At 45.5% G+C, this 144,179-nt stretch overlaps 1 pseudogene; it reads left to right on the top strand.

Annotated features, from left to right (window-relative positions):
- Positions 1-46,108: 46,108 nt before the first annotated feature.
- LOC144766604 (vitellogenin-A2-like) lies at positions 46,109-116,495 on the top strand (annotated as a pseudogene).
- Positions 116,496-144,179: the final 27,684 nt, after the last annotated feature.

The following is a 144,179-nucleotide window of genomic DNA, read 5'->3' on the forward strand; positions in this document are numbered from 1 at the left end:
AGTGAAAGGGCAGGAGCAGGCCTTTCCCAGGGCGACTTGAAGGGTAGGGGCCAGTTTAGTTTGGGGGGACTGGTTTTGTACAAGTGCAGGAGTTTTAAAAACACTGCAAAGTTCTTTGTATATTCTGCAGATTTCGGTCAACAATACAAGTGCCAAGATAACTTTGGTGATCAATGTACCTACTGGAGAGAGATGGGAGTATGTTTTGTCTAGTGGCTGTTTTACTCATTGAAGGTAGTGCAGAGGGGTAATATGCCTGCTGCAAAGAACATGTACCATGCATATCAAAAAGCAATATGTTATGTGCATAGTTCAGTGGGTACTGCTTTGTGTTCACTTCCCGAATGAAAGGACACTTGAATACATATGGCCTGGCAGTTCGGGCTGGAATGTTCCCATTGGGCGCAGAATCTAGACTGATTTGCATATGGCTGGGTCCAAAGTGGAATGGCATGGTGAGCAAAAAACGATGGATTTAAGCCCAGATCTCTGAACTGGGGTGAATGTATGACATTGTTCTGCATTCTGTCCATCAATTGTTCTTTTTGCATTTGTCACCCGAGTGGGACAGGTATGCTCAGACATGAGTCCCGTGCTGTCCATGCCACTGGAATCAAGCTATCCTGGCTGATGAGGGCTGAATGGCCGAAACCGGTCCTAGGATGCTTGTTTCCAGTCCAGGGAGGACATGGCCTGGCAGTTCAGGCTGGACTGTTCCCATTGGGTGCAGGATCAAGACTGATTTGCATATGGCTGGGTCCAAACTCGAATGGCATGTTGAGCAAAAAAACTATGGATTTAGGCCCAGATCTCTGTACTGGGGTGAATGTATGATATTGTTCTGCATTCTGTCCACCAGTTGTTCTTTTTGCTATATTATGATTGCGCAGCTAGCTGGCTGACATGAATATGAAGGAGCTTTGTGGGTTTCCGTGAGTCTAGATTCTCCTGAAGAGTCCCTTTCTCTTCTGAGCCCTGCTTAACACATGTGTAAAGGAGGAGCTCTGTATTCATGTCCTCAATGCTTGAGACAAAAAATAATCATGGATTTCTGAACAATGAGAGAAAAAGCATTAAGGTAACATGTTGTTCCTGCTTATATTTCACACGCTTTACATAAACCTGTATTCCCTATGAGTGTTTACTTTTTCCTGAATTAAACCTCAAATAAACATGTGTATTCATTGTTTTATTTAAATAACGTTATAAGCTGTAACTGGTCAGTGAAATGCTAAACGTACTAAAAATTGGTATGTTTTGCTATTTCTAGCCACACCCCTGACTTCGCCCACTGATTCAATCTTCGGTTATTCCCGCCCCCTGATTCTCCACCCACAGTTCCCCTACTTTTTTTTCCGCACTTTGACCACTGGATAGAGGAGACAGCAAACAGCAATGGTAAGCCTACAAAAGAGTGTGATCATGGACAGAGAGATGTTGCTCTCATCAAAACACAAAGAGCAGGCAAAATCTTTGGTGTGCACTACTAACTCTTGTGCATATGCAGCAGAGATTATAACACTTCTCAGGAAAAACTGTTTTTTTTGCTCTTAAAAAGCAAAGGAATGTATGAAATAATCTGGCCAGGTCTCAAGCAAAGATCAATAAGATCAATCAAGACATGACAACTACATTTAACATACTGGCAATAATAAACACAAAAAAAGCATGAATTCATTGATAACATCAAAATCACATACTTTACTTCCACTACGTTCAGTACAAATCATATAGTGTATGTGGTAGTGTGCTCTTGAAATTTAGTTCACTTTAGCAAAACAAAGCAGGGGACAGAGAAAACATTAAACAAAATAAGTCTAAATAAACTGCAAATCAACCAATACAATATACAACTGGTTACTAATGTTATTGACTACAAACATTGGCAAAGCCAATAGTGCTGCATTGGATGCCAGCCTTTTGGCACTTATTGTTTCGTTTTGTTATGGTTTTTGCAAAACTTCATTGTTTTGAATGCTGCTGGGCCCTGATTAAATCTAAGAAAAAAACACAGTGGCTAAAGGCAAAAGTGTTTTTTGGTCTCAAAAAGGTACACATTATCATGGTCGACCTGGCACTGAAGGGAACTACCTTGTCTGTGGATGTGCTCCATGTGAAAGAGAATCATGATGTAACTCATAGTGAAGTCAGCCAATGGCTGAAAATGGTTAACAATGCCCCTTGATGCATGCAGGAGTGGGTGGCAGAAAAATGGGAATTTCAGAATCACACACTAATGGATGAATTCTGTCTGAAAACTATTTATGAATAACTTTGTAAAATGAAAAGGTCCTGGCTAACACAGACCTAAAAAAGCTATCAGCCTGGCATTGGCTGCTAGCTTTGCCTTTAAGAAAAATGTCACAAAAGAAAGTAAGTGAATAAGGAAGAAGCAAGGAAAAAAGAAAGGAAGGCAGAAAAAAGAAGGAAGGCAGACAAAAACCCGAAAGAAAAGGCCCAAAAAAGAATGAAACGAGGCAAAAAGGTAGCAGTGAAGGGAGGTTGACACAAAGAGAAAGAAAGAAGGATGGAAGAAAGGAGGGACGAATAGAAGAAGGCAAGATAGAAAGAAGAAAACAAAGCAAAAAGAAAGAAGGTAATAAAGAAAGAAAGAGAAAATGAAAGCAGTCAAAAACCAAAAGAAACAAAGAAAGAATAAGGAATAAAGAAAGAAAAAATGAAGGCAAAAAGTTTGAAGGATAGAAAGAACGAATGAATAAATTAAAGAAAAAAGGAGAGGAAAGGGAAAGAAGGAACAAAGAAATAAAGGAATACGAAATAAAGAAGGCAAAAAGCAAGAAACAAGGAAAAAAGGGAAAAAAGAAAGAAAAAAAGAAAGAACAAAGAAAAAGAGGCAAAAAAGAAAGATAAAATGAAAGAAAGTGAAAGGAAAGGAAAATAAAATAAAATAAAGAAGGATATAAGACAAAAAGGTATTGAGACTCAAGAAATAAAGATGCACAAATAGAAATAAATAGGGGAAGGAGTGGAAAGAATGCAAAAAACAAAAAAAGGATAGATGTAAAGAAAAAAGAAAGAGGGAAAAAAAGAAAGAAGAAAGGAAAGAAGGGAACAAAGAAAGACAAGAAGGATAACAGGATAGAAAAAACGAAAGAAGCTAAAAAAAGAAAAAAGGCAAAAGAAAGAAAGAATGACTAAAAGGAAGCAGGAAAGAAAGAAGGAACGGCAAAAGAAGAAGGAAGGAATGAAGGAAAGAAAAGAAAAAAGGAAAGAAATAAAGAAAAAAAAATAAAGAAGGCAGAAAAGAAAGAAATTAAGAAACTAAATGAAGAGGGCAAGAAGGGAAAAAAGAAGGAGGAAAAAATGAAAGAAGGAATACAAATATATGGAAAGAATAAAGGGAAGGCAAAAAAGAAAAGAAAGAAGGAATGAAAGAAGAAATGAAGGAAAAAGAAAGAGGGAAAAAGAAGGCAAAACAAAGAAGGACAGAAAAAAGATAGCAAGAAGGAAGGAAAGAAGGTTCACTGTATACAATATTGGATACTAAAACCAATAGTGAACCCCATGTATGTTTAAATAAAATAGTTATGATTGTGCTACAAATTAAACACAGTAAAGTTTGGTTTTCTTCTTGGGCAAAGTTCATTAAAGAACCATTGGTGAAACCTAGTCCAGGAACACAATATGGTATGCTGTGAAATAGCAGCAGTCAACTTCAAAAGTAATTTACAACAGCATTTGGAAGGAGACAGTGATATGTAAACATGGAATGTGCCCTGTGCCCACTTCAAATGCATCCCACTATCACATCAGGCAACATTGGCACTAAGGGGAACTACTTTGTGCGCATATGGCCACCCTGTGAATGAGCAAAATGGAGTCATTCAAAGTGATGTTTACTAGAAACTAAAATAAGTTGACCCATTGGCCCATGCTATACACTGTAGTGGGATGGAAGTAAAATGGTAATGGCACAACAACAGACCAATGGGTGAAGAGAGGTTGCACAAAGCCCCTTTAGGTAAGTATATCATACACAATATTGTAGTAAAATGGAAAGGTCCTGGCTAACTACAGGCCTAGCATAACGAAGCTGAGATTTGATGGAGAGCGCTACTTGCAATCAAACACAACATCAGAGGTGGCCATACAGAATAATAGTTAGTGAAAAAGTAAGCCAGAATGATTTTAAAATATAGGACAAGCACATATTGTCTTAATTAAAATACTGAATCAGGCAACATTGAAATTTGTTAACTGTACTTCAACTTTTTTCGGTACTTTGGGTCTGTTCTAACATAAACTTTTGTCCTTTAATCACAGGTGTTCTATCAGGGAGAGTTCAAAGTGCATGTTAGAGTAATAATGAATAATGGCCTCTGCTGCTTATAGTTATGAATACATTTGCCTCATTTATTAGCAACACTCCTGGGAGTTTGCCAATAGGAGACTAAAACTCAACATTAGCCGCACACAGCATGCATCCGGTGACTCACAGGCTTTTTTTTTTAAACCAGGAATCAAATGTGCTCCCTGACATGAAACCAACAGTTCTGTTCGGCCTTGCTGCAATAGGACACACACAAGACATCCACACAGAATCAGCAAAGCAAGCAAAAGACCCAATCACATTTATTTGCAACTTAGCCACACAGTCAGAAGAATCATGTTGTGAAGTTGTCTGGTGTTCTTATGCATTAGGATGCAACACCAATTATAGCCCTAGAGCCCACCGTAGTGGACTCTACCGGCCATTAAAGGCCCACTCCAGCATTAACAAAGGAGGGGCTTTTAGTGGCCTATAGAGCCTGCTACTAAGGGCTCTAAGGCTATTAGAACATCATGTCCCCTAGAAGGCAGAATGTTCTAATTTGTAAAACAAAGGCCTCTCAGAGCCTGAGGGTTTTGAAATCCCCGCGGGCTCCGTGAGGCCTTCTGTCCACAGCAACAGCTTTGAACAAACATTGGAATGTTGGAGCTCCAGGTTTCTACCAGCAATTAGAAGCCTGGAGCACTCCATTGTTTTCAATGGAGCTCCCAACATTCCGATTTTATGATGTGTACTCATAGAGGTGAAGGTCCAAACAAGATATTAAGGATAAGTACCTTGTGTATGCATGCTCTTTTTAATGCATCGCCTGTCATATCATCATCATAAACAGGTATTTCACTATCAATCAGCATATCATAATATAGGAATCCATTCTTAACAACATTCCCTTTCAGTCTTGCCCACAACTTCAATGACAGTTATATATTTCCATTTAAGGAGACTTACCAGCATTGATGAATAGGTTGATCCTGTGAGTTGAAACAACCTCTCCGAGAGGTGCAAACCCACATACCAAGCAATACAGATGGGACAAGACAGATAATACATGCTCCCACCAATTTATTTGCCTGAGCATTTTTTCCCACAGAAAGGACTTGATTTGCAACCTCTGCATATCTGACACCTCTGTGTTGGCCAGAGACAAGCTCTCTCATGTTTATTTGTTACTTTACAGGCTACTTTGCTTCCTTTCAATTTGCTGCTTATCTCAGTGTTTTTTCACTACCCGATGCGATGAGTGAATTGTTTGCTGGAGGGCAATGCTTTCCAAGATTTTACACTTCCAATCCAATTCTTACTTTATTCGGTTATTAAAACAAAACAACCATAAAAGTTCAAATAAAATCACAATTGTTAAAAGAGAAAAAACAATACATATCAAGTTCATCCAATGCACCAAAGTTAACTCATCACATTTCAGAATATATTGGATTTCCAAGATTTAAAAAGATTTTTTAAGAACAAAGAAATCGATACAACGGTTAAAATATTATCAAGTTTCTGTACAGCTAAAAAGGCAGGGCGACAGTGATTTATTTCCATGGTCTTCAGTAGGGGAACAACCCATCTTCGACTAGGAATTGAATAAAATTTAAAATTTACAACAAAAAAAATAGAATGTGTATATCTGATTGTTCTGACAGATCATCACAAGGACATTTATTTAGATGTTTCGACCAATCATTCATATTGGGGAAGCTAACTGAACTGTATAGCAAATTAAATCAAAAGCGAGTTAATAGCAACCTCTCAAAATCACCCATTTGTAATTTAACATATGGCTGCATTTTACTGGAAATCACAATTTGTTCATGCGCAATCACCGTTTTTTTCATCATGTCTGTGGTGGTTCTGCGCTCATACAGGTAACTCATGCATTTTTCCTTCAGGACTTTCCTGGGGATGTTACATAGAGAGGATGGTTCCTCATAATAATTTACCAGCCCTAAGTCAGTGAGAAACTTCTTCACATAACATAGCCATCCGATTTTACCACCATTATCCAACCTAACCACGTTGTTAATCCACATTCGTCGGTGGTCCAGACCCTATGCCATAGCAGTACCGGGGCCACTTTTATGATGTCTTCTAAACATGGTTCCCCGAGTTCTGCATATGTGGAAACACTTTCTGGAACGGCTAGAAGGTATTTCATGAAGAGGTTTTCCACCACCTGTATGATTTCACATTTGCGTATCCCCACAGACTTGCGCCATATGTCGCAATTGCTACGCAGGTAACTTTATAAATTATTAGCATCTCCCCAATAGGTTTTCTGCCAATTTTTCTACTAAAATATTTTAAGGCCATTATTGATTTGCAGAACAATAACTTTCTGGTCTTAATTGTATTATTCCATAGACCCGTATGGTCGAACAAGACTCTTAAATAATAAAAAATTGGGGTAAAATCTACTGGGCAATAACCGATAAAAATTGCCTTTCTCTTTTTTTGTGCCCCCGAGCCACAGGTCATGGTAAAGGTCTTTGACAGTTTATCCTTAAGTCCAAACCAGTCATGAAATCTGCAAAGGAGGTAACTATACTTTGCATGGCCAGTGGAGTTCTGGCCATCAAGACTGCGTCATCGGCATACAACAATGCTGGGACTGATCTTTTCCCCACCAGCGGCATATCCTTACACTCCCTCAACAGTGTAACCTCAACATTATTAATATAGAGCGTAAAGAGAAACGGAGCCAAGACACAGCCTTTTCGTACTCCCCTAGCGATACCAAATGATTCTGTGCATTCACCATTTTTCCCGTATCTAACTCTGGCGAATGCACCTAGATAAAGTTCCCGGAGAAAATTAAAAATTGATGTTCCTACCCCTAATTGTTCCATAATCAGCCAAAGTGAGACGCAATCAAATGCAGACGATAAGTCTACAAAAGTTAAAAACATGCGACCATCCTTGGCTTTTATATATTTTTCTATTAGGATATGCAAATTCAGACATTGGTCAATGGTACTGAGCCCTTTCCTAAAACCATATTGCAAATCGCTGATTATTGTTTTTTCGTCAGCCCACGTTAGAAGCCTATTTAAAATCACTCAACCAAAAACCTTAATGGTGAAGTCCAGAAGCGATATTGGGCGATAGCAATGACAACTTGCTATGTCCCCCTTTTTAAATATAGGTACTATGACCGATTCACACCAGGAAGATAGGAGGCCATTCCGAGATGTCGGGTGAGAATCGAAATTTGCCTAGCTTAGTAACGGTAAGTTTCAATTCTATTAAGGACACGGAGGCGAGGATTATGCTTTTCCTTCTTCGCTGTTTAATATAATCCAAACACACAGCAGCCCAGAAAAGCTTCACAGAAAAATGCTTGTATATCCAAAACACAGGAAAAAGCATTTAAACAAGGAACCAAAAACGATTTCCACATAAATCAACTACAAATCCCATCATTCCATCATAGTCCGAGCAATATCAGTCCTTCCATAGTGTCCATGACCATTAGATAGGGTGTCCATCTTGTGTCTTCTCCCTCTTTCTTCGCGCGAGTCATGCCGACTTTACATCAGTCTTGCTTGGAACCTTCATTCCCTATCGGAAGAGACACAATAGCGTAAGCGTTGTAAATAAACACATCACGCTGAATGACAAGAAAAGTTCAGTAGAACAATTCAAACAAATTGCAAAACAATGATTTCCGTAACCAATGTAAACATAACCGAAAACAAAACTGGTTACTTACTGAAGTACGGGCGGGAATCTTCCCCAGGAAGTCCTGGGAGGGATAATCCTCGCCTCCGTGTCCTTAATAGAATTGAAACTTACCGTTACTAAGCTAGGCAAATTTCGATTCTATGTCAGGACCGGAGGCTTCAGATTATGCTAGTTTAAAGCTTACTTACGACCAAATGCGCAATGTCCACCACCGGCTTGAAGTAAAACCTTTTAAATGTGGAATCTGAGGACCAATCCGCCGCACGCATCAGGTCCTCCAGGCGAGCACCCAAAGAAAAAGCCTTAGAAGCCATCGCTCCTCTAGCTGAGTGAGCTCCAAATTGCTTCACGTCAATTCCTGCTTCTTGTAAGACCCAACGCACCCACCTGGCAATAGTGGGGGAGGAGACAGCCTTGTGGGGCTTTCGCAAAGCGATAAGCAATTGTCTTTCGCCCGGAGGGCGGAGTTCTGTTGTAATCTCCTCATACGCCTTGAGGCAGTGCACTACGCACAATTTGGGTGAATCTATGAAGGCAGGATAAGAAATCGTCCGAGAAGCGGACTTAGTACGACGGCCCACTGTAAAGGTCACACCGTCCGGAGAAAAAACTCTCGCCGAAATGTCGAGGGCTCTCACATCCGAAACCCGCCGACAAGACACCAAACACAAAAGCATGGCCAGTTTCGCCGACAATTCTTTCAAAGAAAGATACTTGTTATGTTTCCATGAAAGGAAGAGATTTAGAACAACATTGACGTCCCAGAGAACAGAATACCGCGGCTCCGGGGGTAATGAAAGTCGAATCCCGCGCAAGAGCCTACATACGAAAGGGTGTTCCCCAACCGGGGTCCCTCCCACCGGCTCATGAGCCGCTGAGATCGCAGAACGCATTGCGTTGATGGTACGATACGCCAGGCCATCAGAGGCCAGTTCTGCCAAAAAATTCAGAATTGGCACAACGCCTGCGACCAAGGGATCCAAATCCCGTCGAACACACCAACGCACCCACTTGGTCCACGCGGATCGATATCTCTTCGCGGTGCTGGGTGCCCATGCCTTCGATAAGAGGTCCTCAGCCGATCTCGAAAGGCCAGGGAGCGACCAACGTTGCCTGAAAGCCGCCATACCATGAGGCGGAGAGTACCCTGCGTTAGGAGATGGTGTGGCTCCCCCTCCGGATTGAGGAGAAGACGAGGAACTTGGGGGAGTAGGATTGGAGAATCCCAAGAAAGTTCCAGAAGAACTGGAAACCAAACTTGATATCTCCAAACCGGCGTCACCACCACCACCTCCGCTCCCTGACGGCGAAGCTGGGCCGCCACGCGGACTATCATGGCGAAGGGCGGAAACGCATAAGCCCTCTCCTGACTCCAATCTTGGAGGAAAGCGTCCGTAGCTTCCGCCAGAGGGTCCGGCCTCCAACTGAAGAACCGCGGGAGCTGATAATCCAAACGGGACGCAAAAAGGTCCACGGAGAACGGCCCCCAAAGATCGTTCAGTCGCTGGAACAACGGAACATCCAGCTTCCAGGCACTGGAGTCCCAGAGATGCCTGGAGTGCCAATCGGCCACCTGGTTGGCTCGACCTGGTAGGTATTCCGCCGTCACGGATACATGGTGGGCTAGGCAATAGTCCCAAAAGTCTTTTGCCAGATTCGCCAATGTTTGCGACCGTGGACCGCCCAGGTGATTGACATATCTGACTGCTGAGACGTTGTCCATCCGCAGGAGAACACATGAGCTCGCTGAGTCCCTGGTCCAGCAACGAATCGCAAAGGACCCCGCCAGGAGCTCCAAGCAATTTATGTGCAACTCCTGCTCTTCGGACGACCAGGCGCCGCCTGTGGAGAATTCTCCGCAGCGGGCGCCCCAGCCCGACCTGCTGGCGTCGGACTCTGATCACCAGATCCGGTGCCGCACCGAAAATCGCTCGGCCGTTCCAGGCCTCCATATGAGCGAGCCACCAGGCCATTTCCCCTCTCACCTCCTCTGTAAGGGGAACCAACTGATCGTATGAAACGCCGCGCCTGAGATGGTGCGCCTTGAGGCGTTGAAGGGCTCGGTAATGGAGGGGTCCCAGAAAGATCGCCTGAATGGAAGACGACAGGAGTCCTACCACTCTGGCGATCTGCCGCAGGGAAGAGTGTGATTTCGCCATTGTTTGCCGCAACACATGCCGGATCTTGGCCACCTTCCTGGACGGAAGACTCAAAGAGGCTTTGAGTGAGTCCACGACAAAGCCGAGAAAAACCACCCTTTGGGAAGGAGAAAGCATCGATTTGTCTTCGTTGATGATGAAACCCAGTCCCTGTAACAAAGACACCGTCTTCTGAAGCTGAATGAGGAGCTTCTCGGGGCACTGAGCCATCAAGAGGATGTCGTCCAAATAAACAATCATCCTGATACCCTGGCTTCGCAGAACTTCCACCACCGGATGCAGGAGCTTGGTGAAGCACCACGGGGCGGAGGAAAGGCCGAACGGAAGGGCGGTGAATTCGAACACCTGACCGTCCCAGACAAACTGGAGAAACCGACGGTGCGGTGGGTGGATAGGGACCACCAGGTAGGCGTCCTTCAGATCCAACCGAACCATCCAATCGTTCTGAAGGAGCACATCCCTAAGAAGATGGATCCCCTCCATCTTGAAATTATGGTAATTCAACCACCCGTTGAATTCCCGAAGGTTGATGACCGGCCGTTTATCCCCATCCGTTTTCTCCACAAGGAAGATATTGCTGAGGAAACCCGAGGGATGACGAGTTGATCGACAGATGGCCCCTTTGCGGAGTAGCTCTGAGACCTCCTCGGCGATCAACTGCGCATCGGCCAGTGAAAACACAATAGGATGAGGGGGCTTCCTCTGGTGGGGTTGATCGTAAAACTCTATATGAAAACCACGCACGGTCTGAAGGACCCATGCGTCGGCAGTAATTGCCGCCCAGGCCTCTGGGAAAGCTGCTAGCCGGCCGCCAATTTGAACCTGGTCTGGCGATATTAGACTTACCGTTGGAGGTGGTATTGCCGGCGTTGTTCTTGTAGCCGCCTCGCCCCCTGAAGCGTTGGCCTCTCGTAGGGTAGAAGTTTGTGTAGCTGGCTGAGGTATTATATTGACCTCTTCCGGAGCCTTGCCCTTTATTGGCAGAATTTTGACCGCCACGGCCGGTCGCGTGGCCCCTACCGCGACCGGCCCCCCGGGAAAAACGCTGCTGAAACACCCACTTGATGCTGGATTGGGCCTTATCAAGCGAGGTAAAAGTTGAAACAAACTTGCCCAATTCTTTTATAAACGGGTCCCCGAACAGGCCCCCCTTGGGCTACAGCCCCTGCCTCCGAGGAGGCCAAATCACCTAACGCCTACGTTCCGTCGAGAGTGCGCAATTGGCATTTCCCAAAAATATGACCACTCTTTGTGCCCAATTTGACAAAACCTCGGGAGATATGGCTGCCCCTGAGACCTTTGCCTCCTCCGCCATGTCCAGAATCTTAGTAATAGGACCTATGGCATCCAGCAACTTGTCCTGGCAGCTACGCCAGGACCCGTCTATGCCCTTGCGCGGATCCTTAACAAACTTGGCCATAAAGGTAGCCATCTTGGCGTCTAGTTCTGGTGTCAGAGCGACTTTACCCTCTAGTGTTGGGCGTGGGCACTCCCCCCGCAGACAGCTTCTCGCTTCATTCCCCAATGGTTTCCGGAGGCACCCCGCCACAAACTTCGCCACCTTGTCCCCAGGCACCCAGGCAGCAGACCGCGGGTGGATAATATCATCCGGGTCCAGCATGCCTGAGCTGTCCTGGGGCAACTCGGCGGCGGAGCCAGACGGCCGCCAAGACCGCCCAGAAACCTCATCGTCGTCGGAATCAACCGGAGACAGTCCCCCCGGGGAAGAAGGAGCCGTACACAAAGACCCTGACGGGGCTGTTGTCGGCGGTGGCGTAGGGGTGGGGTTGGTTGCCTTCGCCAGAAAAGCGTCACGCAGACGCTCAAAGGCATCCCTATCCACACCCTGCGCACCCCCGGAACTTCCCTCCTTGTAAGGTCGCTTAGGCGCAGGTGGGACTCCCTCAGAAGGGGCCGGGTCCGAACCGGGGGCCCCTAAATGCGCCTGCGCTAATTTAGCGCACTCCTCCACTATCCGAGTGGAGAGCCGCTCCTCCATGGGGCCTACAATGTCTGTAACGCAGCGATAAATAGAACTATCCACTGCGTTATAGAATTCCTCATCATTAAGATAGGAATGGGATTCTTCCTCTTCTTCATAACACTCCCCTTCCATGTCCAAAGGGAAACCCAAGACTCCGGGGGAGATGAGGGAATAACAGTGCTTATGTCTAAGCACCAACTTGTGGGCAGGCCGGAGGCTAGCAGATCTCAGTGTCTGGCTGGAAACCAGAATTAGGGCAGCACCAACCCCGAGCACACAGACCCTCCCAAGGACCGGGTCACAACCGCCCCCCTACGTGCGCTCTTGCAGGGACCCTGCACAGGCCTCTAAAATCAATACTGGGCCACACGCGGTTAAAACCGCTATCGAGTGCTTCAAACGCCCGCAGGCGGCAGCGAGGTAAATTCCGCTTCACAGACCCTTCCGGGTGTATAACTGGGCAAATACAGACTCCCACAGCGAGGGCGTTCAGGTGAGGCGGCGGGCAAGGCACCGAAGCGTCTCTCTCCTCAGCGCGGCTTCCGACTGTGAGGAAAGCCGCGCCGAGATCAGAGAGACGGACGGGCTCCCCCTAGCGGCCAAAGTAAAGCCGCGGCTTGCACTGGGAGATCGCGAAAGGGACCGAGAACGTCCCCGCGATCATGAAAGGGCTCTGAAAAAGAAAAATACACAGAAAACTGCAAGATACATCAGAGCCCCCCCCCCCCAGAAAGCGCAAACAGATGTACAATCATGCATAAGCACCAGACAATTCGTAAAGGCACAATGATATGCAGAGCAAGAAAAAAGGGACTTAACTGGCTGCGAAGCAGCGAAGAAAGAGGGAGAAGACACAAGATGGACACCCTATCTAATGGTCATGGACACTATGGAAGGACTGATATTGCTCGGACTATGATGGAATGATGGGATTTGTAGTTGATTTATGTGGAAATCGTTTTTGGTTCTTTGTTTAAATGCTTTTTCCTGTGTTTTGGATATACAAGCATTTTTCTGTGAAGCTTTTCTGGGCTGCTGTGTGTTTGGATTATATTAAACAGCGAAGAAGGAAAAGCATAATCTGAAACCTCCGGTCCTGACATAGAATCGGTCTCCAGAGACCAACATTATTTTTTTATAAATCCACCGGGACCCCATCGGGGCCGGGTGCCTTGTCTCCCAAGCTTGCATTAATACTAGCATTCACTTCTGCTAAGGAGATACCGGGAACCAAAGTGTTCTTTGAGTGGCAGTAATCTCCATTTATATTATCCTGTGCTGAGCAATATTCCTCTTGACTCTCAACAGAGTATAGTTCTGAATAGTGCTTCATCCACTCTTTCTCAATTATGGCTACTTCTATTCTGGCTGAGACATTATAATTTAGAAAAGGGGCGTTAACAGCTTTCCAAAAAGCTGCAGTGTCTCGGCTTGAAAATGCTTCGCACTTAGGGGTCGATCAGGATGGCGGACGGAAGAGCCACCGCGGCCCTGGAGTAGGCGGAAAAAGCCTTTTCCGTGTCCGCCTGCCGCGGATACTCCGTCCGCCATATCAGGATAGGAAAACGTGTCAAATTTCCGTCCGCGACGGAAAAACACGCTCCGCCGGCCAACTACACACGACCACGCGGCGGACGGAACACATCCAAACGCTCCGCCGTACGCACTGACGTCGAAGACCGTCCCCCAAATCAAGATGGCGGAAAACACACATAAAACCGCTGCGGAAAAACAACCTGTCTTAACACGGCGGAATCCCCACAGCGAACATAGGTGACACAGCCGAGATACCCACCGCAAGCTGACCACCACCATGGACCCGGCGCTACACGCTTTCCCGATGCTCTTCGCGATCCACCACGTCCTAGTCATGGCCTACTATGGACGACGACGCAGGTAAGGTACAAACCATTGGCTGTCTGGAGGGGAATACCAGCAAGGGACGTGACGTAGGGAGGGGGAGTGTCATGTTACCGAAACCACTGATGAGAAGCATATACGAATACACATTAGCAGGACGCAAGCAGGAATGACAACGACAGACCACGAGACTTGATAGACTACCTTTATTGTCAAATAATAGGGGTCAAATCACAGTGTATGCGTGAACATGGGCAAAGTGGGCACCAGAGCAGGTACAACATAGCAGGTAACGAGAGGGCAGTATGCAGTATCAGAGCATCAACAGGGCATTGTGCATTACAGAGCAGGTACATCAGAGGCAGGTAACGAGAGGGCAGTATGCAGTATCAGAGCATCAACAGGGCATTGTGCATTACAGAGCAGGTACATCATAGGCAGGTAACGAGAGGCCAGTATGCAGTATCAGAGCATCAACAGGGCATTGTAGAGTACAGAGCAGGTACATCAGAGGCAGGTAACGAGAGGGCAGTATGCAGTATCAGAGCATCAACAGGGCATTGTGCATTACAGAGCAGGTACATCAGAGGCAGTTAACGAGAGGGCAGTATGCAGTATCAGAGCATCAACAGGGCATTGTGCATTACAGAGCAGGTACATCATAGGCAGGTAACGTGAGGCCAGTATGCAGTATCAGAGCATCAACAGGGCATTGTAGAGTACAGAGCAGGTACATCATAGGCAGGTAACGAGAGGGCAGTATGCAGTATCAGAGCATCAACAGGGCATTGTGCATTACAGAGCAGGTACATCAGAGGCAGGTAACGAGAGGGCAGTATGCAGTATCAGAGCATCAACAGGGCATTGTGCATTACAGAGCAGGTACATCATAGGCAGGTAACGAGAGGCCAGTATGCAGTATCAGAGCATCAACAGGGCATTGTAGAGTACAGAGCAGGTACATCAGAGGCAGGTAACGAGAGGGCAGTATGCAGTATCAGAGCATCAACAGGGCATTGTAGAGTACAGAGCAGGTACATCAGAGGCAGCACGTGAGAGGGGCCAAGTGCATCAACAGTCCATTGCACAGAACAGCTCCATCAGAGGCAGCACGTGAGAGGGGCCAAGTGCATCAACAGTCCATTGCACAGAACAGCTCCATCAGAGGCAGCACGTGAGAGGGGCCAAGTGCATCAACAGTCCATTGCACAGAACAGCTCCATCAGAGGCAGCACGTGAGAGGGGCCAAGTGCATCAACAGTCCATTGCACAGAACAGTCACATCACTGGCAGCACATGAGAGGGCAGAATGCAGTATCAGAACAGCAACAGGGCAGTGTGGCCAACAGAGCAGGTACATCAGAGGCAGGTAACGAGAGGGCAGCATGCAGTATCAGAGCATCAACAGGGCATTGTGCATTACAGAGCAGGTACATCAGAGGCAGGTAACGAGAGGCCAGTATCAGAGCATCAACAGGGCATTGTGCATTACAGAGCAGGTACATCAGAGGCAGGTAACGAGAGGCCAGTATGCAGTATCAGAGCATCAACAGGGCATTGTGCATTACAGAGCAGGTACATCAGAGGCAGCACAACTACGTGTCCCTACCAACCCGTCACAGGGACCACAAGAGTGCCACGCAGTTCTCAATGGACACACCATGTGAATTAACATTTGAGTGAAGTGTACAGCACGTCACATCACAGAATCAGGGGGGACTGCGTGAACTACCTGCCTCGGACACACTGGCAGCACCAGCAACAGGAGTGTGAGACACAGCCACAGCCCGAGTGACACACACATGGGCCACGGACCCAGACACACTGGCAGCACCAGCAACAGGAGTGTGAGACACAGCCACAGCCCGAGTGACACACACATGGGCCACGGACCCAGACACACTGGCAGCACCAGCAACAGGAGTGTGAGACACAGCCACAGCCCGAGTGACACACACATGGGCCACGGACCCAGACACACTGGCAGCACCAGCAACAGGAGTGTGAGACACAGCCACAGCCCGAGTGACACACACATGGGCCACGGACCCAGACACACTGGCAGCACCAGCAACAGGAGTGTGAGACACAGCCACAGATGTAGTCACTGACACGTGAGCCACTGACCCAGACAGACTGCCAGCACCAGAAACAGGAGTGTGCAACACAGCCACAGATCTTCTAACTGACACGTGAGCCATAGACCCAGATACACTGCCAGGACCTGCAACAGGAGAGGGCACAACTGACACTGTGCCACCATCTGATACATGAGAGTCAACTGCACCGGCGCCACTGGGACAACTGAAATGATGAGCCACAGGGCTGTATGGGCCAGGAGGCAGGGTGGGCCTGGGAGCTGGGGATAGCTCACCTAGAGCCAAATCGGGGTTTGCAGGTGTCAATGGTGTGTGTCTGCGTTTCTTAGGGAGGTGTGAGTGCACCCTGGACAGGACAGGACTGCCAAGTGGTGGGGACTCCAAAGAATCACCACCCAGTATAGGTGGAGCAACTGCTGCCGGGGATCTGGTTTCGGGGGACGTGCTGGAGCCTGCTTGTCGTTTGCTCTGTGCCTGCCGCCTGGACTCGGAATGATGTGTAATGGGGGATGCAACAACAGGGGACACCCTCCTCTGCTTCTGACTGGCCTGGATGGGAGTGGAGGTATGGGGGGACTCCGCCGCGGAGACATCAGTTTGGCGTTTAGTAGAAAACATCAGCCTCAGTGCAGCCAGGGGTGAAGTATGCCTGTCCTTGATTGCGCCATTGTCCATGCTAGATGCCTTGTCCGTAGGATGTGCCTTATCCTTAGGTGGAGTGTTGTCTCTGGATGTAGCCTGTGCCCTGCTCGCCGCCCTGTTCCTGCCAGCAGACTTGTCGTCTGTGGTGCACCTGCCTCCAGCAGACACCTGCTCCCTGTGTGTGTCGCTGCCCTTGGGAGTGTTCCTATCCACTGCTGTGGGCCTGCTCTTGGGAGTCTCCCTGCTCTTAGTAGGTGCCTTAGTCTTCTCACTGTCCTTGGGAGTGTTCCTATCCACTGCTGTGGGCCTGCTCTTGGGGGTCTCCCTGCTCTCAGTAGGTGCCTTAGTCTTCTCACTGTCCTTGGGAGTGTTCCTATCCACTGCTGTGGGCCTGCTCTTGGGAGTCTCCCTGCTCTCAGTAGGTGCCTTTGTCTTCTGACTGGCCTTGTCCAAGGAACAGTCCATGGACATGTGAGTATCCCTTGCCTTCGGAGTACCTTTCGTGTTGAATGCCTGTGTAGCTCCGGAAGGCATGTCCCCCAACAACACTTGTGGATCCTGTGTGTGTACTCCAGTGCATCTGACGTCGTCTACGTGAACAGATTTAGCTGATCTAGGGGATGGGGTCTGTGCCCTGCGTGCCCTGACGTGCTGTCTGACGCTGCTTCTAGTGCAATAACCTGTATTTGAGTCCTGCTCTGAATAATCACTACCCCCTGAGACATCCAGCGGTGTAGATGGGGAAACAGAAGTAGCACCCTGTTCATTCGACTGTACTATTGCAGACGACACACTGCTTGCCAATGACTGCACTGTCCTGTGTAGACCTGCAAGATCGCCATGCATCCCTTCCATGAATGCCACCACCTGCCCCAACTTCCTATCATGATCCTGGAAAGCATTTGTCATATTGGTCTGACCCACACACAGCTGTCGCAGCAGATCAACGGCCTCAGCACACAGTGCATTTTGGCTCACCGTGGCAGGGGCAGCGGTGCCTGCACCGAACGCCACTCTGCTCCCCCTACTCCTTCGGCCACGAACAATACATGGTGCAGTTGGCGGAAGTGTGGGCCCTGTGTGCTGTCTTCCGACAGAAGGTGATGAGTGCCCACTCCCAGTCTGTGACAACAGTGCAGGCTCACCAAGAGTGTCCGACGAGGAGGACGATGGTGTCTCCACATGCGAGTCCTCAGGGACGGTCCTGTCCCCCTCTCCGGCGCTGGCCTCCTCCGTGTCAGTCTGCGTGTGTGCGAAGTCTGAGCCGGACTCATTTCCTCGGCTACTCTCCACCGTCTGTGGCTGAGTGTCCTCTGTCAAAGCTGAAATGCACAGAAAAGATGTGTGAGTCATGGGCACACTCACGTACAGAAGGAACAGGATAGCCAAATCACATAGCAGACAAAGGTTCATGAGCCCTCAGCCTGCACATGGCCCACCCCTACCAGTCATCCTCACATTTTCTGCCATGGGGACATGGACCACTAGGGGATGTGCTTTAACACTCAACTACTAAGCAAGTGGCGTGTCAACATGGCGGACCTGGATGTCAAATGAGTACCACCCAATGGGACCAAAATGCCATCACAGGCATACATACGCAACACGGAACTCAATGGTGTGTCTGTGCACCAATACATGCATAGCACTCACAAGTTTCCTACACAGACAGTATGCTCACCGCTAGTTTGCTGTTGATCGGCACTCAGACGTTCGGCCAGTTCAGGATGCGTCACTGCAATGATACGGTGCATGAGAGGGGTCATGGAGCGTCGGGCCAGACGGGGCGTCCTTGGAATCAGGCCCAGTGTTACTTCCGCTACATTCTTGCTCAGCCTGGAAATGTCGTCCCAGCGTTTGTGGCAGTGTGTATGTCGTCTGTTGCACACCCCCAATGCCCGTACTTCCCGTGCTATGGTCCTCCACAGGTCCTTGCGAAGGTGCAGCTTGACCTACCATGATGGGAGACAAAAGGGTTTAAGTCAGTGGACAGGTGGCCTGTCACACACATAGGGGCAAGACGTTACTGTCAGCAGCCATGCACAATCAGGAACATATGTCTAGCCCACACTACACAGCTAAGATATAAATAGGCCTGATCATTTGGCCCCCTCATGCACACCAACATGTCCCACACTGCACTTACCACCCGTCCCGGTGCGCCGTAGAGGCGTCCATAGTTGCGGAGTACACCGTCCACGAGGACATCAAGCTCCGCGGCGGTGAAGGGTCGAGACCGGATCTCTTTGCCTCTCGACATGGCAAGATCACGGAGTATGGCACTAGAGCAGCAGTCGGTGGTCAGCTCAGCAGCAGCAGCAGGTCGAGGTGATGGTCACAGGCAGCAGTCGGTGGTCAGCTCAGCAGCAGCAGCAGGTCGAGGTGATGGTCACAGGCAGCACTGGTCCCCAGGGTAGGAAGTTTCATGTTGGCCAAGACACATATATAGGGCCCTCAGCACGTGTCAGTGGCATACGTCGCCAGCAATTGGTCAGCCCTGGGAGCGTGATCGTGAAATGGGCCAATGACTGGCCCTGTTGTTGCGGTGCACAGCTTCCGCTACTTGCGATTGGCCGTATGCGGCCAGCGTCCCTCTTCCCATTGGCTGCATGTGCAGGGACCGTGACGGGCACACATCGGCAACCGCACGTGCAAGCTTCAGGCACGGATGCTTCAGTTGCAACAATGTACTATCACTGGCGCCTCCATGGCGGGGCACGTACACAGCGGGGGAGGTGCAGGCCTATACACCCTGCAGATGTACTCAATGGACATGCCAGTTCATGACCCCCCTTACAGTCACCTTGCATCATCCACCGTACACCGGCCGGAGCGGCCGGCCCATGAACATCCGCCGTGCCCGGCCATGAACACAACCGCCATGGCCGGGACCGGCGGTTGTTCATGGCCGGGCACGGCCATGGCGGTTGTGTTCATGGCCGGGCACGGCGGTTGTTCATGGCCGGGCACGGCCATGGCGGTTGTGTTCATGGCCGGGCACGGCGGTTGTTCATGGCCGGGCACGGCCATGGCGGTTGTGTTCATGGCCGGGCACGGCCATGGCGGTTGTGTTCATGGCCGGGCACGGCGGTTGTTCATGGCCGGGCACGGGCATGGCGGTTGTTCATGGGCCGGCCGCTCCGGCCGGTGTACGGTGGATGATGCAAGGTGACTGTAAGGGGGGTCATGAACTGGCATGTCCATTGAGTACATCTGCAGGGTGTATAGGCCTGCACCTCCCCCGCTGTGTACGTGCCCCGCCATGGAGGCGCCAGTGATAGTACATTGTTGCAACTGAAGCATCCGTGCCTGAAGCTTGCACGTGCGGTTGCCGATGTGTGCCCGTCACGGTCCCTGCACATGCAGCCAATGGGAAGAGGGACGCAGGCCGCATTCTGCCTTTGGGAAGTAGCGGAAGTTGAGCACCGCCATGGCGGCGCCAAATATGTGATCTTGTCAGACGCTGCACCGTGATGTGTTGTGTGCAGTTGCGTCATGAGGGATGTGAGCGTGATTGTGAAAGGTCATATGTCATACAATATAGCATGTGTGTCCATACAATGGACATCGGTCGGCACACAATGGCCAACAGATGTGCATTCGTACGTGTTGACGTCGGGTTTGACCCTACAGACGTTGTTACATCTTCACAACTACACAGTACATCACGGCTGTGTGGCCAATTCATGCATCTGTTGTCGGTTTATTGTTGTGTCGAGGTGACTACAGTGGTGGTGGTACACATGCATTCCGTGTATGTGATTTATACGTTCTGTCACCATGCATGTCATTACCGTATGCACATCATCATTGGTGGTGGCATTTGTGCTTGATGACATGGCGTGTGTAAACTTATCGTTTGTGTGCATGCAGTTGCATGAGTGTCTGTGATGTGTCTACGATACATTAGGGTGACGACTGGAGTTATGTCAGTAAGGTACACATGTGATGGAGTTGTACACGTATGCGTCGTTTGTACGTTGACCTAAGTTACATCTCTCTCCCACACAGGAGGGCTCCAAATGTGCATCGCCCATACACTCAGCTGGAGGATATGGTAGACGAGGAGGTGATTCGGAAATTCAGGCTGGATCGACGTCGGTTGCTGGAGCTTGTGGCTCAATTGGCTCCTCATCTGCAGCCACGTAGAACGTATCCTGGCTCGTTTACACCCACTGCAAAGGTCATGGCGGTACTACATTTCTTCGCTACTGGCACATTTCAGTATACAGTTGGAGGTGCCGGGGGTATGTCACAGGCAATGTTCAGCACGGTTCTTCGGGATGTGTTAACAGCTATGATGCTGTACAAGGATGAGTACATACATTTCCCACGTCCGGAAGAGTTGCCAGCTGTCAAAGCTGGTTTCTATGCACTGGGCCACATACCTCACGTTGTGGGCTCAATTGATGGCACGCACATCGCGCTCATTCCACCACGGGCACGCGAACAAGTGTTCAGGAATCGGAAACACTTTCATTCGCTGAACGTGCAGGTGGTGTGCCTGGCGAGCAACATCATCTCCCATGTGTGTGCAAGATTTCCTGGATCCGCACATGACGCCCACATCATGCGAACCAGCAATGTCCCACGACTCATGGCAAATCTGCCACCCGGTCAAGCGTGGCTTGTTGGTGAGTGTGCAGTGGGGACTCTTGTGATCTCTGTGTTGCATGGGGTACCCACCATATCTTGTTCTGATGTTTGTCTCTGTCATCCCCCTACATAGGCGACTCGGCTTACCCAAACCGGCCCTGGCTCCTCAGTCCCCTACGTAATCCGAGGACGGCGGGTGAAATGCGGTACAATGAGGCACATGGAAGGACACGGAGAGTCATCGAACGTACCTTTGGACTGCTGAAGTCTAGGTTTCGGTGCCTCGATAAGACCGGAGGGGCACTGCCTTACTCACCAGGAAAAGTATGCAAGATCGTGATTGCCTGCTGCATGCTCCACAACCTGGCAGTACGCAATGACATTGAACTGCTGTTGGACCCTGAAGACGAAGGAGTTCCTCGGCCTCCCATCCCACCCATGTCGACTGATGAGGATAGTGGTGAGGAGGAAGGTGTGGACCAGAGGCGCCAGCTCATTGATCGCTACTTCCCTTGAATGTGAGTATCTACCTCTAGTGGCGGTTGACAATGCCTCATGTATGTTATCTGGTGTTGTGTGGATATGGGGTTATTCAGCTGGGTGTGGTTTGTGATGGTTGCACATGTGTGTCTTCATGTCTTTGGACATAGGAGTGTCCATGATGTGTGTGCTCCCATCCCATGCTTGTGTGATGGTTGTCGTTTGTGTAATGTTGCTGTGCATTGTGTTGTGATGTGTGTGAATCTCTTTACTGACGTGTGTTTGCTGTCTCTGGTTTTCTCTAGGTCACTCCCGCAGCGCCATGATCATGTGCGACTATGATCCCTGTACCTGTTTACGTCTGTATCTGATGGCAATCATGTGAATAAACATGGAGGCAAAACATCATTGTGTGAGTAAATGCAATTTATTGACAGGTTGTGCTTTTGTGCTGGTGAATATATACAAGTAAGTGGGAGGGAGGGAGTTGGAGTTGTAGGTAATGGCAGATGAAATGTCCGTGCTGACACCACATTGGGGGGTGTCAGGCTAGTCCAGCAGACCAGTGGCAATGATTGTCTATGTGGGACAGGATGGTTTGCAGGGTGAATGTCTGGCACAGGCAGTGGCATTGTCAAGGTCGTCCCCTCTTGGAGCGTGTGCCTGGCGCTCCAACACTGCTCTCAGCAACTTCCTGCCTCGGACGCCCCCTCCGTCTCGGAGGTGGTACAGAGGCAGCTGGGAGGGCAGGTTGGTGATGGGCCACATCCGTCGCCAGGGGCTCAGGTGGTGGTGGCGGCGGTGGAGGCGGAGGCGGAGGCGACGGGGGAGGCGGAGGTGACGGTGGCGGTGGCGCTGACACACATGGTGGAGGAGGGGGGGGGTTGTTCCGGGCAACCCATTCCCTCCACATCGTTGCCTGCTGGCCCATGATCACCAACATCTGGCCAAGGATGCCAGAGATCTCGCGCAGGCTGTTGGTGTTGTCCACTGAGTCCTCGTGAACACGATCAGCGTTTGCCTGGGACCGGTCGTATGAGGCCTGGCACCTGGCAAGAGCTTGTAGGGACTGTGCCACTGGCTCGGGTAGCTGTCCCTCCTCTGACCGGCGGTGTGTGGGTCGCCTGATTGGCAGTTGTCCCGTTGCCTGTGTTTGTGGCCCACTCACCCTGCTTGTGTGTGGGGCCGTTGGACTAGCGTTGCGCGCTGGGTCATGCTGGGTGGCACCGGCAGGAGTCGTGGTGCTCGTGGTAGTGGTGGTAGTGGTGGTACTGGTGGTACTGGTGGTACTGGTGGTGGTGGGGACTGTGCAGATCACAGAGACGGGTGCCGCGGGAGTCACACATGCGACGTTGGTCGGTCCCGGGAGTCCCTGTGAGCCAGATGGCCCTGGCTGCGTGCTTGGTCCCGCTCCATCCTCCGCCCCGGAGCTGCCTGTGTCGTCGTCGGCAGAGAGTCCTGTAGGTGTGGGAGGCGAGGCTGGCGGCCGGGTACTGCTTTCCCCAGTCAGTTGACGATCACCTGAGGGACAAGATCGAGCAGGTCAGTAATGTGGACAGTACATGGTTACATTGATTTGTAGACATTTCTGTTTCCTGTCGCACACACCCCACCCTCCACCACCACCGCCACCCTCCCCGTGCACATGGGGGCCTGTTGGGAGTTGTAGTTTGGGCCTCTCACACACCCCACCCTCCACCACCGCCACCCTCCCCGTGCACATGGGGGCCTGTTGGGAGTTGTAGTTTGGGCCTCTCACACACCCCACCCTCCACCACCGCCACCCTCCCCGTGCACATGGGGGCCTGTTGGGAGTTGTAGTTTGGGCCTCTCACACACCCCACCCTCCACCACCGCCACCCTCCCCGTGCACATGGGGGCCTGTTGGGAGTTGTAGTTTGGGCCTCTCACACACCCCACCCTCCACCACCACCGCCACCCTCCCCGTGCACATGGGGGCCTGTTGGGAGTTGTAGTTTGGGCCTCTCACACACCCCACCCTCCACCACCACCGCCACCCTCCCCGTGCACATGGGGGCCTGTTGGGAGTTGTAGTTTGGGCCTCTCACACACCCCACCCTCCACCACCACCGCCACCCTCCCCGTGAACATGGGGGCCTGTTGGGAGCCATGGACATGTTAGTGTGTTGGTGTCCGACGTGCATGGGTTGGGGCGTGGGGGATGTTTCTTCTCAGTTGTGTGAGCCTGACCATGTCGTGCTGATCGTGGTGCTTGGTTTGTACTCACCAGTCTCTTCTCCTTCGTCAAGGCCGTCTAGGCTCTCTGGGTGTAGTATCACCAGCACCTTCTCCTCCCAATCGGTGTAGGGTATGGGCTCCGGGGGTGTGCCACCGCCAGTAAGATTGGCTCTGGCGTGGTTTTTCGCTCGGATGCCCTTGACCCTGGTCTTAAGGTCATGCCACCGCCTCTGAATGTCGTGCTTGGTCCTCGGCACAGTCCCCGACGCATTCACACGAGTGACGATCCTGTCCCACATGTGGTTCTTTTGCGCCACGGTCGTCTGCTGGACTTGGGCCCCGAAGATGTTGGGCTCCACACGGATAATTTCATCTACCATTACCCGCAACTCTGTCTCCGTGAATTTGGGGTTTTTTTTGGGTGCCATGGTGTGTGGTGCTCAGTGTGTGAGTTGAGTGAGTTGGGAGGTGCAGGTGTGTGGTGTGTGATGTGTAGGATTTGTGTGGTGGGTGTTTGTGTGGTAGGGTGGTGGGTGGGTGTCTTCTATGTGATTTTATGTGAGTTAGCAGTGTCTCGAATGGCCCTCTTGCTGGCAGCAATGCTGTGGTGCAAGGGATTGTGGTTGTGTGGGGGTGTCTTTTTATAGTCGTGTCTCGATGGTTGTTGGCAGTCAGGTGGTAGGTGGGCGTGTTGACTTGTGTGCATTATTGGATAATTGGGACGTGTCATGGTGGCTTGTGCTGGGGGGGGGGGCCTTGTCAATGTTCGTATGTTTGCTTAGGACTTGCGGTGCACTTTCATACATTTGTTAGGCGCTAGGGATGTTGTGCGTGTTGGCCTTCCGCCCTGATGCTGTGGTTCTCGTTGCATTGTTTCCGCCGCGGACGTGGATGGCTGTGAGTTCCGTTGTACGGGCGGATTTATCCTAATTGCGGCCACGGAGTATTCTCAGGGATGGCGGTACATGTTTTATTTTCCGCGGTCATTTCCGTCCGCGGCAGTGGTTGTTCATTGGACTCCGTCCGCCGCGGACGGACTTGGTTGTGTTCCGTCCACCGCGGACGGTGTTGGTTGTGTTCCGTCCGCCGCGGTCGGAGTTTCGTGACATGAATATCCTAATCCCAACCGCGGTTTCTCCGCGGCGCTGCCGGGAGTAAAATTTCCCCCACCATGGCGGACAGTACCCATTTCCGTCCGCCATCCTAATCGGCCCCAAAGTGTCCATTGCTTCTTTTTTTTAAGGTATCTTTTCTCTTTTTTAAAGTCTGCTCATAGACCTTAATTAAAGTGCTATCTTTAACTAGGGCATTTAAAGCATATTTAAGGTTCGAATAGGCCTTAGTACAAGCCGTATCAAACCAGATTGTTTGATTCTTTTTAACGCCTTTTGTGTCAACCCATAGGCACTTCTTAATTTGTGAGACAATTAGTAGGACATTTTTTATAATATCAGTGTCTTCAGTATTCACATCTGTACAGGCATAGAATTGGGACTCACAGCTCTTTACTAGTTTTTGAAGGAAATCTTCGGGGACAACATTAGTCCACTTTAACAAGTAACCATTTTTTCTGACCATGGAGATGTTATCTACTCGCGGTTTAAGAGTATCATTTCTGTGTTGTTCTTCAGGTCTACCCCAAATAACTAGACTAAGGGGAAAATGATCACTCAGTGGATTATCTAGGGTATTAAATGCCTGAATCATGCCCCCGTGTCTAGCCATCATAACTATGTAATCAATTGTTGAATTTGCCCCTCTGCCATTAAAGGTGGGACAAAAGGGAATCCGAGGGCTAGCCAAACTATTCACAAATCCCATGTCACACCCAAAGATAATTTCATTTAGGTGGTCCCCACACTTGGTGTGCTCAAAATGACTCAGACTGGTATCGTTATCCAACATAACACCACAGGTTCCTCTCTCTCCTCTCTGACTTAAAGAACAGTTAAAATACCCTGCCCATATAACACAAACATCTTTACGGCTTCCTTCCACCATAGATTTTATATTGTCGCCTAAAAACTTAAAAATATTTTCCACGTCCTCTGCTGGGACATTATTATACAAATGTACCAATACCAAGGAAAACACTTTATCTATGACAATCCTGATAATATGATAATACATGTTATTAAAAACAATCTCTACCTTAGTGCATTGTAACATATTGGACAAGTATGTGCATAAACCCCCTTTGGCCCTACCGTGCACGGAACTAATGGCTGGGGAGAAAAAAGTTTTAAAACTGCAGACATGATGAGGCTTGGCAGTCCGAGTTTCTTGAAGCCTCACAATCTCATAGTTGTTCACTAGGTTAACCCAATTTTCATTACCCAGTTTTGACCTTAAACCTGCGATATTCCAACTCAGAATTGACCACGTCCCCTTCTTGGTCTGACTAACCAACATGTCCGTGGTACACTTGGGATCCAAGTTATCCTCCAGGGATAGGTTTGCATCTGCAGTACTTTCATTCAGTGAGTCCGCCCCATTACTCTTGGATTCCCCAAAAGCTACCCCATCCTTTGCCTTGATCTCATTCAAACCCAGATTATCATACGCTCTCCTTGGGCTACAAGATCTCATAGATGGTATGGAGTTAACAAATGGAATATCTGAGGCAAATCAATCAATATCCTCCAACCCTTGCAACATGTCATAGCGATTAGAGATTGGAATGTGAAACCTCAAACCATTTCTATCCCTAGACTCCCCTTGCTGCCATAAACTTTCTGTGGTCATGTCAGAATATATAGATGGGTAGAAGTTAGTCAGGTCCAGACTTTGAACCCCACCATTTGTTCTATGTTTATTCCAATCACAGATATACCTTGCAGCACGTCTATCTCTAAAATTAACTATTATACAGTCCCCAGGAAGATCTTTTAATTTATGTCCAACCCAACCCACTCTGCTAACGTATAAAATGTCTGCATGTAAATGCACTGGGAGGGGTCTATTGGTATTCAGCGAAAAAACAACCTTATTCTTCAGTTCTGAATAGGATTCCTCTCTATCGTTTTTCAATTCTGGCACCCCAGTCAACACCACAGTATATGGCGCAGACTGTGGTGGCAGATCAATACGTGGGAGAATAATCCTTTTTTTTTTAGCGCAACTGGTCTTTCCTTGTTCCTGATGAATAATATCACCAGCCCACCCCCCCCCCCGCCCCTGCAATATCCTTTACAACCTTCCTCTCTGCCACCTTCCTTTCTGTATTTTTAGAGGCCTGTGCCCTATTTCCTGGTGAGTGAAAAAAGGCATTGACAAGGGCAATTATCTCCCTCTGTCGGCAGAGTAGCTAAGCTACGGAGTGCCTCTGGGATACCAATGACTGTGGTTGGGCCTGGACCAGGACCAAGTACACCCACAGTCTTAGCATTAGCCTCAAGATTTTTCAACGAGTCACGATTAGCTAGGGCCGTCTTTTCCGGACTCCCTATTTTATCTGTTAGGGTTTTAATTCTTTCCAGCAGAGGTAAAATTTGGGATTTCATCAGCTGCTCAAGATGAACCAAAAAAAACTCAGAAGGATTTGCAGGCAATGTCTCCTGATGGGATGATACCGGTGATGGATCTACATATATGGGGCCCCTGGGTGTGCTAGTTGGTAATGGCTGGGATTGCGTAGCTGCGTTTCCTGTTTTTTTTAATGTTTTTGTTTGTTTTGGGCGTCTGCCCTTCAAATGAGTGCCCCCTCGCTTTCTTTTGCCATTTGGACCCAGTCCTGCTGTGGATTAGTTCCATTCTTTACAGCAGTCCTCAGTTGAATCTGTGGGACGTGTTCATTTGATATATCAGTTATAGAAGATTCATTCAACCCTGCTGTACAATCGACCACTATGCCTGACCGCCCCAGTGATACTTGGGGGTTAGAATAATCTTGAGCGGTGGCCCCCACCATCCCCTCCTAATTATGTGTTTTGGGCGCTATATCTTCTGGCGTTGCTGCTAATAATATAGGGCCCAAAGAAGAGCGCCTGTTATAGGCAGGTTCTAGCGACAAACGTTTTTCCGTTAGAGCGATTTTGTGCTCCAACACTGTTGCTGCCCTAGTTATAAAGATATCCAGGGTACCCGTAACCGTCCCGCCTATAGTCCCAGAGGTACCCTTCCTTCCTTTCCCCAATCTTAACACCATTATTCCCTGTCTGTTTTTTCCCCACACACAGCAAAAAACAAATCCAATGTATATCACTAAAACAATAATGGTAAATAGCAGACAATGTCTTGCTTAATAATGAGAGTTAGGGGGCCTAGCAGCCTGCCCCTGTCTAAGTATGTGGGCAAGTACAGGTAAGTTAAAAAAAAAAACAAGACGCTATCTTAGGCTTTCCCAGTGTTCGTATGAGACGCACTGACAGGCGTTTGCAGAAATAGATGTCGCGCTCCGAGCGCGAAAGAAAACAAATAAAAGAAACAAAAGCGTTCTCACTCAGTTTTCACGGTCGCGTCTAGCGCAACCGGTTTGAAGTGATCCCAGCGTGGCAGTGCACGATCAGAAAGGGTGTTTACTCCAAGGAAGCTCAGCGCTGCAGTGCGCTACCAGGAAGGGTGTAAACACAGGAAAGGTTTAAGTGATCCCAGCATGGCAGTGCGTGATCAGAAAGCGGCATTTACTCCAAGGAAGCCCAGCCCAGCAGTGCGCTAACAGGAAGGGCGTTTCTCCAAGGCAGAGTTTCTTAAATTGAAGCCTCTTAAAGTTACAGGTAGTTTGTCCCTCTGTCTGATTCCGTACCTTCCGCCATTGTGCTGCAGACAGTGCTGAGATCTCCTTGTGTCCGAGTGCCAGGAATCAACCCTCCGTGCAGCAGCTGAGCGTGCTTCACAAGATTTTACACTTATTTCTGGGAAGCACAAACTGTAATATGTTGACTCTATGTACTAGCTTACCTTCACCAAACATTGCTGAAATTTGTACAATGAAATAAGGGACATTTTGTCTTTCATACTTAACTTTTATTGGACCAAAGGATAATATAGGCAAGGAATTGTCGTTGTAGGGTCTAATTTGAAATAAATACTGTATAGCATTGCACCTGCATAGCAAGTAGCACACTCTCAGAACTCTTCAGCATGAGGCAAAATCATTAATTGATGGCAAAATGGTGTGTTTTACTTGATAAATTCATATTACAACAGGTTCATTATTCCATCCCTTAAGGAACCTTCCCTCTTGTTAATATTATTAAATGAATGACAAGAAACGTCCATGCTCCTTAACTGGGTCTGGGTCACCACCGCGGATTCCCTCAAATAAACCATCTTCCATACTTGGCAAGGCTTTCCCCTGGTTCATATTCTATTATAAATAAGTTGGGGGTTATCTCCAGATAGTCTGCAATATGCTTACAGCCAATACAACTGTGGCAATTCTGCAGCAAGCCCATCAGCCAGTATCTTGAAATCGGTACCTGTGAACTGCTATGCTGTAATGAGTGGTTTGAATGCATAATTTGATGTTTAATTTCACGTCACAATTCATGCAGTCCTTATAACTTACCTTATTGTGCAACATATAAGACTGACATTAGATTCAGAGGCTGAGTTCTAGACAAACATCTACTATTAGGGGTGTAGCTATTCTCTTAAAGAATGGGGTTGGATCTATTAAAGGGATCAAGGTCGATAATCTTGGAAGATGGGCAATTATCAAACTTCGGTTGAATAGATCTCCATTATCAGTTTGCTCAATATACGCTTCCAATTTATATGATCCGCAGGTCCTTAGGAGCCTAAACTTGGAATTAGTGGGATGGCCCCATCCAATATTATTTACTGGAGACTTTAATATTAACCTTTCTAGTCAAATTAATTTCCAATATATCGTAACTATGTGGGCCGAAAGCCTCAAGTATTCAAGGCTCTCCAAATTCTTGTGCTGGACCACGGTCGTATAGATCTATGGCACTTCCACCATCAAGATCTGGATGGATATACATTCTATTCTGCCCCACACAATAAAATGGTACGCTTTGACTATGCCTTCCCTTCCGATCAAAATGCCTCCTCGGCACACATTGAAGTTGCCCCATGGACCATATCTGATCATAATCCCATAATTATTGATCTTTCATGGGACCGCCCCACTAATCAGATTAGGCCGTGGACTTTCGACAGAAAGCTCCTTATAGATCAGCAATATCGGGAGCGTATGGCTACCATGATCCCAGAATTCTTCGATATTAATAGGGGTACCTCTTCCGACTCTATCGTCTGGGATACATTTAAAGCGGCCTTAACTAGGGAAACTAAAAATGTTGCCTCCTACCGCTGGAAACAAGCACAGCAACATACTAAAGATAGACTCAAAGAATTGCAGCAAGCTGAACTTGAATTATGTAATAATATTCGTCTGGGCGATGATGTATCAAACACTCAGAAGGTGGTTACTATAGCTGAGTCTAATCTGTTAGAACCTCTCTATCAAGACATAGCAGCCAAATATGTTCAATTTCGTATTTTAATGTATGAGTTCGGGAAAAATTCAGGCCCTATCAATATGGAAACCCCTCCATTTATTCTAAGGCGAAATTTTAGGAAAATCCCGGATGAGGCCCTTGCTCCTTTTGTCTCTACCTCTGAATCATCATCTCTAAAAGACGCAACTGTTGCAGCTCAAGACCTGATTGATTCTATTGCTAATGCAGTGGAACAACTTGCCCCCTCATCTCTGCGTTATGTTGCTCGCCGGAAACCTACGGCACCTTGGTTTTCTGATCAGTTGCGACTCTTGAGGCAGGGATGTAGGAGTAGTGAGAGAAACTGGAGGAAATCCTGGGACTCAAACGACCGTGAGGCCCACAAGTCTGCACTGCGGGAATATAAACGGAGAGTGGTGATAGAGAAGCAGGAGTACTTCTCCAACCTCACAAGCTCCCTCTCCTCTTCTAGGGAGCTCTTTAAAATCGCTGACACCTTATGCTCCCTGCAATTACCAGATCCCGTAGTCAGTTCGCAAGAACTCTGTAATAACATCTCCGACTTCTTTCACAATAAAATCCTTGATATACATACCTCTTTGGAAGCCCAGTACCAAGCGCTGGACCAAACCGTTCCACCTGTCATTTCCAGCCTGGACTCCCTAGGCACAGATTCTTCCCGTTCCCTGGTAGAATTTCCTTCTTTATCCTTGGAGGGACTGAACCTGTTGCTGGATAAGACTAAATCTGCTTCTCCCCTGGATCCTCTACCTCTGAAAAAACTTAAAGAGTGTAGAAACTGCCTTATCCCCCCTATGCTTGAGATAATGAATAAGGCTATTATCCAGGGCTCTTTTCCATCAGTATGGAAGAAGGCTATTGTGAAGCCTCTCCTCAAGAAGTCGTCCCTCGATCCGGCCCTTCTGAAAAACTTTAGGCCGATCTCCCTTCTTCCTGCCCCCGCCAAGATGCTGGAGGTGCATCTTAATTTTCATCTGTCCTCTTTCCTTGAGTCATCTGGATACCTTGACAACACGCAACATGGTTTTAGAAAACACCATAGCACCGAGTCCGCTCTCATCTATGTAGTCGATAATATCCGACGCAAAGTGGACTCGGGTCTTACAACGTCTTGGTTTTGTTGGACCTCACGGCCGCGTTTGACACCCTATCCCCGGCCATTCTTACATCTCGGCTTAGGGAAGCTGGTGTCGCGGGGTCGGCCCTGAGTCTCCTCAACTCCTTCCTGTTGGAAAGAGAGCAGAGAGTGATGCTTGGGAACCACCTCTCCCCTGCCAAGTCTTTGCAGTGTGGGGTGCCACAAGGGTCGGCTTTAAGTCCGACCCTGTTTAACATCTACGTGGCTCCCCTTGCAAGACTAGTAAGATCGCAGGGGATGGAGGTGGTGTCCTATGCAGACGACACCCAGATAATGGTGTCACTGGCTCACTCCTCCGTCAGGTCATCGGCTGCCAGTTTCAGGGTATGCATGCAGTATGTGGCGGACTGGATGACTATAAACTCCCTGAAACTGAACGGTGAAAAGACGGAGGTGTTGATTTTTGGGAAGGACCAAGATGCCTGGTCTGATGAGTGGTGGCCACCTTCTCTTGGCATCTGCCCCACTCCCTCCCAATCTGCCAGAAATCTGGGCGTAATATTCGATACCTCGCTCTCTATGACCCTTCAAGTCAACAAGACCGTGGCCACCTGCTGGGGTGTGATTAGGATACTCAATAAAATCCGTGGGTATCTTTCCCCCCAGGCTCGTAAACAGGTTGCAGTTGCCTTGGTAGGATCAAGATTAGATTATTGTAATTATTTGTACATGGAAGCCAATAAAAGTCTTGTTCACCGATTGCAGATAGTGCAGAATGCTGCAGCTCGGTTTGTCCTGGCCCTCCCTAAATCCTCCTCCGCCACTGCAGCCAGGAAAGAACTTCATTGGCTCCCTGTTCACCAAAGAATTTCTTTCAAGATTCTGTGCTTGGTCTACAGAGCTCTGACAGAAGGCCCCTCGAGCGCCATTGGCTCCCCTCTCACGCGCTATGGCCCCACACGAGATCTTCGTTCTTCGGTACTCTGTCAACTGGTCGCTCTTCGTGTTAAATTAGCTAGATGGGGAGCCAGAGCTTTCTCCGTGGTTGCCCCGAAGCTCTGGAATTTTCTCCCTATCCTAATAAAAACCCTTCCCTCAATTGAGACATTTAAAAACGCTCTTAAAACCTGCCTTTTCAAGAGGGCATACCAATGAGAGAAGGCTGTAGAATGGGGGATTTTGCTGCTATATTTGACTTAGGCGCCTTGACGCCCATTGGGCTAAGTTTGCGCATAATAAGATTCGGTTCATTCATTCATTCATTCATTCGGTTCAGGTACTTGCGCAGAGACTACAGCAGAGTGCTATTGCTAACCGAATTGTCCGAATCACAGACCAACTGGGCTGCCTGCAAGAGACCCAAGCGGGTGTCCTTAATGCCTTTGTGAGCTTCTATACTAAATTATAAACAGAAGACCCCAGCATGGTTCAAAATCAACTTGGCTTAGATGACTTCTTTTACCCCTTAAATACCATGCGGGTAAAAATGGAACAGAATGAAGTTCTCTCAGCACCCATCAGCTGGGAGGAGGTAACAACTGCTATTAAATCTCTCCAATGGTAAGGCGGTTGGCCCCAACCTTATCCATCTCGAGTTTTACTAGACCTTCGCACCACTGTTCAGACAAGAAATGTTAGCGGTTTTATAGGGCCGCCCAACTTGGGGTTATTCCTGATTCTTGGCGCCGGTCCATCATTGTGCTATTTAAAAAAAAGGACAAAGATGAGCTAAACCCTGCCTCATATCGGCCGATTGCACTTATCAACACAGATAGCAAGATTTATTCTAGAATTCTAGCCTTTAGATTAGCCCAAGTTATAGTCCCCTTAGTTTCAATCCGGCAGCATGGTTTCATTCGCAGAAGGGATACAACGTATCACATTCATCGCATCATTGCCCTCCGTAATTGGGCTCAGGCTACGAGTTCTCCCCTCGGGGTGATCCTGTTGGACGCCGAGAAGGTGTTCGACAGGGTCTCCTGGGGGTATCTCTGGGCGGTAATGCGTTGGAAGGGACTTTCTCCCGAGTTCATCCAGGCCCTTCAGGCGCTCTATTTGGCCCCAACCGCTGCAATTCGTATCTCAGGGCGAGAATCTGCCTATTTTTCTAATAGCAGGGGGACTAGACAGGGTTGTGCCTGTTCCCCCCCACTATTTGCTCTGTTTATTGATCCCTTCCTGAGTATGATTGAAAATTGCCAGGGGATTACTCCAGTCAGGGTTCGCGGGGTGGACTACAAGGCATTGGCGTATGCCGATGATATTGTTGTAATAACTGACAGTGTTGGCTCATCTTTTACAGCATTAGAAAGGCTTGCGGCTCAATTTGGTGCTTTGTCCGGGTATAAGCTTAACATCTCAAAGACTCAAATAGTTCAATCCTCAGCTATGCCACTTTTGCATGTTCCTATAATTAATGAGGCTACCTACCTTGGTGTTCAAATCTCCCCCGAAGTTGATCAGATCCCAGACCTAAATTACCTCCCGGTAATTGATTCCTTACATAGGAAACTTGAGAGAATGGACCATCTGCATCTTTCGTTATATGGACGTTGTAATATCCTGAAAATGCTTGCTCTCCCAAAGTTCTTATATCTTTTTAGGTCCATTCCACTCCTTATTTCTAATACAACACTTGGGAGAGTTGATAGAATATGTCAACGGTTTCTTTGGGGATATCGCAGGCCGAGAAGGGCCGCTAAATGGACATGTCTTCCCCGGGAACGGGGCGGGTGGACTGTTCCTAATTTGTTATATTACTATTGGTCTGCCCTGATCCAGCACTTTGGTCTCCCTATTCTTGGGGATAGCGTTGAGATTCCAACCTATATGTCCCCATCCATTTATGAAATAGCACTTGGGGATGCTGCCCAAGGGGTATTAACACGTGTATTGGAACCCAGTTATTTAAAAAAAAACTAAATTTAAGATCTGCTGGGCCTTATTTTCTGTATGGCAGAAAATCCGTTCCCGCCTGACTATTTCAAAACTCAATTATTATACCCCATTAGATGCCTCTGCCTTGCTTCCTCCAATATTTTATGATGGTGTGATGGTAAAATGGAGGTTTCAAGGGTTGAAGGGAATTGGTGATTTAGTCTACTCTGATCAATTAGCCCCTTTCTCTTTTTTGAAGGAGAAGTTCCATTTACAATCTAACTATTTTTTTAAATATTTACAGAATAGAAGCTTTCTTGACAAGAACCTGTCCAGGAACCCCAATCTGTATGTAAAGATCAATCTAATTGAACTAATTCGGAAGGAGTCTAGAATTAGTTCTGTATACCAAAGTCTTCTGTCAGAGCTGCCAAACGACCTATCTGCTCAGAATGTAAAGTGGGCTGCTAAATTTGGTGTCCCAATACTAGACCTAGAATTACCGCTTGAATTAGTTAGATCTGTTCTTGTCTCGGGTTCACTGCGCAAACAAAGTTATATGGCCATGTTTAATCTGTATCATACCCCTGCAAAAATACTGAGTTGGGGGACTTTCAGCTCAACTACCGGGGGCTCTTGCCCTAGATGTAAAATGGGATCCGCTAATGCCATATACATGTTCTACTCATGTCCTAATTTAACTCTTTTCTTAAGCGAAGTGGAAGCTTTTCTTAATCAATCACTTCTAATACCGGTTAAAATTTCAGCGGAATTAATAATAATTGGATATCAATATTCAACCGGCTCTCAAAGAACACAACATCTATCAGCGTTTCTGTTTATTGCAATGGCTATGATTAGACTGTGTATTACATCGCAATGGTAAATCCTGAAACTCCTACTTTTATCCATTGGAAAGCTAGGATGCTTGCATGGTACAAATTAGAATCATCAGTACTGTCGTTAAGGGGGAGGAGAAAGCGTTTAGTTGCATCTAAGAACTGGGCTCCTTTGGCGGACTGGCTCTCTCAATAACTGTGTCACTCTATATTTAACTATGTAGTGTACTTATTTGGTTATGTATATCCATGTTCTCTTCTTCTGTATCAACATGTCTCCTAAATTATGTACTTTGTTTTTCTGTCTCCTGATGCTCTGTTTTTTTCTTTTGAAATTTTAAATAAAGCAAAAAAAGAAAAGAAAAAAAAAGAAACATCCATGCTCCTTAACTGGGTCTGGGTCACCACCGCTGATTCCCTCAAATAATCCTTCTTCCATACTTGGCAAGGCTTTCTCCTGGTTCATATTCTATTATAAATACGTTGTGGGTTACCTCCAAATAGTCTGCAATATGCTTACAGCCAATACAACTGTGGCAATTCTGCAGCAAGCCCATCAGCCAGTATCTTGAAATCGGTACCTGTGAACTGCTATGCCATAATGAGTGGTTTGAATGCATAAATTGATGTTTAATTTCACGTCACAATTCATGCAGTCCTTAGAACTTACATTATTGTGCAACATATAAGACTGACATTAGATTCAGAGGCTGAAATGGTGTGGTACTATGTATGGCACGCAGAATTTTACATCACAGAATGCGTGAAGTTTTTCCATGTCTGGGCTCTCCTGTTCACATTTACTTTACAACAGACGACTTTGGCCTTCACTGTTGCAGCTGTGAAATGTTTAGCATTTCTATCCCACATCTGTAGATATATCACATATTATTTGAAACTTATGTCATCACATTCTCTCACCATCCCCCAAACCACATTGACATCACATGTGATAGTAAACTGCTGAGTATGGCAATCGGATCCTTATATGGCAAGAGAGTGGTTTACTTTTAATGGCAGAGACAAGAATACCTCTATTTGATTAATGCTATCTCCACCTCCATCATGGCTTTGGAATTGGTAAGTGGAATGAAATACCGCAGCGGAACAAGGCTACTGGGTCACTCTGCCAAGTTTTAAATCAAGAATTCAGGGGCATATTATCAAGGGGGGCGATAGGCAATTTTCGCCGCTTTAGCGGCCGTTTTCGGGCGCTAAGCGGCAAAAATTCTATGGCCCTATTAGCAAGCTGTCGCTAACAGCAGTTAGCGACAGCTTGTAGGCGATAGCGAGCGGTTTGGGGCCCGCTTTGCATGTCAGCGATATTTATCGCTAATGACATGCAAAGTGGGCGTTCCCAACCTGTTAGCGACTGAAAGCAGTCTCTAACCTCGCTATCGCCTATTACCAACACAGGCGTAGCGTTGGAAATATTCGCGCTAAGCACGTATATCTCCATAAACTAACACCTGCTCAGACCAGTTCTTAGCCATTATATCCAATGGGAGGTGGATATAATGGCTAAGACCCTGTTAGCAATAATGCGTGAATATCGCTGTATTCTCAGCAATATTCACGGATTTTGCCGCTATCGCCAGGTATTTTATCACTTTTGAGATAAACGTTGCTACTAGCACGTTATCTCAGCGATAAAATCCGGCGATGCTTGGCGATAGAAAAATTGTCGCTAAGCCTAATTAGTGATAATTTTCGCTAGTTATTGGTAATTTGCCCCTCAGTCCCTTACATTGTCTTCAATTTGAAGTGAATAGTCACTCTCAAAAAGGACCTCTTGCTCATGCACAAGAACAAGCTTCCATGGAATGTAATCCCCTCATCTGGCAAACAGTTCAAAAGGCTCAATTCTGAAAGTCTGCACCTCATTGTTTAGAAATTCTCTGGTGTATGTGTTATGAAATCACGCAGGGCAGCCCAGCAAGTCATCTTGCTACACTGTGCTGCATGATAGGGAAATGACATGAATATACTGCACATTCCTGTCATTTCCAAGCACTGGCACACAATGTGCTGCATAGCACCAACGCAGGCACTGTTGCACCATTGTAAGCAGGAGAGTTTTTGTGCACAAAGGGACATCTTCTTGCATAAACACAATCCTCAGAGGCATTTTCCTCTGTCTATGTGTGCTGCAGAATACAGTACACATAGAAAGAGGGAAAACCAAGGCGAAATAAAAACATAATTTTTCTTGTTACTCCTCCCTGCGGAGGCATAACATTTTGATGCATTGCCAGGTTTACCATTGTTGGTAAATCTGTGAATGCACTAAAATCCAAAGGTGGATGCATGGGAACACCCACACTCCACCCATAGAATGCCTCCCTGGGGCAGAGTAACACAACTCAGCAATTTGGACTGCATTGCGCTACTCTGGATTTATCAAGCCATGTAGGGCCACAAAGGTGGCCATGAGTGGCTTAATAAATCTGACTTTAAACCTTCATTAATTTGCCCCTATGCTTAAACTTTCCTAAGACTGACAATGGTTTCCCAGGTTTACTCCATATCTAATAATTTAACTCAATTGCTTTCAGTGTTATATTTTATTTTCCATTATTTTTATTAACTTTTGGTCTCCTTTGACTTCTGAACAACAGTGCTAACTTTGGCCCTCACACATCTGGATACAGGCAACACTCTGCACAGTGATCTCCACAAAACCACACTGAAACACCAGAAATGTATCCTCCATACTACTCCTCATCTTGCCACGTACTTGAATACGTTTGACTATATCCCCTAAACCCTAAAGGAATACAATGAACTTATCCAAGCCGGCGACATTACTTACAATCTATCAGAAACAACATTCCTGATTACCTGAAACTGTTCATCTTGGCAAAGAATGCCTCACCAGGATACAAGACATGGATGCATGGAAGAAGAATAACTTCAACAATGAAACAACCAGAAGACTAGCCTTCTCCACCTATGGCCATGCACAATGGCATTAAATACCCCTGCCTTAGGGGGCTTGGCCGAGCCAGAGACCAAGAAGGCCGCTTGACTCTGAAGCTGCCGCTCAATTGCCGAGCGTCCACCCGGGAAACATGCAGAAGACCTGGGATTCCTGTGACAGAACACATCTGGGGACTCCGGCCACTAAACAAGCTGTTCATCCCCGCTGGGAACTCCAGCTGAACCCGTTTCATTACGCTACGGCCTGACATGGCCCTCGGGGGCCCTGAGATGCCAGGGGTCTTGGTTGACCCTGAGAGCATGGTCTTGTGAGCATGCGGTAGGCTGCATGTAACGCAGGTTTGGAAGACCCTGGGGTGCCGATTGCTGCAGCCGGCAACTACCTACACAGACCGTAGCCCCTCTGCCATTGATAACAGCAGGTGCATCTGGGTCCGGTGGGATCTGCAGCATATGGTAGGAGAGCTCTTGCTGCCTGGCTTTCCCCCTCGCATATGGCGTTGCTCTTCCTTCGCACCCGCGGAACTATACTGAATTCTGCGCAGGGACTATCTATGGAGCCCACATTTTGAAATGGTGACATAGCCAAAACTGCAATATAATCACACTGATTGCTCCATTGCCACTGGGGCTTTAGGTCCGCTGACACTCTGTAGCCTTGCCATTTATTTCTCATGGGGCATATGATCATTGCTCCCCCCGGAGGTGTCTTGCTGTAGCAAGGCAAATACATTGTTAGCTGTGGTCAGCCAGCGTACTATCACCGTCCCCCAACGAGTGTGGAGCGAGTTGACCTCTCTTGCTGGGGCCATTAAGCGGCGACTCATTTCGGTGGTGCAGCATATTTATACAGCGGTGCAACATGGGCCAAACCGACCCTAAACAACGCCACCTTACCTTCGGGTGGGGAAGGCTTTGAGGCATGAGGAGACTGAGGGCCCTACCGACCATGAATCCAGCCAACTAGAAAGAACAGCTGCCATAATGGCAGAGTTGCGGGTTGGTTTCCAGGCCATCGACAATCACTTGGACACCGTAACTACATGGCTCAATGACATCCACAGACTCCCTGAAGCCCAGGACTCCCGTATGAAAGTTGCTAAACAACAAATCTCTGATTTAGAGGGCATGACGCCAACCATATAGAAACCTTTGGAACGGGTGGAGAGCCAACTAAAACAACTTGCCTCCAAGGCTGAAGATTTGGAGGCCCGCTCGCGCCGCAGCAATGTCCACATTGCTGGTGTAGCCGAGTCAACAGACGCTGGACGCATAGACAAGTTTGTGAATTGGTGCTTTCAGAGATATTTGGGATGGAAGCTCTCTCTGCTACTTTTGCAGTGGAACGTGCATATCCCACCCTCGGGCACCGCTTGGTGCCTTGAGCAACCCCAAGAATGATCATTGCCAAACTCCTGAATTACCAGGACCGAGATGCTGCTCTCAGGCTTTTGAGGGAACGTGGCTCCCTCACCTACCAGGGATCGAACATTACAATCTTCCCAGATTTCACGCCCATGTTGCAAGAAGCTCGGCGTAAAGATATAGACATTAAATGCTCCCTACAAAAAGTGAATATCAAATATGCCATGCTGTACGTGGCCCAACTTCGGATTCAGATCGATGGAAAATCGCAAATGTTTGATACACCAGATGAGGCAGCGAGGTTCTGGAAGAAGCAACAAGACGGCAGCGGCCCACGTGAACGTAATAGTGCCCCAACCCCTGACTCACGATGATCAGTGGCAGACTTATACATTAGATTTTACTAGGACTTGCCTATGCTCCTGTCTGGAACTCCAAACAGGGTTATGTTTCGCACCCAATGATTTGCCAAATACATATCTCTGAACTCTCAGATACTTCTGATTAACTGATGTGACATGAGTCCTTATTGGGTGAACGTGATTTTAGCTTTGCAAATTCTTCAAAAGGACGGGTCCAATGGGGTGTTGCCTTCCCCCCCAAGATGTTATCCTGATCTGTTTTTCTTTCTTTCTTCCTCTCTTTCTTTCTTTCTTTCCTTCTTTTTTTCTCTCTCTTTCCTGACCATCGTTACTGGATTGAAATTCACTGGGTTCCTTGTTTTTGTGTATCTAATGGGGGTGCGGGGTGGGGATACAGAGCGCACTTTAATTATTGTACACGAAGTGTACGTTTTGTAACCCTGCCTATTGTAATGATGTACTTAATAATGCCTAAACGACCCCTAGCGAACAGCGCGGCCATTGTTTGCACGTTAGATGTCTATCTTGGAATGTGTAGGAACTATTCAATCCAAAAAAGAACCATCAGATTTTGGCATACTTGGATAGACACTCCATTCAGATAGGTTTCCTGCAAGAGAAACACTATGCGCCACTGCCCAAACGCAGCTTTGTGGCGCCTTGGGGTAGCCACAATTGTTTTGCTAATTATAATACATACTCTCGTGGGGTATGTATTTTGATCAGCTGCCCCATTCCTTTTCAGGTCTCTGAGGTGATAGCAGACAATGAGGGCAGATATATTATTGAGTTGGGACTGCTGATGGGAGTATTGATTTTACAGGTAATGTATATGCACCAAATGTTGGCACTACTGACAATTTCCCCAAGATTGCTACTCACATTGACCGCCTAGAAGCAGATATTATAGTTATGGGTGGTGACCTTAATCTCACACTAGATCCCGCAGTCGATACAACAGGACCAGGCTGCAATACAAAACCACAAGCTATACTGGGCCTTACTGACCTGCTGGATTCCTAGCTACTCGCAGATCCATGGTGTATGTCACACCCGAGGACCCGCAATTACTCCTTCTACTTCACACCCCACGATTATTACTGGAAGTGGAAACGATTGATTATCTTCCCAGCACACAATCTGATCATTCTCCTGTTCTGCTCTCGATTGATTTTCCTACAATTTCCAGATTTCGCCCGCTGTGGAGGTTTCCTTTATCAGCTTTACTCGACTCCATGCCAAAGTGGGCGATGCTATTAAGGCAACTGCATCTTCACAGGCTATGTTGTGGGATGCTTTTAAAACATTCATTTGTGGGGGTTGCATATCCAAACTTGCAAGGGTGCTCCATTCTATACACGGGGAACTAAAGAAAATTGAGCAGCAGCTGTGGGACATTGAGATATCTGCGCAGACCTCCTCCTCCCCAGACTCATTGCATGCCTGCACTACACTAATGACTGAATTCACTGATGCTGCTGCCCGGGATATTACATTTCTTGGCAAATATGCTAGAGCTTGAACATATTGGGATGGTGAGCACAACGGCAGGACGCTAGCTCGAATTCTTAGACTACACTACCAGTCCGCATTTATTACATACCTAGACACGGATGCAGATGTCGCATTGACAAAGGAAACAGACATCATTGCCGCTTTCCTTTGCTATTATACCCATTTATATAAGACACAGAAAACGCCAAAGGCTCAGCCTTACTGAACTATCTATAAGAAGTGACCATGGTTCGGCTACAACCAGGACAGGGCAATTTTTTGGCCTCCCTGATAGATGAGGTAGAAATTAAGCAGGCGATCAGTGACCTTACTGAGAGTGGTTTCCCCGGAGCTGATGGGCTAACTGGGGAATTTTACAAGGCTTATCACCTCAAGTTAGCTCCTGGAGTGATTGAGGTATGTAATGAGGCATTGGAAACTGGGGCTCTTCCCCCAACAATGCGCAAGGCGATTATCACATTATAGCTTAAGCCTGGTAAATCACCGTGCCAATGCTTGTCCTTTAGGCCATTGTCGCTCTTTAATCATGGTTATAAAATTCTCGCCAAGACATTAGCCACCTGTCTATCATTGCTCATGGATACTACCCTAAGCCCTTATATCCCTTGCAGATCGCCTTCACTTAATTTGGGAACTGTTTTCTCGGTTATAAATCAAATCGAAACCATGCTACTTGCCGCGGCAGTCCATTTTGATGCCCAAAAGGCATTCAACTCCTTAGAATGGACCTTTTTATGTGCAGTAATGCAGAAACTGGGTATCCCTATTGGTTTTCTCAACTTAGCGCGCTTATTGTACACCAACCCAGTTGCCCGATTGAAACTCAACGGCGAACTCACTGTCCAATGTCCGCTTTCGCGAGGTATCAGGCAAGAATGCCCACTCTCACCTTTATTATTTTATTATTATTATTTATTGTAGCCATGGACCCACTAGCAAGACAAATACAGGATTGGCACCTCCATAGAGGCCTACAACTTCATACTGGCCCAAATATCGCTTCATTTTATGCTGATGTTAGTCATGCAGCAGCCAACAGAGAACATTCCCCGCTCTTGCTCAAAGAGGTCCGATTCAGGGTTTATTCGGGATTAGTAAATAATTGGTCCAAATCTGAAATTTTTCCACTCACCTCAGCACCTTCCCAGGACGATTTTGAGTCCCCCTTACAATGGTGTTCAGAGTCCACTAAGTATTTGGGTATCTTCTTTCATTGTAACGCTGTGGAGGTCATATGTCTTAATTATTTCCCGCAGTTATTGTACATAGCACCTCGTGACCCAGGAGGTGAACACCTGGAGTACCTATAAGATTTGACCACTAACGAAAACTTTACTACCACGTAGACATTGGAGTGCAGCGGTTCATATTCATTTTATTCATTTTATTCATTTAATTATTGTCCAGCCATCGACCGCCTCACAACACATGTAGACAAGTGGATTAAATTCCCCCTTTCTATGGCTGGCTGGATCGCTATAATAAAAATGGTGGTCCTGCCGTGGTTTCTATATTTTTTTCAAATATCCCTATTGCGTTACACACAAAATGTTTTGATACACTCGATCTTTACTCATTCGTCTCATATGGGCAGGCAAGCAACCCCATATAAGCTTGAACACAGTAAATATGCCATACGAACGTGGAGGCTTCGGGGTTCCTCACTTTTATTTATAGTACCTCGTGGCCCAAATCCACTTCACATATTACTGATAGGCCCCGGATTCAATATCTTAAACCAGACCACTTGCAAATACATACACCCAAACTTGCTATCCGTAGTCCTCCCACAGTATCTACCTCGCTACCCCACTGAGATTCAAACGGTACCAACAACATGTTGGGCTTGGACTAAATTATGGCGTTACCTGCAGAAGGAGGTCCTTTACTCTGCGCACATTCCTTTTGCAGATAATCCCTGGTAGCTCCCAAACACTGAGGCTCTCACCAAACGCACCTTATTAAAAAACAGGCTCCATAAGATTGGTGACCTATTTATGGACTCCCGGCCATGCTCGACCACTGAGCTACTCTCTCACGGCTTGACTACATATATAGACAGCTTTCCCTTACATAGAGTCCACGTCTCCCTGATCAACCCCCTGCCAGATCCCCTTGCAGAACTTGAGGGATTCCTTCCTCTAACACTTGCTATCACTTCGCCCGATAGTACACACTTTATCTCAGATTTATACCATTTATCCTTATCCCTCCACCCGGTCGCCGGTTCTAAGGCGCGAGCAGCATGGGAAAGGGATTTGGGCATCTCTATGATCTCCTCTCATCCTTCCAGAAACCTTCGTTCCAGCTTCTCCTATCACGGCACCCCGAAGAAAATACGAAGAGCTAGATGGGGTGCTCTTTCTCCGCTATATGGCTTTACTGCTGTGGGCAAACGCAGTATGTTTCAAATAACCATCGCCATAAGCTTCTACATTTTAAATATTTACATAGAACATATGTGACCTCAGCATAATTAGCGAAAATGGACCCCAGCACATCCCATACATATGTCAGATGCCCTACACCGGATTTTCCGCCCCTTGCATGGAACTGTGCACCTGTACGGGCATACTGGGAGGAGATCTTCCACAATATCTCCCATATGGTAGAATTTACTATACATCCCACACAACTAATGGTACTATTGGGGTATGTTCAGCCTCTTAAAAAAAGTATCGTAAGATTCACCACTATGGCCCTACTTATTGCTAAGAGACAGGTATCTTTACACTGGGGAGGATCAAGAATACCCACTGTGAAGGCTTAGTTGCGGGATATGATATACCGTGATACTATGATCGATGTATATGCTACATTATTACCACCCACCGCTTGACCCGAGACATTTGGCAACAGTTGAAGGATTATTTGAGCGCGCACTCTTTGGATGGTGACTAGGCTGATCTGCGGAAAGCTATACACAATCTTCGTACAATGAGACACCTGGAAGTTAGGTCAAACTCTACCCAATGCTTGATGCAGCTACTGGAGAACAGCCACTACCGGCATTACACAAATAGGAATGGTCTGATTTACGGGAGAGAACGCACGAAGTGTAGAATTGATTGCATTTTTGTTACTTGCTCATGTACCTTGTTTGTGTTTTTCATTGAGGTATTGTTTTTCTTAAGCAGATTATTGAGACGCTGCTGTGCTGGAGTGCAACAAACTAATCTACTGAAATAAGAGTTTTATTTGATTTTGTTTGATATGCAAAACTCAATAAAAAGATCTTTTTAAATACACGTGCCTTCTTCCGAGTCAGAAACAAATTAATGAGGCATCTCTTAAAAGAGGATAATGCAATGCTTGCTGATATTTACTAAGAATTGTAGGGACTTACTTTAACAGGAATATATTGGTAAAAGAAATGTTTAACTCAACAGCATTTTGCATCCGTTGCTGAGATGTTGTGGTGGAATATTACTTGTGCTTTCTTGGTAGTATAAGGCATGTTTTATTTTTCTAATTAGGGGTGATTTATGGGACGGAGACTATGCCTATATCAGGTTGCAGAGTAATTATGTAACTTAATAGAGGAATTAGGTTAAATAAATAATTAAAAAGCAAAGCTGGGGAACTCTGATATGATTTGCACAGTTCTGCAAAGATTTGATGTTACTTCTGGTAATAGATCTCATACATGCGGACACAGATGCATATTATCAAGGACAGGCGATACATTATCGCCGCTTTTATCGGCAGGAAACTGTCGATAAAGCGGCGATAATGTATCGCCTGTCCTTGATAATATGCCCCACAGTCTTTCTCAATCTACCTCGAAAAGCCTAGACATTTGCGGTCTTATTTGCAAGGGAATTTCTTGCTGCAGTTAAGTAGATAATGTATTGTAGAATAGACAGGGGAAAATGCAGATTGCAATTTGTTGAAAACAGTTTATAGCAAGTGAATTTTGTTGTGTAACATGTGTGCCAGTATGTAGATTGAATACTGCCCTCCTATTCTGAACTCAGACTATTAAAGAAATGTACTGACAGTGTTACCTCCTTAACATATAAAGGCTGTTAATGTTAATTGTTTAAGTGACCTGTGTTGGTGTGGTAAGGCAGTGGGTTTCCTACTGTCTTCTTGCTGCAGGTATTGTCACACCACAATTGAACAATAATACATTATTAAACTAGCAATGTTACAGATTCAAGAGCATGTGGCAATAATCTACACATATCTATTTTTTACAACACCGAGATATTTATCAGAAAACGTCATTGCTCTCACAAAAATCTATTAAAGTGTAAAAAAATATATGTTAAGGAATACTGCCTGCTCTGATGCCCTCGTGTCGTTTACACAATGCTTTAGATTCACTATAATGTAGAGAACTCCTGTCTGGCCGAGTCAGAACGACCGGAGCAAGGTTATCGGAACATTGATAGGTGTACAGGGGGTCTACCAAAAACCTCACGTGAATATCATCAGCATACCAACTTGAGCATTTCTTTTATCATTGTGTATCAACTACATTTAACAAAGCTTTGCAAAAACAAATGTAATCTCTATTCGTTTGTCCCTTCTTGTGCAAACTAATAATTATTTCAATTCTTTCTACATGCCGATTATTGGCTAAACCTTGACGTCATTGTGAATGAAAGCAAATATTTGCCTAGCTTGATAAAAAAAATTGACCCGTCTGCCAAGATAAACTGGTCCCCTTCATTCACCACCACCATGAGGGGAATCATTCTAGCCCTTCTGCTCACCCTTGTGGGTAAGATGGCCCTTCTGCTCCTTTCATTGTGAAGATTTGGGGCTGGTAAAAAATCTTTCTGATTCTTAATTTAACTTTTTGAAGTTTTCAGAGCATATTAGTACACTTAGATTTCTTTTAGAAAACGTATGGCAAAGGAGGTAGAGGAACAAGAAAGATATCCACATTCATATAATGTAAAGAGTTTTAAAATAGAGCTAATCTTTCATGAATTTGGGTCTAAGCGGTTTCTTACCTTCTGTTTAATATTCCTCCCCACAGGCAGTGAGCAGTACAACTATGGTATGTATGTTTTCTTTGGTTATAAGTGGTGTGTTCACCTGCTTCACCTCACTGCAGCTTTTTATATTGATTAATGCATGGTAAAGTGGCCACCTAAGCTCTCATCTCTGTGTCTTCTTCCAGAACCCGTCTTCAGTGAAAGTAAGACCTATGTGTTCCAGTACGAGGCCATTATCCTGAATGGATTACCGGAGGCTGGCCTGGCCAGATCTGGAATAAAACTGAACTGCAAGGTGGAGATCAGTGGATTCGCACAGGTCTATCTCCTCAGGGTAAGAACAAACACAGTGTGAAGCGCACAGTGATGACGTGGCACAGGGGTGCAGAGGGAGGAGGCTCTCCTACAATCACAGAATACGTGATAAAAGTAAAATTAATGTGTAGAGTCAATGTTAACAGTTGAATGATTTGTCAGTTAATAGCAATTGGATATGCTAAAATTAGTTGTAATCTTGTTTATTGAAACATTTAATTGTTCCAACAGTGTATCTTTACTAATGATAAAACGGCCTACTAGATCCACGGCCAAATACAAGTATACATATTAAAATAATAGTAATATATTGGTCACAAATGCAATAATAGAGATAACACTCTGAGATCTTTTTGTCAATGACCTAAATTTAAGTATGTGTTAAAGGGAACATACTATCAATCAATCAAGATCATTGGTAAGTAAGGTGTTTTGCAAAGAAAAGAGATGTTTCAGATTAAAATAGTCTATTTTTACAGCGGATATTCTATATACTAAATTCAAACTCCATTTTTGACTGCTATGATATGTTTTTGCAAAAAACACAGTTGATGGACAGAATGTAGAACAATGTCATACATTCACCCCAGTACAAGGATCTGGGCCTAAATCCATCGTCTTTTTTTTTTGCACGCCACACCACCCTGGGTTAGACACTGGCTATATGCAAATCAGCTCTGACCCTGTGCCTCATGGGAACAGTCCAGTCCGAACTACCAAGCCATGTCTTTCCCAGACCGGAATCAAGCATCCAAGGACCGGTTTCTGGCTATCAGCCTTCATCAGCCTGGATAGCTTGACTCCAGTGGTGTGGAGAGCCTGGGACTCACGTCTGAGCATACCCAGCCCACTCGGGGTGAAAATTGCAAAAAACACAGTTGATGGACAGAATGTAGAACAATGTCATATATTCACCCCGGTACAAGGATCTGGGCCTATATCCATCGTTTTTTTGCACTCCACACCACCCTGGGTTAGACACTGGCTATATGCAAATCAGCTCTGACCCTGTGCCTCATGGGAACATTCCAGTCCGAACTACCAAGCCATGTCTTTCCCAGACCGGAATCAAGCATCCAAGGACCGGTTTCTGGCTATCAGCCTTCATCAGCCTGGATAGCTTGACTCCAGTGGTGTGGAGAGCCTGGGACTCACGTCTGAGCATACACAGCCCACTCGGGGTGAAAATTGCAAAAAACACAGTTGATGGACAGAATGTAGAACAATGTCATACATTCACCCCAATACAAGGATCTGGGCCTAAATCCATCGTTTTTTTGCACTCCACACCACCCTGGGTTAGACACTGGCTATATGCAAATCAGCTCTGACCCTGTGCCTCATGGGAACAGTCCAGTCCGAACTACCAAGCCATGTCTTTCCCAGACCGGAATCAAGCATCCAAGGACCGGTTTCTGGCTATCAGCCTTCATCAGCCTGGATAGCTTGACTCCAGTGGTGTGGAGAGCCTGGGACTGACGTCTGAGCATACCCAGCCCACTCGGGGTGAAAATTGCAAAAAACACAGTTGATGGACAGAATGTAGAACAATGTCATACATTCACCCCAGTACAAGGATCTGGGCCTAAATCCATCGTTTTTTTGCACTCTACACCACCCTGGGTTAGACACTGGCTATATGCAAATCAGCTCTGACCCTGTGCCTCATGGGAACAGTCCAGTCCGAACTACCAAGCCATGTCTTTCCCAGACTGGAATCAAGCATCCAAGGACCGGTTTCTGGCTATCAGCCTTCATCAGCCTGGATAGCTTGACTCCAGTGGTGTGGAGAGCCTGGGACTCATGTCTGAGCATACCCAGCCCACTCGGGGTGAAAATTGCAAAAAACACAGTTGATGGACAGAATGTAGAACAATGTCATACATTCACCCCAGTACAAGGATCTGGGCCTAAATCCATCGTTTTTTGCACTCCACACCACCCTGGGTTAGACACTGGCTATATGCAAATCAGCTCTGACCCTGTGCCTCATGGGAACAGTCCAGTTCGAACTACCAAGCCATGTCTTTCCCAGACCGGAATCAAGCATCCAAGGACCGGTTTCTGGCTATCAGCCTTCATCAGCCTGGATAGCTTGACTCCAGTGGTGTGGAGAGCCTGGGACTCACGTCTGAGCATACCCAGCCCACTCGGGGTGAAAATTGAAAAAAACACAGTTGATAGACAGAATGTAGAACAATGTCATACATTCACCCCAGTACAAGGATCTGGGCCTAAATCCATCATTTTTTGCACTCCACACTACCCTGGGTTAGACACTGGCTATATGCAAATCAGCTCTGACCCTGTGCCTCATGGGAACAGTCCAGTCCGAACTACCAAGCCATGTCTTTCCCAGACCGGAATCAAGCATCCAAGGACCGGTTTCTGGCTATCAGCCTTCATCAGCCTGGATAGCTTGACTCCAGTGGTGTGGAGAGCCTGGGACTCACGTCTGAGCATACCCAGCCCACTCGGGGTGAAAATTGCAAAAAACACAGTTGATGGACAGAATGTAGAACAATGTCATACATTCACCCCAGTACAAGGATCTGGGCCTAAATCAATCGTTTTTTTGCACTCCACACCACCCTGGGTTAGACACTGGCTATATGCAAATCAGCTCTGACCCTGTGCCTCATGGGAACAGTCCAGTCCGAACTACTTAATGTGTAGAGTCAATGTTAACAGTTCAATGATTTGTCAGTTAATAGCAATTGGATATGCTAAAATTAGTTGTAATCTTGTTTATTGAAACATTTAATCTTTCCAACAGTGTATCTTTACTAATGATAAAACGGCCTACTAGATAGAAGGCCAAATACAAGTATACATATTAACATAATAGTAATATATTGGTCACAATGCAATAATAGAGATAACACTCTGAGATCTTTTTGTCAATGACCTAAATTTAAGTATGTGTTAAAGGGAACATACTATCAATCAATCAAGATCATTGGTAAGTAAGGTGTTTTGCAAAGAAAAGAGATGTTTCAGATAAACATAGTCTATTTTTACAGCAGATATTCTATATACTAAATTCAAAATCCAGTTTTTGACTTCTATGATACGTTTTTCCTCTGCTATGTCACCGGTGATAGTGCTTGTTTTGCTGGTGTTCTTCCACCTCACCCAGGTCACCAGAGATATATCGAAGTAGCAGAATAGCACCTAATTCTCTTCTACCTCTTGAGCATTATTCAACTTGTGTTGGATTTCCACAAACCTGAGGAAGTTGGTGAACATGGGTCGTGCTCTGTTGCTCTCCAGGGAACAAAATTGCTCTCAGCCACTGGTCTCCAGAAACCCACAGCTGGCATGGGATTCTATGCAATGCTAATGTGACTATCACAGAACCACTGCTGGCACTATACCCACTCCAAAGCACAGCTTCAAGTGACGGTGGCTCAGGCAGAAATGGTTGTGGAACAGGGTTGCAGAACACCAGATAGTACATTTTTTGTAGCTGTGTTAAGGTAAGCAGGACAACCAGGGGAGGGTTATGGGAATACACAGCAGGGCACTAGTATTTAAGTTTTTTATATTTGGGAGCTGAAACGCTAGGTAATGCTGAGGGTGGAGTGGAAGGTTTACAGGATGACAGGTATTTTGTTTTCAATTGACATGGCTGTGGGGAAAGATAGCAGAATAGTTTAGGAATGAATGGCAGGGGATCTGATGTAGGTATTTATTATGTACATATAACATGGGGACAGAGGGGTGAGGCAGCTAAAGTCATGTTGTGCATACCTTTTCCATGACTCCTCACCCACTGGTCTATGATCTAAACAGGGGATGACATATTCGCAGCATGTATAACATAACATTGTAGCCAGGTAATTGACAATTGAGGGGACACATTGCACCTTTGTTTCTGAATGATATAGTAAACTACTCCGGTTTTGCTGTTTGATTTCCTTCAGTAGCCCTTGGATAAAACCATCATAGTTACTTATAGTCATCCAGCTTTAGTTCTATATTGTCTGATTTGTTGCCTTGAATGATTTTAAAACCTAACTCTGCATGCTGATGGACAGGATATTGGCCTTTTTACTTCTATAGAGCATTTGAATCGTAGCAAAGGCGTCTCAAGGACAGAAGTGTTGTAAAAAATTATAATTATAAAGTATTGCTAATGATTAGTTAGTTACATGATTTACACTTGTGATTTGTGTTTTTAAACTTACTGTTCAGGCTCTTTTAATTGGAGGCAACACCGTATGGGAAGAACTGTGTAAGTACCCTTATCTGTACTCGATCTTTGGGTCTCCCTGCCTCGGTCCGACACGGTGTTTACCGTTGCGTGGAGGGCGGGGGAGACAGAGACAGGTACTTCCGGGAGGGCAGCTGTCTAGTTGTGGGGAGGGCTCTGCTTAAAAACAGCTTGGCAGAGCGGCTGCGCTGTGGACAGGGGACAGTGGCAGTGTTCCAGGTCCCCTTGCGGTGCAGTCCGGAACAGTACAATTTTAACAGAGTTTTTAAACTTACTGCTCAGGCTCTTTTAATTGGAGGCAACACCGTATGGGAAGAACTGTGTAAGCACCCTTACCTGTACTCTATCTTTGGGTCTCCCTGCCTCGGTCCGACGCGGTGTTTACCGTTGCGCGGAGGGCGGGGGAGACAGATACAGGTACTTCCGGGAGGGCAGCGGTCTAGTTGTGGGGAGGGCTCTGTTTATAAACATCATGAGACCCTGCCGGTTTCGGCCTGAGACGCCATTACAGCCCAGGGAGGCTCTGCGCTCTCTGCCCAAACCTGGACAAGAAATGTAGGCATAGTATTAATGTTGAGGGGGAGACTTGGCAATGCAGTCACTGCTCTTTCGGGGCAGAAACACAAGCAGAGATTAGAGAAGGCGGTAATGCACTCAGGCTAGCGCTTATCAACTGCAGATCCTTAAGGAAGCATAAGGAAGCATAGATTTGAAATATGTGACCTACTCTTGGAAGATCAAATTGATGCCCCGTTTCTTATGGAAACATGGCTTTATGTTGACTCTGCGCCTGAAATCCTGGAGGCACTCCCTAATGGCTATGGGATCGTGAGAATTGACAGAGGAGCAGGACGGGGGGGGGGCATCGCAATTATCTACAAACATGGCATCCAATGCTCGCTGGTACCTGCTAACATAGTAGATGGGGAAGCAGGCCTGTTTACTATCAGTTTGGTTACAAACTACGTTGTGAAGGGGCTACTGATATACAGACCCCCTGGACCTCATCTGCGTTTTACCCCCAGCTTGATTGACTACCTCATACTACCAGCCATACGTTTTGAAAAACTATTGGTGCTGGGAGATATGAATTTGCATCTTGACGATGCACTTAGTTCTGGGGCGCAAGAGTTAAGCCAGGAACTTGAAGTATTACAAATAGTTTTAAAATCTGAACTCCCCACCTATAAACTAGGGCATTTGCTTGACCCTATTTTTCCCAACTGGGATGCACTGGGAACTGAGCCTCCACTTCCGGTGCTTTGGTTTGATCACTTTCTGATCTCATTTAGGATCAAGCTGCCCATTTTAAAAATTCAGGAGGGAGCCAAGCCCGGAATAAAAAGAAGAAAGTGGGCTGGTTTCTCGCAGGGCGAATTTGTCCTGGCATTCTTGAGGGAGGGTCCTCCATCCTGGCAGGATGTAAATGAGGTCTGCAAATCTCTCGAGAGACGTATTACTGTTGCTCTTGACTGTACCGCACCTTGGTCTTCTAAAATGTCCACGAATAGATGTTAAACCGCGCCTTGGTTTAGCGAAGAGTTACGTTGCGCTAAAACCACTTGTAAACAGTTGGAAAGGCAATGGAGGAAGGCTTTCTCTGTTCGCCTGAAAGCAGACTATAAACTCAGCCTCAAGAACTATCACTCACTCATTAGAAAGGCAAAGGCAGCCTATTTTAATGATAGAATACAAACAGCAGACAACTCTACTAAAGAGATGTTTAAGATCTTTACTGAGATTTCTTCCTTGGCATCTGCTGCAGCACCTTGCACCGGCTCTGAGGAGTCATGCAATCGTGTAGCAGAATATTTTGCGGATAAGGTGGAGAGGATTTAGTCTTCCTTCCCCAATTCGGCTCGTGATGGGAAAAGAGTGGAAATGGAAGGAGTGGATGTGGCTGAAATGCAGGGTCTTTCTGAATTTGATGTACCGCCTCAGGACATCCTTAAGAGAATTGCCATGGATATTAAATCAGGTTCAGCTAAGGACCCGGCTACCCCTAAGGTGTTGAGGAGTAGTATGGATGCACTAGAGCCTTTTATGAGACACCTTTTAGAACTATCTTTTATTTCAGGTGTGGTCCCACAAATGTGGAAGGAGGCTGTGGTGCTTTCCCTACAGAAAAAGACTCACATTTGTGTTGACCAGCTTGACAATCTGCGCCCCATCTCTCTACTCCCGTATTTTGCAAAGGTTGCGGAAAAGATTGTGAATTCTCTGCTTACTGCCCACATTTGCACCAATAACCTTCTTCACCATTCCCAGTCCGGCTTTCGGGCTTTGCATTCCATGGAATCGGCACTGCTGTACTCCACTAAGACCATCCGGAAGTATGTGGACGAAGGTCAGACTGAGGCCTTGATTCTCTTAAACTTAAGTGCCGCATTCGACACTGTCGCCCACCATACTTTGCTCCACGATCTGGAGAGAGGGGGTGTAGCTGGCAGAGAATTAAAATGGATGGAGTCTTTTTTATCCGAGCGCAGCTTTCGAGTTATGCAAGGAAACCATTACTCTTGAAACATCAAGCTGGCCAGGGGGGTGCCTCAGGGTTCTGTGTTGAGCCCTACACTGTTCAATCTGTATGTCGCCCCCCTGGCTAAAATCTCGGATAAATATGAAATTAGCGCCTTGTCCTATGCTGATGAAACCCAGCTAGTAATCTCCCTGACCCAAGCTCGGGCAGATGCTGCCTCCAACTTTGTAGACTGCCTCCAAGAACTGGCTTACTGTATGGCAAATAATTGCTTAAGGTTGAATGGCAGCAAGACCGAGTTGTTGGTGATTGGGAAGGCTCCTTCTGTTTGGTCCTGGGCATGGTGGCCCCAGTCTATGGGCTCGACTCCCATACCTTGTGAGCGGGCTAAGAATCTTGGGGTCTGGGTGGATAACAAACTGTCCTTCGACTACCACACCAGGCAGGTGCATGTTTTGGTATATTGAAGAGACTGCGAAAAACCCTTGATGCCCTTCCCACTGCATCTAGAAAGATCCTGGTCCACGCCATGGTAACATCTCGCCTGGACTATGGGAACCTATTATATTTGGGTACAACTGCAAGATGCCTGCAGCGCCTACAGTGCATTCAGAATGCAGCGGCCAAACTAGTTCTCAGGCTCTCTGAAAGGGCCTTAGCGACTGGTGCGCTGGCTTCTCTGCACTGGCTCCCCATTAGGGAGAGGGTTAAGTTCAAGGCCTTGTGCGTGAGTCATCGGATCTTACAAAGAAAGGGCCCCTCATATCTTCACAATCTTCTTATACCCTATGTACCGACCAGACTCTTAAGGTCTGGCGGGAAAGGCACTGTACATGTCCCCAAAGTTAAGAGAGCCAGGATGGGTGGGCGATCGTTTCGATACTTGGCTGCCGAATTGTGGAATTTGCTCCCGCAGACACTCCGTTTTGAGCATTCCGAAACGATCTTTCGGAAAGGTTTGAAGATCTACCTTTTCCCTGCGTCCTATTCTGTGTGATAGGCTCTTCTGTTCTTTACTGCCACTGCAGCACGGGGACACACTGGCTCAGTGTAACCAGGCGCTTTATAAATGTAACAATTTTTTTATTTTTTATTACAGTATTATACATAGGCGAGTGCATGGTGTTCATCAAACTTCAGCAGGTTGCACAAGGCACCTACATTTCTAATTATATTGTCTTCACAATACATAGTAATGCATTAGACATATCCTAAATATAACTATTCCATTTTCTAGATCACATCTCCTGAAATCAAAGAGTACAACGGTATTTGGCCCAAGGACCCATTCACTCGCTCCTCAAAGCTGACCCAGGCTCTCGCCGCTCAACTCAGCAGACCTGTAAAGTTTGAGTATAGCAATGGACGTGTTGGAAAACATGTACGCCACAGACGGTGTTTCTGAAACTATACTCAACATTTACAGAGGGATCGTGAACATGTTGCAGGTCACCATCAAGAAAACACAAAACGTCTATGACTTGCAAGAGGTTGGTTTCAAATAATTTGAAAACTATTGTAAACAAAACATTCCAATCCTTTAGAAACTGCGTATGAAAAATTCTTTCTTAAATATAGATTTAAATGGTTTGCCCAAAATAATGGAGCACTTTGCAACATTCATTAATAGTAATGTAAGGTTTTCCAAAGGTTGCCTGCCTCACAGATAAAAAATCCTACCATGAGCTTAGGGAAGTGGTATCTGAGAGGCACATCCCCTTTTGAAGTAGAGAGGGCCTTGTAAGATCTATTAGTTTCCAGCCGCGGGCCGTGGAGGGAGTTACGGTGGGGCAGGGAGGCGGGGAGGGGGAGGGGCAGGGTGGAACTACCTAAAACCTGGCATATGGATATTTGCAGGTAAGTACACAATTTAATTAATAAAACGAAATTCGTAGCGCGCACTGCATCGCAAAATGCGTTGCTGTGCGCGCTACGAAATTCGTTTTAATGATTAAATTGTGTACTTACCTGCAATTATCCATATGCCAGTTTTTAGGTCCCTCCACCCCGCCCCTTCCCCTCCCCACCTCCCTGCCCCACCGTAACTCCCTCCACGGCCCGCGGCTGTTAGTTTCACTAAATCCTGTATTCTTCCAAAATCACAGACAATAGCTTCGTACAACTTTACACGCGCCTAGACTTCTATTTGCTCACCTAGTGTGTTCCAGGTTTTGTACTCTTTGTTTGCTTTGATGGAACCGGTAGGATTAATGCACCCGAGAATATTAACTTCCAGCAGAAAACCAGCAGGAACTTGGCTTCCTGCAGACACAGAAAAAGGTGCAAAACTATTTTTGAGTTTTGTGCTTAATATTATTAGGTGTTTCTAATCTCCAATATGCATTACTCGGGTTGACCTGTATATACCTAGGGCCTCATTTATGAAAAGTGACGCATCGCTGTTTTCACGCAGCGATGCGTCCCTTTTCACTGCGCCCTCCTTGCAACACTATTGATGCGTCATATTTACAATATGACGCATCATTGCGCAAGGAGTTACAGATACGTCAGTATTTCTGACGTATCTGTATGGCGCAAAAGTGACGCATTGCTGGAGTGTGTCACAAAAGTGACGCAACTCCAGCAATGTATCCTTTCACATTTGGCAAGCCCCATGTGAAAGGGCCTGCATCAGTCTTACGCCTGCTGTGAGGCAGGCGTAAGAAATTGACGCATTTGTGTCCTAGAAGTGGCGCAGTGAAATCACATAGATTTCACTGCGTCACTTCTAGGACCCTTTCTTGCATCAATACGCCCCCTTGCATACATTATACCTGGCGCAGGTATAATGTGGTGCAAGGGTTTGCAAAGTGACGCATCTACCTAGATGTGTCACTTTGTAAATATGGCGCAACAAGGCGCATTTTTTACGCCACTTGTGCGTCACAAAAAGTGACGCAACAGCGGCGTAAAAGTGACGCATAGCCTCATAAATGAGGACCAGAGATTCCAGAGTTTGAGCAACAGTCATGATGGCTTTGCTAACCTTTTTCAATTAAAAATTAGAGAGATTTTTTTTTAAATTTTTCTTTTTTTATAATAGTCCTCATACATGCCACCAGAACAAATAAACTCTAGATGGGATCCCTCTGCGCCTTCCACACAAGCATATTCGATAACCACCCTGGAATCCTGTGCTGGGCAGACAGAGTTCACCCAGAGGTTAGGCTGTCTTCTGGTCCTACTCCCATTCACCAGACTTGACAAACCACAAGTTACTAAGGAGGACCGAACAACAATCCTCTGGCATAATCATAATACCAATCTTAGTTCCTCCTGATCATAATACTGTTTTTAAGACAATCTGCGAATGAGGGTGGAGCCTCTGATTTCCATACTCTGCAAATTTCCCTTCTGGCAATAACTATTACGTAGAATACACATTTTGAAGCAGGGGTACTCATACAGTAGTCTGGCAATGGAACAACAAAAATTAACCTTGGGCTTACTTCAATCCGCCTTAATAAAACCTTCTCCAAAAAGCCACATACCTCAGGGCAATATGAAGCAATCTTTGGGCATCCCGCAAACAAATGTGGATCATCTGCAGCTGGGTACTTACATCTGGGGCAACGATATGTCCTTGAGGTCACCTTAGATAGTTTACCCGGAGTCCAGTACACTCTATATACGGTGTAAAGATGGTTCCTCCTCAGAGTCGCTGGTTTGATCACTGTCTGGGACATAATAAAGGAGTCACACCAGATTTTCCATACCCCTTCTCTATTATCCGTAAAAACATTGCCTCAAAGGTTCTCCAACTCAGAGTCCAAACTAGCTCCTGCTCCGATGAGGGCCTTGTACCAGAAAGAGACCTGACGTTTCCATGGACACGCTCTGGAGACAGAATCGATGATCATACTGGCACCCTCGTTGCCCCAAGATTGTGTTGCCTACCAAACAGAGAGCTGGTAAAACTTAAATCTTGTTAAAGTCCCATTTGTCAGGTTGAAAAAAGACTCCCATCTCATAAGTTGTGAGTCTTTAAAGAGATCACCCCAGACAGTAATACCAGCTAGTTTAAGCGGCTGGCACAATTGGTCTCGGAGACCGTCAGGAGTGCCAGGGGAGTCCTAAATCAGAGCCTGTGAAGTATAATACGATATTCCCAAAACTCTCCTGATATATCCCCAGTTCTTAAGAGCAGCTAACAGGGTCTTAAGCCGGACTTTTATTTATAGAAATTGGGGTCACCAAATTTAAAAAGAAAAAATTCCTGCGGCATATCGTATAGCACTGCCCGAAATAAAAGGCCCTGCGAAGAAGAATCTTATTTATTGGCTAGTATTCTAAAATTCTTAAAATGGAAGGCATGACAGTAGGAAAATAAGTCAGGTAGGGGTAAACCCACTGGCTTCAACCCTCTCCTTAATTTTTTCCAAGTTACTCTGGGAGTTTTTGTAGCCCATATGAAGGAACCGGTTTTCCCTTGGAGAGTAGCAAGATCCTTAGAGTTAAAAGGTAGAGGAATTGTATTGAACAAAAAGGTTATTTTGGGAAAGATCGTCATTTTAACGAGATTGACTCTCCCATATATATTCAGTGGCAGATTCCCCCATCTTAGTAATAACTTGCAGACCTACTTGGATACCTTCTCCCAGCTGATCTTGGGTATGTCCATCAGTTTCTGAGCTAGGTGAATCCCCATTTATCTCATCTGCTCCCTTGCCCCCTGTATAGTGCCCGAGCTGTTCCACCCCATTATATCGTTTTTTTTCTCTGTTGACTTTATATCCAGAGATTTTGCCGATTTCCTCAGCCAGTTCAAACAGCCGAGGAATCGCATCAATATGATTGAAGGTGCACAAGAGAAGATCATCAGCATATAGGGCGGTCTTAACTTCCAAGTCTGCAATTCTGAAAGGTCAAATGATATGTAAATGTACATGCATTTATATAGCGCAAATCACCGACCCGGTATCTAAGCGCTTGCTTAGGGAACCCGTCATGGTATTCCCCTGTGAGATACCCCGGCAGGGTATCCACAAGGTGAAAGCCAGGCATCCCGCTGCGAGGGGCCGTAGTGGAGATTAAGCAAGCTATTGCCCAGAGTCGCAGAGTGTGACCCCGTGAGTTGAGTAGGCACCGGAGCGAGAATTGTCGAGTCTGTGGAATTTTTGAGCCCGAGGCGGGGAATCGAACCCTGGTCCACGGCCGATCTCCGCTTCCGGGTCTGCCGCCTCTAACCACTGAGCCACGCTTCTGCTCTGAGTGCACATGCAAGAGGTTCAATGTATACATTAAACAACACGGGCGACAGGGGACAACACTGCCTTGTGCCTCTAAGAATGCTAAACCAATCCGTTAGGGCACCGTTGACTAAAACATTTGCCCTAGGATTCAAATAAAGAGATTTAACAGCTTCAAAAAAAATTAGATGGAAAGCCAAACGTATTCATGGTCTCCCAAAGATACTCCCAGTTCACTTGATCGAACGGCTTAGCGGCATCAATTGTGACGATACCTAGTGGCATCCTTTTTTCCTCTGCAAAGTCTATTTCTCCAATAACTTGAAAAGTAAGCTCATTGAGCTGCCTCCCGGGTATAAACCCCCTCTGATCCGGATGTATGATGGTTTTAATAATTTTACCCATTCTGGTATGCAATATCCCAGAAAAAATGTTAAGGTCAGAATTTAGTAACGAGATTGGTCTATATGATTAAATTTTTTGAGGATCTTTATTCTGTTTATGAATCAAGGATACTGTCGCTTCCGACCAAGATGGGGGAATACATTCACCTTGTAAGAATATTTTATTGAAAAGTGCTTTTAATACCGACACTACCCTCTCTAAAAGACCAAGGTAAACTTCAATTGGTAAACCGTCGAGGCCAGCGGCTTTGCCCCGACTCATTTTCCTAATTTGTTCTCTAATTTCCCCCTCAGAGATACCGGTAGCCAGATATTCCCTATCAGACTCGGACAATTGAGGGAGATCCTTTAGGTCTAACCACGCCCTAACATCATCTGGTCTGTAAATGATATCCTCTTGATATAGACCCTGCATAAATGACCTGGCCTCCTCTCTGATTTTATCATCCTCTTGTAACAGGACACCTGACCCCCTTTGTACCAAACTCTTAATGTTGTTTCTTACCCTTTCTGTTCTTGATTTCCATGCCAGGACGGAGCCGCATTTTTCACCATAAGTGGAATTCTGTAATTTGCTGGCATCCCACCTATCCTTCATAATCTTATCAATTCTGCAATGAAAATCGGCGTGTAAACTCACCAGTTCCCTTTCCAACTGGGGGAGTAGTTCCCGAGAAGTCTGGGCTACTTGTTGCAACTCCGACTCTTTTTCCTTAATATTCTTAAGACCGTCTATTTCTGTTTTTTACTAGATTTTCTCTTGTGGGTCATAAGAGAACTCAGAAGCCCCCTCAAATATGCTTTAAGGGTCTCCCAGACTTAAAAAATCACCTATTCTGTCATTTAATTCCACCTTCACACCCTCATCCAGTAACAAAGTCCTATCTAAGGTACATCTTTTCTCAGTCATCCTAAACCTAAGATTGAGAAATAGCTCAACAGCAGAGTGATCGGATATAATTGCTGGGATATATCTAATGAATCTAACGTCTGAAAGAAAACACTGATCTACAAAAAAATAATCTATCCTTGAGTATTGTTCATATTTTTTACTGTAAAAAGAAAATTCTCTAACAGTATCATATTTTACTCTCCAGATATCTAGAAAATTGAACTCCTTCATAACGTTCTTAAGTGTAGACAGTGTTCTAGCTGGAACACAATATTTTACTTTTGAAGTCCGGTCAAGTTGCTTATCGAACACTAGATTAAAATCCCCGTCAAGTATGACTGGAGCAGACGTGTGTAATAAACTAGTCTCAAGGTTCAAAAGAGTACCAGAATTGTCCTCATTGGGCTCATAATAGGCAGCACAAGTAATTGGTGACTCGCATATAGACAAGGTTGCCACCAGCCATCTTCCAGACTGGTCTGTATCCCATTTCACCACCTTAATCCCCATGTTTGCTCTTACCACTATCGCTACCCCTCTTGTACAACCTCTTTGCTTGAAGCATAACACCTCCTGCACCCAACTTATTTTTACTAAAGGCTTGTTTACAGTCCGGGGCTTCCAAATGAGTTTCCTGCAACAAATAAATGTGGGCCTCACTGTTTATTAGGAACTCACAAACCCGAAAGAGCTTCCAGCTCCCCCCAGACCATTCACATTCCAGAAGAGGATTTCTATCTTAGATGACCTAGGGCCATATGTATGAAGCAAATTCGCATTCGCAAATGCCTAAATTCGGTGTTTGCGAATACAAATTTGCAAAATGGTATGTATAAAGGAAAATCTGGGGCAAAATAAGGAATCACAAAATTTGCGATTCCTTATGTTGCAATTGCATTTAAGGAATCGCAAATTTTGCGATTCCTTAATTACAATGTATGAAGCAAAAAAAGATGTTGTCCCTAAGGAATAGCAAATTACCACCAACTTCAAGTTGGTGGTAATTTGCAAATTCTTTGAAAAATGCACATTTTTGCATTTTTCAAAGTGCCATGTGACGTACATGCATGCCCTTAGGGCATGTATGTACACCACATCTGCACCCATGCTTATTTCAGGGGTGCAACAGGGTGTCCTTTGGACACCCCAGCACCCTTGAAATTATTCTCAATTTGCATTTTTCAAATTGTGAATCGCAAAATTGAGAATAACTTCCCATTCATTCCTAGGGGCCTCCTGGCCCATATAAATGAATGGGAAAGTATTCCTTAACTGCGATTCGCAATTTGCTAATCGCAATTAAGGAATACTTAGAATTCGCAAAAAGATTGCGAATTTGTACATACATACCAATTTGCGATTCTGAAATATCAATTTCTTAAAAATCGCTATTTCAGAATCGCAAATGGGTACCTTGATACATATGGCCCCTACTCATGGCCTATCCATAAAAGCAACCCATCTAGAGCTAAGTAAACCTTTCTTTACTTGTATGAGGACACATTTTCCATTTTCACCCTCCCCCTGCACCCGCCGAGGGGAACCCACCCCCGAGGAACCCACCTTCAAAACTTGGCTTTGGAACCGCCTTTTGGGAACCCTCCCTGGGGCGGCACAACATCTTGTTATAATACAAAAACCTTTCTATTTGTGTCAAATATTACCATTGGCCCATTTTTTTCCCTTTTCTTATTTTGTCCTCCTTTTCCTTTCCCTTTTCTTTTCCTTTTTCCGTTCCATCTTTCCCTCTTTTCCCTCTTTACCTTCCCCCCTTTTTTTATTTTCCTTCCCGCCCTTTCCCCCTTTTCTCTCTTTTTTTCTTCCACGTTTCTTTCCTTTTTCCTTTTTCCCATCATTTCATCCATTTCTCTCCTTTTATCCTATGCAAACACCAACTTTTCACCCCTAAGCCCCTACACAAACAAACAAAAAAAAAGGGGGGGATAACCTCCGTACGATCTCAGTGCAGTCTCAATACAATCTCCAGTGCAAAACCCAACACGACCATTAAGCTTCTAACTATCCTACCCTTTCATCTGAGACAAAAGGGTATCCACACTTCGGGTTGGCTGAAGTTATACATCTTGTTTTTCCACATTATTCTTAACAATGCGGAAAACTTCATTTGAACCTGCTCACTCAGACTTCTTAATTCAGGCATTCTGGAGCCTAACTCCCACTGCCTTTGCGCTGTTCTCCCTAAAATCAGCTCTTTTATACTATAAGTCTGAAAATTAACCAGAATTTTCCTGGGGGCTTTCCTATCAGGGTGCAACTTAAAAGGGTCCCTATGCACTCTCTGTATCTCAGCTTCTAGCTCGATGTCTGGTCAATCTTTTAGCACCCCCTCCCTCAGCAGCTTACATACAAACCCCTTAGTGTACTCCATCTCAGGCCACTCTGGTATCTTGAGAATCCTAAGGTTATTCCTTCGGGCTTGCATTTCTAACCTCTCCATATCCATCTATAAGGATCGGTTCTGGCCTTTTAAGGTGTCTATATATTTGGAGTTGCCTTGGACAGATTCTGATAATGATGAAACTTTAAGTTCGAGTGATCCAGTACGTGTGCATATATCATCTAGTTCTGATTCGAGGGCATCATGAATACCCTTCTGATTGGCTTCAGATATCTCGAATGTGGTCAGGAGATCCCCCCTTAATGCCTGCAAGAGAGAACCCAGTCCGTCACTATCAATATGTGTGCGCCTGATGCCTGTTCAGCAGTGCCCATATGAGGTTTTTTCCCTTGTACTATTTCCAATATTGTCGTGCATGGGGGACTGTTTCCAATATTGCCCTCGACAGCTTCTAATTCTTGTAAGGCTTGTGGGGCTGAAATGACCACAAAAGAAGAAGGGGCCATTGTAGTATCAATACTAGCAATGGCATTGCTAGGGCAACTAAAGGGATCCACATGAGAAGGCATCAGTAAGTACATGGTGCTGTCCACATTTGCCACTCTTGTACTCTTCTCTAAACCCTCCATTTTTTTCTCCAGAGGAGCACTACATTGCGAGAGCGAGACTGACTCCGTGGCCTGAACCGACCCCACTGCCTGCTCCATTATTTTAAAGTAGGTCTTAAGGGATGGGGTACTTTTCTGAGAGGGACGAATCACCTTGGGGCCTTTTTATTTTTTGGTATCCCCAATCCTTGCCGCTTTCTTTTTGCGTGGAGTTGTTGGGGTCACCCCTCCTAGCCCCTTCGTGAGGTCCAGAATGCCCTTGATTTTCAGCTCTTGTTGCGACCGTAGTTGGTATCTATTCTTGCTAGGGGGAGGTGGCCCTCTCTGAGGACCCTGCGTTCAGCGGCCCAACTTTACCTTTACCACCGCTCCCTCCATATCCAGACTGCTGACAAGGGCCCCCCACTTCTTCTGAAAGACTTTGTGTGGCTACCACCCCCCCTCCCTCGCTCCTCAAGGGAATAGTTGAATTGTAATAGGGGGAATCCGGATCCATACAATCACAATCCCACCCTACCTGTGACCACCTTACCCGATCAATACGGAATGAGGAGGAATGCTGAACAGATGAGGGGACCACCACTCGCTGCAAATAATCTCTACATTCCAGTCCCCAAAATCTGGTTTTGGCTGTCGCAGTCCGAGCTCGAATCCAGAGCCTGGTCCGGCGCACGCTGAGTCCGTCGAGCACCGTGGGTCCAGCTGCATGCTCCGCCTGATCCGCCTCCCGGCCCATCCGCAGGTTTTCCTAGGTCCTACAGTCCTGGAGTCCTCTGCAGCAGCTTCCAATCTCGGCCGCCCCAGCCACCGCCGGAAACCGGAGAAAAGAGAAAAAAGGAGACAACTCAGCCCCCGTGATCCGCCACGGCCAAAAAAAACAAGATCCCTGCTCTTACCAGGTAAACTTCCTAAGCTGTACTGCCATACAAGTGCTGCGCCGCCCATTGAGCTCCTGCGACTGGCGTCAGCCAGCCGCCATGTTCCTCCTCCCCCTACTAGCTAGATAGAGATTTTTTTGTATATAGCTCAAACCTGTTCCAAGGGCATCAGAGTACTTTTCATGAGAGCCAGACGTTACACATTCTTAAGATTAAGCACTTTGCCAAGAATCACATAATGTTGAGCTGACCCCGGGACTTGAAACTGTTCTTCAGTTCCAAAGTTTAACCTTCAGGCCATTGGTCACATCTTGCCAGTTGTTGTTTCATTTATACCTGGCATCCAATGGTAACAAGTGCAGACTTCAGAGAATGGGTGTGATGTAATCACAAATATTTGGAGCACTCACACGTCTGACAGAGACATGGTGTCCTCCTTATATCTCACTAGATGACTTATAGAGATCTCTCATAGAACATCCAGCTGGCAGTCAATCATAATAACACTCTTTGTGGTGTCATGGCCTGAGCATCAATAGGTTTAATCACATGATGGACCACTTGCAGCAGAAAATGTAATTACTGGCAGATCTCACTATCTTTGAGTATGTTGCTGTTAGGACAAACCAATACCCATCAATTTTCACTTTCTCTGCTTATCTCCATAGTCTGGAGTCACTGGGGTCTGCCACACAAGGTACGTTATACAAGAAGACAAGAGAACTGATAGAATCATTGTTGTGAAATCCAGGGACCTGAACAACTGCCAGGATAAAGTGGAGAAGAACATCGGCATGGCGTACGTGGAGAAATGCTCTTCTTGTCAGAAGGTTTGATCATGTCACATATACTGTACTTAAATCAAAACTTACTCCTAAGGCTCTTACTCTTCATGATAACTGGATGTGCTTTTTACCACAGGTTGCACAGAATTTAAGAAGGGCGGCAACATATACCTATAAGATGAAGCCCAGAGATGGCGGTGCTCTAATCACTGAAGTGACTGCGCGGCAGCTGTATCAGTTTTCCCCATTTTATGAACTGTATGGTGCAGCTGTAATGGAAGCCAGGTGTGTGTCTTTCATATAATCATCAGTCTCATTGTGTGCTGTCATGTACAAGACCATCATGAAAGTAGATATCCTGTGCCCAAATGTCATACCAGTGTTAATGATGAATTTAGCAATTTCAACCTAATTTAGAGATTTTATTTTTCAGTTAAACAGCTGCTCTATAGTTGAAAAATAACTTACATAATAATGTGATTTCATACTAAACCAGCAAAGATATGTTCCTAGTAATAGAAAGACTTAAACGTTGATACATTAAATACAAAGTATTCAATAAGTAATTAGCAGTTTAAGTCTTTCCCATTTGAGAGTCAGCTACTCAGTGTCCATCTCTTAGAAGCAGTTTTGTCTCCAAAATAAAACAAATATGGAAAATGCTTCCTTTTCTGCTTTTAAGTGAAAGGACAACTGACACCGCCATCTTTATTGCCTTCTGTTTTGAATATTGAAACAACATATATTTATAGACGCTTTCATACCTTAACTTGTACCTAAGTCATAATCATAAGAAGGGAGTAGCATTTAGGAGCTGTGAGGACTTGCACTACACTAGTTTTTGAGCATCGTAGTTTGCTGCTTGCCAACACACACATCAATATCAATGCAATTAGCTTGGTTCTTAAATGCTACCACATAGACTGGTTATACCATAGTGTATAATTCAGACGATCAACAAACAATTCTAAAATACTCCAAGGCATAATGAAGTGAGAATGGGGTTTTACTATCTCACTTTCATAGTGAACCATCCAAGGCATTCGGCACTCCAAGGAAAATAGCATTTTGACCATTGTAGCATTTCCTAAAGGCTCGAAAATGGCCATGTCTCAGGTCGTCTGCAATTTGGCAAACGAATAGGTGGCACTGTAGGACTTCTTCTTACGTGACCTCCATATGCAAGCTCTAGGCCTTGACAACGCAAATGGGGAATACATACATTTTCTGTTTACCTTTCTTTCAGGCAAGTGCTCACTTTTGTGGAAACTAAAAGCAATCGAGTTGACTCTCCTCAGACTGAACTGCAGAACCGTGGGGGTCTTCAATACCAGTTTGCTTCTGAAGTTTTCCAGATTCCAATTCAGTTAGTAAAGACAAGGAGTCCTGAGACACAAGTATGTACATCTCTATGCATCAGTGTGCATGTGAACCTCACATCTTCACATATACCCTTACTTTGGATTTCAACAATGTACTCAGCAATAAAGAAATAAACATAAATACATTTTATTGAACAAGTCAATTAAAGAATACATTCATTATTAATCTATTATTTTAAAGCATTGTAAATAACTGTCAATATTACTTGTACAACCTTCAAAGTATGAATGGAGTGCCACACACACTGGAATTGAAACTTTCAACACACACATCCGAATATATGTTCAGCAGCGAGATCGTATTCCAGTGAGCCGTTTTCCTTGCACGATCAGTCCATCTCCCCCTACGTGCACAGTGGAAAATACAACAGAGTCATAATCTCTGATATGTGAATATTTACCAAAGAGATCTGTTTTTTCACACTTGATACTAACATTTTGGAGGGCCATTTGTGAATATACACATAGAATTATATTGTATAACATTGAATATCTGGGATGTTTTTTACTGGAGGGGGGGGGTCTGAGTGTCATCAAGTATACAATGAAAGACCAAGCTTGAGCTGTGTAGTTTGTCACTCAGAACCACAAGCTGAAAAATATTCCTGCTATTCACTTTATACCCATCTGTAGTTTTATGATATGTCTGGCCCACAGAAGTAATTGGGGAGCCATACATAACATGGCTCTCCTTCCTGTCCCAAATGGTCAAATGTAAAAATAAAATAAAATCCCTGGCCACCTTGAACCAAACCCGACTACCCGGCCACACCCTACCCTCCCAAAACTGTGCTAGAGCCAGTTCCTTAGGCTCTCAGGCAGACAGGCTCTCAGAGATTCCTGAAACAGCAGTCTGGAACTCCTTTATGATATAGCAAAAGTGGGGATCAAACCCTATATCTAATCCTCAGTCAGTCACTCCACACACAAAGGACTTACCGATTGATGTATTGTTAGAGATACATCAATAGGATGCTACCCAGGCTCCATTAGCAGTCAGTCAAGCAAAGAGTTGTTCCCTTTTGTGGTATCACGATTTACAGTGCTTCAATGGCACAGGCTGTGCTTCCATTTGAGGAACAATTCACAGATATACTTAGGGAAAAAAACTCTCACTTATTTATTACTTTCTTAAAAAAAGATTTCGCTAGCTTCAACCAGCCCTAAAGAGGTGTCAGAGTACAATACTCGTATGAAAGTTATGCAATCTGACCCATACAATTATTCTGTTATTACACTGAAGGTTTTCTGTCTTCTGTTTTCGCCTCTGTTTTTTTAATGATAAATGTCATCTGTTGTTTGTCACTCTGATGCACGCTGCACCTCTAGAGCATCCTTCTCTGGACAATTCAAGGAAACCATAACTTACCCAGTAACTAATGCAACGTGGACCAATGCCCTTACAGAGTCAGTGCAAAAGAAGGGACAGTAATAACTACCTTTAGCAATTTAACATCTTCAAATTTACAAATGTAATGCATTCTTTTAAATTAATTCCATCTATTTTCCTTTTTGGTACAGGTTGCAGAAACCCTCCAGCATTTAGTGCAAAATAACCAACAACAGGTACATGCTGATGCTCCTGCCAAATTCCTACAGCTTGCCCAGATTCTTCGTGCTGCAAACTATGAAAATATCCAAGCCATATGGAAGCAGTTTGCAGAAAGACCTCAGTACAGGTGATTTTTTGTCATAATGTCACAGCTATGACCTATAATACTGGGATTGCTTCTGTTTAACTCATGGGATTTGTATGTTATATGCAGACTCTGGCTGCTGAATGCCATCCCAGCAGTGGGAACCTTTGATGCACTGAAGGTTATCAAGCAGAAGATCCACGACCAGGAGCTGAGTCCCAGGGAGGCAGCCCAGGCTGTAACTCTAGCTGTCCAGTTCACCAGAGCAGATCACCAGACCTTGCAAGTGGCTCAAGTGAGTCAGCTCAGACGTTTGTAATGTCATAATCAAGGACATATTCTGTATAAATCATGTGAGGAGGACAATGTTGTATCACTTAAGGCAAATTGATGATAGAAAACCAACCACCCTCACTTAATGGCTCTCCAAACTGGGCCCTGGGTCAACAAATATGGAATACCATCAAATCAGTGTTACAGAACGGGTACCTCTGCAGAAGTACAAACAAACTACAAAGGTAATGTAATCAGTACAATTGACTTGGATTTTATTTACCTCAAAACAACTGGAACAATAGACAAGACACATGATTATCTAGGGGTACTCATCCACAGTTGATTTCAAAGCTACTTCTTGAGTCAACCACAGCTAAAGATATATTTTCTAGCCATTTAATGTGCCCACCCATCTGTGGTTAATGTTAATGTGACTTCCCTTCCCCAATGGACTGCTAAACTTTGTCAGTGAGGAGAACCTGGATCTTTTTGATTTCTTGGTCAAGTTTTGCAGTTTGGGACAGGGCATACCAGCAGGATAAACTGTGGGGCCATTGGAAATGCAGTGTTAAAAATCTAATTTATCTGTGTAATCACTTAATACCAGTCTGAAGTTGAACACTTTAGTGCCCAATTTGTAAAAATGAAAAAAAAAGATGACGGTTGTAGTCCTTGCAAAATGTTTCAGCCACTACCTATCACTCAGGATGCATTCCAGTTCAAGATTTTAATCCCACTATGACACTTCAGACGTACACATCAGCCTTCGACCTGTTCCAGTAGGAACAATAAATACCAACCTACCCGTTTCTGAATGGGAACACAATTGATTGCCCTTTTTACACTTTCTCAATAAGGAATTGCTTTAATCCTGTGGCACAATGAGCAAAGAACCAAGACTGATTGTTTCTGTATCACTTACAGCAATGTATGAAGGAAACCATAAATGTGATGTGTGGAATGCTTGCAAAAAACCTTAGCCACTGATAAGCACTAGAGTTGCATTCCAGTCCCCATGTTTTACCTTTCATGCCACTCCAGACAGAGACCAGCCTTATGCAAGTCAGCTTTTGTCCTGCTTCATGAAGACTCATCCAGCTTGAATTGCCAGGCCACATCCCCTCTGAATGAGAACACAAGCAACCCAAACCATGTTTTCGACCACTATGCCATATCAACTGGTGCGGGTTGCTTCTCTCTTCGATGGCCTGTCTGGTAGTTTGGGCTGCACTGTTCCGATTGGAACAGGCTAATGATGGATTTTCATTTGACTTATCTCTGCTAGATATTGGGTGTTAACCAATGGCTGGAATAAAGACCCAGAGTGATCTTCAGTGCTAAAATGAATTCGAGCATTCCATCCATCACTTTGCTGCTAGAGGCAGTTTGTGAAAAATGTCTCACTTACAATGCATATTATAATTTTCATTCCTAAACAGGACTTTTAAGATGAATTTGGCATAGATATTTTTTCCAAATTTTCTGCATTTCATACTATTTGCAACAAGTGAAATTCTAATTTTGACTGTACTAGAACTGCTTTGCCCATAACTCTATTCACTAATGACTTTTAAAATCACCCTGTCGGTGTTATTACACACCTATAATTAATTGAGCTCAGCAATATATTTTTAGCTGCCTACCCTCTGTTTTACCAGTGTATGAAGTTCAACAAGGAGCACAAAATTTCATGTCAACCAGGTCCCATCTTTGAAAATCAGTTGTTAAAAGGTTGTTCTCTAGAGTGCAGCCCTATATAATATAACTAGATGATGTTAGTTTTTGCAATGTGTTTACCATCTCTTATTTTGAACCACATTTTACATAATTACAAAAATATGAACATATCAATAACATGAGTGGTGTATAAAATAAACATGATCTACATGCCAATGGTTTACCTCTGTCCCTAACCCTACAGGATTTAATGAAAGTGGCGCAACATCAGAAATTCCCTGTTGTCTACAAGGCAGCGATACTGGCATACAGGTCCATGGTGAACAAGTACTGTGGTGCACACTCTTTCTGTCCTGAGGAAGCTCTATCCGTGAGTAACTTTTCAGTATTGACCAGGAAAATGATTTTTCAGGAAACATATTTATTTTATTTACACCATTAGTGTCCCTTATTCTACCTATTCGCTAATGTATATGCATTAACATACAAAAACAGCTTCTGTGACCATTTTGTGTCCATTTGTACTACCTGGTAGGCACCAGTAGAAAGTGCTGAATCAAATCCAGAAATAAGCATGTTATGTCCTCATTTTCTAATAAGCACCAATACAAAAACAGTTCCTAACTCTATTTGCACACACTAGTACTCAAATAAATGTACCAGGTGGACATAATTCTCCTGCATGCATGGATCGTATCCAGTAGACCATGGCTCATGTGGAACATGGGTGTCTCTATGACATTACTTTTTTCCTTTTAATTAGTGCTTAAAATCAAAAACTTTAATGGATAAGTGTAGTTTATGTAGAGTGGTATTAGCTTAGGTTCCCTAAATGCAGGTGTAGGTGTTGTTGGTGGCTTCCTTGGAGAGCCTATATATTTAACACACAATTTGAAACCCAGTTAATCACTGCTATAGCACTTGTGCAGTGAAAACTACAGAAGCGCAAGCCATCTTTTATTTGGATTCTGGGAAGGGGTAGAATGTAAGACTCAAAGGTCTTTAGAGAAGGTGACAATATGCTGGGTATTTTAATCTCTCACATAGTTTAAAGCCGAGGTTCTTATCTAAACCTGTGGTCTAGGGACTCCTCGGGGTTGGGGTTCTACAACTGCTAATAAAATGTAATAATAAATAGATTATTAAAGTGTATATAAATAAACAAACAAAATGTAAACATGACAAAATTAAAACATTCTGTAAATGGGAAGAAATTTGAAATTGAAGGCTACAAATTAAGTTAGTATTGTCATATTGATTCATGGGAGCACAGCAAGTGCATCAAATTTGTTTGGTTAGGTCTTGTTTCTGTATTTTTAATGTAATGTTTTACCGTTCAAATCATCTCAAATGGTTAGGCTGGAGTCACCGGTTTCCAATTATGACTCATTAGGGGTCCCCAGATTCCAATAATGATTCAGTTGGGGGTCCCCAGATTCCAGTAATGATTAAGCGTTGGACTACAGAAGTCAAAAGGTTATTAACCACTGGTGTTAAGGATGCAGTTTGGCAACTCAGTGAGGTAAATGCTTACCTCTGACTTCTGTGAGCTATCTGGAGATGTTAAGACAAATCTCAGAAAAGCAAAATCAGCTTTCCATTTTTAAGAGGTAGGCAAATTGAGCATAATTTAATTAGCTCATAGCAACTCCTTCTACTTAATGCTCTTGAAGACTATTGCGAGAAATGCTAATATGAAAACAACGTATTTATTATATTAGATGAAGGAAAAAAGAGGCAATAAACGATGTTTATAAACATGATGAAACGGTTGAGGGCTTTAGGAGGAGAGGAATTGGTATATTTGTATAATTTTCCCCATGACTCTACTTCCTCTGCATTGCTAATTTACGGAATATATTGGGTGATTTTCATGGGGGAGCTGACATGATATAAATGCTGGATGAAAACATGTCAGTACATAGGGTTTTTCACATCTGATTGCCAAGTTACATCATTGATATCTCAAGCTTCACTTTCATTGTCTAAAACATCATGTCTGGTTGGAAAACAGCTATTTTGTTGACAGATATCCTTCTATCATTCTTCATGGAAATAATATATAAAGGAAGGTACAAATAAACATTTGGTAAGAGAGCATAACAGTGAAATAGAGGCAAAATATTGAGCATTAGATGTGTTTCCTTTGCAGCCCCTACATGACTTGGCAGCTGAGCCGGCCAACAATGCCCATGAAGAGGACATGGCGCTGGCTCTGAAGGCTCTCTGGAATGCAGGACAGCCAGCCAGTATCAAGCGCATCCAAAAGTTCCTGCCAGGATTCTCCTCCAGTGCTTATCAGCTCCCTGTTAGGATTCAGACTGATGCAGTGATGGCTTTGAGTAACATTGCAAAGGAGGATCCAAGAAGGGTAAGAGAAAAGATTAATCAAAGCAACCATCATTCAAAGATGCATATCAGCTTCAAAAGAATAATCGTCCAATTTACCCTAAACACAATGTTTGATTAAATATACCTTTCACTTGGTTGGTCTACCTACATACTAGCACCATACAAACCTAGGAATAGCTCAGAAGCTTCATCGTTACACAAAATACAATGAATAATGTAGTTATTTATGGCTATGTGAACTGATTGATGGTCTGTTGGGTCATTAAAGGGCCATTAATCCTTCAGATCTTGCCTACACTTCATGCACAAGTGGCCCTGTCTCTCATAGATATCGTTCCAAATGTTTTTCAAATAGAATCATATTAGACAGGGCATCTGAGTGTGTGTACCTTCATACATGCTTGTGTGCCTTACTTTCATCTCTGGACGTTTTCGTAAAATTATCCTGTATCTCATTCTAGTGTCAGTAAATATCCCACTTACAGAGTGGCTTGAATACATCTCAGATTTAACATAAACCATTGCTAATTAGCCAACAAAGCATTGTCTGATCTACTGTATTCCCCAAGCAATAACATTCAATGTACCCTTCCCTGGAAAGTCTGTTTAGTTCCAATGTAGTGGAATTCTATATGCACACCATCCTTATCCGTATGAGTATATCGATTCTACTGAAAAACATGTTTATTGTTCAGGCATGTTGGTAGTAATTTTACATTAGGTATGCCTTCTTTTAAAGCAACACAACACGAAGAAAATAGGTCACATATGTTAAACATAGTATGAGTTGAAGTATACATTTATTTATTCTTGATGTAATTTAAAATACTCACATAGTCCACTGGATGAGTGGTTACAAATAGTGTCATTCTCCCTGTCAGGGTACCTGGAAGACTCCAAGAAGCGGGCAATTTTTACTTCAGGGATATTTTCTGATATAGAATATCACAAACAAATCCTGAGGACTATAGAAGTCTCTTGTCAGAGTCAGGTGCCTCCTATGTGTAATTCACTGAAGATCCAATGTAATACAATAGAGTGTGTCTTATCTAGACAAAATTTGACAGACAGCACCTTATTTTGTAATAGGCTTTTCACCAAAATTCCCAATGTTTCCCTCAATTTCATATTTCATCAATAATTGCAAACATAAAATAGTAAAAAGGCCTCTGAATCATATGTGAATATCGATGGGGGGAGAAACGTGAATATGTCTCAGGGAAAACATAGTAATTCGCAACGGAACATTCTGATTTACATACATTTTCTCACAGGCTCTTGCTTTCCTAATCCTGCATATATGGAGTCTCTGAATTTAAGAAAATACTCATCCTTATCTTGTTATAACTTACACTTTTGTATGTGAAAATAGTGTTCCAAATGCTTGACAGTTTCACATACAGGGTTTATGACCTTTTTACCCAAAGCTCTCCTTTACTAAAAATAAGGTTTGTAAGAAAGACCAAAATATGATATTAGAGGGAACAAACTGTGTTTCATGGTAACATAAATTATTTAATGGTAACAAACTGCTTCTCATAGCAAGAAACTTACAGGTTCAGGCACATTAACAGATCTATGGGTTCATTCATTGAGAATGGTAAATGTGCTGTTGGAGGACACATCTTGTATAGAGTGTGTCTACTTCACTGATACTCTGCCACATCTTATTACTTGCACATTTTAGAAATAGAATTTTGAATCACACTTTGGTGCTTCTTATGAAGTACATTGAGTATGCCATCTAAATCTGTTGAATTAGTAGCGGAACATTCATACCACCTGGTGATTCTGTTATTGTAGTTGTTGCGCTAAAGATTGATGGTTTAAAGGTTGGACACGTTTTGATTGTTGCATGTCAGCCATCCTGATATCATCTTAGACAGATGGATAAATAACTAGTCAGGATGGTGCCTCTTTAGCAACCTCATACCCCAGAGTGTCTTCCGGGTATCAAGATATATATCAATGCAAATACATGCATTGTTCACAAAGGTACATATGCATCACCGGATGCTGGTGATGTGTTTTCACACCAGATAGTAAAATACATATATTATGTTTCTCTCTGTAGGTTCAGGAAATTCTTTTACAGATCTTCATGGACCGCCGGGTTCGTACCGAAGTCCGGATGATGGCCTCCGTGGTTATATTTGAAACCAAGCCTGGTCTCGCCTTAGTAACAACCATAGCCAACATTGCATCAAAGGAGAGCAAAGTGAACCTGCAACTCGCAAGTTTCGTCTATTCACAGACGAAGGCCTTTTCCAGAAACAATATCCCATCGCTCCATCAAGTGTAAGCATCAAAGTAGAAGTTATGTTATTGATAGAAACATATAATAAAGTGTGATCATATATGCCAGCTCATATTTAACAAGACCTCACTGAGAGTTACCATCATTTCCTTTAGGGCTGCGTCTTCCAGTGTTGCTGTAAAGATATTGAACCCCATGCTCGACAGAATGAGCTATCGTTACAGCAAAGCTTTACACTTCGGTTCATTCCAATGTAAGTACATAACATGCACACAAGGTACTTAAGAACTTTTTGATTTGTTTTGAGGGTCTGTCTTCAACGTTCCCAAACTATACTAGCTTTGAGGAAGCTCAATACAAATGCTTAATACAAAAATATATATAGCTGACCTGTGAAGTGCTACAGAGCTATGTCTACAGTCAAGTAATAGTGTTCATATAAGAACAATACAATTAAATCCTGATTTTCTAAATATTCTTTCTCCAAACTGTCAAAAATCCTCCACATATTTACAGACAGATGATATTTTGCATATTATAGAAAACTTCTAACATTCATTCACTGTCATGATTGCCTTTAGTACCAATTGTCAATGCTCTGACACAGACACAGTTCAACAAAATACAAATTTTCTGTTAAATATCTACCTTCCACATGGACAGTCTGTAGACAGTTTCCTGGTGATACCAGGAGTACTCCAAGGATCTCTGATTTGAAAATCTGGAGTAACCCAAATTGAAAAAACATAAACTCCTAGCTTTAGAACAGATATTCAAAGTAGTGTTTGGGCTCTCCTTGATCTATTGAGTGTACATCACATATTTGATGGTGACAGAAAGGAGCCATTCAAACTAACAGTTGTAGGATAACAAATGTCTAGACAGTGACAATCGATCATTAAGGGCTTCACCTACTTGCACACAGCGCGAAGGTGGAAAACCTTGAATGCCATTGGATCAGATTGAGACACCACTCAGTGATGTGTGCCTCGGTTGGCCAATACCACATTCCTCATACATCAACATTGATGATCAGCATCTTTAGGTGGTATATAGAAGTGAAATATGGTCTTTCTGTGCATATATATTCTGACAGCATTTTCTCTGAATTATTTGCATAATGTAAGTTCAACGGATTGTACCCTGATGGCATGAAGTGTTATTATTAAGTGCAAGTGCCCTGGAAACATGGTATCTTGTATAGCATCTTGAGTTGTCATGACCATATCAGAGTGTGACAATAACGCAGCAGGAAGATGAACCATCTATGCCATTTTTTAAAAAGAACATGTATTTTTTCTTTCACTATAGATGCACTTATGGCTGGAGCAACTGCAGATGTCTTGTTCATGAACAGCGCTAACACAATGTTCCCTGTGTTCTTGCTTGCCAAAACCCGAGGGTACATAACTGGTGCAGAGGCTGATATTCTAGAGGTAAAGACTGTTAGACTGTCCTGGTAAAAAAAAAAAACAGACTTCTAGACCAGTAAATAAAGAATGGATGGATTATTGTTTTAACTGAAGCAAAGGCAGATATAGTTAAAAGTGTGTATCAGAGTATCAGGCGATAGGAGGAACCTTGTGAACTAAAGGCATTACTTTCCAAACTCAAACTTACAAGCATATGCCTCCTCCTCTGCACATGTCGCTTTAAGGGAATAATTATTGCATTCTTAACATACCAAATCAGGGCTCAACATGTTCCTAATTGATACATCACTCCCTTCATACAGAAACTTACAATTGATTATTTGTTACTAGATTGCAGTCCAAGCAGAAGGTCTGGAACAAACTCTCAGGAAACAGAATATTCCATTTGCTGAATATCCAATGTACAAGAAAATCCAGTAGATTGTAAAAACGGTAAGCATTAATTCGCATTTGTTGAATTTACTATTTAATGGCAAGATTTCCATAAATACCATGACACATCCTTGTCTACTTTAGTCGGTAAATGCATGTCAAACATAGAACAGACTCCCACCAAATGCTTTTCACAAGTTCACACTATGTGCACTAATGATAACATTAACCATTTCAGGTAGTTATTGAATCTCAGAAGAGTAATGCTTTCACAGTTTCTTTTGCTAAAATTGCCCAATTAATGTTGTTTCTGATTAAGAAGCGAGCAGCAATATAAAGCGCTCAGATTTCAGTGATATTTAAATCTACCCCCAGGCGGGTTATTGCTGGCTGTGGACATGTTAATGCTGTCAGGATTTGTTCCATATGCCAGAAATCAGACGATTTTACAAAAATGCGAACCTTTACAGCCTTATGTAAGAGATTTCTGCCTTGTTGGTGAACCGCATATTGATGAAAGTGCTTGTGCTAACATGTTATGAGCACTTTTGGAAAGCTTAATTGCCAACCAACCACCATGCATCATTAACCAGTCAGCATAACTTGTTGAAAAATGCCCCTAAAGTAGGGCAGTAGCAAATCAATGGCCTTGGCATGCAAGGTATACGTACTCTATTTTAGGGTCTCCCAGCGCCTTGAGACCCTAACGGGTGAGTAGTGTGCTCTACAAAACCCTGATTGATTGTTTGACCAGGTGGTTTATACTTAGTCTACACTTCTGGGTGTATAAGGTGGGTGACCAGATCAGGAGTCTCCCTTGCCAGAGCCTGCTGAGTTCTACAGTCAGAAACGCTACCTAAATAAAATGAAGCAGCTTCAGTTTTTGTGGCACAGGAGCACCACTGGATAGCAGTAGGATGATTGTTCTGCCAGACTCTAAATGGTTCCCATAGTTTCCATAAACTGGTGAAAGGATACTCTGGCAATAGTGGGGAGACAGTTCAAACATAGGTGATAACACAATGAAAGGTCACATTGCACATAGGACAATTGCATTAGGTAATGTGAGGAACTGCAATAAGTATCCTAAGAACCCTTTCCAATGTAGCAGCATCCAGAGACCCAACTTCTCCATTGTAAGACTATATCAATCAACACATATTGGATAGCTGGTCTGAGAACCTATATCACTCTCTCTCAGGGAGATGACAGGTCTCTCTCATTGCAGCAAAGATAGAGGGTCCTGGAGCAAATATCCTGAGAGAAGCAGCTGAGAGTGTCACTTCCTCCTAGTTTTCAACAGGTTGCCGGAAGCCCAGGTGCACACTGATTCGGTGCACCTCTTTTACTGGCCAGGATTTAAGTTAAAATCAGAGGCCCAATAGAGGCAGAGGCTTATGAAGTGCCAACCCAAATGGTACCCACCTTCAAGAGCTTTACATCATACGCTAATTCCTTAGTGAACTTAGTTTTACTAAGCAATTTGATTTTAAAAAGCAGTTTCTATTTCTTACTACTTGTGTTCTCTGTTTCCACAGCTGCTGGGCCTTAAGGCACTGCCTGCAGATGCTCCATTAATCCCATCTTACATCAAGCTGTTTGGTCAGGAGATGGCCTTCCTTGACTTTAACAAGGAATTTATTCAGACTGTCATTAAGCTAACCACAGCTCTATTCTGCATTATCATAGTTCTCTACATCAGCAGTACCCCTCATGGTGCACAGACATAATATCCACTCCAAAATATCGTTTGGACATAATATCGACTCCAAAATATCGTTTGGAGAAAATATCGACAGGACAGAATATCGACAGCCAAAATATCGTTTTTAAGGTAAGTGAAGTAATATCGTTTTTATTTTTAGGGTTCAGGGTCAGTTTTGGGTTTTTGGGTAAAGGGGTATTTTTAGGGTTCAGGGTCAGTTTTGGGTTTTTGGGTAAAGGGGTATTTTTAGGGTTCAGGGTCAGTTTTCAGTTTTTGGGTAAAGGGGTATTTTTAGGGTTCAGGGTCAGTTTTCAGTTTTTGGGTAAAGGGGTATTTTTAGGGTTCAGGGTCAGTTTTCAGTTTTTGGGTAAAGGGGTATTTTTAGGGTTCAGGGTCCGTTTTCAGTTTTTGGGTATTATTTTATTATATTTTATTACTATATATATATATGTTTAATAATTATGAAATAAACATTTTTTATTTAACTTTCATTAATTATTTAATTATAAGTTAATTTAAGTAATTTTAAGTATATTTTAGTATTTAATTATTAATATTAATTTAATTTAACACTGTTTTTAGTAAATACATATGTTTTACAACTATATTTTTGTAAACGATATTTTTAACTCGATATTTTTGTACTTACCTGTTTGTAGATAGAAACTCGATATTTTGACTGTCGATATTTTCTCAACAATATTTTTGATGGTCGATATTCTGTCCGTCGATATTATTTCAGTGATCCACCTCTCATTCAACGATTCTCTGGTTTCTTTCATTTACCACAGGCTCTCAATGAACCAGCAGCAAGGCACAGTATGGTGAAGACTGTTATCAACAAAGTTCTTAATGGTGTTGCTGGGCAATATGCCCAACTGCTGTTGGCAGCTGAGGTTAGACAGATTGTTCCCACCTGTGTTGATCTGACCATGGAATTGAGCATATATTCTGCTGCTGTAGCGAATGCTGCTGTTAACAGTACGTTTCTAAAATTAATTTATTGAATACCTATATCAAGAAAGGGTGGTGAGAACAACAGTTTATTATTGAACTAGTGCTCCACAGAGATATGTGCCTGCTTTGAATGTTTCTGTATTTCTGTTTCATTACTAATCTGTCTTTTACAGCTGATGTAAAGGTGTCTCCATCTCCATCCTCGGATTTCAGCCTTGCTCAGCTTCTTGAGTCTAATATCCAGGTTCACGCTGATGTAGCTGCAAGGTAAAATAAATATACAATCATTTATCCAATGAAAACTGACAGAAATTTAAGTGGGGAAAATTATCATTGTTAAATCCAGAGTGACTATTTTTTAAACTTCTCCACCTACAGTTAAAACAAGTGCCATAATGCTAGTGATTTGTTTTTAAATAATAAATAGTCAGATATAACAGTTAGGCTCCAAATACTAACCAGGTGTGTCTAGGTTAGGGGTCTCCAACCTTTTCTGGGGTGAGAGCTTCTTCTGATCAGTGCAAATCATCATGAGCTACTGTAGGCTATGCAACTCGCGCATTGTTGCCAGACACCCTCACGCCCAGCTCCATCGACTTTAAGCCTAATGTCTGTTGAACCTGATACTATGGTTTGAAGAAAAGACTTTGACGCGGGGTGCCATGACAGGACTGCCATGTGTGTCAGTGAAAGTATAGTCTTTTGGCATGCTTGAACATATGTATGTATGAATGGGATAAATGTGTATGGATGACTGTGACCCTTCACATTTGTACTTGAGGCACTGGAATGCCTTTCATCATATATGACATTGTTACATGTACAATACAAACATTTAATCATTTTTTAAATGGGAGAAATTTAAAGTGCAGAAAATGTTCTGCAAAAATGTTCATGATATGGAACGTTTTTCTGCACTTTAAATTTCTCCCACTTAAAATAATGGCTATATATTTCAGTTATAAATATAGCACAGTGTCTACCAGTCACTGAGAGCAACATGCCTGCTGAGTGTACATTATAGGGATCCCATAAAACTCATCATTTAAATGTAATCCCATTGACATGAATCACATTTACAAACACCTGGCATCTTGTTCCCAGTGACCTTTAGACAAGGTGGCCTATTTATAACAGAAAAATACAGCAATTTGTTTTAATGGGAGGAATTTGAAATGAAGAAACAAGAATCTCAGAACATTAAGATGTAATTGGCATAATTGAAAGTGGAGAAAAAGATTTATTGTTTAATGTTTGAACTCAGTAAAAAGTAGGAGAGGCAAAGTATCAAAAAGGCAGCACTGGTTGATACTAAATGACTTAATAGAGTTTGTGTCACTTAGAAAGAGAGAGGTTCAACCCTACCCCTTCTCAACTTTAGATACAACACTTTATCAGCCGAGTATTACATTTATTAAACAAGAGGAAATTTTAAAGATAACTTTGAAAGGTCTTTTTGGTATGAGAACCTACAAAACTCATGAGCGCGGAAAACAACACAAGCCCCACCTGTTCAAGATTACAAGAAAGACACGGATGTGTTTGAGGCAATGGCCCACATGCTGTAATTATTATTCTGTTGCATGTGTGCCAGTATATCCCATGCCTGCACAAAAGTTCTTTCAAAGTGCTTTCCAAACTCACAGGGTCTTCTAAAAAGATTTATTAGGCCTTGTGAAATGGCCAAAGAATTTTGAAACTAGAAACATACTATCTCAGCATTCCACTTTCCTCTGATTTCTATAAACTGTGCATATTTGAAGAGATTTACAACATATGTCCTATAATATTAAAACCAATGATACTGATGATAGTATATACAATTAAGTTGGAAGTACCTTTATTTACCAACTACCTGAACAATAATCTTTACAATTGTCTATCTTGGGCAATAGGAAAGTTTTAGGCAGTAAGCAGTGCTAATTTGAGAAATTATTTAATGAGGAAGAGTGTTATTTTAGCGTAGTCCACCTATCTTGTTGAGTGAAAGGGGAGCCACTAGGGCAGGTTGACGAGTAAGTGGCCACAGGCATTTGATGCATGCCATACCAAAGCAACCACAGAAAAAGGTTCAGTGGATGTCATTGATGCAAACGAAAAACCTCTTAAAAGTATCTTTCTTTTTCCCTTGGGCTCTATGAGCCTTGTTGAAAGCGTACTATAGGGGAATAATGAAGGTACAACAAAAGCCATTGAAAAAGCAGGTAAATTAAAAGAATGATGGATAAATGGTTGTAGTCCATGCAATGAAAAAGATAACTATTGTATACAGTTCTTACCAACACAGTTTAGCAAACATAGGAACATGATTTATTCATTCTGAGGCAAGTCAATGGGAGTAACTCAAGTATGGACTTTAGTAGAAGTTAAAAATAACTAACAATCTGAAAGAGTATTTAGAAATAAGGTGTCAAATTCTAGGCCAATTCATGCATGACTACAGTTTAATAGAACAATGAGAATTGCCTCAGTGATTGTAGTTACCATTGAGGTTCAAGGATAACCAGCTTAATGGAGCCAAGTTCTCTTTAGGTTGAAAAGATGTCTATCTAATCCAGTGATGAAGGTTTCCTTGACTGGGTTACTTGGATAGATCAAACTTGACTATGAGCTATAAGTATGACAACAAACTGCCAATGAAGAGCAAACCATTTACTTCTAGGAAGCACTGAACATACTCACTTGCTCTGGGTTGTTCACAAATATAATGATAACTTGCAAAGACAGACGCTGATTCAATTATTCTAATTGGACCATTAAATTAGTTTGAAGGACTATGTTTATATATATATATATACCTACACATGGTCCAGGCCTTCAACACATCCCTGCCTCCTGGAAGAGATGAGAACATCATGATCATCTGAAGATAACCTATTGAATATATTTACATGCCAAAAACAGAAGATGGAGGAAGAAGTCTCTCATTATAATATCCAAACATTTGAATTGCCCTTCTTGCCAATATAAGGTAGAAGAGCCAGTAACTTAGAATGTGCTCCTTGAGAAAAGTGTAACAGTAATCCAAGGATATGAAAAGTGGATAAAAAGGCTAGTAATCAGACACTAGGCACAAACCTGTTGTAAGGTGAGTTAGGTTGCTGCACACAAACATGAACCTTGCAACATTTAGAATACAAGTTTTGTTGAGTAAGTGAATTTGAGTTATTGTTTAATAACAGTGTCTAACTACTATTTGAAGTGCACATGAACCCTTGCATCTCATTTACAAGCTTTTTATATCCGCTACACACCAATGATACAACTATTTTGTATCAAATCTTATCTGGTGAGAAACGAGGTTAGTATTTCCAAAATATTATACTAAAAATCAATTAAGCCTTATCCCTAGCACATTATTAAGGTTGTAGCCAGTACTACATATGAATATGAATGTTATCTGTCACTTTCTACTTAGGTCTTGTTTTTATTTCTATTTGCTAATTGAATTTAAGAACTGTGTCTTCCATATACAAGATTATTATTAGGTATCCAGTGACTGATGTATGTGAAATAATAGAAAAAACTATAACTGAAAAACCAGATTGAAGGAGATCAAATCATGGAAACCGAGTTCTAATAAAAGACAAGTTTAAGGAAAGAAAAATAAAAGGAAACATTTTAAAGAAAGGATAAATGTAGGGATTTTTTTTAATTATATTAACTTTGGGGGCAGTTTCAGAGTAGTTAGGGCTTTTGGCTTCAGTGATGTCTATCGTTTTGGGGTGATGAGGGTATTTTAGGGGGCAGGGTTGGGTGGAGTTCAGGTTTAGGGAGGGGTTTTGAAGGTTCAAGGATGGGTGCAGGTTTTGGCGTTGAGGTATTTTTATCGATCCAGAATAGGCGGCATAGGGATGGTAGGGCGCATGTAGTTCTCAGGGATGTGTGGAGTGTAACAGTGAGGGTTTTTTAAGGTTCAGTAATGGGTAAATTTAGGGGTGGCAAGGGGTTTTTCAGTGTTCAGAAATGGGTGGACTTTAGAGGTTGTAAAGGGTTTTATGGCTTTAGGAAGGGGTGAAAGTTAGCTGTAGAAATGTATTTTTAGGGTTCACGGAAGGTTGGAGCTTAGGGGGTGAAAGTGCCTTTAGGGATCAGAGATGAGTGGACTTTTTGGGTGAGAAGCGGTTTTTAGGAGTCTGGAATGAAAGGTATTTAGGGGTGGTGAGGGATTTTTTAAGATGTTGCTTGGGTGTTATTTGGGGTGGTAGGTTTTAGGGGTCAGAATTGTGAAGGGGTCAAGGATGTATGGTGTTTAGACACAATGAGGGTCAGCGAATTAAAACTTCAAAAGTAATTGTTTGACAATGTAGAAGATATAAATCTGAAGTCCCCTGATGTAAAGCAGAAAAAAAAAATTCTGAATGCAACCATTGCATTTATACCTTAAGAAATAAGAATGTGAAAGCCAATTTCGAAAAAAAGGACTTTCTATAAATTGGTTTCTATGAAATGGTAAATGCCATTCATCCTACACATTTCCATTAAACAGTTTAGTTGAAATGGTTTCTCAGTAATAGTTTTCCATAAAAACACATTTTTTGAAAACACATTTGTTTAAAAGTGTATTCTAAGATTCTTTCCTGTGTTCTGCTGTCTGCTTCTTTCTTTCTCCCGCGCCAGGATACTCTCCAGTAACGGAGCGCGCTACAAAATGGTTTATACTTATACTTATACTTATACTTATACTTATAAAATTGTTTTTCTATACAATCAAACACAACCATTCACTGACACATAAACACAGTTAGGAGAAAGAAATTGTCTCACAGTCAGGCTAGGCACAATATGATATATTTGGTAATAATGTATTTGTAGGCAAATATAAACTATTGCAATACAGATACAAAAAAAAACAACAATATGATCAACCTTCCCTTACTAAAACCAAATTTACCACTTAAAAGCTTGATCGATTTACATAAGTAAAAATGTTATGTGATATTCTAGTCCATCAATTCTAAAAGTCAGTTGCATTTTATAAATGGATTTCTTCAAGATAGTTCATAAAAAACGTTGCTGTACTTTTGGGGTAGGCCATAACTTAAACAATGGCCGCTTCTGCCAAGGCTCACATAAAATTGCCCCAACAATGTACTATATCCACTTCACAGATTCACTTGTATTTTAATGTTTAATTTTTATTTATACAATTTAGATTGTGTGAATTAATTACTTATAATAATAGGTAGAAGCCTTTATTGACACATATATCCTGAAATTAGTTTTTCTCATTACAGGAACTTTTTACATCAGAATATGACTGCAATAAGAAATGTTTCATTATTATTTATTTATTTATTTATAAAGTTTTATATAGCGCGAACAAGATCCTGAAGGATATCAGAGCGCTCTACAATAGGCAGAAAGAAAGAACAAGGGGGTAGTATAAACATCAATTAGAAAACAGCAGCAAAAAAAAATAAAATAAAAAATACAGGTGTACACGTGAAGAAAAAAAACAGAGGAGATGACCCATTGTGGCGGGAGGTACAATGGTGAAAAGAACAAAGTCAGACGATTTGGGTGTGCCTCCTCCCCTTATGGTAATAATTTGCACATTAGGAATCTTTTGGCTTCCAATTTGAACGCCGGCGTCGAGGAGAGGCTGCATACGTCAGGTGGTAGGGTGTTTCATATCTTTGTGGCAGTACCGAAGAAGGCTCAGTGACAAGTTCTCTTTTTGTTAAGGACAAGAGGTTTCAAGAGGAATGTAGAGGCGCTTCTTGATGCCCTCTCACCACAAGATAGCTTAAGTCTTTGCGCCAGGTACATAGGAGTATTGAGGTGAAGGGCTTTGTACGCCAAGACTGCAATCTTTAGCTGAATTCAGGCTTCAAAGGGTAGCCAGTTTAGAGATTTAAGAACTGGGGATATGTGCTTGTTTCTTTTGGCGCCTGTAACCAATCTAGCCGTGGTGTTCAGTGAGGCCCTAAGTGGGGCCAAGGCATATTTGGGTAGGCCACATAGAGTAGCACTGCCATAAACTAACCTTGGCAAAACAAGCGCTTGGACCACCTGCTTGAGATCATGTAGGCAGGAAAGGTTTGATAGTTCTGAGGGTTCTCATCAAGTGGTTTGCACCCTTACATACATTGCTGATACGAGTCTTCATATTCAAGTTCTTGTCTAAGGTGACTCCAAGCGATTTGGCTGAGTCAATGATGATTGGAGTGCAATTGAAAGCAGTGAGGTGAGACAGCCAGAGATCTAGCTTGGGGATGTGGTTCGGGGGGTGAGGGGGAATAAGCATAAACTCTGTTTTGGAGGTGTTGATTAGGAGATGGTTCTCAGTTAACCAATTTTGCGTAAACGTGAGTATCGAGTTAAGTGAGATGATGCTTTCTGGGGATGTGATTTTCAGATAGAGTTGTGTGTCATCGGCATACACGTGGAAGAGAATGTTCGTGGAGTTTAGTGCGATAGCTAGAGGTTCCAAGAAGAGATTGAAAAGGGTTGGTGAAGGGGCGAATCCTTGGGGAACCCCCATGTGTACTGGAGAGGGCTGAGAGAGAAAGTGATTTGCCTTGACTCTTTGTATTCATGATTAACCGTGTCAAAAGAAAAGATCAAGGAGGATCAGTAGGCAGGATTCATTTTTGTCTAGTATTTTCAAAATGTCATCCATAAAAAGAGTGAGGGCTGATTCGGCGCTGTGTCCCTTCCGAAAACCAGATTGATGCTGGTCAAGAAGTTGGTAAGACTCTATGTGAGCACAGAGTTGGGATTGCACACATTTTTCAAGGAGTTTTGCAAGAGTGGGGATGTTGGAGATGGGACGAGAAATATTAAGATCAGATTTGTCAGCATTGTTGGGTTTTTTTAGACCTGGGCTGCTTTTAGGAAGTCGGGGATTGAGCCTTGAGATAAAGAAGCATTTACAATCCTGGTCTAGGTGGGGATGAGAGCGCTCCTTATTTCCTTGAAGGTGGCCGGAGGCAACGGGTCACTGAAGTGGTTAGACGGGTTAATAACCTGGAGAATTTTTTTGATGTCACTTTCACTAAAAGGGGAAAAGGTGCCCCAAGACGCATTGTTCTTGGCTATCATGAGGGTTGAGTTGCACTTTTCAGAGACGTAAAAATATATTACAAGTGAGTAGTGGTGTCACTGAACCATTTCCCTACACATCATTGCATGTGAGGGCCCTTCTTGTGCCCCTCCATGATCTCAGCTAAAGGAGATGGATTCTTGTGAGCAGTGATGAATTCTCCTGCTGGGACCTGCTTTATCACCCCCTGCTGTCTATTAACAGTTGTGGAAACTGTGGTCCTTATCAGATAATCGTCTTTGCATTTTCCAATTTCTTGTGACATTGTGTTTCTGTCCACATCGCCATAATCTCCTACAGCTGCTATTATAAGCCTACTCACAACTCATGAAACACATTCTAGAAGCAAAAACGGTCCTCCTAGTAAGGACGTGTTCAGTTTTACAGTGCTACATAAAAAGAATGAGAGGTGTGGGGCATGACCAGGAGAGCCAAGATGATGATTGCACTTCACGACCACCTCCCAAATCCGCCACGAGCCTCCTTTCCCAGCTAAATCGGTCAACACCAATAACCAGCGTCTCCCACAAGAGGCCCCGGGGAGAGTCTGTCAATGTACCAAGGGGGCATCCAAGATGCTGCTTGAGTCTAGGTCAGAGGCACTACCTGCTATATTCTGTGGGGCAGGACCAACGTCATAACAGCTGAGGTAATAAAAGGAGAGAGTGCTTCAGCTGAGAGAGAGCACATCCTGCCTCTGGGGGGACTGCTTACCCTACGGAGTTTGCCTGCACCAAAGCTGCATTATCTGCAGTCATAAGGAGGGTGATAGGCCAAGGCCACATTATTCCGTAGCCTTACGTCCCCGATTAAGTGGGACTGCAACTCAGTGGGAGGCATCCGATTTGCCAGGGCCCACTCCAGCCTGGGAAACATTTAGTATAACATAACATAAGAGGATGCTCCTTTCCCTCCCACAGTGAGAGACACGTGCAGTCAGGCACCAGCTGGTTCTGCTAACTCACCCTCCTCAAATATCCCCTGAGTTGGCAAGCGGGCTGCTGATGGGGCACCAGCAAGCTGGATCAACTCCCACCCTTCACCACCGGCCACACCTGACATTCCTGAGCCAGCCCGCACTAGACCCACATGGCTGGGGCACCGGATGCATTCTCCAGTGGCCCATATGTCCCCGGCACATAGCAAGGCGGGGGACTTCTGTGATGGCCTATACTGGGCCCCAAAAAGCAGGCTGCAGTGGAGGCCACAAATCCAGGGAGAAAAGGCCTGAGCTCAGGTGTTTGTTGTTACAAGGAATGTAGAAGATCTGGATACAGCCAAGAGAATCCCATAACTGACACAAGGAGCTGTGCCAAACATTCTTAAGAAACATTTTGAGACAGCAGGAAAGTCATCAGTGGAGGCTGCCAGCATGATGGTAATGTGAAATGTTTTATTTCAAATTGAAAAGGGAATCAATAGGCTCATTTCAGTAAAGATAATTTAATTCTGTTTATTGTTCAAATGTTGGTTGATATAAAAGAATAATAAATAAGTAAGGTTTCAAACGTAGTGCTAACTTTGAATCAAATACTTAGATGTCAGATGAGGGCAAAGCAAAATAATGTGTGACCAGATGTGAAACTTACTTAGAAATTAATATGGCTAAAATGCTAAATGTCACCTAATTCAATAAATGGGTTGGATTTTAAAAGAAATCCAAATCAAAGAATAACACGAAAATTGGTTGCGAAAGTGTATTCCTTTTGACTTCATTTGCACAAAATAGGGTCTACTTCTTAAGGAGTTCTATATGCCTGTGACAAAGAGCAACAGATATACAGACAAGCACAAAAGACTGACTTGTTGATCACTAGCTAGCTATATGTACAGGAAGACAGACAAACAGAGAGATAAAGTAATTAACCATTATTTCCTACTTAGTCTCACAATGTGCAGACCTAGCAAGGTAATCACAATATGCACTACATATACAAACATTAAAAACACATATACTAATAATCATTTTTCTATGTTTAAACCAGGAAGTATCGTCTGAACTTTTGTCCAAGAGGTACGCCTACTCCGCAGAAGATAGAGATCACCACTCTGCTGCCAGAAGTATTAATGCATATCAGGCTTGTGTGAAGGCTAAAACCTTTGGCTTCCAAGTCTGCCTCGAGTACAAATCACAAAATGCTGCCTTCCTCAGAATTTCACCTCTGTACAAATTAATTGGAGAGAATGAAGCCAAGCTTATCATAAAACCAGGTACCCCATCACAACATTTGAGCAATTTCTTTTTAGTGTTCGGGTGCAGACTGTTGAACATAATTGATATCTGAAGATATAGTAATGGTTGTTTGAAATAATGTAATTACCCTTGTTGGTTACAGCTCATACAGATGCAGCTATTTAGAAACTGATGCTAGAGGTACAGGCAGGACCAAAAGCAGGATCAAAAATAATCACCATGGTAACTGTGGAGGAGAACGAAGGTGAAGAGCTTGAAGACTCTGAGGTTCAAATGAAGCTGAAGAAGATTCTAGGAATTGATGAAGAATATACGGTAGCTGGCATAATATTATACTAGAAAAATGAAGATGAGTGTAGTGTGGCACGCCCTGGTACTTAAATGTTCAAAAGATTCACTTATAAAAAAATGAAATTCAAAAGTTTCTGGGCGCCTCAGGAATGGTCCCTTCTGGCCTCTGGGGACTTATTAAGAAACGAAAATGATCAAGTGGAGTGTAGGAGACTCCCACACTGCTTCCTATGGCGCTCCTGCGGGGGCAAGTTCACCCTCCTATATTCTTCAATGCGGTCCAATTTGTGAATGGAGAAAAAACGTGTTCTTAATCCAATTTCAAAATGTATTCACGTGGTCACATATTCATTCATAGCGATTCCAATGGTAAATATCCAAAGTCTTTAGCAGGAGCAGCAGGAGCAACAGAAGAAAAAGTCTCAGGCGCCATCAAACTTTTCACCATGGAAGCCAACAACAGCATCAACATAATCGCAGGAATCAATGGAGCATTAGCAGTGCAAGCAGCAGAAGCAGCAGCAGTAGCTACGAGTCCTACAGGAAACGGGTAATGTACTGATTTCATTGTGATATAAATTATATCCTTTTGAAAAGGTATATTAAAGTAGTAATTTTCAAGGATGAGTCTATTTAACTGAGTAAACTGAGTTAACTTCATGTGCAGTCCCTGTGGGGTTAACCTGGAATAAACACCCAACTCATGTAGTCCCAACCCAACTCATGTACTTTACCGCCCCCCAGGGTCCAGGTCGAAATTTCTCAACAACCTTAATAACCTAATCGAGGTCTCTGCAGGTGCGCCACATTTTACCATACTGGGCGACTTTAATTTTCATCTTGAGACCATATGCGACCCTGATACTGCGGCGCTAACTAACGATCTAGCAGCGGCTGGCCTACAGCAAATTGTCATTCAGCCTACCCATAAAGCCGGACACACCCTAGATGGGTTATTCACCATTAACCCACACATTGCTGTTTCGAAGGTGATCCCTCTCATTTGGACGGATCATTCAGCAGTTTTTTTTTCCATAAAGCTGACTTCCCCTCCATCTTTCTCATCATCTTCTTCTCCTATTACTTTCAGAAACTGGAAAAATATCGATCCTCCCCACCTTTCCGCTTTGCTGCTTGACAGCATTACCACTACCGAACAGGATCCCTCTCTAGCTTCCACCGACTACCTTCACAGCCTAAATAAGGCTTGTCAAAATCTAGCTCCCCCCAAAACCTCCTATCGTACCAGAACACTCCCCTCGGCCCCATGGTTTACAGAATCCCTTAGACTGCAGAGACAACACTGCAGAAATTTGGAAAGACGTTGGCGCCGCCATTACAACTCTACGGAAAAAATTGTCTACAAAAGCGCCCTCTCCAAATACAAAGATCTCATCACTGCAGAAAAGACATCCTACTACACTTACCAAATCAACCAGGCAAAAAACTCTTCAAAAGAACTGTTCCAGGTGGTCACTCACCTCTCCAACCCCCCTGCCCCCGCTTCAACGGAACCCAATCCCTCTGCGACTCTCTTGCCAACTTTTTTAAAGACAAAGTCACAGCTATTTTTTCAGCCTTCACCCACGCCCCCCCTACTACCACAACCAATCTTTTACCCCACAATACACATCCAGCTTCGCGGTCTTCGAAGCTGTCACGGAGGAACAAGTCCATCGACTTGTCTTGGGCACTAAATCAGGATCACCTTTAGACCCTTGCCCTCCTGCCATTTTTAATCTGATCCCTGAAGCCATTTCCCCTGCTTTGACGTCCATCTGCAACGCCATGTTCACAACGGGCATTTATCCTTCAGTTTGGAAGGAGGCTATTATTAAGCCTCTTCTAAAAAAAACTACTCTCGACCCCCTCCTTCCTGCTAGTTACCGACCCATCGCTTGTCTCCCTTTCCCAGCAAAGATTTTCGAGAAAGCTATGAACATACAACTATCCAATTTTATAGACAATAACAACCTACTGGACGATACCCAGTTTGGGTTTATACAGGGTCATGGAACAGAGACCGTGCTACTAAAAGCTGCAGACGAAATTAGGATGACCATGGACAAAGGAGGAGCAGCGGTATTAATACTATTAGATCTCTCTGCAGCCTTCGACACGGTCGATCATGTCATCTTGATCGACCGTGTCTCAGCCATAGGAGTTAAAAAAAAAGCAAAAGAACTCCTCGCATCCTTCCTGGCTGACCGTCCACAAACAGTAAAAATGGCCCACTTCACTTCCCACACTTTCACCCTCCCTTGTGGCGTCCCACAGGGCTCCTCGCTAAGTCCGACACTATTCAACATTTATGTTTCGGACTTAGCGAGAGTAATAAAATCATACGGAATTGCCCTAACAACCTACGCTGATGATACACAACTGGTGCTTTCCGTACACAGCAATGGTACATCAGTGGCGGCAAACTTCCAAGATGGAATGCGGGCTATCAGTTCCTGGATGTCATCAAACTGTCTCAAATTAAACTCTGATAAAACAGAGGTGATGACATTCGGGAAGCTTGACCCTATTTGGTCCCCTCGATGGTGGCCATCGGAGATGGGAGCCCCCCTCAACCAGTCACCAAGGTTCGCAACCTTGGAGTCATATTCGATGACAAAATGACATTTCATCATCACGTCAACTCAGTGGTCTCCTCATCTTTCTATATCCTGAAAAGAATCACAAAACTCCTGCCTTACCTTCCCCCTTCAGCCGGTAAAACTCTAATCAGCACTTTGGTCTTTTCCAAAACCGAATATTGCAACGCCCTTCTCTTGAACGCCCAGAAACAAATCATCAACCGACTGCAATTAGTCCAGAACGCCTCGGCTAGAGTCCTGCTGAACGTTCCCAAGTTCACATCCATTTCTCCAAACATCCGACAACTTCACTGGCTCCCTATTAGGAACCAGACAATATTTAAGGCTCTGTGCATTACCTACAAAGCAGTCAATAACGTAGGTCCACAGTTCCTTAGAGCGGCTTTCTGTCCGCTCGAGCACTCAAGAACACTTCGCTCCTCCTCTGCACACCTGCTCAAAGTCCCGCGAACAAAAAGGGCCAACTGGGGTGACAGGTGTTTCACCATCTCTTCAGCCAAACTTTGGAACAGACTGCCCCTCAACATTAAAACTGCTCCTACCCTCCTCAGTTTCAGAAAAAAACTAAAAACATGGCTCTTCTCATCATAATTTATCACCGTTGCGATGGTTCTGTATTCCTGAGCGCCGAGACACCGCCGGGTATTTGCGCGCTTTAAAAATTGCACAAACATAAACATAAACAAAAACCAGCAAGGAATACAGCCCCCACGCCTGGGCGGATCTGGACAGCCATGCCACCCTCCAAATATGGTGGTCTGCCACTGTCTGGTCCATGAATACCCAGTACTACTCCGTCATAGGAAGGTTCCATTCCTTGAGTGTTTGATCTGGGGGTCTCTAGTTTGCAATGGTTATCACCTTTGTCCAAATAGGGATCCTTACTTCTAAGTCAGAATAAGGGGATTACACTCCTTAATAACCCCTGCTCACCCCCTTGAGGCTTATCTCAGAGGCAGTATGTTAAGCATTTGTGAATATACACAGTAATACTGTGATAACACTACAGATGAACACAACACAGGTTTTATAAAAATAAGTATTCTTTATATAGACTTAACACAAGACCACAAACGACAAATATCCACAATACTACACTTAAGGTTACTTAAAAGATGATTAAAGTCTCTTAGTTCAAGTTGTTGGTAAATGCAACAAATTCTCAACAAAGCACCTGGATGCGTAACGCAAAGTGAACAAAAGGCTCGCAATAGGGGAGATGCGTCAGTTCCGTGACCCGGGGGAACATTTGCGTCCTTCCTCAATGCTTGTGCCACGTAGGGGACTCGTCGCAAGCCTTACCGGTGCGGAGGTGATGCGTAGATTCTTGGCCTGCGGGCCCGTTGCGGTGCACAAGATGGCGCCGCGATGCGATGATCCGGTTGCGATGCGAGAAGATAGCACCCTTAATGCGACGATGCGATGATGATGCGATGAAACCCTGGCAGCCTTGCAACGACTCTGTACTTTGGAGCCACGACAGGCCCTGCGACACGCTTCTCCGGTGATGCGATGGTGACTCTCACGATGGCGTAACTCTTCTCCGATGATGCGACAGCAGACAGCTTCGATGAACACACGCTTCCAGAGAGATGCGACAAAGGCTCGCTTCTCAGGCGTTGCCATGATTTCAGCAGCGGCGGCGACACGTTTCTTCTCAATGCGTCTCGCTTCCAGCTCCCAGCGGCACGCAAATGACTGGAGTCAGAATTCCCAGCAAGGAAATTCAGGAGGTAGCTGGGGGTGAAGTCTTTTGTCCCTGAGATTTCAGCAGGAGGCAAGCACAGTTCAAGCCCTTGGAGAATATTCTGTAGATGAAAGTCCTTACAAAGTTCCTTCTCCTTTCCCTTGGCAATGAAGCAACCACTGCAGGTCAACCCAGCAAACAGCACACTGGCAGAGGGGCAGTCCAAACTCCTGCAGCTTCCTTTGTTCTTCTCCTTGGCAGCAAGGTTTCTTGTACCAGAAGTGATCTAATTTCTTGGGATCAATATTTATACCCCAAAATCCTTTGTTCTCTGAAGGCCGAGAGGCCTCTTACTAGTCCAAACCAGTTCCTGAGCACTTTGTTTACATGACTCTCTTCTTCCTTTCACTGTGCAGGGCAGAGACATCAGCCACCCCACAGTAGGTGGAGCCAGCACAGGGGAGGGAAGATACAGTTCTGGAGCACTCTGTTGACATGATTCCTCCTCTCCTTTCACAGTGCAGGGCAGAGACATCAGACAAGCCACAGGGGGTGGAATCAGCATTGTAGAGGGAAGGCCCAGCCCTATTCAAGTCCCAGGTGCAACTCCTCCCTCCCATCTAGATGCAGATCTCTCTATTCACCACTGGGCTGCCCCAGCCTGTCTCCTGGAATCCCCCAGCCCTGCCACACACAAACGCAGACAAGGAATACACAACCCAGCAAAGGCAGGCTCAAATGGTTAGGCAAGCAAATACCTACTTTCTAAAAGTGGTATTTGCAAACACAGAATATTAAAATAAACTTTAGTAAAAGATGTATTTTATTATTCTGAGTTCAAGTATACTAAACTCGAATTTCTACTGTGTTCCCTGAGTCAGTTAGGATTATACGAATGTAATAATCTAACTGCCCATTCTAACCTATTGAGAACAGGTAGCCTTCAAAAGTGAAACTTGACAATGGCTGTAATTCACTATTAGAGCATGCTACACACATCAGAGCATGTCGTACCTTATACTTACAATACACCCTGCCCTTGGGCCTGCCATAGGGGTGTCTAATATGAAGCAAAGGGAAGGTTTAGGGACTGGCAAGTGGGTGCACTTGGCCAAGTCGACATGGCAGTGCTAGATTGCACATATGCCTTGCAATGGCAACCCTGAGACACATTTTACAAGCTGCTTCTGTGGGCGGCACAACCAGTGCTGCAAGCCCACCAGCAGCATTTGATTTACAAGCCCTGGACACACATGTTGCACTGTACTAGGGGCTGACAGATACATCAAATAACCCAATCATGGACTAACCAATTAGTACATCAATTTAAAATAGGGAGCACTTGCACTGTGGAAATGATTAGCAGTGGCACAGTGCCCAAAGCATAAATCCAGCAAAAACATATAAAAACTGAGGAGGCAAACCATCAAAAATGGAAGGGAGACTCACGCCAATGATGTCAGGTCTAACAATGAGGTATCACAGTAGAGAGGCTTGAAAGTAGCATGTAATGTTGGGCAGGGCAAGGACAACCTCTTTCTTTGGGCGTCGCAGCAGGGTCCTCTGCAGCCAAGGAGAGATCAGGCCCCATACAAAACGTTCAGTGTCAGTTTGCATTTGCTGAAGCAAATGTGATGGGAACTGTAGGGGAAGTGTTTGAAAGCAATATAAGGAGAGGGGTAGTACATTCATTTTTATAGCAGCCAGCCTCCCGAACCACGTCAGAGGCAAGCGCCGCCATTGGGCCAGATCTTTGCGGATGTGAGAGAGGTGCGTTGCATAGTTCAACTCCGCCGTTTTAGTAAGATTTTTGTAGAGAACCAGCCTGAGCTAAGTTATACCCTCCTCCATCCAGTCGAAAGCAAAGCTGGCCTGGAAGGCATCGACCGTCGATTGTGCAGCGGTGAGATTGAGCACTTAAGACTTCTGCATGTTTATTTTAAAGCCAGAGACCTGGCTAAAGGCCTGCAGGTCATCCATGATTGCCAGCAGCGACGTCAGGGGTCGGGCCACTGAGAAGGTGGCATCATAAGCATAGAGGCTGATGAGATGGTGATCTGATCCAAATGGGATGCCCGGCACCAGCGGGTTGTTCCGGAGTTGTTGGGTGGATGGCTCCATATGTAAGCTAAAAGTAGGGGGGAGAGAGGGCAGCCCTGCCTGGTACCCCTCCCCACCGGTATATCGCTCAAGAGCAGTCCATCTGCCCTGACCGCCAGTGGACACAGTCTAAAGCCTTTTCCGCTTTCTGTTGAGCAATGCACTTTATTGATTAGGTGGCAGACACTTTTAGTGTTATCTCTGCACTGCCGACCTGGGATAAAGCCAGACTGGTCTGCGTCAACCAGACCGGGCATGAGGGGATTCAATCTGTGGGCCAGGATGTTAGAAAAAAGCTTCACATCAATATTCAGCAGGGAGATAGGTTGGTAGGAGCTACAAAGCTCCAGATCTTTCTCTGGTTTGGGTATGACTGGTATAGTGGCTTGCAGCATGGACGCCGTGAGAGAGCCGTGTCCGCGAAGGAATTAAATAATCGGGTGAGCAGCGGGGCTAACTTGGTACAGTAGGTTTTATAGAAGAGAGCGCTGAAACTGTCAGGGCTTTAAGGGCCTTCAGTCGGGCGATGGCAGAAATCACCTTCTCTGTACGTATGGGGGCCTCCAACCCCTCTGCCTCTTGGGGCGGGAGTGAAGTGCCAGCCGCGTTTAGGAGGTACTCACTAGGGTCAGGCAGGATGGAGTAGTCGGCCGAGTATAGGGTCCCGTAAAAAGATCGAAAGGCCGCCACTATCCCTGCATCGTCTGTGATCACGGACCAGTTCTCTCCCCGTATTGCCTTAATCACCTGGGCAGCAGTGGGCTGCGGAGACAGTGGGCCAACATGCTGCCACCTTTATTGGAGCCTACATAGTATTTATGCTTCAGCCAGACCATAGCATATTCGGCCCAATCAAAATATAAGCGTTTCAGCTGAAGTCGCTCCTTCTCTAGCTGGGGCAGAACTCTGGGGACGCTGGTACGTTTATGAATGGCTTCCAGCTCTTTTACTTTGGCTTCTATTCCTGCACATTTAGCCAGTCTAATCTTGTTTTCATAAGCGGCTTTGGCGATAAAGGCCCCTCTCGCGACCAAATTGAGTGGCTCCCATACCGAAGACAGTGGTGTAGAGCCATTGTCGCTAATTGCAAGATAGTCGGTCAGGCAATGCCATACGTCGTCCACCACCGTCAGAGACTGAAGCAGTGAATCATGTAGGTGCCAATGTGATGCAGGTGACAGTGTGGAAGGGAAGCACAGGGTCTGGGTGATATGTACATGGTCTGAAAGGGAGCAGGTCTCAATAGTGGAGTCTGCGGTACATGCCCAATCGGTCTGGGTGACAAGGAAGTGATCTAGACGGGCTTATGTCTTATGGACCGCAGAGTGATAGGAGTAGTCATGTACATCGGAGTGTAAGCAGCGCCAGGCGTCTGATCCCCTCATCACTAAGCCACTCACTACCACTCACTGAGATGGCCCCGGCCCCCCCGAACTGCGAGCTAGAACATTCCAGCCCAGTATCCATTACAGAATTGAAATTGCCCCCACCACCACCATGGAGACGGGTGAGTGTAGGACGTCAGCAAGTGCATCCAGCAGGAAGTTCTCTGGGTGATCTTTTGGGGAATAGATTGAGGCTATAGTGATGTGAGAGGACCCTATGCAGAACCGCAGTGCTAGGAGGTGGGCGTCCCTTGATCTCTGCAACCTGACCCACCACAAACCCCTAAAGAGCTTTGAGAGTAGGATAGTTACCCAGCCCCGTTTACTTTTTCCCGAGGACCAAAACTGCAAGGAAAATTCACCATATTTCATGCGGTGAGTATTGCTACGGAGAAGATGAGTCTCCTGGAGGCGACATATGTCACCACCTGAGTGTTCCAGCAGGGAGAGGACTGCCTTCCGCTTAGTACGGTTATTTAGGCCCGAACATTAAGGCTAACTACTTTGACTTCCATCTGTGCAAAACTAACCCTCTATAGCTGAAGCTAGGGCTGCTAGGAGTGCACTGTGAGGCAAGACACAGGAGGGGCCCCGGAGGTGTAAGCATTCAAGTGCATTATGGTACAGAAGCATGAAAGATAAAGCTCACCTGAGAGAGTATCTCCTTCGACCCAAAAGAAGAACAAGTCCCGAAATAGTAAACCAGTGTCAAACACATCCCATAACAAGGAAACAACACAAAGTCCATCTCGTAAGTAGGAAACTAGTCGTAGGGGACCACCAGAGGAATGAGGGACATCTCCATAGCGAAGCAAAACCATCCCTCCACTCCCGCCCCGTCGGACCCACACAAAGATGCTGGGGACTCCAATGGGCTTTACACTCAATTGTTGGTGTTCAGAACTCCCCCCTCAAGCAAACCAGAGACCGAAGTACAGCAGACCACTCTTTTATGATGGTGGCCATGTCAGGATGGAGGTGATCTAGGTTAAAGCCGCCTAGGGGCCCGCGACCCACGGGCCCCCACGAAGCCTGCCCCGAGGCATCCTGCTGAGAAGGCAGGTCTTCGAGAGACAGCTTCAGCACCCTACAAGCGCCGGACAGTGAGGGGATTTGGTGCACCTTCCCATCTAGATGGAAGAGGAGACAAAAGGCAAAAGAAATATTTTGTGAGTGAAGGTGATTCGTGATGGGGCAAAAGTCTTGTCTCTTCTGGAGGGTGCTGGCCACTAAGCCCTGAAAGAGCTGAGGGTTGTGATCCTGGAATAGGAGGGACTGCCTGGAGCGAGCAGCTTTGACGATGTCTTCCATCACAGTATAACTATGGACACAGATCAAGATGTCGGCAGGTGGACGAATCGACTGCCGAGGAAGACGCACCCAGTGGCTGCAGTCTATCTTGACTGCAGACTCAGCCGAGGTGCTCATAATTGCACGAAAGAGGTCCTGCACACAGCCTGCAAGTTTATCTCCTTCTCCGTTGGAACCGTTTGGATCCGAATATTGTTCCCCCGAGACCTATTCTCTAGGTCTTTGCAGTATGTTTGAAAGTCTAACTGCTGATCCCATAGCCGCAGGATCTCCGGTTGATGGACAACGATCTCCTCATCCCTCATAGTCGCAGAATCCTCCAGGGCGGCAACCCGCTCTCCCACCGTGTCCACATCTCTCCAAACATCCAGGAGGTCTGTCTGCAGGTCTGTTTTAATGGCCAGAATAAACTCCCTTTGTGAGGCAAACAGAGACTCCAAACACTCCCTCTCCCGCGGGCAGCACGCTAGTGCTCTGGCCTTCCCCTTGCGCTTTCGGTAGAAGGCCCCACACCGATCTGTCCTTTTTGCTTTTGGCAGCAGCCATCTTGGAGGAAGCAGGACTGGCTGACCGAGCAATGTGTAGGGCCACCAAGGAGGGAGACGCCGCCGCCACGCGACTGGCGGTGGAGTGGGGGCCCCCTCGACCCCCAGGAGAAGGACCGCTGGCTCGCTGCTCTGTGCTGGCTGTGCTGCATTCTCGTTACAGGGGTGAGGCCCACTCAGCGATATTTACTGCAGATGGCAACAGAAACTGGGCAGTCCACACACCCCCAGGGAAGACTGAGTCCCGCTGACGGCGGTGAGTAGATGTCCCTTGATCCAGGCCCAGCCCCTCATGTATCTCCCCCGCGACCCCCTGCACTGCCCGAGCACAGTACGATACAGATCACCCCACTCCAACTTGTGAGGAACCAGTAATAAGGGGCCAGGCCTAGCCCGCCACCACGCATGCTGAACACCACTGCTGGCAGAGTCCTAGACATAGACGCGCTCCGCTGTCCCCCAGCAAGCCTTCATCCGAGTGTTTGCATGGCAGGGGCCCCAGTAGGACTGGAGACCAACTCAGGGAGCACTCACCCCTCCTTGCGCTCTCTCCCTTGCACTTAATTGCTGTGGTACAGGACTCTATCCCCTCAAGGGACTGGACGTGAGCCCCCAGAGGTGCATGGATGCTCCTGTCGGCACAGGTCACATTGCCGGCTGTCACGGGCAGCCAGGCAAGCAGGCCTGCAGCCGGGCCCTTAGCGTCTGTGCAGGCTGGGGGCTGGCCGCATGGCAGGTCAGGCACTCCTCCTTCCCCGCCATAGTCTCGGGGTGATCAGCAGTCCCCCTCCCAGCTGCTGCCAACCATCCGGGCACTTCACCGCCCACGGCCCCCAGGAGCGTTCTCCTCACCTCAGCGTGTCAACTCCGGAGGCCCAGCGAGACCCCGGCCCTGCGTAGAGTCTCGGGATGGGTCAGCCACTCCCCAAGGACAAGGCGAGGCCCAGTCAGCAAACGAAGCGGGTCACCGGTGCCTGGGCCTATACCGAGGCCCACAGGAAACGCCAGCAGCGGGGCACCCCCGGGGGCCCGCCAGTGAAAGTGTTGCAGCTCTGAAACCCCGTACAGCTCCCAGGCAACCTCGCCACCGGTCTGGCCTCCTCTCATCCCCAACACCGGAGCTGCAGGTCCAGCAGGATCACCACAGCAGACTGCAACCGGCATACAAGGCAGACCAGAACTCTCTGCCTTGGATGGCCGACAGCTCAGAAGGCCTCGGCGGGGGATTGGAGCCCCATGTGCGCCAATGAAAGTGCTGTTGGGCTTGGTGGGAGAGGAGCTTCAAGAAAAAACGTCAGCTCACGCCGCCATCTTGGCCACGCCCAACTGTTTCTTATTTAATCTATCGGCCACCACCAGGAATCTCGCTGCTTCCTTAATTGGTCAAGGTTTTGGAAGGATTAATAAATAAACAACTCGCATAGTTTATAGAGGTCAATAAGATTCTGGCCTGTCCCAATTTAGTTTCAGAGCATCACACAGTACAGAGACAGCTTTGATTGCAGTCACCGACCATATTAGTAGCTCTCTAGATGCGAACCTACCATCCATTCTGGTGCTGCTGGACTTTAACACTACATATGATACTGTTTCTCATCCTAGGTTACTCATTACACTGCAGGAGATTGGAATGTACAGAACAGAGCTACACTGACTGTCCAATAGAACCAAAAACAATACTTTTGGGTTTATGCAAGCCATGCTGCTGGACATGTGGAGGCCCAGGGCTCCTGTTTCAGCCCCTTACTCTTTAACAGTTATGGACCTCTGATTGGTGGCTTTCTGAACTTGGCACAGCTCCTATGCCCAAATGAGTAGTCGAGAACCTGGAAGATAGTCTTGACCAACCCCTTACTATGAAAGAGTAGGCTCTATTAATTACAGACTACTGTTTGTAGACAAAACGCATGTTGAGTCTTTACACTCCTCCCACTTACAGCAAGGAAAACAGGGGTTCAGGTTCTTGTTGTTAGCCGACTTAACAATGGAAACGCCCTATTGGCCTCGGCAAATGAGACCTTGCCATCAAAACTACAAGCAGTGCAGAATACCTCAGCTTGCCACATTTGCAATCTTCCATCCAGGGTGGCAGCATCTCCCCTCTTGCATTCCCTACACTGGTTACTGGTCTGGGAAATAATTGTTTTGAAAAATGTGTTGCCTCACACATACAGCCCTCACAGGAAAAGGTCCCAGCTATTTAGCTTCGAGGCTAATTTATTATCACCCTTCCAGACTCCTAAGATCTAGGGTTCCACAGGTCATAAAGTTCCGATCTGGGGGCTGGTTGTTCTTTTACCTAGCCCTAGTCTAATTGAACTAACTTCTGTTTCACATTAACAAATGTTCTGGTCACCTCCATATTAGTAAAGCACTTAAGACAACACTGTTTTAACTTAGCTGCCTTCTCTTGTCTATGAACTGCTGCTGCACTGAGATACACCTCCTGGGGTGATTCAAGTGCGCTGTAATTAAAAATAACATAACAGGACATTAGGTACAAATTTTGTAAAGTTAGAACTTTACACAAAAATCATTCTTTCAGTGATTTGTTGTAAATCCATTCAGCTGTTTGGGAATTCGTGTTTAAAAAGGGACTCAGGTTGGGCATGTAGGGGTTTTAAAGTTAGGTATATCTGGACCGTTGATATGCAGATATCTTCTGAATGTCCATTATAAAGGGGACTAGTCAATCCAGATTGCTTTTAACGACATCAAGAAAGTGTTGTGGCAGCCTCTACAGGACTTAAGCACATGGTCCCCGCGCCCTGAAATGAAACCTGACCCCCCAGAAGGGCATGTGAGTGTGGGGGCATCTAAACAGATCCTCCCTTGATTGGCAGGCTACAACATGGGAAACATGTTGTTGCGGCTAATACAGAACTCATGGACCTGGTCTATATTGAAGTGCATTGTAATGAGCAGCAGTTTATGAGGATGAGAACGGATTTTAATCACAATATAACTTATTTGTTGGTGGTATTATATTTATTATAGGAATTCTGTTGAGTTCTTCATGTAAAAAATGCTGACCATCTGTTGAACTATGTGTGAGCGAAAACTCTTTTTCTCATTAATATCATGAGGTTATGAAATGTGCTCCAGAAGCTATAGCAGGAACACATCTTCTATAAATTCACATTATCTTCTTCATTTATGTAAGAATAAAGACTGATATCCTGAGTAAAACACATACTTCTAACAGAAGCAGCAGTGCCTGTTAGTTGATTCCGAAGTTCTCTATTGTAGTTTTACGAAACAATGAGAGCAATAATATTCTGTGTTTGGGACAGAAATGTATCATCTGTGTTTGGGACAGAAATGTATCACAACTGAGTGTCATCTTGATGGAATCAAATCTGTAAAACTGAAAGCATTTTTTTTAGAAATGAACAAAATGAGGTTCCTCATTTTGTCATGGAAATTACAGTTAGTGCTCTAGCAAGCTAAAATGAGGACACATTGTCTATGAAATCTGAAATATCCACATCAATGTCGGGCAAACTGTCTGGAATGCTTAGTAAAACCTAGTTTTAACACTAGCAACTGCCTGCCACTTTATCACCCAGTGTCCTACTGCAGTTATAGCACAGAGTTCCTATGAGCATCTAGAGAGCTAACATTCTGTGACAAAAGTGTGGCACACCTCCAATAATCCCCGCGCAGGTGATAGAAAGACTGTATGCTCCTTCTGGGGTGGGAGCATTACCCTATAACAGGATGGGCCAGCACTGTTCTTTTTGTATGGAAACCTTGACATCTAGTGTGCTTGACACCATTTACAGAAGGCAGATTAGGAGAAAACTCCTCACCCTTTCCACAAGGGGCAAGGGTCACAAAGACTGTTTTGCTCTTGGATGGGAGCAATAGCCCATGTCCAAGGGGGCATTCCCCCATCCCAAAACCAAATACCTGGCTCCATTGTAGTGGATCACTGCTTGGGGATCACCCTTTGAGTATAATCCCCAAACAAGAATTCACTGTGGAGGGATCAATACCCCTTCCATGTAAATCAGTGATAAGAGTCGTAACATAATACCTCTCAAGTAAATTGAGCTAATTTCCTCATTTCACTTTCACTTTTTCAGTAATGTTGTCAGCATGTCATGCACACTTATTGCCATTAAAAACTGTTGGTTATTTCTAGGGGTGAGCGGAGTTCGCTGAGTCCTACTACGTTGAATTCCACAGAGTAAAAAAAATCTTGTGGGCAGAGGTTGCCAGAGCGCCCATTCGCATTGCATTGAAAACGCGGTGTGCATCCGCATGCTCCAAAATCGCTCCTGAACGGCACTATGCGGTTCGCAAGTGTGTTCCTGTGTTGTAAATCACAAGCAAACAGCCCCACGCCGTCTGCATGGGCAGGTCCATCTTGTTTTTCTGCTCTCTGTTATGGTGCTGGGCCTAAATTTTGTCTGTTTTTAATCTTTATAATCCTCCTCCTTTATTACTTTTCTACCCTTCATTTTTATTTTTTATAATAGTGTGTGTCTATGTGTTTGTGCATTTTCTGTTTTTGTGTAAGCTGTTTCTTGTTTTTGTGACTTTTTTACTTTATTTCCACTTCTCTCCTTATTTCTTTCTTCTTTACTTTCCCTTCTAATTTACCCCACCCAGGGCAATGGCATAGGGAGGACTTCCTTGCAGGTGGTGCTGCCGCCCCAGTGTGCAGCACCAGGCGATCTTTGGTGCGGAAGAGGTTGCAGCACTAGTTTTGTTTTGTGCAGCACCACCTCCACTATATGCTGGCAGCAGGTGGCAGTACCAGTAGCAGCTACCCCCTGCAGGAGCGTTGCCAGCACTGTGGGGTGATGCACCGGTGTGTGCTGCACAGCAGCCAGGTTCGGCATACCACCCAGCAGCTGACACACCGCTGGGTGGACATTCTAGGCCGGGTACAGAACCTACTCGACTTGCTAGGCGTCAATATTCCGGGGCACGCAAGTATAAATTATTTGTTGTGTTTGTGTTCTACTATGCGAATATTTTTTTTCCGAATAGCATGCTGCTCACACTCAGAGGTAAGCTATGTTTAGTTTACGCTGGTATATTATTGTTCCAGTTTCTAGTTTCTGCTAGGCAGGTGCTCAGCTCTCGCTTTTTCTGATTACGAAGCCATTGCAGTGAATCAGTGAGTAGCGTGTTCTTTCTGTGAGTTTGTTTATGGAGCTCGTACAGTTCCAGGTTATTTTAAAAAACTCACAGTGGTGTGAAGTATGCATCTATGCATTGCAAAAAAGGGAGACAGAGGTGGTCCATCAAGGGTGCTGAGAAATGGGATTAGAATCAAAGATCATTCTCTGCAATACATTGGTTCCAAATGTAGTTTTTGGTAAGGAAATTAGGAATATGGATTTAGTGACAGTCGATAGACTCAAGTCAAAAATAGTAGTACTATAGGTGATCTGTTTTAGCGAAGTATGTGAATGCATTTGCTTTTCATAAAACATTTCATTGAGATTATTATCTGAATAAGTAATCTATTTTCATTTATCTTCTTAATTACTTTCATCAGCACCCAAGGACCATAATAGGGATGTTTCTGAGGGTTTGCGAGAAGATGGTCAGCCAGCGCTGACCACCAGCACCACTGCCAAGGGCTCTGCTGTTCCCAATAAGTCCTTTCATAATTGTTGTAGACTTCTTAGGGTAGAACCTTGGGGTATTGGAATGTTGGTGCTCTCTATCATGGAGATTCAGATGGCAGGCCCAGGTAAGCTAGTATTTTCAATAAAAATCGTCATGTATGTTTGTTGGGAAGGCTTTCCTTTACCTGCTTATGCCTAGCTCTAACACAGTTCAGTTCATGAGAGAGTGGCCATTGTCATCATGGACCATCCCCACCCCGACCAATGTAGTGTGCTGCAGACTTGTTTTTTTATAGTTAATGTATACCAGCAGTTCCCCCAGTGCAGCAAGCCTCAAAAAAAAGTATCAGGTCCGACTTCATTACATTTGCCAACCAACAACATATGCCTTTCATTGACCATTGTGCCACACCTGGCTTGTCTAACTTTGTGAACCAACGAGTCAGATGCACAAAGTAATATTTGGAAGAAACTGACATGCTAACTGAGCTGTAGTGCTGCATTGCAGTTGTATTTGGGGTGCATATCTGGGATCTAAATTATGTATAATGTTTTATTCTAGCGGCACAGAACATCGGTGATGCCGGCTCCAATGCCGCTGCAGAAGGAGATCAGCCAGTTGAAGGGGTAAAAACGGCAGCAGGGACAGGCAATGGTAAGTCACATCATTTCTTGCAATAACTATGCTCACTAACCATTGCCATGGTGTTGCTTGTCATCATCAAAAATACCCGTGAAGTGAACCCCCTGCAGCTTTTCCAGCCATAGCGGTAGTTGAATTATTATGGCCTCTCCAATCTGCAATGCAGCAAAATCTCACATAATGAGATTTGATGGCTAGAGGGAGACATGAAAGAATGGAAGGTAACTTAAAAGAAAGGAAATGGCATATGAAGGGTGGGTGGGTGAAAGGACGCGTGTGTGGGTAAAGGGATGGATGGGGGAAAGGATGAAGAAAGGGTATTAAATGGGTGGATAATGTATTGAACATTTTTGATGAAAGACTGGATGGGAGAAAGAAAACCTTAATTATGGTGGCTGTGGGTGAATTACAATCAAAGGATGAATGCATATTAGGATAGTTTGGATGAATAAGCAGGGCAGCTCTTCTTGAGGAGCATGCTGCTCACCTACTTTGCTTATTTGATTTATGTATGGTTATAAATATCATTCAAAGCTATGGTTCTTAAGTGGGGGTTATTTATGTTTATTCTTTGTTCTACTCCCTTGACTCACTGTATTTTTAAGTGAGCCAGATCTGTCCTACCTATCATTCATCATCCCCCCTCCTCAACCATGTCATTTCTGCCAACTATGACTGAAGAGCAGTATGGTTCAATCAATTTGTGACTACATTGTTGGTTGTGTAATGTGCGTCTGCTTCAGTAAATGCAGCATTTACAATGTTTTCATTGCCTTGCAAACCAAACACACTAGGGGGCAGATTAGGATGGCGGACGGAAATGGGTACTGTCCGCCATGGTGGGGGAAATTTTACTCCCGGCTGCGCCGCGGAGAAACCGCGGTTGGGATTAGGATATTCATGTCACGAAACTCCGACCGCGGCGGACGGATCACAACCAACACCGTCCGCGGTGGACGGAACACAACCAAGTCCGTCCGCGGCGGACGGAGTCCAATGAACAACCACTGCCGCGGACGGAAATGACCGCGGAAAATAAAACATGTACCGCCATACCTGAGAATACTCCGTGGCCGCAATTAGGATAAATCCGCCCGTACCACGGAACTCACAGCCATCCACGTCCGCGGCGGAAACAATGCTACGAGAACCACAGCATCAGTGCGGAAGGCCAACACGCACAACATCCCTAGCGCCTAACAAATGTATGAAAGTGCACCGCAAATCCTAAGCAAACATACGAACATTGACAAGGCCCCCCCCCCCCCCCAAGCACAAGCCACCATGACACGTCCCAATTATCCAATAATGCACACAAGTCAACACGCCCACCTACCACCTGACTTGCAACAACCATTGAGACACGACTACAAAAAGACACCCCCACACAACCACAATCCCTTGCACCACAGCATTGCTGCCAGCAAGAGGGCCATTCGAGACACTGCTAACTCACATAAAATCACATCTAAGACACCCACCCACCACCCTACCACACAAACACCCACCACACAAATCCTACACATCACACACCACACACCTGCACCTCCCAACTCACTCAACTCACACACTGAGCACCACACACTATGGCACCCAAAAAAAAAACCAAATTCACGGAGACAGAGTTGCGGGTAATGGTAGATGAAATTATCCGTGTGGAGCCCAACATCTTCGGGGCCCAAGTCCAGCAGACGACCGTGGCGCAAAAGAACCACATGTGGGACAGGATCGTCACTCGGGTGAATGCGTCGGGGACTGTGCCGAGGACCAAGCACGACATTCAGAGGCGGTGGCATGACCTTAAGACCAGGGTCAAGGGCATCCGAGCGAAAAACCACGCCAGAGCCAATCTTACTGGCGGTGGCACACCCCCGGAGCCCATACCCTACACCGATTGGGAGGAGAAGGTGCTGGTGATACTACACCCAGAGAGCCTAGACGGCCTTGACGAAGGAGAAGAGACTGGTGAGTACAAACCAAGCACCACGATCAGCACGACATGGTCAGGCTCACACAACTGAGAATAAACATCCCCCACGCCCCAACCCATGCACGTCTCACACCAACACACTAACATGTCCATGGCTCCCAACAGGCCCCCATGTTCACGGGGAGGGTGGTGGTGGTGATGGTGGTGGTGGAGGGTGGGGTGTGTGAGAGGCCCAAACTACAACTCCCAACAGGCCCCCATGTGCACGGGGAGGGTGGTGGTGGTGGTGGTGGTGGAGGGTGGGGTGTGTGAGAGGCCCAAACTACAACTCCCAACAGGCCCCCATGTGCACGGGGAGGGTGGTGGTGGTGGTGGTGGTGGAGGGTGGGGTGTGTGAGAGGCCCAAACTACAACTCCCAACAGGCCCCCATGTGCACGGGGAGGGTGGTGGTGGTGGTGGTGGTGGAGGGTGGGGTGTGTGAGAGGCCCAAACTACAACTCCCAACAGGCCCCCATGTGCACGGGGAGGGTGGTGGTGGTGGTGGTGGTGGAGGGTGGGGTGTGTGCGACAGGAAACAGAAATGTCTACAAATCAATGTAACCATGTACTGTCCACATTACTGACCAGCTCGATCTTGTCCCTCAGGTGATCGTCAACTGACTGGGGAAAGCAGTACCCGGCCGCCAGCCTCGCCTCCCACACCTACAGGACTCTCTGCTGACAACGACACAGGCAGCTCCGGGGCGGAGGATGGAGCGGGACCAAGCACGCAGCCAGGGCCATCTGGCTCACAGGGACTCCCGGGACCGACTAACGTCGCATGTGTGACTCCCGCGGCACCTGTCTCTGTGATCTGCACAGTCCCCACCACCACCAGTACCACCACTACCACCACTACCACCACTACCACCAGCACCACGACTCCTGCCGGTGCCACCCAGCATGACCCAGCGCGCAACGCTGGTCCAACGGCCCCACACACAAGCAGGGTGAGTGGGCCACAAACACAGGCAACGGGACAACTGCCAATCAGGCGAGCCACACACCGCCGGTCAGAGGAGGGACAGCTACCCGAGCCAGTGGCACAGTCCCTACAAGCTCTTGCCAGGTGCCAGGCCTCATACGACCGGTCCCAGGCAAACGCTGATCGTTTTCACCAGGACTCAGTGGACAACACCAACATCCTGCGCGAGATCTCTGGCATCCTTGGCCAGATGTTGGTGATCATGGGCCAGCAGGCAACGATGTGGAGGGAATGGGTTGGCCGGAACAACCCCCCCCCCCTCCACCAAGTGTGTCAGCGCCACCGTCACCTCCGCCTCCCCCGTCACCTCCGCCTCCACCGCCGCCACCACCACCTGAGCCCCTGGCGACGGATGTGGCCCATCACCAACCTGCCCTCCCAGCTGACTCTGTACCACGTCCGAGACGGAGGGGGCGGCCGAGGCAGGAAGTGGCTGAGAGCAGTGTTGGAGCGCCAGGCACACGCTCCAAGAGGGGACGACCTTGACAATGCCACTGCCTGTGCCAGACATTCACCCTGCAAACCATCCTGTCCCACATAGACAATCATTGCCACTGGTCTGCTGGACTAGCCTGACACCCCCCAATGTGGTGTCAGCACGGACATTTCATCTGCCATTACCTTCAACTCCAACTCCCTCCCCCCCACTTACTTGTAAATATTCACCAGCACAAAAGCACAACCTGTCAATAAATTGCATTTACTCACACAATGATGTTTTGCCTCCATGTTTATTCACATGATTGCCATCAGATACAGACGTAAACAGGTACAGGGATCATAGTCGCACATGATCATGGTGCTGCGGGAGTGACCTAGAGAAAACCAGAGACAGCAAACACACGTCACTAAAGAGATTCACACACATCACAACACAATGCACAGCAACATTACACAAACGACAACCATCACACAAGCATGGGATGGGAGCACACACATCATGGACACTCCTATGTCCAAAGACATGAAGACACACATGTGCAACCATCACAAACCACACCCAGCTGATTAACCCCATATCCACACAACACCAGAAAACATACATGAGGCATTGTCAACCGCCACTAGAGGTAGATACTCACATTCAAGGGAAGTAGCGATCAATGAGCTGGCGCCTCTGGTCCACACCTTCCTCCTCACCACTATCCTCATCAGTCGACATGGGTGGGATGGGAGGCCGAGGAACTCCTTCGTCTTCAGGGTCCAACAGCAGTTCAATGTCATTGCGTACTGCCAGGTTGTGGAGCATGCAGCAGGCAATCACGATCTTGCATACTTTTCCTGGTGAGTAAGGCAGGGCCCCTCCGGTCTTATCGAGGCACCGAAACCTAGACTTGAGCAGTCCAAAGGTACGTTCGATGACTCTCCGTGTCCTTCCATGTGCCTCATTGTACCGCATTTCACCCGCCGTCCTCGGATTACGTAGGGGACTGAGGAGCCTGGGCCGGTTTGGGTAAGCCGAGTCGCCTATGTAGGGGGATGACAGAGACAAACATCAGAACAAGATATGGTGGGTACCCCATGCAACACAGAGATCACAAGAGTCCCCACTGCACACTCACCAACAAGCCACGCTTGACCGGGTGGCAGATTTGCCATGAGTCGTGGGACATTGCTGGTTCGCATGATGTGGGCGTCATGTGCGGATCCAGGAAATCTTGCACACACATGGGAGATGATGTTGCTCGCCAGGCACACCACCTGCACGTTCAGCGAATGAAAGTGTTTGCGATTCCTGAACACTTGTTCGCGTGCCCGTGGTGGAATGAGCGCGATGTGCGTGCCATCAATTGAGCCCACAACGTGAGGTATGTGGCCCAGTGCATAGAAACCAGCTTTGACAGCTGGCAACTCTTCCGGACGTGGGAAATGTATGTACTCATCCTTGTACAGCATCATAGCTGTTAACACATCCCGAAGAACCGTGCTGAACATGGCCTGTGACATACCCCCGGCACCTCCAACTGTATACTGAAATGTGCCAGTAGCGAAGAAATGTAGTACCGCCATGACCTTTGCAGTGGGTGTAAACGAGCCAGGATACGTTCTACGTGGCTGCAGATGAGGAGACAATTGAGCCACAAGCTCCAGCAACCGACGTCGATCCAGCCTGAATTTCCGAATCACCTCCTCGTCTACCATATCCTCCAGCAGAGTGTATGGGCGATGCACATTTGGAGCCCTCCTGTGTGGGAGAGAGATGTAACTTAGGTCAACTTACAAACAACGCATACGTGTACAACTCCATCACATGTGTACCTTACTGACAAAACTTCAGTCGTCACCCTAATGTATCGTAGACACATCACAGACACTCATGCAACTGCATGCACACAAACGATAAGTTTACACACGCCATGTCATCAAGCACAAATGCCACCACCAATGATGATGTGCATACGGTAATGACATGCATGGTGACAGAACGTATAAATCACATACACGGAATGCATGTGTACCACCACCACTGTAGTCACCTCGACACAACAAGAAACTGACAACAGATGCATTAATTGGCCACACAGCCGTGATGTACTGTGTAGTTGTGAAGATGTAACAACGTCTGTAGGGTCAAACCCGACGTCAACACGTACAAATGCACATCTGTTGCCCATTGTGTGCCGACCGATGTCCATTGTATGGACACACATGCTATATTGTATGACATATGACCTTTCACAATCACGCTCACATCCCTCATGACGCAACTGCACACAACACATCACGGTGCAGCGTCTGACAAGATCACATATTTGGCGCCGCCATGGCGGTGCTCAACTTCCGCTACTTCCCAAAGGCCATATGCGGCCTGCGTCCCTCTTCCCATTGGCTGCATGTGCAGGGACCGTCACGGGCACACATCGGCAACCGCACGTGCAAGCTTCAGGCACGGATGCTTCAGTTGCAACAATGTACTATCACTGGCGCCTCCATGGCGGTGCACGTACACAGCGGGGGAGGTGCAGGCCTATACACCCTGCAGATGTACTCAATGGACATGCCAGTTCATGACCCCCCCTTACAGTCAACCGCCGGTCCCGGCCATGAACAACCGCCGTGCCCGGCCATGAACAACCGCCGGTCCCGGCCATGAACAACCGCCGGTCCCGGCCATGAACAACCGCCGTGCCCGGCCATGAACAACCGCCGGTCCCGGCCATGAACAACCGCCGGTCCCGGCCATGAACAACCGCCGGTCCCGGCCATGAACAACCGCCGGTCCCGGCCATGAACAACCGCCGTGCCCGGCCATGAACAACCGCCGGTCCCGGCCATGAACAACCGCCGTGCCCGGCCATGGCGGTTGTGTTCATGGCCGGGCACGGCGGTTGTTCATGGGCCGGCCGCTCCGGCCGGTGTACGGTGGATGATGCAAGGTGACTGTAAGGGGGGTCATGAACTGGCATGTCCATTGAGTACATCTGCAGGGTGTATAGGCCTGCACCTCCCCCGCTGTGTACGTGCACCGCCATGGAGGCGCCAGTGATAGTACATTGTTGCAACTCAAGCATCCGTGCCTGAAGCTTGCACGTGCGGTTGCCGATGTGTGCCCGTGACGGTCCCTGCACATGCAGCCAATGGGAAGAGGGACGCTGGCCGCATACGGCCAATCGCAAGTAGCGGAAGCTGTGCACCGCAACAACAGGGCCAGTCATTGGCCCATTTCACGATCACGCTTCCAGGGCTGACCAATTGCTGGCGACGTATGCCACTCACACGTGCTGAGGGCCCTATATATGTGTCTTGGCCAAAATGAAACTTCCTACCCTGGGGACCAGTGCTGCCTGTGACCATCACCTCGACCTGCTGCTGCTGCTGCTGAGCTGACCACCGACTGCTGCCTGTGACCATCACCTCGACCTGCTGCTGCTGCTGCTGAGCTGACCACCGACTGCTGCTCTAGTGCCATACTCCGTGATCTTGCCATGTCGAGTGGCAAAGAGATCCGGTCTCGACCCTTCACCGCCGCGGAGCTTGATGTCCTCGTGGACGGTGTACTCCGCAACTATGGACGCCTCTACGGCGCACCGGGACGGGTGGTAAGTGCAGTGTGGGACATGTTGGTGTGCATGAGGGGGCCAAATGATCAGGCCTATTTATATCTTAGCTGTGTAGTGTGGGCTAGACATATGTTCCTGATTCTGCATGGCTGCTGACAGTAACGTCTTGCCCCTATGTGTGTGACAGGCCACCTGTCCACTGACTTAAACCCTTTTGTCTCCCATCATGGTAGGTCAAGCTGCACCTTCGCAAGGACCTGTGGAGGACCATAGCACGGGAAGTACGGGCATTGGGGGTGTGCAACAGACGACATACACACTGCCACAAACGCTGGGACGACATTTCCAGGCTGAGCAAGAATGTAGCGGAAGTAACACTGGGCCTGATTCCAAGGACGCCCCGTCTGGCCCGACGCTCCATGACCCCTCTCATGCACCGTATCATTGCAGTGACGCATCCTGAACTGGCCGAACGTCTGAGTGCCGATCAACAGCAAACTAGCGGTGAGCATACTGTCTGTGTAGGAAACTTGTGAGTGCTATGCATGTATTGGTGCACAGACACACTATTGAGTTCCGTGTTGCGTATGTATGCCTGTGATGGCATTTTGGTCCCATTGGGTGGTACTCATTTGACATCCAGGTCCGCCATGTTGACACGCCACTTGCTTAGTAGTTGAGTGTTAAAGCACATCCCCTAGTGGTCCATGGCCCCATGGCAGAAAATGTGAGGATGACTGGTAGGGGTGGGCCATGTGCAGGATGAGGGCTCATGAACCTTTGTCTGCTATGTGATTTGGCTATCCTGTTCCTTCTGTACGTGAGTGTGCCCATGACTCACACATCTTTTCTGTGCATTTCAGCTTTGACAGAGGACACTCAGCCACAGACGGTGGAGAGTAGCCGAGGAAATGAGTCCGGCTCAGACTTCGCACACACGCAGACTGACACGGAGGAGGCCAGCGCCGGAGAGGGGGACAGGACCGTCCCTGAGGACTCGCATGTGGAGACACCATCGTCCTCCTCGTCGGACACTCTTGGTGAGCCTGCACTGTTGTCACAGACTGGGAGTGGGCACTCATCACCTTCTGTCGGAAGACAGCACACAGGGCCCACACTTCCGCCAACTGCACCATGTATTGTTCGTGGCCGGAGGAGTAGGGGGAGCAGAGTGGCGTTCGGTGCAGGCACCGCAGCCCCTGCCACGGTGAGCCAAAATGCACTGTGTGCTGAGGCCGTTGATCTGCTGCGACAGCTGTGTGTGGGTCAGACCAATATGACAAATGCTTTCCAGGACCATGATAGGAAGTTGGGGCAGGTGGTGGCATTCATGGAAGGGATGCATGGCGATCTTGCAGGTCTACACAGGACAGTGCAGTCATTGGCAAGCAGTGTGTCGTCTGCAATAGTACAGTCGAATGAACAGGGTGCTACTTCTGTTTCCCCATCTACACCGCTGGATGTCTCAGGGGGTAGTGATTATTCAGAGCAGGACTCAAATACAGGTTATTGCACTAGAAGCAGCGTCAGACAGCACGTCAGGGCACGCAGGGCACAGACCCCATCCCCTAGATCAGCTAAATCTGTTCACGTAGACGACGTCAGATGCACTGGAGTACACACACAGGATCCACAAGTGTTGTTGGGGGACATGCCTTCCGGAGCTACACAGGCATTCAACACGAAAGGTACTCCGAAGGCAAGGGATACTCACATGTCCATGGACTGTTCCTTGGACAAGGCCAGTCAGAAGACAAAGGCACCTACTAAGAGCAGGGAGACTCCCAAGAGCAGCCCCACAGCAGAGGTAAGGGACACTCCCAAGGACAGTGAGAAGACTAAGGCACCTACTGAGAGCAGGGAGACTCCCAAGAGCAGGCCCACAGCAGAGGTAAGGGACACTCCCAAGGACAGTGAGAAGACTAAGGCACCTACTAAGAGCAGGGAGACTCCCAAGAGCAGGCCCACAGCAGTGGATAGGAACACTCCCAAGGACAGTGAGAAGACTAAGGCACCTACTAAGAGCAGGGAGACTCCCAAGAGCAGGCCCACAGCAGTGGATAGGAACACTCCCAAGGACAGTGAGAAGACTAAGGCACCTACTAAGAGCAGGGAGACTCCCAAGAGCAGGCCCACAGCAGTGGATAGGAACACTCCCAAGGGCAGGGACACACACAGGGAGCAGGTGTCTGCTGGAGGCAGGTGCACCACAGATGACAAGTCTGCTGGCAGGAACAGGGCGGCGAGCAGGGCACAGGCTACATCCAGAGACAACACTCCACCTAAGGATAAGGCACATCCTACGGACAAGGCATCTAGCATGGACAATGGCGCTATCAAGGACAGGCATACTTCACCCCTGGCTGCACTGAGGCTGATGTTTTCTACTAAACGCCAAACTGATGTCTCCGCGGCGGAGTCCCCCCATACCTCCACTCCCATCCAGGCCAGTCAGAAGCAGAGGAGGGTGTCCCCTGTTGTTGCATCCCCCATTACACATCATTCCGAGTCCAGGCGGCAGGCACAGAGCAAACGACAAGCAGGCTCCAGCACCTCCCCCGAAACCAGATCCCCGGCAGCAGTTGCTCCACCTATGCTGGGTGGTGATTCTTTGGAGTCCCCACCACTTGGCAGTCCTGTCCTGTCCAGGGTGCACTCACACCTCCCTAAGAAACGCAGACACACACCATTGACACCTGCTAACCCCGATTTGGCTCTAGGTGAGCTATCCCCAGCTCCCAGGCCCACCCTGCCTCCTGGCCCATACAGCCCTGTGGCTCATCATTTCAGTTGTCCCAGTGGCGCTGGTGCAGTTGACTCTCATGTATCAGATGGTGGCACAGTGTCAGTTGTGCCCTCTCCTGTTGCAGGTCCTGGCAGTGTATCTGGGTCTATGGCTCACGTGTCAGTTAGAAGATCTGTGGCTGTGTTGCACACTCCTGTTTCTGGTGCTGGCAGTCTGTCTGGGTCAGTGGCTCACGTGTCAGTGACTACATCTGTGGCTGTGTCTCACACTCCTGTTGCTGGTGCTGCCAGTGTGTCTGGGTCCGTGGCCCATGTGTGTGTCACTCGGGCTGTGGCTGTGTCTCACACTCCTGTTGCTGGTGCTGCCAGTGTGTCTGGGTCCGTGGCCCATGTGTGTGTCACTCGGGCTGTGGCTGTGTCTCACACTCCTGTTGCTGGTGCTGCCAGTGTGTCTGGGTCCGTGGCCCATGTGTGTGTCACTCGGGCTGTGGCTGTGTCTCACACTCCTGTTGCTGGTGCTGCCAGTGTGTCTGGGTCCGTGGCCCATGTGTGTGTCACTCGGGCTGTGGCTGTGTCTCACACTCCTGTTGCTGGTGCTGGCAGTGTGTCCGAGGCAGGTAGTTCACGCAGTCCCCCTGAATCTGTGATGTGAGGTGCTGTACACTTCACTCAAATGTTACTTCACATGGTGTGTCCATTGAGAACTGCGTGGCACTCTTGTGGTCCCTGTGACGGGTTGGTAGGGACACGTAGTTGTGCTGCCTCTGATGTACCTGCTCTGTAATGCACAATGCCCTGTTGATGCTCTGATACTGCATGCTGCCCTCTCGTTACCTGCTGTGATGTACCTGCTCTGTACTGCACAATGCCCTGTTGATGCTCTGATACTGCATGCTGCCCTCTCGTTACCTGCTGTGATGTACCTGCTCTGTACTGCACAATGCCCTGTTGATGCTCTGATACTGCATGCTGCCCTCTCGTTACCTGCTGTGATGTACCTGCTCTGTACTGCACAATGCCCTGTTGATGCTCTGATACTGCATACTGCCCCTCTCACGTGCTGCCTCTGATGGGCCTGTTCTGTGCAATGGACTGTTGATGCACTTTGGCCCTCTCACGTGCTGCCTCTGATGGGCCTGTTCTGTGCAATGGACTGTTGATGCACTTTGGCCCTCTCACGTGCTGCCTCTGATGGGCCTGTTCTGTGCAATGGACTGTTGATGCACTTTGGCCCTCTCACGTGCTGCCTCTGATGGGCCTGTTCTGTGCAATGGACTGTTGATGCACTTTGGCCCTCTCACGTGCTGCCTCTGATGGGCCTGTTCTGTGCAATGGACTGTTGATGCACTTTGGCCCTCTCACGTGCTGCCTCTGATGGGCCTGTTCTGTGCAATGGCCTGTTGATGCACTTTGGCCCTCTCACGTGCTGCCTCTGATGGGCCTGTTCTGTGCAATGGACTGTTGATGCACTTTGCCCCTCTCACGTGCTGCCTCTGATGGGCCTGTTCTGTGCAATGGACTGTTGATGCACTTTGGCCCTCTCACGTGCTGCCTCTGATGTACCTGCTCTGTACTGCACAATGCCCTGTTGATGCTCTGATACTGCATGCTGCCCTCTCGTTACCTGCTGTGATGTACCTGCTCTGTACTGCACAATGCCCTGTTGATGCTCTGATACTGCATACTGCCCTCTCGTTAGCTGCCTATGATGTACCTGCTCTGTACTCTACAATGCCCTGTTGATGCTCTGATACTGCATACTGCCCTCTCGTTACCTGCCTATGATGTACCTGCTCTGTACTGCACAATGCCCTGTTGATGCTCTGATACTGCATGCTGCCCTCTCGTTACCTGCTCTGATGTACCTGCTCTGTACTGCACAATGCCCTGTTGATGCTCTGATACTGCATGCTGCCCTCTCGTTGCCTGCTATGTTGTACCTGCTCTGGTGCCCACTTTGCCCATGCTCACGCATACACTGTGATTTGACCCCTATTTTGGACAATAAAGGTAGTCTATCAAGTCTCGTGGTCTGTCGTTGCCATTCCTGCTTGCGTACTGCAAATGTGTATTCGTATATGCTTCTCATCAGTGGTTTCGGTAACATGACACTCCCCCTCCCTACGTCACGTCCCTTGCTGGTATTCCCCTCCAGACAGCCAATGGTTTGTACCTTACCTGCGTCGTCGTCCATAGTAGGCCATGACTAGGACGTGGTGGATCGCGAAGAGCATCGGGAAAGCATGTAGCGCCGGGTCCATGGTGGTGGTCAGCTTGCGGTGGGTATCTCGGCTGTGTCACCTATGTTCGCTGTGGGGATTCCGCCGTGTTAAGACAGGTTGTTTTTCCGCTGCGGTTTTATGTGTGTTTTCCGCCATCTTGATTTGGGGGACGGTCTTAGACATCAGTGCGTACGGCGGAGCATCCGGATGTGTTCCGTCCGCCGCGTGGTCGTGTGTAGTTGGCCGGCGGAGCGTGCTTTTCCGTCGCGGACGGAAATTTGACACGTTTTCCTATCCTGATATGGCGGACGGAGTATCCGCGGCAGGCGGACACGGAAAAGGCTTTTTCCGCCTACTCACGGGCCGCGGTGGCTCTTCCGTCCGCCATCCTGATCGACCCCTTGGTGTGTTGTCCCTTTACCAAACTCAGTTACCTCTTTGACTTCAGTCCTTTATTTTTTTACCAAGTTCTTCTGTCCCAGCCTACCAAATTGGAAAATCCAGTAGTGACATGTGCCACATTTAATGCAATACCGATGTGAAGTGATTCCATGCACATATTTTATGGTTTTCCATAACAGATTTAATTTACACTTGTTCGATTTTTTCCTTTCAGATTGTACCATGACTGAATAAGCGAAAGATGATGAATCGATGGTCGCGTAATGGCCCCTCTATCATATAAAAAAAAGCTCTACATACCTGTCTAATCCATGTAGCCTACCACCTACAGTAAAATTAAACTTCCTTTCCTTGATTACTGCCCAGCAAATACATTTCTTGAAAATATGAGGTGGCGGGCGAGGCCACAGTGTAAAGTGGTAGTAAGTGCATAGTTTGATATCAAGTTTGGTAAATAGATACACAGTGACGAATGTGCCAAATAAAATCTATATAGCCTATTCCTTTAATTGTAGTGCAGTCCATTAGAGATTCTCCTCAACATCTACTTACTTCAGACAGGATAATATATCAATAACCACATTTCATACAGGAGGTGTGTGACTGATGTAGTATCTCATTTAATATTCATCTGCCTCTTTGGAAACAGGGTAGAAAGAGAAATGCATTTGCGAAACGGCAGGGTCATTGGAATTAAAAATAGCTAATTTTCAACTAGAGCTGCAGACAGTAGCAAACTAGCAGAGGCACTGGGTAGCACCACGCACAACTTGTACTCCATATAGTGCATAATGCCCTACTCATTAATGAAAAGTCATTTATTCTTCACCTCAAAATGTTTGACTCGGTTTATAGTCACTTGAAAAGCCTTTAGATGAAAAATAATGACCAAATCACAGTTTTTTTCAAACATGTGATGTTATTCTCTGCCTGGTAATACTTTTATGCCACAAAGGTAGTGCTTTTTTATGTTTGGCAACATGTGTGGATATAACATGAAATTGGCCTTCTGAATTCTCCAAATCATAATCACATCAAATAAATTCCAATTGCCCCAGAGGACCAGCAATGTACTGCTGCTGTGCCACCCAGTAATTTAAAACAATTGTTTGCACAGAGCATTATTTACAAATTGTCTTTTTTGTTTCCCTCAAAATAGCCGCTCCTGCTGCTCCAGCCAGACCACCCAGCAGGCAGTAGATAGAGGCCAGTTTGCGGTGGCAGAGACTGGAGCATATCCAGCTGGAATGCCTGCAGCTGGTGGTCCTGGAAGAGGAGGAGGAGGAAATTAAACCACAACAGCCGGGCCACAGTGCAGCCAGCCCCCTTTAGTCTCCAGCTTCCTGGCCATCCCATTGATGCCGCCAGCCAACTGCTGCCACCCTCACCACGCCGGCAACAGGCCATTGCTGTGCTGCATCCTGAAGCAGCTGAACACCATTGAGGGCTGGTTCACCCCAATGAAGCAGGGCCTGGGCCAGCTCCAGACAGACATCCATAATGCCCTCTTCTAGCCATTTAAAAAACACATGTTTTGTGGGAGGGGTTTGTTGTTTATTGGGGATAGGTGGAGAGGGTGGGAAGGGAATTGGGACTGTAGAGGCTTTTTCTTGGACATTTTGAGTTTTGGGGCTTGGGTCAGTTTTTTGGGGGGGCATGTTGTTTGGGTTGAAAGGGTGGGTTTCTTTGTAAATAAATAAAGGGACACATTTCTTTTACCTACATTTATGACACATATTTTATTTGACTTTTACTTTGCACTGCTGTCTCCAAGTATTTTTTTGCAGCCTGCTTATGTGCTTGTAACGTAAGAGAGAGTGTAGCACTCAGTTGTAGAGTCTAAGCTTATACTTCTCTAACAATCTTGACCATTATGGGGAAAGCTGCCATGATGACCTATATTGTGTACAACCATCTAGATAAAAAACAGTAGCAGTTAATGTATTTCTTACTAAGTTAAATTTCATCCATACTAGCTGTCTTACCTGAATATGCCTGCAGCAATAACAGGGGAGGCATCACAACTTCACAAGCGAGGTCCCACCTCCAGTCCACCTAGGTAAATTGCAACTGGAGGATTTATCTGAATGATTCATTGAATATTCATCATAGGCAACTAAATGGAAGTAGAAAGACTGACTAAGTGGTTTATATATTTATCAAAAATTTACAGAGAATTGACACCACCTGAGTACTACGTGATGACATAATGAGACTGCTAAAATAGAGAAAATAGCAATACTAGTCAGATTTGGCTAATCTGGAGCAAATAGTATTATTTGTAAAATCCTCAAGTTATGAAAAATGGACCCAAAGTCTGCAGCTGACAAGCTTATGTTAGGCAAGCATGGTTAGGCAATACAAGGCCTGAATGATGATGCTCACAGCTGATGTTCTTCATTCTGAATAAGCCTGGGCGTAGTTCGCCGAGTTATGCGTAACGACAAATAAACTCTGCCGTGCTACGTGTAGTTCCGCAGGTGGCAGAGTGCATTAGGGTCGTGCCGTTCGCTGTGTTTTCAGTGCTGCATGTTTGTCCCGCACTAGAAAATACTTGTGAATGGAACCAAGTGCAGTGCAAGAAGGCACTGCTTACTTTTTGCTGCTGGGGTCGGTTTTCTGAAAGCGATTGGAAGGTTTCTCAATGCAAGCGGTCGAGAGCATCCTCGACCACTCGCATTGAGAAATCCTACTGCCCAAGTTGAGAAATCTCACAGGGAGGTTGATTTTCCTCACTTGCGCTTGCCAACTAAACATTGATGAGTACAAGGGAGGAAAAATCTCTCCGGGAGGTGTATTTTGTTCGCTCGTGCTCACCAACTTATTGTTGACGAGCCCGAACTAGCAAAAAAACTCTGCGAGATCCACGCAACACAGAGGGCAGAAAACTCTGCAAACTCCATGAGCAGAGTGGAGTTCACCCCCATGGTTAATTCTATATCTAGAATATATGAATATTTTCAATGCGGGGTTGAGAATGGGCTGGTGTGTGCTACTGCTTAGAAGTAAGTTGGTGCTGCTTTCACCACATCCGCTCCACCAACTGTGTGATTCATTGATGGTGTAATTCACCCTCAATAAATCACAAAATTCAGGGTAAGAGGGTTAGGGGTTTGATGAATTGATGGGTAATGGGATTTGGGGGAAGGTTTGTCAAAGACAAACACTACAACACAAAGCCAACAGTCATCTTGGCAATAAGCAGAAGCACATCATTTGCCATCAATCTGGAAACAAAGGAATGAGTATTACAGAGAACATATAAATGCATTGTAAACAGTCCTTATGCCCCAAGACGCAATTTATCAGATACCTAAATGTTCTGTGTTCTAGGTTGGGGAGTGAACCCAATCACCCAGTTCTCTTAGTTAATATGACTGTTAAAAAAAACGATACTGTACTTCAAAATTGGGTGGTGCATCTGCATTCTCCTCAGGAATGTCCACTCTTTGGGGCCTTGCTGCACTGCTCTGGTAGGTAAGCAGGAGTGTTGTTGAGCTCATCTAGCGTTTGCCTTTCATTTGTGAAGGAGACTAGAAGAATGCCTGTGGATTGTAAAAGAGAAACTGTATTTTAGGGTCAAGAAGAAGGGAAGAAAGAAGTTAAGCTTCATTAGGAGTGTATCAAGACTCAGAGGCAGAGCAAAAAAACTAATGGGGGACTCAGAATATCCCTTTTGCCACAAGTCCAACACACACACACACACAAACACATCCACACACACACACAGAGTGGCATTTCACAAATACACCTCTCTCTATTCCACACAGCTGAGTACTAGGCCTCAGACTCTTGGATTAGCTTTGAACTGAAGTCGATACTCGATAACTTCTTGCTTCTAGCTGTTGATGAGGTAGTCCTGCAGCTCCTGCACTGAGTTCTTCCATGATACTTCTCTTGACACTGGTTAACGACATCCCAACCCAGTCATCATCATTATGAATAACGATGACCCAAGCAAGATAGGCATAAGGTACACTGCTGTTGAAGAACAAGTAGCAAAACAGAATTGCAGTATTTTTCATAGATATTTGTTTGTTCATTAAAGTGACCTTTCTCGTCTCTGAAGAAGCCCAAAAAAATGAGAACACCCTGCAAATAAATCTGGCTAAGTGTAAAAAGTCTGATCAACTACAGGGAAAATAAATGAGCACCCATTATTTAAGCCCCAAATTTAAATCAATAATCATCTCAAACAATTTCCCATATTACAGTTTAACCCACCCTCCCCCAATGTCTGCCACCACATGAATCATCAATCAAATTAAATCATCACTCACACAATCAGTCACTCACCGTTGCAATAGTTGAAGTTACCTTATCCAATCCAAGCTAGGGTAGTTCAGGTGACAGCATAGAATCATCTTTGATGCAGGCAAAAAAATTGGAATTTAGTATTGACAGGCAGTCTTAGATAGTAAATTATTCTATGGGCCAACCCTTCTAGAGCTAAGTGATGCAAAAAAGGATATGCTTCAGGCAATAGGCATGTGAGGGGGGTAGGCATTGTCCCCAATGTCATGAAGGAATTGTGGAGGCTTCTTCAATGCACACTGGTGCAACTGCAATCTGGCAATATATATGCGACTATTTAAAAAGTTAGGGCAGCATGAATCTGACACAAAAATATTATTGTTCCAGTAGCTAATTTATTTTTTGAGTTTTTTTTAAAAGAAAGAACTAAGGTCAACGAGATTTTTTTTCAAAGTTCTATGGGGACACTGGCATTCTTAGTCCGGGAAGTGGAGTTCTTCCTCAAACTCAGGTGGTTTACCCAGAAGCTAACACATTTGATTCAATGTCTGACCATCACCCTCCTCCTCCTAATGTGCTGCTGTTTCAGGAATGGTGAAATTGTGTGGTATAAAATGTTGGCTCATTTTGATCATAGTCAATCTCTCCACATTTTAAGACGAGAGACTGGTCCTTCTCACTGTTACAACCCCACCAGCTGCTCTGAACACACGTTTAGCAAATACACTTGCAACAGGACTAGCTAGATACTTTATTGCCAGGTTAAAGAGGTTCAACTTCTTGCTCGTAAGGAAGTTCAACCTCCTGTTCTGCTCCAACGTCAGACAAATGTACTATCGCTGGTTGCGGCTGCTGTCCACTTTGCTGTGTTTCCTGAAACAATTGTGTAGTACTTTGTGAAAGGGACAAATCAAATTCAACATCACTACTCGTTGGCATCGACATGATTGCATTGGCTGCCTTACTGACAGACATGGTCCTGGGCTTAGGTTGGGGGAGTGGTGCTGTTGATACAGGAGTGCTGTTCTCAACTTGTTCTGGAGGACGGTGTGGCAGGCACAACTTTCCTGAAAAAGGTTGCGGTTGGCACGCCCGTGGTGGAAATCTGCTTCTTCTGCGCCTCACTAGCCACATTCTTAGCAGCCTCTTTCATTGTGGCCATCTTGAAGCTGTCAGTTGGCAGTGGCACTTACCTTCACAACAAGCTGAAGAGATGACAGTATTGCGTAGTCAGTCACACTTCACGTCGTACAGAGGCCTTTTGTCTGGCACTACTGTGGTCGATGTCTCTTCTCTTGTGCACTTAAAAGCAAACAAGCAAGAAGAACATCAGTGAAACGTGGCATTGTTGCAGTTCAAGTAGTAGTACAAACAAACAATATCATTTAGTGTGGCTACTTAGCAATAAAGCAGTCTAACTATCCATTTGTAAAACAACACCAACAAACTTTTATTGCGTGGAGTACACCCTGGAAGGATCAGAAAGAGGAATAACAACAACATACAGATGTAACCTTTTGCTTTATGTGCATCACATTAGGATGTGGCACTGAGGGAGGTGCAGATGACAATTGAATAATCCTTAGACAATGAATGCTGCTGTGCAGTGCACCTATTTCAATCATGTTAGATGTTAGAAAAATGGAAAAAATGTTTATATCAAAATAAAAAAAATCGAAACATTTAAATAAACAAATTAAAATAATTTTTGAAGAAAAGAGTGAAGACGTTTTAAAAAAAGTTAATCAAAACATTTAAATAAAAAACAAAAAACAAAAAAATTCACCTTGCAAAATATTTTTAAAATATAATAAAAACATTTAAAATTAAAAAGATTTAAAGAAAAAAAAATTAATTAAACTAAAACTAAATAACACTGAGCATGGAGGCATGCTCACAAATCCAGACGAGACATACAGACCTATGGCAAAAACACACTGGCTGGCTACACAAAATTACCTTTAGCCACAAGGTCAGAACAACAACAACCAGCAAGAAGGCATGGCCACAAACCAAGAAAACATTCAGGCCTATGGGGAAAGCACGCTGGCTGGTTACACAAAATGGCCACCACCAACATGATCAAACCAACAACAACCAGCAAGAAGACATGGTCACAAACAGAGAAGACATACCACACAACCAGCAAGAAGGCATGACCACAAACAGAGAAGACATGCAGCACCCATGGCAAAAGCACACTGGCTAGCTACACAAAATGGTCACCAGCCACATGGTCACAACAAGCAGGAGGCCTGAATAACAAAGAACACATGCAGGCCTAGGGTGGATACCGACTATACAAAATGGCCCGTGGCCACATGTCATGGGGAACAGCCAAATGCAAATGGTGGCCCACAGCAAACACACATACACACACACTGGCTAGACAAAAGAGTCATGTTAACACAGAGAACACAGAATTAATTCAGCAATGCCAAAAATAAAAATGAGCAGGCCTAAAAATGCTTATAAAAACACACATCCTCCAAAGCCATTACCCCACCTACATACTGTATGCAGGGGAACAAAAGTGAAACATCACTACAAACACACATTTTGTATTTTAATCCGATGTCATCCATGGCCTAAATGATGTTTCAATTCAACAGACACCACAGAAGCAGTAGTTTCATGCCCCATGAATAGTACAGGGCCTACTGGCTGGAAGGCCCCCATCGGCAGACTAGGCCACAAAGTGAAAAAAAATCAATATTGCAAATTTATTAAAAAAGAGAGAGAAAATGTAGTAAACTGTGAAACATTTTTCCTTAACAAAAGAAAGAAAATTAAATGGCAAAAAATAACTAGGCCCCTACTAAAACTGCAGACCACCCACCATAATACATTTTACAAATTGAATACAAGTACAAATAAATCCAGTTGCATGCCCCTAATCAAACAAACAACACTGTTATACACCAGTTTTTCAACTTACTTATGACATCTCCAAAACAAAGTCCTTAAATCCAGTGGTATATAGGCAGCAGAGAAGGAGAGTGATCCTTCAAGCTCCAAATCCCAATGGAAAGTGCAGGAGAGGGACAAAGCTCTGGGAGGTACCTGCTGGACAGGAACAGGAAGTTGGAGTCTCTGGGGCGCTCCCTTCTGATTTGAAAAAAAGTTTACATGCGGCCCGAGACACTTGCCACTCGCAGTTTAAAGCCAAAAGAAAACTTGAACACTCAAATGGGAAAAAAACTCATCTTCTTGGCCAAATAGTGGATTTCAGGAATTTCGCATTCCTCCGCGGAGCGCCCGAATGCCGCAAACTCCATGAGCGGAGTTACGCCCGGGCCTAGTTATTTTCAAGCAGCTCTAACTGACATGGAAAAAGAGAATTACTCTGGTTTGAGCACGAGAGGGATTCCTTGCCCTTGGCCTGTTGACAGGACCGGCACATTTATAGCACCTGTCTTGGAGCGCTCTTGACGTGGAGGTCAATATTATCCTGGAGGTTAACAGACTGTTGCTGAAGTTGGAAGCAGGTTTCTCACTGCATTTCAGAATGTGTTTCTGACATGGATGATGAAAATATTTGAAAACTAACTGATTTCTTTGTTCTTACTGCAGTCACCTCTCTAAGAAATGGAATCCGTTTTACAGCTTTGATTCCATCAATATGATGTTCATGTGTGTCACACTTTCGTAATAAATACAGAATGATAGCGTGCGGCTGCTGAATATGTGTAAATGCACGGAGAATGGAGATCTGCTCAACATCTTGGTAGATATGGCGCAGTTTTTTTTCTTTCCAGTTCATGCAACTTAACAGAGCAAATTTGCTTGCTACTGTGCCTTGTGTCAATGTTGTGTAACCCTGGGCCTCTTTGGGTAACACAGAGCTTCTCTCTTGATGCATTGCTTAGGTCCTGAAGGCCGGGAAGTATTTGACCAACTTGCTAAATTATCAACAGATGAGGGTGTGGGCCAAAGAGAATATGGAATTTGTCTGAAGAGAATGTTTTTAGCAAAAAGATGATTCTTCTTTAAAGGAAGTTTTAACCATTGCCAAACTATGTAAGCACAGTACCCCATTTGTGGAGGAGATGAAGAAGGATAACGGTCATTTGACAAAGGAAATGGTGACAAGGTGAATGTGGTTAAAATGAAAACATATGAGAAGTATTATGTGAGAGAGAGAGTAATGTTTCAGGGAAAGTGTTATAGGCCACATGGCAAATATTAAATATTGCAGAGGTTGGAGTGTAATCTTTAAATTCTGTGGAAAGAAGGGACTTTATCCAAAGTGTTGTGCAACTCAATGAAACAAAACAAAAAGAGGTGAACTGTGATGAGGTAGACAAGTATGAGAAGGTGGCAAGTGTGAACATGGCCCAATTGAGGAATTACAAATCAGTTTATAACTCAGTCAGGAATTACAAACTGAAAAAGAAGAGGTAAACATTTAATTTCATTTGAATGTAAAAATTACATGAATTCACAGGAAGATCTTTGATAAGGAGTTAAAAGTGACAGTTAAATCATATGGTGGTTAACCTATGATGCTTCTGGATTTCTTTAGGGGCTATTCTATTAAAGAAATGTCTTTTTTGGCCAACCTAGTGTCCAGCCGTCTTGTGGAGATAATGCTTTGTTTGGATCCAGTTTTACATGACAGCATGATTTTGGATTTTGAGCTAATTTTATCTGATGTTAAAAATAACTTAACTCGCGTTATTCGTAATGGCCGGCGTAAAAAATATAGTTGGTTTGATGATGACAGTGATAAAACACTGAAAGGTCTACATGAAGCTTGAAGTCCAAACCCTGAGATATAATATTAGTTACATGTCTGGGTGTAGCTTATATAAAAGCAAGAATCACCAGGCCCAAAACTCTAAAAGAAGAATGGTGGGAACACCTGCAAAAGGCTGCAAAACTTAAAAGCTTGCAAGCATTTTGGTCTTTGATTAATGCTTAATTTTTAAAAGGCGAGCAGGCTATGACCACAAATACCAACATCGATCAGGAAGAATGGGTGACCCACTTTGAAGGTCTTTTCGGAGTGAGTGACTTGACAACTCTACAATCCACTTCCCAAATTTTAGAAAGCTCCTGCTAGTTTTAGACTTGCTGAAACTAAGCATTCTCTAAACCATTGTCAAGGGGCAAAGGCACCAGGACCGGATGGAGTCCCTATTGACTTGTTTTTAGATACTCAAGATCTGTAGGCCCCACTCCTAAGAAATGTTTTTAATAAAATTGCCCAAACATGTGCACCACCTTCGTGGAAGACCACTGTAATTGTCCCAATATACAAATGGGGGGATAGGTCACTTGCGCAAAACTATAGAACAATCTCTCTGATTGATTCTACTGCAAAGTTAATGGGCCGTTTGATTTTAAATTGACTAGAGGATTGGGCCCTGGAAACAAATATTATTCCATGCCAGTTTGGCTTTAGAAAAGGGAAAGGCACTGTGGATCAGTGTCTGAACCTGAGCCTAATTGTAGCGAAATACACGGCTGCAAAAAAAGGTAATCTCCATCTGGCCTTCATGGATCTGTCCGCAGCCTTTGACTGCGTGCTACAGCCTAGGCTGTGGCAGATCATGGAGGCTATGGGAATTAACCTGAATATCATCAATATTATTCGTGACCTGTATTCTGGTGCCACAGCATGTGTTCGCTATGGAAGGGATGGCGAGTGTAATAGATCTTTCAACGGTGTACAATCTGCTCTGTTAGGTTCCACTCCGATGTCCCTTATATGAACTCAGTACAGGTGGCAATTTTATTGTATGCAGACGACGCAGTTCTTTTAGCTTGTATTAGCAATGCACTGCGCCGCCTAGAGCTGGAATACACACAATTCATGAATAATCTAGAAATGAAACTTAATTATTAAAAATCTTTTATTCTAGTAGCAGGTTCTAAACAGCGAAATCATGAGCAAATTATTACTGAAGGGGCAAACTGGGAGTTGTTGATTCTTTTAACTATTTAGGAATTATGTTTGATGCCCAAACTAATTGGCAAAAGATGATCGCTAATAGAGGGTCGCAGATGGAGAAGAACATCGGGGCACTAACTAAATGTAATAAACAAACTGGCTTAAAACCAATGGATGTGGATGTACGACATTACAACGCATGCTTTTACATCGCATGCTTTTACAACGCGGTTTTTACATTGCATACCATTACAACGCATAGCGCTTTTGGGTGTTGGATAGTGAATAGTTTAATTTACTATTCCAACTCCAGTCCCCGTGGATAGTAGGGAAGGTTATTGGATAGTAAATTAACCTATTCCCTATCCTAGAGCGCCCCCCAGCGCAATGTGTTGTAATGGTATGCGTTGTAACAGTCGCGATGTAAAGGCACTGCATGGTAAAAGTTGCGTTGTAAGTGATGTTTCCCAATGGATGTGATGAAAACAGTGTATCAAGCAAAGATTGTGTCTGCTGCCACTTATGGGGCAGCTCTTTGGGGAACAAGGGACTGCGCAAAATTGCAGATGATTTAAGATAACTTTTTAAAAAGGGTCCTTTTTTTACCAAACTCGTGCCAACTATAAGTGCCACATGGAACTGAGAGCACCTTACATTACTGACACGATTGCAGTGGCGCCGATCCTAATGTAGAACTCAGTATGGCGAAAAGAGACCCTTTCTTTAACACCTTGGCTGCTATGACTTTTCCCCTCCTGTGCTGATTGATTGATAATCCCATTGTTCATGACAAGGTCAGCTCGTCATAAGCACAGCTCCAGTGTGCCTCATGACGAGCTGAGCCTGTCATGAGCAGCGAAGGGGTTAACAAGAGACATTATAAAGGATGTTCTGAAATTAGATGGGGTAGGTAATATCACTTGGTTAACATATGTTGAATAGACATTGAAAGCAGCTGGGCTACATCGACTTTTTTGGACCCTACTATTTGTTGTTCTATTTCAAAAAATGACTTAAAAATGCAACTGCTTTCTAATCGGCAGATAGGAACGGAGGCTAAAAATATTAATCTGTTGACAGTAAGAACATACTTGGCTTCTCCTAGCATAATGTAAAAGGATATAAATACAATATATTTATCCTTCGTCACTAACCTATAGCACAGGTACACATCTGGTGAGATTTTGTCTAAATTATATTCCTCTAATGTAGGGTTTTCCCTGGAATGTGTTGTTTCTGATCTCCCATTTTGTCCATGTGATCAGCAATCTGTTCAGAATGACATACATTTTTTGTTTTTCTGTAAATTTTATTGTGATGAAAGGAAGCGATTTATTATCCCCTTTATGCGTAAAATGAAGTTCAGGCAATGTCGCGTAGCCCTTTATTACCTTCAATCATTACCTGACCCTTTTGTTTGTTGTTCTCTGGCGTCCTTTTTGTTATCTGCATTAAAGAAGAGAGAGACATACAATTTGCTAAAATTATATACTGTACAATTAATTTATTCTACTGTATTGTGTAAATAATTATGAATTTGTATTTTTATATGATCATTTTACATATTTTAACCTTACTGTAATGCTGTGAAACGCTGCAAATGTTTCTTTTAACTGTAGTATACTTTTTATGCCTATATTGTGTGGGCGAAGTTATTCTGACTGACTGACTGTCTCCAGAAAGTGTTATGTATTTATTAGGGGGACTTGGTAATTATCTAGTTTAAAAAAAAGATCAAATGATGTATCTCAATCCGAATGATGTACTTCCAGCCAGACTAGGAAAGCGATCAGACATTAGTCAAATTTTCACATAATATAAACTTTGACAAAGAGTTCCCAGAGATGTTCTTGAAGAATTTGGAATGCCTCAGTGGTTATGTTCATATGATTAAATTAAACAAAGGGTAAAAACGGACAGTCAAAAGAGTCAGAAATGTGCTAATTATGGTTTAGAGTTTCTATGGCTAGGGAGAAACAGGAGAACAGTGGGATTATTGAAGAAGTGGAATTGACAAAATAGTTAGTGCCTATTGTGGTGCAGGCAAGGCCAATAGGGAGGCTAGATTGTGAGTAGGTATATGAGCACTGAACAAGTATGTTGTGGCAGACCACTACCAGCTACCGAACATCACTGAGATGCTATCTATGCTCAAATGGGACAAATACTTTTTGTCACTAGATTACACTTCCATTTATCACCAGGTGAGGCTGCAACACAAATCACAAGAATTAACATGAATTTTTGCACCATTCTGTATGTTTAAATTCTTGAGAATGTCTTTTGGCTTACTCTCTTCAGCTTCAAACTCTAAAAGACTCATGAAAGGTTGTTGAAGGACATACCGGAAGTGAAGGCATATCAAGATGATGTCCTGGTAGATTACAAAAAGTTGTTGTGAGCATTATCAGAGATTGTAGGAGGCACTTAAGAAGTTAAAAGAAAGTCATTTTATACTCAAAGCAAAGAACTGCAATTTAAATCTCATAGAAATAAATAAAGTATCTGGGGCATGAGTTCATATCTGTGGGTTCTGAACATAGAGGTGATTAAATCTGTGCCATACCCACAAAATGTAATAGTAGTATGTAGAGCCCAACCATAAGGAGAAGCTGATTAAGATTTTGGGCATGGCTGAAAATTGTAGGAATTTCATTCCCAGTTTTGGGAAAAGGAGCAAGATTGAGAGGGAATTGTTAATTGAAGGATATCATTTGTTTGGAGCCTGGATTGTGAGGAAAATTTGAACTCATCAAAGTGTAACCATAAGTAAGCCCTGAATCATAATGACTGATGCGAGTACAAAGGGCCAAGTAGCCATTTTATAATGAAAGTCAGGATGTATAGAAAGAACGATCTTGTTTATTTCGAGAGGTGTAAGAGGAGCGCAACTGAATTCTTCTGAAATAAAGAATGAAGCTTTATTACTGGGAGTGGATAGACACACCACAAATCTTTAAGAGAGGCCTTTACTAAGAAATGCACTGATGTGATCTCAAGTAGAGTTTGAAAGTGGGAAGTAGCACTTCAAGAATTTGAGTTTGAAATTAAATTTCTGCCAAAGCTAAACATTCCTGGTTGATTGCTTTTCCAGTTGAATTGGAGTGGCAATTAACATTTGAAAGAAAGAGATAAGGTAGAGACAAAACATTAGGAATAAGGAGAAGTGGTTGTCGGGATGTGTATAGTTATAGCAGGTATACTCCAGTATTTAAAAACACATTCATGTTGCTTTATTTGTGAATCTTGGATGAGAAAGTGAGTTATACATCTCATGTTCAATTGTTGTGCAAAGATTTTAGAGTTACTTTTTCAAAGCTTGTAGAAGGAGACTGATGGGTGTGACGTTCTGACAGTGAGTATAGGGAGTTGTCTGGTTCTACATAAGTTAATTGGTAACACAATTAGCTTATATTAAAAAAGACGCACATGCCGCATTGGGGTTTACTAACTCCATGGGCATAACATAAATTCTTCGAAATTACCCCATAATCACTGTCAGAGTACCATATGACTTTCTATTACAAGCCCTCTGACTGCTAGTTTTGAAACCTATTGCATTTTCCCTTACAAGCCTATATACAATAATTTCATATTACACTTCGATACCCATCACTCTCCTTCTGCATGCTTATTGACTTATATAATACTTGAAAGAGTCAAAGTAAAGAAACACATGTCAGCTGTTTCTCATACCCACTGCTTCTGTATACAGCACTAATAATATCATCAATTAGCTGTGTTTGCAATACTGCTGGTATCATTTTTAAAAGGATCCTAAAGTATATTTCGCACACTTCATGACCAAATCTATACAGCAGCAACAGCACATGTTAGTACTATCTTTATGCATATTACAAGGCAAAAGCTGTATATCTAATATTGTAATAAACCAGGACCTTGTAGATGTGAATGTTCGCCTTTATACATATATTATTGCTACTGTGTATGGAAATATATAAAGTGTACTCCAGACAATCTGAGTGTACTCAAATGAATCACATCTAAGTCTAAAAGATAAATGAGTAGATTCACACATTTTTAATGCAACATAGTGCAGCAACATAATTTGCTGCATGGCATTGAGAAAGTGGAAATATACAGCATAGTTTAGAGATGACCACCAGCCCAGTGGTCGTACTGTAACTGGAGAGGAACATCACAGAAGTTTCCTTCAAGGAACAAAATGTTTGGTGGGTGGATGCCATCAGTTCCTCCAAACTATTAAACTTCTTTTTGTTTTTCAGAAACAAACTCCCCGAATGGGAATTTGTTTCTGAAAAACAAAAGGCTAAAGGCTCTCACACTCTGGGAGTTGTCTCCTAGAGCCTGAGGGTTAATATTAACCCTGGACAGGAACTCCACTCTGCTGGCAAAGCGTGCGGATTTTTGCATACTCTGTGTTTAGCGGAGAATAAAAGTTCATGCAAAACCTCCTACTCCGCAGCAGTACAGAATTCAGCCCCGGACCCTCCCACCTCCACCCCCCTCAATAAATATTTTTTTGAATAAAAATGAAAATGAAGGTAAATAAAAACACTTTCCTTTATACCTGCATCTCCGGCCTGCCATCCTCCTTATTGAGAGGGGGTGGAGGCGCGTAGGGGCCTCCACTGAGTCTTTGCCAAAATCCATGCAGTTCCGCGTAGAGCACTGAGCCAGCAGGAAAGTTTGTGGAACAGAAAGTTATAGGTCACCACAGTCCCTGTTTACCTTACCAAGCAATTCCACAATTCCTTCCCTATGTCAGCCTTTAACCATTAACAGAACATTAAAGTCAATTAATGTTTGGGATAAGGGGTTGGAAACTCCTAGCTCTTGTCATCTAGCCCTGGTATGTGCAAATCATTGAATACTGCAAAGCAGCAAGGTAGAAGCTATAAACAACAAGAATCTGGAGGGAAATGTCATCCCATCCTTAGCATTCTCAGTTCAGCAACATGGCTAAATCAACTGATGCTGCAATTGTGATTCTAAAGGTTTTTCAAACACAATGCATTTACAGTATTTCTTTCTTGTAAAGCAACTGTATTGATGCCATATTACTTACAGACATTAAGCAGTGCTATTTTATTGTAAAGTACATGAGCCCTGTTCTAAAAATGGCTTAACCATGGAAAGCAACTAACTTGCTATAGTGAAAACACATGCATGTTAAATAATTGATGTTTGAAAAATAAGCACGCGCATTTAGCCTCATGAGACAGAAATATGTATTTTTTAATCATCTACACAATGGCAAACAGACTCTAGTTGTAGAAATGATACACTCTCCATTTTGTATCCAAAATACCCTTTATTCTCAACTCTCATCAACCCACCGAACCCTTACCTTCCCCATATTCCACATTCCATCACACTCACCTTTCACATTCCACTATATGCAAGCAGCAACATCACACAAATGGGCACACAATGCAGATGTACAGACACAAACAAAGTTATTTGACACAAGGATTTCACAGGGGGACAGAGGTTTTGAAATTTTGCTCGCTTCACCAATATTATCTTTCGCTAGTCATGGCATTTTGGCAATGACCAAGTTGTATGAAAGGACTTGTATCTTTGATTTTATCGTCAAGGGTCAAGGGTGTAGGCCTACAATTTATCATTCACATTCTTTTCTGAAAAACAATAATACAGGACCAGATAGAGGTATTGCTTTTGACATAGGGTCAGTGGCACAATTTCTGTGAGGATTAAAAAAGATGCCACTGTTGCACTGTGTACAAACATGCCTAACTGGCAACACGTTCTTGTAATGAATCTCTCGATCAAAAAGTTAGGCCAACATTTAGAAATATTTTGCGTCAGGCTTGCATTTCTTTTTTTAACAGAAAGTATGTGAGATTTACAAATTGAAATTTGCTTTGGATTGTAACCCAGAGTAACAGAAGCCTGGGCAAAGAGCTGCCTTGAGTTACTTTGTATCAAGGGGCTGTTCCGTGGGTGATGCACAAGCATTTTATTCAACCCTCAATGTGCTGTGATGCAATTGCCTACCTAAATAGAACTGTAGAAAAAGATTCGTGCCACAATCCTGCACCTCACTGAGACAGGCGTAACATGGAGAAATGTTTTCATTTCTCTTTACTTTTTTCCATTTTACATGTGTTCTGAATTGTACAGATAACGTCGAAAATAGGAACACCTTCCTCCTTGCACTCCTTCCAGCACAACACCTATAATTCCCACTATTCCGACACTTTGCATTAGAGTGTCTTTGTTTGCGTAATGCAGACAAAGTAACGCAGCAAGAGGAAGAGTGAAAAACAACACATCATTGTAGAAATGGCGCTATTCTGTACTCTGCTGTTCAATCAACACAGCCCAGTGAATTTACTTGCTATCATGCATTTTGTGCCATATATGGAAATCTTGACCTTAATGTAGTACAAGGATGGGTAGAGTTTACTATTATAGCCATGCCTTGTTTTCACTGGCAAATTTAACATCAGCCAAGCTGAAACATATTAACCATAAATTAGACAAAAAGCCCCAACAGAATGAAATAAATAAACTTTGAATTACATAAGTCAATAAAAGTAGTACCTTGTAGGAACAGTGACACAATATCAATCCAACAGATATTGAGAAACACAAATATTGGAAATTAATTATTAAGAACAAAAATACTGACTACAAATACATAACTATAAAAATGTGCAATAGCAACCACACAAATATCTAGAACACAAATATGGGAAAACAAATATTGCTACCTGATAATAAGCATATACCTTGTCAAAAATATCAATTATCATCATATTGACTACAACACCATTGTTAACATAACCAATAAATTCAATGAAAAAGCACCAAAGAGACAATTTTCACAAAAACCAATTACTTCAAATAAACATAAAACTTATATTAAATAAGTAATTTAACATATATTACATCACCTTAAAATTAAATGTTCATCCCATAAAAATAGTACACCTATAAAATATGCAATAAATGTATCTAAAACATTATTATTTACTATAAACATTTAAATACACACAACCATATAAAATAGTATATCAAAATAAATACATTCATAGTTAAATAAATACATGTATATATAATACTACTAAAAGAAAGCATAAATTAGCGTTTATCAAACAAAGACGTAGCTGATAAAAAAAACTAATTATACTAAAACAACCCCGAAAATCACACTATAAGCAACATTAAACAATACAATTACTCAAACAATCAAACAAACAATATAAAGGACACACTAATCAAAGCAAACAATTACTCCAAAAATGACAAACTCTGCAAGAGGAGGAAACTATGCCAGATTTTCCCTACAAAAGATTATATATCAAAATATACTTATTCAGATAAGTAAGACTAATTAACAAGTAAATAGTAACACGCTCTTTCATTTTTATCATTTTACACAGACTACCTGAATTTAAAAATACAACTTACAGACCAAAAACCTGCTGGAAATTCTCCTCTACAACAATGCACTAAAAATATCAAATAAAGTATGTATACATATTTGATAAATTATAAACTCACCCAAACTGCAACCAAATGCAAAACTAACTGCCTAAACCTCGACAAGCCAGAAAAAGCAACCAAATTAAATTAGTCTAACTTTTTTTCCTCTTTCATCAGAAAACCAACACCTGCTCTATGCTTAAACACGCTGAAAGGAAAAGCTGCAAAACTATGCAAAACATCTCAAAAAACATTTATTAAGTAAATAAAATAAATATAAATGCATTTTTAAACATACTAAGAACTAACAAGCAAATGTAACTATAATATGTATTTATATTATTAAACTGCTTACAGATTTTTTATTTTTTATTTTTTTATTTTTTTAAATTATTTTATTTATAAAACTTTCAGTTACAATTTACAGAATCACTAGCATACCCCTCCCCCCACCCCCACCCGTCAATTTGAAAATAAATTCCCTTCGCATCAGACACCTGTCCTCACCGTTACCGATGGTTACACAGCCTTTCAGCCAACAACCCACTTTGTAGGGCAGGCGGCGTGTAAAGTACGAATGAATGCAATGTTACATCATCATGGAAGCGCCTGTTAACACCAATGTCAATATTCGCAGCGTCTAGTGCCGAAATCAAAATCGTGCTCAACCATCCAGTTCTGGCAGACTAGCAGTCAGCTTCCGATACCCTGTGACTCCGCCGCAGCAGCGCTACCCTCCCGCGCAGCCAGGTAAGTGTGGTATAGCCCCCAGAAGTTCTTGGGTCTACTGGTGGGGGGAAGGAGTTCATTATAGTTCTCGGATTGCGTACAGCAGTACAACATGTCATGTGCCCATCTCTGAGGTGTCTGTTTTGGTCCCCTCATCCAACAGCATGCCACCACTCTGAACGCAATTAAAAACCCCATGTCCGCTAGTCTGCGGATTGCTCTCGGCAGTCGTTTAGTGTATCCCAAAAACGCTATTAAAGGGTCCGGGGGAATGTCCACTTCTGTGACAACGCTGATTTCCTCAAAGATTTTGATCCAGAAGTCACTGATTCCCGGGCACAGCCACGCTAGGTGTAAAACATCAGCATCAGGTGCATGACACCTCTCACAGTCCGCTGTGGGCGGAGTCCATATCTGAATAGCCTAGCCGGCGTGTAATATATCCTATTCAGGAATTTAAATCTGTGTCGACCATTCAGTGAAATTTTCCTGGTGTTAGTGCAGAAATATGTCCAAGTGTCGTCATCCAATACTGTTTGTAAGTCTGACTGCCAAGTCAATCTCGCTTTAGTGTACATGTGTTCCCTGTGTGATTGCGATAAGTCGGATAGGTGAGATATCAGCTTCTGTGGTGAGTTCGTTTTTACAATATATGTGAGTTCTTTTACCTCTGGCGGTTCCGCCATGTCGCCCCCTAGTAGGTCCGAAAGAGCATGTCGAACCCTGAAGTACTGGAAGCGCGTCAAGAGCAACGGCGGCTCGATGTCAGTCGTCACCTGCTCCCAAGTCTTAGCCACTCCGTCTTGAAACAGGTCTCCAGCCGTCGCTAATTTGAGTTTCAGCATTTCGGCTACCACACCCTTCTCACGTAGTGGAGGCAACCATCTTGTCCAGTCAATGGGCATGATGGAGGAGTATAGCAGTACGCCATTCTGCTTCTGGAGGAGGCTATGCTATGCATGATTCGTGGCTGCTAGTGAGTCTAGGTTCCCCGTCCTGCGATCAGGAGGTTAAAAAATCATGTGTGGAAGGGAAAGAGGGCTGGCAAATAGGGTTTCCATTTTAACGTGCGGTATGTCTCGGTCCCCATGTACCCATGAGTGCAAATGAGCGGCCTGCGCTACTCGATAGTACAGCTCCAGGTCCGGCGCTCCGAGACCCCCCATCTTGTACGGTAGGGTGAGTAGTGACCACCGTGCACGAGGTTGACCACCCACCCATGCAAGTTTCGTCATCACCTGCTGCAGCCGGGTGAAAAATATCTTAGGCAGAACCATCGGGATGGTCATAAATAAAAACAAAAATCTGAAGAGTACTACCATTTTCATAATGGCAATCCGTCCTAAGAGCGAAAGTGGGAGCTTGCACCAGACAGTAACGTCGTCCTCCAGCCTACTGAAGGCAGTGCCGTAGTTTGCTCTGAATATGGTCTCTGGGTCCGTATGAAGATGAACCTCCAGATATCTAATTGGTTCCGTGGTCCAAGTGAGCGGATACTCCATGTCAATTGGCTGTGTGATAGGGGTCAAGGGGAACGCCAGCGACTTTGACCAATTTACTCTGAGTCCCGACAACGCCACAAACCGAACTACTTCCCTCAGAACCGAGGTCAGGTTGTTATCAGGATCGCGGACATATAGTAAGGTATCATCCGCGTACATTGACACCACTATCTTGTAGTTCGGGAAGCACATGCCCTCATTGCCATGGTATTTCCTCAAGGCACACGCCAAAGGTTCTGCTACCAGTGCATAAAGGAGGGTCGAAAGTGGGCACCCCTGCCTTGTACCTCTAGTGATCATAAAGGAGTCCGTAACTAGGTCATTGATTCGAATTCGTGGCCAGTATTATAGGGCCCCTATCATCTATCAATCAATCAATCAATCAAAGCATTTATATAGCGCACTACTCACCCGGAGGGTCTCAAGGCGCTAGGGGAGGGGGGTCCGCTACTGCTCAAACAGCCATGTCTTGAGCTGCTTCCTGAAGGCAAGGTGGTCCTGGGTCAGGCGGAGGTGGGTCGGGAGGGAGTTCCAAGTCTTGGCGGCCAGGTAGGAGAAGGACCTTCCTCCTGTGGTGGCTCTTCGGATGCGGGGGACGGAGGCGAGGGCGTGGCCGGTCGATCGAAGCTGGCGTGTGGGGGCGTAGAAGTTGAGGCGGCTGTTGAGGTATCCTGGGCCTTGGTTGTGTAGGGCTTTGTGTGCGTGGGTGAGGAGACGGAAGGTGATTCTCTTGTTGACCGGGAGCCAGTGCAGATCTCTCAGGTGTCCGGAGATGTGGTTGCGTCGGGGGATGTCCAGGATGAGTCGCGCAGAGGCGTTCTGAATCCGCTGGAGTCTCTTCTGGAGTTTGGTGGTTGTTCCGGCGTAGAGGGAGTTGCCGTAGTCCAGACGGCTGGTGACGAGGGCCTGGGTGACCGTCTTCCTGGTCTCGGTGGAGATCCACCGGAAGATCTTACGTAGCATGCGCAGGATGTTGAAGCACGATGAGGAGACGGCGTTGACTTGTCTGGTCATGGAGAGGGAGGAGTCCAGGATGAAGCCCAGGTTGCGTGCGTGGTCTGTTGGTTTGGGTGCGTTGCCCAGGGCCGGGGGCCACCAGGAGTCGTCCCAGGCGGAGGGTGAAGATCCCAGGATGAGGACTTCCGTCTTGTCCGAATTCAGTTTCAGGCGGCTGTTCATCATCCACTTGGCTACGTCTGTCATCCCTTCGTGTAGGTTGGCTCTGGCGGTGGCGGGGTCGTTGGTGAGGGAGAGGATCAGCTGGGTGTCGTCGGCGTAGGAGATGATGTTGAGGTTGTGTTGGCATGCGATGGCTGCGAGGGGGCTCATGTAGACGTTGAAGAGGGTTGGGCTGAGCGAGGAGCCTTGGGGAACGCCGCAGATGACTTCGGTGGCTTCTGATCTGAACGGGGGGAGGCGGACTCTCTGTGTCCTTCCGGCGAGGAACGAGATGATCCATTCCAGTGCCTTCTCCTGGATTCCGACGTTGCTGAGGCGCCGCACTAGGGTACGGTGGCAGACAGTGTCGAAGGCCGCGGAGAGGTCTAGGAGGATGAGGGCCGCTGTTTCTCCGTTGTCGAGCAGGGCTCGGATGTCATCGGTGGCTGCGATCAGGGCGGTCTCGGTGCTGTGGTTGGCCCGGAAGCTAGACTGCGAGAGGTCAAGGGATCCGTTCGTCTCGAGGAAGGCGGCCAGCTGCTTGTTGACGGTCTTCTCGATGACTTTTGCAGGAAACGGGAGCAGCGAGATGGGGCGGTAGTTCTTGAGGTCGGTGGGGTCGGCTGATGGCTTCTTTAGTAGAGCGCTGAGTTTGGCGTGCTTCCAGCTCTCCGGGAAGGTAGCGGTGTTGAAGGAGGTGTTGATGATGTCCCGCAGGTGGGGTGCGATGACAGCGTCGGCCTTGTTGAAGACGTGGTGAGGGCAGGGGTCGGTCGGAGATCCGGAGTGGATGGAGTTCATCGTGCGGATGGTGTCTTCGGTGCTGATCGGGGTCCAGGCGCGGAGGGTGGTGGTGGTGGGCGGTGGTTCAGTCGTGGCTTGCGTCGGTTGAGTGCTGAAGCTGTTGTGTATGTCTGCGATCTTGTTGTGGAAGTAGGAGGCGAGGGAGTTGCAGAGGTCTTGCGAAGGGGTGATGTTGTTGTTTCCGGCGTTGGGGTTGGAGAGCTCTTTAACGATGTTGAAGAGTTCCTTGCTGTTGTGTGCGTTGTTGTCCAGTCGTTCCTTGAATGCAGTTTTGTTGGTGGCGTGGATCAGTTGGTGGTGTTTTCGGGTGGCGAGCTTGAGGGCAGTCATGTTGTTCGGTGTTGGGTCTCTGCGCCAGGCTTTCTCGAGTGCTCGGCAGTTCTTCTTGGAGCTCTTGAGTTCGTCGGTGAACCATGGGGCTTTCTTGCTGCCGGGTCTGCTAGCGGGGTCTTCAGAGGGGCGAGGTCGTCTGCGCAGTTGCTGATCCACTTCGTGAGGTTGGTGGCCCGCCTGGCTTGGGTTAGTTGCGCTGGTGGGAGGGTTCATGCTCTGGTCGGCTGTAATCTTGTTCCAGCTTTTGCGTGCCACCTGTTGTTGGTGGTGGTGGATCGTGGTCCTTCTGAAGCTGAAGTGGATGCAGCTGTGGTCCGTCCAGTGGAGTCCGGTGGCGTGGCTGAAGGTGATGTCCTTGCTGGATGAGAACACGGGGTCGAGTGTGTGTCCGTCGTAGTGGGTGGGGGTGGTCACCAGCTGCTTGAGACCGAGGTTGGTGAGGTTGTCCAGCAGGGTGGTGGTGTTGCGGTCGTTGTTGTTCTCCAGGTGGAAGTTGAGGTCCCCAAGGAGGATGTAGTCAGTGGAGAGGAGGGCGTGCGGGCTGATGAAGTCGGCGATGTCTTCGCTGAATTGTGTTCGTGGTCCTGGGGATCTGTAGATGAGGGTGCCTCTGAAGGTGGTCTTGGGGTTGATGTGGATCTGGAAGTGCAGGATCTGTAGAAAGGGCTGTCCGAATCCCATACGCCGCAAAACCACCCTCATGAACGGCCACTCCACTGAATCGAAAGCCTTTTCCATGTCAAGGAAAACTGCCGAAGCTTTCCTATCTGGGCATACGTGCTGCATCGTGCCAAACACTGTACGGATATTATACGTGAGGTTCCTGCTCGGAATGAAACCAGCTTGTTCCGGATCCACTAGACTAGGCGCCAAAAGTGCCAGCCGAGTGGCCAGAACCTTGGCAAACAGCTTGGCATCTACATTCAACAAGTATAGGGGTCTATAAGAGCTACATGCCTCCCTGGGCTTACCCGGCTTGGGTACCGTGACAATCAGAGCCTCCCTCATAGACTCCGGCATGCTTCCCTCAACACATATGTCGTCAAAAAGAGTGGACAAATGGGGGAGTAGCTGTTCTTGAAATGCTTTGTAAAAGTCCGCCGTTAAACCATCTGCCCCCGGGGCGCTTCCAGACCTCATGCTCGCTAGAGCGTCAGTAATTTCGTCTCGTTCAATTGGGTGCATAAGGAATTCCCTGTCCGCATTCTTTAGCACAGGTATCTCAATATGGCCCAAGTAGTCCTCAATGTCGTTGTCAAGGTCCCCTCCCCCAGTGGTGTATAACTTTTCATAGTAAGCCTTGAATGCATTGGCTATGTCCAGTGGATCAGTGAGTGTTTCCCCGGTGTCAGAAGTTAACTCTGTTATCTGTTGCTGTTCCTCCCTCCTCCCAGGACCCTAGCCAACAGCGCGCTAGGCCGATCACGGTCTCCATATACTCTAGCTGTGACGTACTTTCCCATATGCTTGACCTCCCTGTCAGCCTCGTCATGGAATCCTGCCAGCAGTCTTTTAATATCATCGGTCACCTCACTGTTAGCGCTCTCTACTTGACTCTTCTCCAGGGCATCTAGCTGTTTCTCAATGTCTGCCAGTCGAATTCGAATGGCTTTCAGTACACCTGAATGTTTGGAGATCACCACACCCCGAATATATACCTTAAAGGTCTCCCAGACAGTGTGAAAACTATCTACCGAGCCTATGTTGGTGTCAAAAAATACCTCAATTGCTTCAGCAATTTCCCCCCTGAAGACGGGGTCTAATAACGAATAAGGCGAGAACCGCCAAGTGTATGGTGGGATTGTCGCGCTCCTAGTTCTCAGCCCCAGGAGTACAGACGAGTGGTCTGAGAGTGTCCTAGGGAGTAAACTACACTCACTTATCATGTCTAACTTCAGTGCAGGAACTAGCCAATAGTCAATCATGGTGTGTATGTTATGGTATGCAGAGTAGTGGGTGTAACCCCCCTGTGATGGATTGCGGGCTCGCCAGGCATCGTCCAATCCCAGGCACGTCATCGCACTCCGCCGTTTGACGGCAGCCACCGCAGGTCTGCGAGGAGCTCCCGCCGACCTATCAATGGCAGGATCAAGGGCTAGGTTCATGTCTCCCCCCCACAGTATGTCATTGGCGTCATATCGTTGAATTTTGCTCGCCAGTCCTTGATAAAACTCTGGGGAGTCAAAATTGGGACCATATGTGTTAACTATTACCAGTGACATGCCTAGACCAGTACACCTAGTGATTACATATCTACCCTCCGAGTCCGCCTCCAAGGTGTGTTGTGTTAGTTTTGACTTCGGGTTCACCCATGTCATGACCCCCTGGCGTGCGTGGTGAATCCCGCCACCGCTACATTACCCTCCAAGCCTTTGTAGTGCAGCATTGCGCTATTTGTGGGCAGATGAGTCTCTTGAATCAGGGCCAGGTCTACATGATGTCGCTGCAGGTACCTAAGCACATTACGGACCTTCCTATGGTCATTGAGACCCCTCACATTCCATGTGAGCCCTCTAAGCCTAACTGGATTCATGCTTCCTATGTGGTCCGCCATAGCATTAGTAGTGCAGTAATAACTTGGGCCGTGAGTGCATAAGGCTACCGTGCCCGTAACAAGGCGCCTCCATCACAAGTGTGGGCTGTAGTATGAAGTGTCGTGTCATAACCAGTTATCAAGGATCTAGGTGTGCCTGCGCTAATACCGGAACATTCCCCCTTCTGAAAGTACCTTCCCTCCCCCACCCACAGCAGACCAACCCCAACTCGGCCTCGCATGATGAAACATCCCCCCACAAACAATCCCAGAATGTCCCCATTTGAAACCATTAGTGCTTACAGCGCTAGGGCAGAGGTAGCCAGGGAAGCAAAGAACAGTACTGCACCAGTGTGCACCACATTGTCGCCCCTAGCGCCGCCACCCCTTTCGTATCAGTCAAGAGTAGCCTAAAACGCGGCACAGCACCCCCTCAAGCGCTGTTGTTGGACAGCGAGCAGAGTTCTATGCAAAGTAGGCTCCAGCCCCTACATAATGGTCCCGCTATGCCATAGTGCTAGCGGTCGGAAAGACCCGCTTTTGTAACAGTTAGCTTACCCTTGTTCGTCCAGATGGCTGCTATTGTCTTGGTCCTCATCTGGTCTCCTGGGGCTGTTCCTGTGCTCCTTAGTCCACACCTTCAACGATTTTTGGAGCTCCTTGGGGTCAGTGAAGAAGTGCGAGTGTCCTTGTCTATTGATTCACAGTTTGGCCGGGTAGAGCATGGCGTAATCAAGCCCAAGGTCTCGGAGTTGCTTCTTGTACGGGGCGAAACAACGCCGTTCCTCCTGAACTTTCGCAATAAAGTCTGGGTAGATAGAGATCTCGGAACATTCAAACTGAAGCTTCCCTTTCTCTCTGACCACCCGCAGCGCCGTGTCTCTGTCCCGATATTTCAAAAGCTTCCCAATGATTGGTCTTGGGGGGGCCCCTGTGCGCGGCCTCGGGCCTAACGTGCGATGCGCTCTTTCTACAATAAACATAGGTGAGAAGATGTCGTCTCCCAGCAGGGTGGTCAGCAGTTTCTCCACAAAGAGCTCCATTTTACCAGTTTGTGTCGTCTCTGCAATCCCCGTGATTCGTATGTTGGAGCGTCTCGAGCGGGCTTCCAAATCTTCCGACTTATCTTGGATGGCCTGGAGAAGTCTCCCGATCTGCTTTTGATCATTATCGAGTTCCGTCTGTGCTTCTTCCACTTCGGTCAGACGCCTCTCGGACATGTCAAGATGCTCCGCATGTTTGTCCACACTCTCTGACATGCGATCCATGCGGTACGTGAGGGCGTCGATCTTAGTGCCTATCGACGCCATGCTGTCCTGCAGGCCCTTCTCCATGGTCACCAGCAGATCTTTAATGTTTTCATACATGGAGCCCTCCTGGCCCTGTTTCTGCTGTGTTGGGTCAGGCTCTTGAGATGATTAGTCCGCGACCGCCGCTGGTCAAACGCTAGCTTTGTTTGTGCTTTGTCGCCTTTTCCCATGGCGGCCTGCTAGGCTGCCGGGGCGGGAGGCCCCACAGCACGTGGTCAAGGGCTACCGGCGTTGCAGTCCGGCCGCTGGCCCCGTTTCAGCCTGCACCGGTAAGCTCGTTAGTACGCCCAAGTCTATATGCCCGCAGGCCGCAGCTCGAAGTGTAGCGTGGATAGCAGTGTGTGCCCACTTCGCCCGCCGCCCTTCTCAGTCGCTGGGCGTTGCTCGTACTTACTGCGCCACACCACGAAGTATGGCCAAGAGTGCAGGTAGCCTGCGCATAGCTCTCCCTGCCCACCTGTGTGTGTCCTGGGCTGGATGGTGACGGGGCACCACGGGTGTTCACTGCCGTGCAGATCCTAAGGGTGGGTACACGCTTAGCTCCTCGCAGCAACGCCGTCGCGGGAAGCAATGGGCGTCTCTCTGTGGGCCGATGGACGATGCCACCCAAACGCTGGTATTCGGCGCCTAGCCGGCACCCCTTCCCTTAGGCGCCTCTCGGAGGTGCAGGCTCCCGCTCCGGTGAGTGTGTCTCTCGGAGGATCTTTCCGTCCGCCGGGCCCGCCGGGACCTATGCGCCAGCTCCGGCCACACGTCGGTGCACGCACGCCGGGGAGTGGGTCAGGCAGGGTCGCTGCTTCACGGCCAAGTCCTGCGGAGCTCTCGTTCGTTCGGGAGCCTCGATTCAGCAGTCGGGCGCCACTGCAGCTCCTCCCCCCCCCCCCCCGTTGGCAGCAGTCGCTGGGGGTCTCGAGGTACCTCTGTTCTCGCTCAGGCCCCACAGTTAATAGGATTTATTTGCAGGATCGTGGGTGACGGCGCGGAGCTCTACTTTCAGGCGTCCGCCATCGTTGCCGGCAAGCTCTGCCCCCCCAAACTGCTTACAGTGTTAATGACAGAAAGCACAAAATGTATTACTTCACAAAAAAGAAAACAGTTATTAAGTCATAAGGGCTACACCTACAGCCAAGAAAGTGCATCGCCTGAAACTATAAACTGGAAATGTAGTTATTATTTTTCTAATGCACGCTATTGAGGTGCAACGGCAAAAGAAAATATTGTAATTAATGTAAAAAAGCATACCTACCCCCCAAAATGTTGCAGAGATATAAGGTAGAGACATTTTGCAAGACTTGAGAGGCAAGCTCTAGTTCTCGGGAACGCAGAGCCAAAATACTTAAAAACATACTACCCAAAGTCCCTGAACATATAACAGGCCAATTACCATCTATCCTCTCTTTAAAACATCTAATTACGGGAAACATCCTTTACAACGCAACTTTTACCACGCAGTGCCTTTACGACGCAACTTTTACAACGCAAACCATTACAACGCATTGCGCTGGGGGGCGCTCTAGGATAGGGAATACGTTTAATTTAGTATCCAACACCTTCCCTACTATCCACGGGGACTGGAGTTGGAATAGTAAATTAAACTATTCACTATCCAGCGCCCCAAAGCACTATGCGTTGTAAAGGTATTCGTTGTAAATATGGCATTGTAAAGGCATGCGATGTAAAAGCATGCATTGTAATGTCATACATCCTCGAATTACACACAGTAAAAAAGGCCACTGGAGACCCACCAGCTTCTAGAAGATAGGATCCTTAAATGTCAAATGAGGATGACAGTGGTAAAGAAGGAGTTGACATGCAAAACAGCTCATCAACAACTTCTTCTCATGAGTGTAAGTATGGTGTGAGATGTCTTTACGTTGTCTGTTACAGTGATTGTTGTTGTGTAGCTGTGAGGAATATGTGCATGGATACATTTTAGGTCTGGACAGGTTTGTTAAACTCTGT

Source organism: Lissotriton helveticus, chromosome 1_1, assembly GCF_964261635.1.
Source record: "Lissotriton helveticus chromosome 1_1, aLisHel1.1, whole genome shotgun sequence".
In the NCBI taxonomy this organism is placed as follows: Eukaryota; Metazoa; Chordata; class Amphibia; order Caudata; family Salamandridae; genus Lissotriton; species Lissotriton helveticus.